The sequence below is a fragment of the Kogia breviceps genome, chromosome 9 (assembly GCF_026419965.1).
Source record: "Kogia breviceps isolate mKogBre1 chromosome 9, mKogBre1 haplotype 1, whole genome shotgun sequence".
Lineage (NCBI taxonomy): Eukaryota > Metazoa > Chordata > Mammalia > Artiodactyla > Physeteridae > Kogia > Kogia breviceps.
The window spans coordinates 65739444-65883622 of record NC_081318.1 but is presented as its reverse complement, the minus strand read 5'-3'; the positions used below and the strand labels follow the sequence as shown (position 1 = coordinate 65883622).

The 144179-nt window shown below is 38.4% G+C and overlaps 1 protein-coding gene and 1 long non-coding RNA gene across 3 annotated transcripts; one reads left to right on the top strand and one right to left on the bottom strand.

Annotated features, from left to right (window-relative positions):
• Positions 1–47091: 47091 nt before the first annotated feature.
• SCIN (scinderin) lies at positions 47092–126717 on the bottom strand. 2 transcript variants are annotated; one of them, XM_059074002.2, is made up of 16 exons: positions 126408–126717; positions 119685–119839; positions 114474–114635; positions 101001–101150; positions 82132–82224; positions 79812–79944; positions 79325–79413; positions 78064–78279; positions 75767–75888; positions 70043–70133; positions 64690–64860; positions 61046–61223; positions 60622–60743; positions 57930–58007; positions 56194–56254; positions 47092–48081 (listed from the first exon to the last, which is right to left on the bottom strand). In XM_059074002.2, the coding sequence occupies exons 1-16, from the start codon at positions 126604–126606 to the stop codon at positions 47954–47956; spliced, it is 2148 nt and encodes a 715-aa protein (XP_058929985.1). In that variant the 5' UTR covers positions 126607–126717; the 3' UTR covers positions 47092–47953. The 2 variants fall into 2 exon arrangements, with proteins under 2 accessions (XP_058929985.1, XP_058929986.1); XM_059074003.2 differs by lacking the exon at positions 114474–114635.
• LOC136794859 (uncharacterized) lies at positions 126069–140206 on the top strand. Its single transcript, XR_010842249.1, has 5 exons — positions 126069–126135; positions 126866–126994; positions 130675–130718; positions 137195–137257; positions 138757–140206. It is a non-coding gene; the product is annotated as an uncharacterized lncRNA (long non-coding RNA).
• The last annotated feature ends 3973 nt before the right edge of the window (positions 140207–144179 follow it).

Here is a 144179-nt window from a genome sequence, read left to right as displayed (position 1 = left end):
AGCCAACAGATCCTAGATAAACAACTTTGAATGTACCATTGTTAATTAAATAGAATGCGTAGCTTCTCAGTGTAAAACATCTGCATTAACAGTCACCTCAGTATTTTTAAGACTAATCATCAGGTACTTGCTGTGTTTTTATAACTAGTGAACCTATTCAGGTGGTTTTCTCATTCCCAAGAGCAGAAGGGCCCAAAGGAGTGTTCAGATCTTTACACCTTTTGAGGCAGAAACTAATTATAATTTGAGAATAAGTATTTTCCTCTCCCTTCACATCATTCATGTTTTGAAGATTTTAGTTCAAGTTTCAGCCAGGTTTTTTCTTTTTCAAGCATTTCCATTTCGGGGGGTTTGTTTTCCCCCAATATTTGCTTCTTTGTTTCATTAGTGGCGGTCATCCTGCGGTGGGCGCAGGGTAGGGGGACAGTTATCAGAGTGTACATGGTTAACATGATCACACTGTTCCATTTGGATAAGAAATGAAAACCATTATCATCATGAGTCAGGGAGAAGCAGAAATTCCCCCTTTTCAATTAAATGGATACTTTTAACATCAAGGGTCCATATGAGCCGGGTATAAAATATGTAACAATCACTCTTGAAATGACTGGTTAGAACTATCATATATAACTGCAAATGCTCCCTCTTTTTGTTGAACACAGAATGAAGGGATTGGATAACTAATTTAAAATTCTCTAATCTAAAATGAACATCTGGGGCTTCCCTGGTGGCGCAGTGGTTGACGGGACACGGGTTCGTGCCCCGGTCCGGGAAGATCCCACATGCCGCGGAGCGGCTGTGAGCCTGCGCGTCCGGAGCCTGTGCTCCGCAACGGAAGAGGCCACAGCAGTGAGAGGCCCGCGTACCACAAAAAAATAAATAAATAAATAAATAAATAAAATAAAAAATAAAATAAAATGAACATCTGTAAACTTAGGGTGGAAAGTTTCATTTTTACTCAAAATGGAATTGATATCATAACATTTAGGGATGTTTTAATTAAGGTAAAACATTTTAATATCTAATGAGATGGTACCTGGTAAAATATTGCCTCAAATGCTCCCAAATTATTAAAGAATTTCTAACAATTTAAAGTATCTTTAAATGAGCTTTATGGATAAATATAAAACAAACAATAGACTGGCTCTCATTACAAAAAGTTACCTGCTAAATAATTATATTAGGACAATTTAGAAAGACTATAGTCTATATCCTAGTGAAAATAATGGGAAGAAAATGTTTTGTCACATTTCTCTTAAACCTATTTTATTTGTTTGTTTGTTTATGCACATACTTAAAAACATATACCACAAACGTTTGATAGAGCAGCAAGCTCGTACCGGAATAGATACTTAGAAAACTACAACTTGCTCTTTGCCCTGATGAGTGTGTGCATGTGTGAGTGTGTGTGTGTTTAATGCTGTTGCAGGAGTTGACTAGCCATGGCAGGTGATGATCTGGAAGAAAGACAAAAGATAAATTATTCAGTTTACTAATTCTGAAGAAGGAGTAACTAATTTATGATGGTAAACAATACAATAAACCACCTTTTCATTGTCTTACATTTAACATTTAAGGGCAGCTTGAACTCTGGTTTATTTTAAAATGATAAGTCAGGTAGAATCTTTGCTTCCATTCAATGAGTTCTCATGTACTGATGAAAAAAAAGCATGCTTTACTGGAAACTTTGTTCTTGATGAATGATAAGAAAAGATTATTTAAGAGAAAGATGACAAAGTATGCCACGTGTTTGAATATCAACATATTGCTCACTCTATCTCTATAAATAATATATTTTGGTTGCCTATGGAGCACATTACAGAACTTAAATGAGCTTTCTATTTCGATGCAGAAGTCCTAATTAAAGTCTAACCAGTAAACCATTAATACAAGGAGTCCTTTACACCTTATTTGATTTTAAATTTCTAACCCTTATTTTATTTTATGTTTTAGTTCACATTAAGGAAATCTTTGATCACATGTGAGCTGATTACTGAATACTTCAATGCTATCACGTGTATGATATCAGTTTTTTTACTTTAAGTAAAACAATGTTCAAGTTTCTGGGCATAGAAAGTGATCACTTAAAAATATAAGTGATGGTTGATAAAATGATGTGTACAAAATACCATGGTTATTTTTTTTAATGAATTTATTTATTTATTTTTGGCTGAGTTGGGTCTTTGTTGCTGCGCAAGGGCTTTCTCTAGTTGCGGCGAGCGGGGGATACTCTTCGTTGCAGTGTGCAGGTTTCTCATTGCGGTGCCTTCTCTTGATGCGGAGCACGGGCCCTAGGCACGTGGGCTTCAGTAGTTGTGACTCGCGGGCTCTAGAGGGCAGGCTCAGTAGTTGTGGCGCTCAGACTTAGTTGCTCCACAGCATGTGGGATCTTCCCGGACCAGGGCTCCAACCCATGTCCCCTGCATTGACAGACAGATTCTTAACCACTGTGCCACCAGGGAAGCCCACCATGGTTATTTTTTAAGAGGGTATTTTAATAGTAAGTGAATATAAAATGACTCCTAAATCAACCTGTCTTCAACAAACTTAGCCTAGTAAAGTTAAGATAACAATACTCCAGCGTAGGAAGATATAAGGGAAGGGGTACATGTAATGCTGTGGAAATGTCTGATCACATGGGTTTATTTTCAATCAGGAAGAGCAGGCACACATCATGGAAAAGGTGGTGTTGAAGCTGGACACAGAAAGAAAGCTTTGAGTGTGCTGGCGGAAGGCAGGCGAAGGACAGGAACCCAGAGAGGGAGCTCGTTCCAGGAAGAAAAAGGAAACAGCATAAGCAAAGGCACAGAAGGAGAGAATCGGGATGTGTTCCAAGGAAACAGCAAGTAATTTATGAACTAATAAAAACAGTGTTGTGTGACATGAGGCAAATTCAGAAAGAAGAAAGAAAATGGACCCTTATATTGGAGTGTCTTGTATAGCTTAGTAAGGAACTTGGACTTCAGCCATTAATGAGTCCTGAATGTTACCTCCCATCTCAGTTAGCTCCAAAATCCACGTTCTGTACTTAGTAGAGTGTCTGGCCCACAGCAAAGACTCCTTGAAAGTAGGTGACAGGGCTTCCCTGGTGGCGCAGTGGTTGAGAGTCCGCCTGCAGATGCAGGGGACACGGGTTCGTGCCCCGGTCCGGGAGGACCCCACATGCCACGGAGCGGCTGGGCCCGTGAGCCATGGCTGCTGAGCCTGCGTGTCCGGAGCCTGTGCTCCACAACAGCAGAGGCCACAGCAGTGAGAGGCCCGCGTACCGCAAAAAAAAAAAAAAAATGTAGGTGACAGCATTCTATTTCTTGACCAGAGTATTGGTTACATAGATGTGTTTACTCTCTTATAGGTTATTAAGCTGCACACTTATGATTTTGTGTACTTTTATGCTTTTATAATGTATGCATTTAACACTTTTTTTAAAAAAAAGAATTTAAAAAAATGTTTAAGATGCTGCAAAAGGATAATATTGGATTGGGGCTGAACTAACTTTTGGAAGCAGTGGTTACTAGCCAAAACTTCCTTACCATGTAAGAAGTCACTGCTGACCTCCCAGAGAGTAGCTTCAGTAGAGGTAGAAAGAAAATTATTCATTTAAGCATTAATAAAACAAGTCTAGTTATTATTAAAGGAATAAACAAATTAAATTTTGGTGTAAAGAAAAAAGAATCCCTATAAATCCCCCTCCTCTCATGTGAAAGTGAAATTCATACTTCAGCAAAACGTACTACGTTTGCACTATAGATTTGCATGCCCCTAAAACACCCCCATGAATCCCTGAAGTCAGAATACTCCAATTTGTAGACCTTTGATTAGTGTTTTTGGCTGGCTTTCTAACCTTATCTGCCACACTTCTCTCATTGCCACTCCCCAACCCTTGTTCCTGTGCTCCATCTACACGGTGCTACTTCTCCAAGTATTCTGTAGCATATTGTCCATAAAAATAATGAATCAGTTGACCTAAGAAACAGAAAATTTTACTCGAGCCAAATTAAGGATTAGAACCCAGGAACAGCCTCTCAGAAAGCTTTGAGAACTGTTCTGCCTGTTTGAAGTCAAAGCACCAAGTTTTTGAGATAGATGGCTGGCTGTACATTGAATGACATATTACTGACAGTTTATACAATCTAGCAAGTAGTGGGTCATGGGTCATCATGGCCCCTTGTAAGATTAAAAAGGAATGTTATCTTTTAAGGAGTTGTCTGGTTGGTGCTAGGAGAATGTTGCTGTTTATGGTTGAGCAGGTATTTCTGCCGATGGGGAGGTTGGGTTGATGCATCATGCAGATATACAAGGCACAGCAGAGGGAAGAGAGGGGGCCACAGGGCAGAGAGAGTTTTTATGTTTAAATTTTTCTTGTCTTGCCATAAAATATGAATTTTATTTCACAGTGTCATACTATTTCATGACTCTGCACTTTTTATATGATGCCCATATGTCCCATATCCACCCCTGCACTGACCCTTGTCCCCTTGGAGATCTGTTTATTGCTCAGTATAAAGTTCTAAAACCTGAACCTTGGTGAGGTTTCTCTAACTTTCCCAAATGGAATAAGTCACTCTTTTCCCTTGTGCCATTTCTAGTTCATGTACGTACCACTACTTAAGTACTGATCACTTTGAAATTCTTTTTTTTCACGTGTTATTCTCCTGCTAGATTCTGTGACGCCAATGTCTAGCACATTGCTGGTACAGAATTTACCATAGCAAGCTACCTTATTAGGTTGATTATTTTTTTAATCCAGACATAGCTGCCATTTAAAACTTGCAGGATGCCTTTCCAACTGGGGGAGAGTGTAAATCTCCTTGAGGTATATCTTTGGTTGGAAAGAAGCACTTTAAATGCCCCTTTTCATTAAATAAATGTAAGGCAATTAGGTAAAGACTGACAGGGGAACAAGACAGAATAGGACCCTTTTTTTATAAATAGTAAATAATACTGCCACTCCAGATGGAACTGTCATTTGGGGAAAGACAAAACTTTGTCTAGAGCCAAGGAACATCCTGGATGGAAAAGAAATAAAGTACATGTAACTTATTGAATCTTTCCATTTAGATTGGGTAGAAATGGGCCAGAAGTGGGAACTTCTGTAAGAGAAGTGGGGGGAAGGGTCTGCACTGTGACCCGGATTCAATACTAAGATGTAGATAGAAGGAAAGCCTTGTTCTGGTGTACACTGTAGGTGAATCAAAAAGCGCCACACGGGCTTCCCTGGTGGCGCAGTGGTTGAGGGTCCGCCTGCCAATGCGGGGAACACGGGTTCGTGCCCCGGTCCGGGAGGATCCCACATGCCGCCGAGCGGCTGGGCCCGTGAGCCATGTGGCCTGCGCATCCGGAGCCTGTGCTCCGCGGCCGGAGAGGCCACAACAGTGAGAGGCCCGCGTACTGGAATAAAAAGCGCCCCACAGCCTTTCTTTCTAACATGCTGGACTTACTCCAGATGCAGGTGCATTCTTTCATGTCATAACTATTGCAACCTCTGTGGCGATCTTGGTTGATAATCCCATTAGCACAGTAGGTCCTGTTTGGAACAGCAAGCCTGAAGACCAAAATGGCAGTGACTGAAAATCAGAGGCACTAGAAGATTGGCCATATTATCCTGGACTCTATCATTACAAAGTATTTAGAGGTAGGATTGGCTCTTTAAGTTCCCATGGTTATGGGATCATTCAGGGTAAGAGGATAGGACCCAAGAGAAAGGTGTGGGTATTCCTGCTAACCTAATATTTGATCCTGAGGTGGCTGTATTTTGAAAAATAAGATTTGTGACTTTACTTGTACCCCAAGCAGGTCATATCAGTCACAGAATAAATAGTCATCAAAGATTTTTTTCATTTAAAGACTGCCATTAGGAAGATTACTCTGGTCAAAAAAATGAGTAAGAATAGAGAGAGGAACACTAGTTGGGAGCCTTTGTAAGACTCCTGATTAGAGCTTAATGACAGAAAAAATGGATTGAGGGGGAAACAGGAGTTAAGTAATTCGGAGAGAAGATTGACAGGTCCTAGAAACTGATTAGATAAATGAGATAAAGGAGGTGTCATATGGCTCTTACGTATTTACCTAGAATAACTAGAAAAACGTTGGAACAGTTAACAGAAAGTAGAAAGCACACACAAAAAAATTAGGGAGCACAAAAATATTAGGAAGCACAAAAGGTGAAACCGGTGTGGTAGAGAAGATAATGAGCCTGAAATAAGTATGCAGGTTTGAAGAGGTGGTGACATAGGTGTATATATAGAGAGAGCAGTCCAGCCCAGTGGTCTTCAAAAGTTATCAAAATCACCTGGTGAGGTATGTCTGTTTATTGCAGAGATTTCTGTTAGTTGGAATTTTTAGATTACAGTTAGCTATATCATGATTGTTTAAGCAGGCTACACATTTTGATTTACTCACAAAGCTGCAAGCTACTGTTGATTATAATGCTATCATGAAGCAGAAAGTAACAGGAAAATAATGATTGCAAACCAACAGCAGGCATTAAAATAAAGCCTGTTTTCTTGGGCAACAGCTGCTCTGTGTAGCTTTGTGTTTCCTATGTCAACAATTTTTTAAAGTGCTTAGTTGTATATAAGAATGCCAGGGCGGGCTTCCCTGGTGGCACAGTGGTTGAGGGTCCACTTGCCGATGCAGGGGACACGGGTTCATGCCCCAGTCCAGGAAGATCCCACATGCGTTGGGCCTGTGAGCCATGGCTGCTGAGCCTGTGCGTCCGAAGCCTGTGCTCTGCAATGGGAGAGGCCACAACAGTGAGAGGTCCGCGTACCGTGAAAAAAAAATGCCAGGGCTAAAAGGAGTTCTGGCTGGGTGGGTTGGTACAATACCAAGCAAGTCCATATGAAATCAAATCTGGACTTGCTTGATTTTGTATCTATTTTATAGCCATACTCTTATTGTCATTAAAAAAAAAGTGCAGGAAAACTTACTTTTCTATATGACTAAAACTTTTTAGCTTCCAACTTTCTTATTTTTCATTGAAATATTTCTTTTATTAGCACACTTCATGATAATGCATGGCCTCTTAGAAATACAACTTTAATTATGGTCAAAAGATTTTATAGTTTTCCCACCCAGACCTACTGAATCAGATTACCCAGGGGGTAAGGTCTTTAAAAACTTCTGGAATGAGAAATAGCTGGAAATCATTGAAGTTAAGGACAGAAGTCAGTGCAGGATAAATTCCCACCATTTCTGGCATACATGCAGGGTAGGTGTGATTATTAGACAACAGGGGAGGACAGAAGTTTGGAGTGAAGCCTGTGTTTTTACATAGCAATTTTAAAAATTATATTACTTTATATAATTCTTCAGTTGTCAGGAAGAGATGTTGCCCAAAGAGATGGGGGTCAGAAGAAAAGGTGTGTTTGCTCTGGCTGGGGAGACTGAGTCTCTGTTATACAATCCAGGTGAGTATGTATGAATATTGTGATCTCTGTGTACAGAACCAAAAGAGGGCTTGGAAGAAGGCTGAGGGGGAATTTGCTACTATCCAGCTACATTTAAACAGTACTGTTAAGTACTGATATGAGTGAGGGTCTTCCTTTCACTAGAAGGGAATCTAGGTCACCCTAGGCCCTGAAGGCTGTGCTATGAAAGTACAACAAGCTTACAGGGAAGATCTGAGATAGAAGTGGGAAGGACACCCTCTGTAGATGGTACAGGATCAAAGGAAGACTCAAATGCAACCTTAGTTCTCATAAATTCTACAACTAGTCCCATACCTGGCAACTGACAGGCATTTAGAAAATATTTGTAGAATGAAAAAATGAGCAAATTAAGTGTGCCTTAGAGTCTTTGTACCTCATTTCCCCCTTGGGGTGTTTTTTTGGCACTTCATTTAGTGAAATACCTTGGGATGACTATAGATCTGTGTGTGTGTGTGTGTGTGTGTGTGTGTGTGTGTGTGTGTTTGTTAAAATCTGACCTTAACAACTGATGCTAAACTATCAGTATCAGAAGACCAATTTATCTGAGAGTAAAACTAAAATTATTTCTTAGTGTTGTTTATCTATACATGTAAATGGTAAACATATCTGGAAAATATTAAGAATTGTGTATATTCTATTAAAAAAAGGAAATTATCAATAATGGACATGGTTAATATTTTCTACTTGAACTTTCCATTTATTTAGTTGGAGGTTAGAGGTGGGCATTGGATTAGCTTGTAAAGCAGGAATGAAAGGTAGACTGTAATTGGATCTTGTGAAGTTCATATACATCTTGTAAACTTACAAAATATAATTATATGTAATAAAGCAAAAAAATATATTTTCTCTTCTTTGAAGAAATGGATATTAAAATCTGGCTTCTAAAAATCAATTTCCTTTTAACATTTTGAATCTCAAATGATAATTTCTGAACAATTAAAAAACCCCATTCATTTAAAATTTACTCAAATATTAAGGAGTATTATATTATTGAATATAAAAGTTAAAAGTTTTAATAAATTCCCAGAATATAAAAGTATTTTGATACTAAAAAATGATATACAAGTGCTGATGGGAATATAAAAAGGTGCAGCTGCTTTTGGCAAACTGTCTGGCGGTTCCTCAAAAGGTTAAACACAGAATTATTATATAAGCCAGCAATTCTATTCCTAGGTATCAACTTAAGAGAAAAGGAAACATATCTTCACACAAAAACTCATATATTAATGTTCACAGCAACATTACCCATGAGAGTTAAAAAGCGGAAACAACCCAAATGTCCATCAACTGATGAATGGATAAACAAAATGTGGTGTATCCACACAAAGGAATATTATTAGGCAGTAAGAATAAATGAATACTGATGTATGCCATTGATGTAACATGGATGAACCTTGAAAACATGATGCCAAGTCAAAGAAGTGAGTCACAAAGGACCAAGTGTTGTATGATTCTGTATATATGAAATGTCCACTGTAGGCAAACCTATAGGAACATGAAGTGTATTGGTGGCTACCTAGAGCTAGGAAGGGGGAAGGTTGGGGGAAAATGGTAACTGACTTCTAATGGGCATAGAGTTTCTTTTTAGGGTGATGAAAGTGTCCTAAAATTGATTTCGATGATGGTTGTACAACTGTGGAAAAAAGGAGGAGACAACAGCAATCTCTTAAAAACTAATCAGTGCAAATAAATCATGTTTCTTCAGAAAAGACTTGTACATTTGCCCATATACAAGGGTATTTAAATCTAGCACATTTATAAGAGTAAAAAAACAATTATTTACAATATTCCAGTTCTTCAGGATATGCATGTAGGCTATTATTCATGTTCAGAAGACCTAACATTTTGACTGATTTCATTATAGTTGTTTTACTAAAAAGGGAGAATATCATCAGGCTTTAATAGATCTCCTTGAGTTTTTATATCAAAATATCTGGTCATCTGAAGAGTAATTGGCTGACAAGAAAATAATTAGCGTGTACTAGCTGACTGTCTCCAGTTACATATGTAAGACTTCACAAAACAACAGAATGCCTTTGAGGGCTTCAGTTCAGGACTGTGTCCACTATGTGTTTTCATCTCACAGATAATCCATTCCACATAAAGTATAAAAATAGCCCTGCTACCACTTCAAAGAAGAGGACAAAACAAAGATTTAGCAAAGGTATTTGGCAATCCATCGTGCCAGTGGATGGAGACACAAATTGCATTTTTTGGGCAGCTTTGTTTGTATACACGCTAATCCAGGCTGAACACGTGGACTCCTTACCAAGCCGAACACTCATGTGACTGCGAAAACTTTGGCATAAACGCAGACAATGTTATGTACATGGATTCCTTTTGCAGACTGATATTTATGTCTTGGAAATTAAACATGAATTTACACGAAAACAGAGAAATCAGTACATATGTACAATATTTAAAGACTGCCTTCTTGCCAGCACTGTACTAGGCTCTAGGGAACTAAAAATGCGTGATGATATGTATTTATAAAAAAAAAATGCAAAAGAGATACAATATGCTCTTTAACTATTCTTATATCTCCCCACATATTACTTCATGATTTTAGCCCCAAACACACTATAAAATATTTAATCAAATACATACGATACTAAAATTTAAGTTTGCTTTGTTTTCCCCTCTGCCTCTTCTTTGCCTATAACTTAAAGTGACTTAAAAAAGATCAGGATGCCAGACTTCTCTTTTTCCATCCTGAGGAGCTCTGACAACAAATCACTTCACACATGGAAGGCACAAACTGTTGGGTCTTTCTTAGATTTTTGAGATATCCAAAATTATCCACTAAAGCAATTCTGGGGACTCTTCTGAGATCATGGAACTTTCTGCATCACCCACTAATCTTCTGGAATTTCAGCCTTCACTGAGGCCAGAATTAGAGGTGACAACATGGGAAGATCATTTTTTGTTTTTCAAGAAACCCTGAACTCCAACACCTTAGTCTGTGTCTAGCAGTCAGCGTTCTTAGCTACCAACAAATGAAATCACTTTTAATTAGTTAGGTAGACAGGCAATGTATAAAGATGTTAGGTAGCTCTTTGAATCTGCAGGAGGGCCTGAAATCCTGGCTTAGAGGCTGCACAGCCAAGAACCATACTTGACTCCCACCATTTGTTAACAGCACCAGCAAAGATACCACTGCAGCAGTCGCCGGGTGAGGCTACCGCAGACCACACTGCCCACACTGCTGAGGACGAGCCCTGGACAACACTGCTAGAACCTTGGCCACGGGCACCTCTGTAAACTGGGTGCACCCACCACTGCTCTCACTCAAGTGGACACCACAGCACTGATGCCACCAGCTCCCAATTCAAGTCTGGTATGGTTGTTTAGGTCCTGTGCCTGCCCCCAGCTAACTGCAACGAACGATGAGAGCACTGGCCTCCAGCTTCTTTGTAGGAGATGGGCTCTCAAAAGGTGGGAGGGGAACATCAGCCAAAGGCACCGAGCCCTAAACAGCCTAAAATATTCAACAGGATATGAAAAAACATTGCTTTTCAGATTACTTAGCTGATTTGTGGACCATGCCTTCCTCTGCACTGAAAACATAATTTCTATGATAGGTGGAGGGGATGGAAAAAATGGATTCTCATTAGTTATTCCTTCCCAACTGTGCTTTCCCCTAATGCAGACTTCTTTTGTATACATGTTTACTTATGTATTATTTTCAGCATCATAAAATTTCAATGCCAATACATGAAATTTTATTTAAAAATTTTTGGTATGTAATTATTAAAACAGAGAAATAAGGGAAGCTAAAAATATGGCAAAAGAGTCAATATGATCTGCCTTCCTCATATGCCTGGCATGCTTCTGGGAATATGTAATTACTCACCCCATAAAATTTGGCACTTTCACAGATTTCGTGGTTATAAAACAAATAGGCTTTCAACATCACTCCCCTCCTGTTTAAGTTTTTCTTTTCTCAAAACACCCCTCTCTCTACGGTGGTTATTTTAAACTTTATCTATTTGCCTTGAATGTCCATCTCACCCTGCCCAGGGCAGATCATTGTACCTCATACTCTGGCCACCATTCTCTTTTTCTCTAGTGTTGGAACTGGAGACCCTCCTACCCGAGGCTAATCTTTTTTTTTTTTTTTTTTTTTTTTCAGTACGCAGGCCGCTCACCATTGTGGCCTCTCCCGTTGCAGAGCACAGGCTCCGGACGCGCAGGCTCAGCGGCCATGGCTCACGGGCCCAGCCGCTCTGCGGCATGTGGGATCTTCCCGGACCGGGGCACGAACCTGTGTCCCCTGCATCGGCAGGCGGACTCTCAACCACTGCGCCACCAGGGAAGCCCTCGAGGCTAATCTTGACTGTACTCTGTATTCCATCTTCTCCTGCTGTTTCATGGGTCCCCACTATCACTTATTTCAATGTCTCATGTGTTCACAAACTCTATCTATACTGGCTATTCCCCCTCGGCACATAAACATGCTCAAGGCTCTCACATCCTCAAAAACATCTTTCTTCAACCAGAAGTCTGTCTTCCTGTGGGTACCAAGCTTTTCATTGCCTTTAGAAGCCAAACTTCTTTCAGAAGTCTCCTGGACTAGCTCTATTATCTCACCTTGCAGTCCCTCTTCAGCCCTTGAGACCCCACTGTACTGCTCCCAGAAGTAAGCAAAGACTGTTAGAGCTGAATTTAACAACTAGTTCTTGGGTTGTATCTTCCTTGATCACTCAACAGCTTTGAGACTGTTGACACCACTTTTCCCTGAATTTCTCTGAAACCAGAGTCTCTCCTTCCTCCCCTCCTTCTTTGGTCTCTTCTGTTCAGGCTTCTTGGAAAGCTTTATTTTCCTTACCACCTATCTCTTAAATGTCATTATTCCCCAGCCTCTGTCCTTGACCTTACCTCTTCTTCCTCTCCACACCTCCACGGGCTTCTGCATTTCCTCTCACGATTGCAAATATCATCTGAAGGACAAGGACTCTGAAATCTACATCTTCTCCGTGAAGAGATACACTCAGTTCCAGACCTGTGTTTCTGACACTTTAACTCACAGAGCCTCCTAGAAATCCCACAGGCATCACAAAGTCAGAATGCTCAAAATCGAGCTCCTGATTCCTCCCTCAAAGCCCACCTGTTCCCACGTCCATCTCGCTTCCTCACGGAATGACACACCATCCTCCCAGCTGACTGAGCCACAAAACTGCCATCACCTTTCACTCATTGAGTTTCTTTATATCCAGCCATTCGTGAAGCTCTTCCTACCACTTTACCACTTCGGTATCTCTCAGAACTGTTCACTTCTCTCCATCCCTGAAGCGGTTACTCCAGTTGATGCTGTGACTATCTCACATCTGGATGGCTGCCCAGTTTCAAGCTTTCCCTGCCTCCTTTCCTGCCCCCTCCTGTACATTCTCTACACTGCTGCCAACGGGGGGCTTTCTGTTATGCAAATTTAGCTGCTGGCTTCTTTATCTAACATTTTTACTGCTACCCCACAGGCTCCAAGGAAAAAATCTAAACTCCAACATATTTTAAGGTCTTTTGTTGACCTTGCTCCTACTTGCTTTGTCAGCCTTAAGAGTCACTTGCCATGCACCAGCCACTGTAGCACTGTTTCTGTTAGCGATTACATCCAGCCACATGTAAACAGTGACCTGAATAACTGAATTGGGGAGGGGGGTGGCATTATTATTATTATTTACCATATCAGGAAACCCAGGAGTAGATGGTTCAGGGCTAGAACTGTAGCTCCATGATATCATCAACCTGCCAGGCTCCTTATTACATCCTTCTATGCTACCACCCACAGCTCCTGGCTTTCCTCCTCATGGGTACCTCATGGTAACAGGATGGCTGCTTCACCTCCAGCAGTACATCCCCATTACAGATAGGAGATGAGGGAGGAATCAACAAGAATGAAGAGATAGCACCTACATCATGAAAGCAAAACCTACTCATAAATCACCTCAACATCTACTTATGTATTGGCCAGGACTCTGTCAAATAGCCCTTAACTCTAAGTCAAACAAGAAAAATGTAATTTTCTTTTTGTTTTTATATTTCTTTTAACCTGGGTGTTTTGCTCTTTTGAACAAAATCAGAGTTCTGTTAAGAAGAAAAAAGTAAATAAAAATGACATACTGAGTAAATAACAGTACTTACCACAGGAATTTTTATGAATTCCTAAAATATTACAGCATTCTCTATCAGGCCCTTTTGTCACTGTCCCTACTGCTCTTTTCATCTGGAACAATTTTTCTTATCTCCGATTTGCCTGATAACTTCTACTTCTACTTCTACTCCAGGTCTAGCCTAAATGTCACTTCTTTTAGAATGCCTGCTTTGAGCTACTCCTATCCCACCTTCCCTCAAATTCCAAACCTACCTTCCTATATACTCTCAGCATGAACGACTTTTTAAAATGTGGTGTAATTTCCCCTTTAAACCTCAGACTTTCCCACTAGATTGTGCCTATTTTGCTCACCACTGCATGTTCGTAGTACATAGTATATACACTCAACATAACTTGTTGAATGAATATGAAATAAACATGAATATGTTAGTGATTGAAAGGATATTGTATATATTAAAATATATATATCTATTCAACACAGTATGCAGAGATCCAAGAAATTAGTACATACCTGAAGAGAAATATGGGGTGAATCATGTGGGGTGGATCAATTTTACTTGAAATTAATAATGTGTGCCCCCTGCCCCCTGCCATCACCACCATCATGTTACTGGCATTCTTCTTCCCTGGACCACTTGCTTATTTTTCTCAGATATATCATTCTTAAGATGTTAGTATATATAAAACAGATCAATGAGATTTAAAAGTGCTAAATAGGGCTTCCCTGGTGGCGCAGTGGTTGAGAATCCGCCTGCCGATGCAGGAGACACGGGTTCGTGCCCTGGTCCGGGAAGATCCCACATGCGGCCGAGCAACTAAGCCCATGAGCCATGGCTGCTAGGCCTGCGCGTCCGGAGCCTGTGCTCCACAACGGGAGAGGCCACAACAGTGAGAGGCCCGCATACCGCAAAAAAAATTAAAAAAAAATAATAAAATAAAAGTGCTAAATATTTTGAAGAAATGAATGACTAGCATAAAGATCAGGATTAAAGAATATATCAGGTAACCAGTCAAAGGAGAGATTTTAATATTTCTCTCTCTCACCTTGACAATGAAAGCTCTCTAGTTAGAACATAATAGTTTTATTACCACTTTATGAAGTCTTACTCATGTTTTAAACTATCAACATCAGGGGCTTCCCTGGTGGCGCAGTGGTTGAGAATCCGCCTGCAGATGCAGGGGACACGGGTTCATGCCCCGGTCCGGGAAGATCCCACATGCCGCGGAGCGGCTGGGCCCGTGAGCCATGGCCGCTGAGCCTGTGCGTCCGGAGCATGTGCTCTGCAACAGGAAAGACCACAACAGTGCGAGGCCCACGTACTGCACAAAATAAATAAATAAATAAAAATAAACTATCAACATCAACTTTCAAATGTTATTACACATCCTATCCCAATTTCCAGTGTCTTAGCACTTAGCAGATAGTAAGTAAATATTTGTTGGATAAAATATGTGCCAGGAAAGTGGCTGAATATGTCATTATTCCACATATTGGGGAAAAACGGTGGAGACTGGTAAAACGCAGCTTTGAAATTCTTGTCTAGGAATTTCCATATTGTATTTTTCAGAAGACTAAGACTCCATGCAGGTTTCTCAGGTCTAATTTTTTTTTTTTTTTAGCACCAGACACGTTTACTATTCTTAAACTGGATTTACAACTTACACCAGTAATAAACAAGACACCCTATCTCTAAAAGATCAGTTTTCCGACTACCCCACTCTTTTCTGTTCTGTGGGATCATTTCCCTCTGTTTGCGTGTGCCTTAAGGCTACCAATGACAGCTACCAACACTGAACTGCCCTGCTATTAGTTACCTAGAAAAAAACCCCAAATATGTCCTTATGCTTTGAGTTATTTCCTATTTTCCGAAACAAGCCAGCCACAAAGATTAATTAAGATGTAATGATGGGGAATTCCCTGGCAGTCCAGTGGTTAGGACTCCGCGATCTCACTGCTAAGGGCCCAGGTTCATTCTCTGGTCGGGGAACTAAGATCCTGCAAGCTGAGCGGCACGGCTCTTATGCATATCCAACAATCATCTTTTCTGTTGTGTTTTTAAAGTTCTTCTTCAGTTACGTGAATTAATCTTCCTTTGAATCCTGTTAGGTCCTTTCCACTTTTGGTCAGTCGAATCCAATCCATAAGATTTCTGCCCTGTTTCAGAGGGACCTTGCTACGCCCTCCGGAGGAGACGCGCTGCTGCGAGCTGGGGCCCGGGAAAGACTGGGAAGGGACGTTCAGCATTCTGGACCCTTGGCCCGGGCCCTGCCCGGGGTACGTTGCCCGACGGGATAGCTCGGCGCGACCCCTCTGGGGTAACACCTCCGGCTCTGGCTCCGAGGCCGGGCAGAGGCCAAGCCCCCGACCCACTTCCGTGGTCGCCCAGGTCTAATTTTTCATGGTGCAAAATTCTGTAGTTCTTTGCTAATCATTCTCTTATGACATGTACTGATAAATTAACACAAAATTCGTCACTCTTAGATAAACAGGGGCTCAAAATCTAGATTAATTATTTAAGAATTAATGCTTTCTGAAAATTAAAGAAAATTTGAAATATAAACTAAAAATTAAGATTCAGGAAGAGTTAATGTTTGCTAACCTCATTCCAAGTGGGACAGCTATCAGAGAATATGCTTTGGGAAAACAAGCCATATCTCCGAATGAAATATACAATTTCACTTCCAAGTTTCACTAATATGAATAATGTAAAACACTAAGTGATGACATCATCTGTGGTGAAGCATTTATATTTTCAGTGAGCTAGCATAAGATGAAAACATTTAAATAAAGAGTAACTTCGGGGCTTCCCTGGTGGCGCAGTGGTTGAGAGTTCGCCTGCCGATTCAGGGGACACGGGTTCGTGCCCGGGTCCGGGAGGATCCCACATGCCGCAGAGCGGCTGGGCCCGTGAGCCACGGCTGCTGAGCCTGCGCGTCCGGAGCCTGTGCTCCGCAATGGGAGAGGCCACGGCAGCAAGAGGCCCGTACCGCACACACACACACACACACACACACAAAATAGTAACTTCAAGGTATAAGTGAAGTTAAAAGTCTACTTGTAAATAAACCATTACTTAAGCATTCTCTATATCTTCATCCAAATTCATCACCTGCTGTGATAGAAGGAAGGTCTCTATTGGCCAAATGTTTGCTCCTAAACCTAGAACCAGTATTTTTCTTTCTTTCTCCCTCTTATTTTATTTTTTCCCCAGATTTACTGGGAGATAATTGACATATAACATCATAAAAGTTTGAAGTGTGCAGCATGTTGATCTGACATATTTACATATGGCAAAATGATAGCACTATAGCCCTAGCTAACACTCCCACCCCATCACATTATTACCATTTCTTTTTTGTAGTGAGAACATTTAAGATCTACTCTGTCCACAACTCTCAAGTGTATAATGCAATATTATTACTATAATCACCATGCTCTATGTCAGAGCCCCAGGAGTTGATAATCTTATGACTGGAAGTTTGTATCCTTTGACTACTATCTCCCCATTTCCCCCACCCAGACCCTGATAACCATCACTCTACTCTGTTTCTCTTAGTTCTACTCTTTTTATTTTATTTTTTTAAGCTTCTACATATAAGAGCAATCAAACAGTATTTGCCCTTCTTCGTCTGATTTATTTCACTTAACATAAGGCTCTCAAGATAGAACCAGGGCTTCCCTGGTGGCGCAGTGGTTGGGAGTCCGCCTGCCTATGCAGGGAACACGGCTTCGTGCCCGGGTCCGGGAAGATCCCACGTGCCGCGGAGCGGCTGGGCCCGTGAGCCATGGCTGCTGCGCCTGCGCGTCCGGAGCCTGTGCTCCGCAACGGGAGAGGCCACAACAGTGAGAGGCCCGCGTACCACAAAGATAGAACCAATATTTCTTGAGAAATCATTTTGCGTGTTCTCTAGGGAATAACCTTCATTTCATAACTTCAGTGGATTTCCCCAAAGAATGATGAGGAAAGCAGCTCTTCTGATTCACACAAGGCTACTACATTCTGCTTAATATCACTATTTGATGTATCAGAAATTGTTTGGATGAGTGTCCAAAAAAATTGGGGGAAAGTAAATTCCTATATAAGAGATAGTTGCCAAAGAGAAGTTTACATGATTTTAAAAAAAGAAAGAGGGAAGGAAGGAAGGAAAGAAGGGGTGGGGAGAAGCGAGAAAGAGGGAGAGGGGAGGGGAGAGGGAGAGAAAGAGGAAGGAAGGGAGGTGGGGGAGGGAGGAAGTTGCTGCCCAACTGCGACCAGTTTTCCATCAGGGGATGAAGAGCTTTAGTGTTTGTTTCCCCATCATCACACCATCATACTGCTTCTACAAAAGGGAGCAGAGGCTAGCAGGACCTTGCTCCACATATGTTAACAGGAGACCAAGCCACTGGTAAAGGCTCACGTTTTTCCTCTCACTATCCAAAATGCTTTACTTCTTCCAGTCCAAACACATTACTCTTCTTGTAAACGATTCTCCCTCAAAATAATGTGCTCACTGATAACACACAAGAGCCTCCATTCTTCACCGTAAACATTCTTGCATCACAGCACATCACCCGGGTAGAGCAAAGTGTAACCGCCCCTCCATCCAGGCTGACTCCTGGTTAACCACACCCCTGGCCTCCCAGAAGCACCAAGCCATACGTTCAGGGAGACACGACCACCAAAGCTCTGAGGGATGCCGAGCCATTTTCATGCCTCATCTTGTCCACAGTCTCCTTTCTTAGAAGGTTTCAAGGACATTTCTTCATGCTGAACTGTCACAAGGTCACAATCTTCCTAACTCCCGAGAGATCAACACATAAATGCTGCATTGCTCATGTGCTCAAGATTTCTGAAGGTGCCCAAGCAATTCCCCTCCTCTCCTGACAAAGACAGGGAAGCGGGGTGCTACCATCTTAGTCCTCGCAGATTCAAACTGTCTTGATATAGGAAGACCCTTCCAGTTTTCAACCCCCGCTCTGAACCATATTCCGTACGGAAACTATGTTTCCATACAACTATGGAAAAGCTGTTCTAAGTTGTAGCGCAGGTCTGGGTAGCAGGGGTTTTCATTACCAAGTGGAGGCATTTATACACTCAGGAGCATTGGCTCCTGAGTGTATAAATGGGGCACAGAGGTTAGCATTATAGGCTGTGGAGCCAAGCTACCTACGTCCACATCACAGCTCAGCTAATCTTACCAGCTTGCACTCTTGAGTGTATCAGAGAACATAACAAGGGAAGATATATTAGGCTTTAACTCTGTGCATAATTATACAAAGAAATTTGAGTTGTAGTGTGAATTTATACCTGGGAATGTGAACTTATTTAGAAAAAGGATGTTTGCAGGTGTAATTAAGGACCTTGAGATAAGATCATCTCGGATTAACTGAGTGGACCCTAAATCCAGTGACAAGTCTCCTTACAAGGAGACCCAGTGAAAGAAGCCCTGTGAAAGAAGGAGATTGGAGTTATGCTGCCAAAAGCCAAGGAACGCCTGGAGCCACCAGAATCTGACAGAGGCAGGGAGAGACTCCCTAGAGCCTTCCTAGCGAGCACTGACCTGAGAACACCTTGATTTTGAACTTCTGATTTCCAGAGCTGCAAGAGAATAAATTTCTGTTGCTTTAAGCCACCAAGTTCGTGGTAATTTATTACAGCAACATAAGATCTGCCATTCTTCCACCCCCTTCTTCCCTTCTAGGGAAGAAAGCACCTTTGGTCAGCTCAGCCAGCTACGCTTTGTTTATTTGGGGGCTTGATCATGTTGAGAGGCAGAAAGGAGAGTAACACGAAGAGCAGGAAGCTGAGGACAGTGAGTGTGGGAAGAGAATGAGAAAAAGTAAGAAAAATGAGCAGCTTCTGTGAAGAGTAGAAGATTCGGAGTAAGACTTGCTCTGTGTTCTAAAATATTAATCTTGGGCTTCCCTGGTGGCGCAGTGGTTGAGAGTCCGCCTGCGGATGCAGGGGATACGGGTTCGTGTCCCGGTCCGGGAAGATACCACATGCCGCAGAGCAGCTGGGCCCGTGAGCCATGGCCGCTGAGCCTGCGCGTCCGGAGCCTGTGCTCCGCAAAGGGAGAGGCCACAACAGTGAGAGGCCCTCATACCAAAAAAATAAATAAATAAATAAAATAAAATATTAATCCTCCTTTTGTTGCCTTCTCAAGAGAACCTCATAAACACTGGAACGACTTCAGAGGCTCTCTGGAGCTGGTGTTTGTTTTCTTAGGATGTATAATCACGCTGGGATCAGAGGGCTGCTAAATTTAAATTAAGTGACATTTTTATAATCAGAAAATAAAGGTAATTTCTCTGACAAAACAGGACGTGTGCATATGAACACCAGGCCACTCTTGATATCTCGTATTCAGGGAGGGTTACAGATGTTCAGGAAAAGAAAAGATTTCTTCTGCCCTGAGCAGGGGCACCCCGAATCCCTCCACACTTGCACCATCGGGGCTTTTGATTCCAGTTGGACAACCACTGTCCTCTCCTAGTCTTCAGAATTTCTATCCTTGCACAGTTTGCCTGGGAAACTGAGCCCCGAAGTATTACTTTCTCATCTGAAAGTGAAAGTTGCTTGTCAAATCTGCCTTCTGGGCTGTGTAGCACTAATCCAGTTATAATCCACCACAGCCTGGAGCAACTGCAGATAAGTCTGGAACTCTTGTTCCTCTTGCCCCATAGCCTGCATATTTTAGCACAAGTGTATAGTATGTTTGGGGTACCACCCAAAACAACAATAGAAGCAGCAGCAACAGCAATAGCAATATTGTGAAACCTTCTGGAACCTCAGCAGCCAGTTTACCAGTGAGTAGTAGATGTGGCCCAAACAGGACAATACTTGCGCTCTGAAAACTTTGCTTTTGTTGAGCCCCATGTGATGCTGAATGAGTAACTATCCTCATCATGATCATGAACATGAGCGTCAACTAGGCACGAGCAGCACTCTATGTATGTGAAAATTCCAAGGCTGCTGGTGGAATGCTCTGTGTAGACTGGGGGGTACGGATTTTGCACCAAACAGCCTATGGCCAAGATTTGCCACTGTACCATTTCAGCCAGCCGCTGTGGCTCTAGCAACATATTAAATCTGGCTTAGAATAGGGACAGTGATTTGTAATACGTTTACTTGTGATATCTGTCTCCAGGTTAAATATTAGTATAATGCCTTATTTAATCCATTTTCTTCCCTTGGATGACCATGGAGACACTTTTTCTCGATTTCATCTCCTTCTTAACACATGGTGGTGTTATGTATCCACACCAAAATGGCACACAATCTCTAGGACCCCTCTGGTCTTATCTCCACTCCAGACATCACCAGTTCAGGGAATCTCCTGACCCTGTGGACAAGTTCAGCTCCCCGATTTATGGCTTCTAATTTTTAAAGGTGGTGTTAAAATACAGCCAAGTCTGTATTTACCTTTCCATTATGCTTACTGTCCATAGAGAAGTGGATTAATCCATAGACAAAGCGGTGATCAAATCTGCTCTCAAAAAGCATACGCAGTGGTGTCATTGTCTATGTTCACACAAATGAATTAAAAAATACAACAGCTCCACCCAGAACACCTCAGAGAAAGAGATCACACAAGGGAGTCTCAGCAACATCATCTTTTTTTTTTTTTTGATGTGGACCGTTTTTAAAGTCTTTATTGAATTTGTTACAACATTGCTTCTGTTTTTTTATGCTTTGGATTTTTGGCTGCGAGGAATGTGCCATCTTAGATCCCCAACCAGGGATCGAACCCGCACCCCCTGCATTGGAAGGCGAAGTCTCAACCACTGGACCACCAGGGAAGTCCCCTCAGCATCACCTTTTATCACAACCACTCTTTCCAATTCCGTGGCTCCTCTAAAATGATGGAGACAATCAATCTTGCTTCAGCTGCCTCCCTTCCTTGTTTTATCTTACCCTCTAAACTCTATCCACCATAAGCTCCATTATGCCTAACAAAAACCTAAAATGTGGAGCAAGACTTTCTAAAAGGTACTGTCTTACTGAGGACTCCATAATCAGCTGCTACTTCCAGTTCACTGGAAAGGGAATGTGTCCGGAGAAATTTTTTCCTCCATAGCACCTTTGGTGGGTCAATGCTCCAGTAAAAACTTGTCCACTTTCATCTCTTCCTCTGACCTTTCTAAGGAGTTAAGGCCATTCCCTGTCATTCTTACTCCATTCCAGCCAGGGCTCATCAGTCCCGTGGGGAGAAAAAGATCTGACAAAATATATTCCAGCTATAGATCTAGCACAAGCTAATGCCAGTATCAGATAATTAGAAAAACTGAAATTAGTTCATTCTTGTTTACTTGTTTACCGAGGAGTTGGCATTAGCAAGAATGATTGGGATGACATCAACATTAATCTTAATTCATGAATTATTAAAACCTTAGACTGAGTCACAGTAAATTTTCAGGAATAATAATTTGGTACTGTTTGCAGTCAGTGCAGAAAAGATAGAAAAGCATTTTATGATCAAGCATTGGTAATAAAGGTGTCATTTTTATTATAATAACATTAAAAAAACCCTCTAAATAAGATGAACTTTGTCATATTAACTAAATTAAAAAGCCCGTTTTTCACAGGCAACAGAAAACATTATGGCTACTGAATTCTTATTCTTTTTGTTTTTTTGTGTTTTTTTTTTGCGGTACGCTGGCCTCTCACTGTTGTGGCCTCTCCCGTTACGGAGCACAGGCTCCGGACGCGCAGGCTCAGCGGCCATGGCTCACGGGCCCAGCTGCTCTGCGGCATGTGGGATCTTCCGGGACCGGGGCACGAACCCGTGTCCCCTGCATCGGCAGGCGGACTCTCAACCACTGCACCACCAGGGAAGCCCTGAATTCTTATTCTTGCACTAGGAGAAAAATATATTAGATATCATCATTCTGAATAGCTGGAGACCTGATGAAATACATGCAAGTATCATAGCCAATTTTATAGTGAAAATGACATCTTAAGAGGAGACTTATGTTGTCAAAGAACAGTCAGCTGCTTTTCATATCAGTATGAAAAAGAGAAACACAACAACGGACACAGTGGACAATAATAACAGCTCTGATTTGTCTCCTACTGATTGCAGTATACAAGAAAATTGCCGATCAGTACCTTCATTTCTTTGCCAATGCAAAAGAGAAATTTATCACTTAAAAATTCAATTACATCCTTTGGTGCACTTTTGTATGCATTTCTGTTGGGTATATTCCTTGGAGTGGGATTTCTGGGTCATTGCATATGTGTATGTTCATTTTAATAGAAAGTGAAAGTTTGTCAAAACCCATACATCAATTCATAATTTCTCCAGCCTTGGATGAGAGTTCCAGTTATACCACATCCTCACCAGTATTTTTACTTGGTATTGCTATGTGACATTTTTGATTTTAGCCATTCCCTAATCAGTACTTGGTTTGAATCACTTTTCATAGGTCTAATGGCTTTTTTATATCATTCTTTATGAAGTGCATTTATAAGTCTCAGGCTGTTTGTCTTACCCAGGGGCGACAGCAAACTGGAATGAATGGTCATTCTACACATTTTTGACATATGCAGTCTTTAAAATCCAAACCCAGTTCAAATGCATAATAAGTACTTACCATGTTTTTTTCAATCTCAAAAATAAGTCTCAACTTATTTTTTTAGTAGAAAGGTTGGTTTCTTTATACAACGATATATGTTTACAGTGTGTAGCTTTGGAAAATGACTGATATGAAAACTGCTGTATGACTGAGTGATAAACCCAGGGGACAGATGCTTTATGTGTAAAACTACAGTGGGTTCCTAACCATTACTAGAGTCCAAGCATTACTAGAGATACAATGTGGAGGCAATTCTCTTTACCAGGACTGTTAGAAACAGGCAGTGTGAAAATTGATCTGATAAGCTACTTGAGATGGGAGATGAGATACCAAGAATTACGCTTGTATAAATATTGATGATCTCAATAAATGACTCTCTAAGGTTAAGGGTAACTGCGCATTGCTGATTGATGGAGTAGAGTATGTACTTTGGGGATCAGAGCAGAAAAAAATGGGAGTGATCTCTGCTAACAGAAGATCTGGATCCCTGTTGGATCCAGGAAAAGGATGTTCCTTTCCTTGCCTCTGATTACATATTAGATTAATATGCCAAAATATCAATTTGAAGGGATGTCAACTTATTAGCTTACTTGAGGACACACACATCTCTCTCTCTTCCACAGGCACCCAGTCAAACATCTTCGATCTTAGATTAGTGCATATAGTTGATAAATATAAAATGTTTCAGGTGTATTTTTTTTACAAAAATACTACTGCACAATAGATCAAATGTTTTGAGCAATTTGCATAGTCATCAACAGTGTATTTATGAACCTGTGTCCCTATACTCTGATGACCACTAATATTTGGATGTTTTAACATTTGCCAGTTTGGTAGATAGACAAAAATATGTTTCTTCTGTTTTATTTTGAATTTCTTCAATTATAAGTCTCATAGAACATCTTTTCCATATTTACTGGTCATTTTCATTCTTTTCTGTGAACTGTCTCTTCATGTCTTGACCATTTCTCTATTGGGCTGTTGACTATTGATTTGTAAGTGTTCTTTTTGAATGACAGAAATTAGTATGTGTGTAGCGATAATGTAAGCTATATGTATTATACATTATTTTCTAAGTTTTCCAGTTTTTGGTACTATTATGGCTATTTTCATCTAGCAAAATGTACCATACTTTTCTTTTATGCCTTCTGAGTGCATATGTTTTTGCTGTGATGCATTCAGAAATTGTATAGCTGTGTTTTCTTCTCTCTCCTTCTTTTGGGCAGGTTAAAACTCACTGTGACAGGACTGAATAATCATTTTAGGCTCTCAAAACATTCTACTTTATCATCTCAATACATATCCCATTTTTGAGATTGCCATTCAATGAATATTAACTGAGACCCAACTATTTGCCTAGACCTACGCTAAAACTGGGGATGAGAAAAGCCACTAGCTAAACTACAGAAACGTGGTCAAATACAAATTACATTGAACCAGTAACCTTGCTCTTTACTAATTTCAAGAAAAAGTCCTCTTTTGACATTTCCTTCTCACTAGCCTTAAATAAGTATAGAATTAAGCTTGCCTCATGATACATATAAATATATATTTTGATTATTTTACAGTCCACTATTATTCCTAGAAATAAATGCCTTCCTATATCACTCTTGTTGAATGCCGGGGAAGTGCTTTCTTTATTAGTGTACATGGTAAGCTGCTGTAGCAAGATTACTTTTTAGGCAAATATCTTATTGGGTAAATGTCAGTACTGAGTCACATGGCCACCGTCAGCTCTAAGTGAGGCTGAGAATTTCATTCTACTTAGACAGCTACATATTTGCTAAAATTTTGGTGGGTTCTATGATTAGAAGGAATTAAGAGATATTGGATACTAGGAGACACTTAGCAGCTTTTACTATAACCCATTTGTATGATGACTCAACTATCTCTTGTTTCTTTCACCCTACATGAAGGATGCACCTCTTTTCCAAAGGTGAACAATGTAGAGTCCAACCCAGTTTAGCTCAAAATCTAGAATCTCTAAGTGATGCAAAGTTATTTCCATGAGTCCTGAGGAGGCTTCATCTGGGTCTGTGACTGACAAACGGGCAGATAATTTCCCTGCCACTCCCCCCAGCTCCCACATCCCCACACACAAACACCCAAATACACTGATATACAGTAGTGGAATAGAACCAGAATAACCAGAGTAAAAATTCCCACTTGGAGGAGAAGAATGGAAATTACACAGAGATGCTTGTCTCTAGCAAGGCTGAAATCTTGCTGGGCAAAAATCAATAAGACTCCCCTCACTAGCACTGGAGTAAATTCCTTGATGAAATCCTGGCACTGCCCTCTGGGAAACTCCCTTGTCCATTGTCCTTTTGGTCTCCTGGCTTTGTCCTATGGGAAATTCTTCTCTGTCCATCATCCCCTGGGACACATCTGTGGCGCACATTGGAAAACATACCCTCTTGTCACTTTAGATGTGATGATGGACAACAAGTTCTAGGGTTTAAACTGAATGCAGCACAAGTTTCTCAACTCCGCAGATGCAGGGTTAGAATCTCAGGAGGTGCCTTATCGTGAAACAATCCCAAACTTTTGTAGACTAGACTTTCAAGTTCTTTGGCAATATTATTCGCTCAAAAACATAGTTGATTCCCGTCTATTTGGTTCCAGGTAGCTGTTTGTGAAAGAAATTATGGCCAAGGGCTTTATCTGGATATAACCCTGACGATTCTATCATCTTTCTCTCCCTTGAATTAACAGCAGTTACACTGAGTATGAAAACAACACCCTTAATCTGATTTCGGATTGGCTCACATTCTGGGTTGAGAACCCTTAAGGGAAGGCTCTTGAGCAAGGTCCTGGGTGACAACTTTATCTACTGTTATTTTGTTTACAGAAACAGTTGGCTTTTCCAAGTTACTAATCCGTTAGTCAATTTAGATTAAAGGCCACCTGCTGAGAATAGAGCAGAGTTATACTCCCCTTTCAGCTCTGCTTTACACTGATTAATTCTTGCCTGAGTCATCTCTCTCTTAGTGCATTGCTAAAAGCTGCAAGGAACAGCCAATGCACGTTAATATTCTGAAATTTCTGGACCCCTTTTCCAGGAGATACAGGCTTGGTAGGCACATGATCTGCCTTCTTAGTTACTATGGGTAACAGTTTTATTTAATGTTTACCATAAAAAGGATTACTGGCTTCCCAGCCTGCAATATCTATTTACTCACACTCAGCAAGTCTATCATTAAGGCAGGGCCACATATGTTAGAACAGTTTGACAGTGTAAAACTCCACTTCTCATACAAATGTTTGTATTAATTAGGGTAGAGGCTGAACTGCTCTAAAAAGAGACTCCAATGGCTCTAATAAGAAGAAAATTCTTTCTTTTTATCTATTCATCTTAAACAAGCAGATCCAGTCATAATAGGCAAGCTCTAACAGCTGCTACATGTGGCTTCCATCTCTGAGCCCAAGGTGGCTATTCAAGCTCTTGCTGTTTCACAGCCAGTGGAAAAAGGAATAGAAATGTGGAGGACAAAGAGCTTCCTTTTCAAGGAAGTGACTAGACACCTGCCTTTATAATTCAAAGAACTTTTGCTCACGTCATTGGCCTGAATTTAGTCAGATGGCCTTGCTGCTGGGGACACAAAGAATGTGACCTGCAAGTCATGCAGGTGGGTTTCTGTTATTAATACTAACAGGAAAAAGGGAAGAATGGATAATACAGAATGATCAGCAGATACAGATAACACATGAACATATTTTGCTATTCCCTTGCTTGTTTTTTTTTTTTTCTTTTTTTTTTTAGGAGTGTCCTTAACAGCTTTATTTGTAGCAGACAGCGCAAATTGGGAAACAACCATATGTTATCAACATGTAAATGGATAAACAAATTATGATATATCCATGCAGTGAAATACTACTCAGCAGGAATGGGATTAGAACGAGGCAAGTGAGGTGCCTAGGGTGCAAAATACAAGGAGATGCCCACTCCCAGGGTCATGGAAGTCCCAGTGCTGCCTTTGCAGGATCCTGAGGGTGAGCATGTGCTTGCACTTTGCACCCCAGGCACATCCCTTGCCTCACCCTAATCCCATCTCTGCTACTCAGTAATAAAAAAGAATGCTCCATTGATACATGCTACAACACAGATAAATTTCAAACTAATTGTGCTGAGGGAAAGAAGAGTATGAACCAGGCAAAAAGAATATATACCAGATGCTTCCATTTATGTTGTATATTATACAATTCTAGAAAATGAAAACAAGTCAATCCACAGGACAGAACCTTGCTTGTTTTTTTGACATCACTTTGGGGAAATAGCATGCATATTTAGAAACACTATTTTTAGTTCTGAAGTTACATACAAAATTACATATTTTCAATCTAGATTTCATGTCTTTTGAATTCAGGCTGTTTATCAACACCAAGTCACTAATCAATAAAAATATTTTTTATCTGTGATACTTTCTGCTTTTTTATTGTTCTTTGTCCTTTAAGTTACACTCAGTTTTTTTCAAAGCTCTCTAAACTTCTACCCTCTACTTTCTGAAATGTTCGATAAAATCAAACTTCTTACTGATGTGTTTGATGGTACAAAACTACATATGCCAAATGCAAAAGGTGAGTGAATATATAAAACAGTTGATGATATTCTTATAAGAAGTGGGGTTTTTCCTTCCAAATTCCAAAAAAAGAGGAATTCTCTCTGCTTTCTGCATACGTATTGCTCATCTTATTTTTTACTTCTTGCTTCTGCATATATAACCCATCTCATTGAGCACAAAGTACTGCAAACTAGCAATACTTTCTGGCATTCGGTTTTGTTCCCCATCATCCCACCCTCACCACCATTATTGTTTTATTCATTCTACTCAATCCTTAAGCTTTTCCCAATATCCCCTCCTTTCCCACCAAGGTTTCCATAAGTAGTTGGACAATTAGGTTTATATTTCCCTTTCTTAGAATAGCCACTTTCTGACATATCTGCTAATTTTGGTTGTGTTCAGATAGTCTTTCTTCACAATATTCTTCATGTCCTGAGACTGTGCCATGCTCTCCTCCCTCCTCCTTCTCTTCTCATTTGGTTCAACCTGAGGTAGCAGCTAAACGACCTCCCCCAACTTCTGGCAGCTATGCTGGGGTTTTTTCCCAGCACCCACGCTAACCACTGAAGACCAGCTAATATGTGGATTGTAAGGAGAGTAGGCAGGCAGAGGCTTAACCTTTAGAGAAACTGAGGTTAAAAAACAATTAAGTGATTTGCTTAATGTACTTGGCTCAACTAGTAATGATGGAGCCAGGATTCTTCCCAAGAATCCTGACATCTTTTTAATTAGAGGATTAATTAAAAAACCTAACAGGACACCATACAATGTTCTTTAGCATTGCACTGTTAATGTAACCAACCACACTGCTTTCAGACAAAGCAAAGGAAGTCCAACAGCATCACTTGGACTGTCAGTTATATTTAGCTATTAGGTGTCATCCTAGGGATCTGGTTCTGTCAAGGCTGTATAGTTTACTTTCTGGGAGAAAAACCATGCACAGAAAATTGAATGAAACTACACCCTTTTCTTTTTGGTCTCACTTAATAATTACCTTAAAAGCCAACAAGTACAAAATACATTTTAAAAACCTATAAAGCTGGATATTTTAGGATCATAGAATATCTTAACAAACTACAGGGTACTTGTAATCCTTATTGGGAAATAGAACATAATTTCCATACTTTTCATTAATTATTTTTTCATTAAAAATTGGAGAATCATTATCCTGTGGCTATTTTTCCGTACAAGTTCTTCTGAGTTTGTTTTAGTTTTGGTGCTGGAATATGGAATGATTTGCTCCAATGTATCATTTGTGAGATTCCATAAGAATATATTGTGCTTGGCAGTGACCTCTTCTCTTAAGGAATATCATCATGGGAACATAAACAAGGGGGTTATGTGGATACTACAGCAAATATAGGCATTATATAGATTTCCTGATTTGAGTAACTGATGACCTCTTGGGGCCTGAAACACTACAGAAGGAAAGAATAAAATGTAGACTCAAATGAGCAGCTGATTCAACTACTGTTTAAAAAAAAGAAAAAGATGTTATCTCCGGTGTCCTCAATAAAAGTGCATGTAAAATAATACCTGACCTTACAAAAATATGACCTTTTTTGAAACACTTCTATATTCAGAAGTTATAATCTCGAATAAAGATTCTTCTCATTCAAACCTGGGGTGAATATTATGCACCATTAGAATGCTGTTGGCTAACCTCACTGATGACCCACTGAGAATACTGTCATTCTAAAAATGTTCCTCCTGGCTCTTCAAATACATAAAATTCACAGATATCCCATGACTAAGCATAGGAAAACACTACTCTCAAACACCAAAGCTCGGGGATTGGTTCAAGATGGTGGAGTAGAAGGATGTGTGCTCACTCCCTCTTGCGAGAGCACCAGAATCACAACTCAACAGTCATCAGCAGGAAGATACTGGAACTCACCAAAAAGGATACCCCACATCCAACGACAAAGGAGAAAACACAATGAGACAGTAGGAGGGGTGCAATCTCAATAAAATCAAATCCCATAACCATTGGGTGGGTGACTCACAAACTGACGAACAGTTATACCACAGAAGTCCAGCCACTGGACTGGACTTCACTGGAGTGAAGGTTCTGAGCCCCACGTCAGGCTTCCCAACCTGGGTCTGGCAACACAAGGAGGAATTCCCAGAGAATCAGACTTTGAAAGCTAGCGGGATTTGACTGCAGGACTTTGACAGGTATGGGGGAAACAGAGACTACACTCTTGGAGCGCAAACACAAAGTAGTGTGCACATCAGGACCCAGGGGAAAGGAGTAGTGACCCCGTAGGAGACTGAACCAGACCTACCTGCTGATGTTGGACGGTCTCTTGTAGAGGTGAGGGGCAGCTGTGGCTAACTGCAGGGACAAGGACACTGACAGCAGAAGTTCTGGGAAGTACTCCTTGATGTGAGCCCTCCTGGAGTCCACCATTAGCCTCACCAAAGAGCCTGTAAGCTCCAGTGCTTGGTAGCCTCAGGCCAAACAACCAACAGGGAGGAAACTCAGCCCCACCCATCAGCAGACAATCGGATTAAAGTTTCACTGAGCTCTGGCTTTAGCAGAGCCACGCACAGCTCTACCCACCACCAGTCCCTCCCATCAGGAAACTTGCACAGGCCTTTTAGGTACCCTCATCCACCAGAGGGCAGACAGCAGAAGCAAGAAGAACTATAGACCTGCAGCCTGTGGAACAAAAACCACATTCACAGAAAGACAGATAAAATTAAAAGGCAGAGGACTATGTACCAGATGAAGGAACAAGATAAAACCCCAGAAAAACAACTAAATTAAGTGGAGATAGGCAACCTTCCAGAAAAAGAATTCAGAATAATGACAGTGAAGATGATCCAGGACCTCGGAAAAAGAATGGAGGCAAAGATCGAGAAGATGCAAGAAATGTTTAACAAGGACCTAGAATAGTTAAAGAACAAACACCTGGAAGAATTAAAGAATAAACAGAGATGAACAATACAATAACTGAAGTGACAAATACACTAGAAGGAATCAATAGCAGAATAACTGAGGCAGAAGAATGGATAAGCGACACTGGAAGACAGAATGGTGAAATTTACTGCCACAAAACAGAATAAAGAAAAAAGAATAAAAAGAAATGAAGACAGCATAAGAGACTTCTGGGACAACATTAAATGCAACAACATTCAAATTATAGGGGTCCCAGAAGAACAGAGAGAGAAAGGACCCGAACAAAGATCTGAAGAGATTATAGTCAAATCTTCCCTAACATGGGAAAGGAAATAGCCACCCAAGTTCAGGAAGTGCAGAGAGTCCTAGGCAGGATAAACACAAGGAGAAACATGCTGAGACACATAGTAATCAAACTGACAAAACTGAAAGACAAAGCAAAATTATTAAAAGCAACAAGGGAAAAATGACAGATGACATACAAGGGAATCCCCATAAGATTAACAGCTGATTTCTCAGCAGAACTCTACAAGCCAGAAGGGAGTGGCATGATATATTTAAAGTGATGAAAGGGAAGAACCTAAAACCAAGATTACTCTACCCAGCAAGGATCTCATTCAGATTACACAGAGAAATCAAAAGCTTTACAGACAAGCAAAAGCTAAGAATTCAGCACCACCAAACCAGCTCTACAACAAACACTAAAGGAACTTCTCTAAATGGGAAACACAACAAAAGAAAAGGACCTACAAAAACAAACCCCCCAAATTAAGAAAATGGTAATAGGAACATACATATCGATAGTTACCTTAAACATGAATGGATTAAATGCTCCAACCAAAAGACACAGGCTCATTTAATGGATACAAAAACAATACCCATGTATATGCTGTCTACAAGAAACCCACTTCAGACCTCAGGACACATACAGACTAAAAATGGGGGGATGGAAAAAGATACTCCATGCAAATGGAAATCAAAAGAAAGCTCGAGTAGCAATACTGATATCAGATAAAATAAACTTTAAAATAAAGACTGTTACAAGAACCAAGGAAGGACACTACATAATCATCAAGGGATCAATCCAAGAAGAAGATATAACAATTATAAATATATATGCACCCAACATAGGAGCACCTCAATACATAAAGCAAATGCTAACAGCTATAAAAGAGGAAAATGACAGTAACACAATAATACTGGGGGACTTTAACACCTCACTTACACCAATGGACAGATCATCCAGACAGAAAATTAATAAGGAAACACAAGCTTTAAATGACACAGTAGACCAGATAGATTTAATTGATATTTATAGGACATTCCATCTGAAAACAGCAGATTATACTTTCTTCTCAAGAGCAAACGGAACATTCTCCAGGATACATCACATCTTCGGTCACAAATCAAGCCTTGGTAAATTTAAGAAAATTGAAATATGAAGCATCTTTTCTGACGACAATGCTATGAGAATAGAAATCAATTACAGGGAAAAAAACTCAAAAAAACCCCAAACACATGGAGGCTAAACATTATGTTACTAATTAACCAGAGATCACTGAAGAAATCAAATAGGAAATCAAAAAATACCTAGAGACAAATTACAACAAAAACACGACTATCCAAAACCTATGGGATGCAGCAAAAGCAGTTCTAAGAGGGAAGTTTATAGCAATACAATCCTACCTCAACAAACAAGAAAAATCTCAAACAATCTAAACTTACACCTAAAGAAACTAGAGATGGAAGAACAAACAAAACCCAAAGTTGGTAGAAGGAAAGAAATCATAAAGTTCAGAGCAGAAATAAATGAAATAGAAACAAAGAAAAGAATAGCAAAGATAGATAAAACTAAAAGCTGGTTCTTTGAGAAGATAAACAAAATTGTTAAACCTTTGGCCAGACTCATCAAGAAAAAGAGGGAGAGGACTCAAATCAATAAAAAGGAGAAGTTACAACAGACACGGAAAAAATACAAAGCATCATAAGAGACTACCACAAGCAGCTCTATGCCAATAAAATGGACAATCTGGAAGAAAGGAACAAATTCTTAGAAAGGTATAACCTTCCAAGACTGAACCAGGAAGAAATAGAAAATATGAACAGACCAATCACAAGTAATGAAATGGAAACTGCAATTAAAAAATGTTCCAACAAACACAAGTCCTGGACCAGATGGCTTCACAGGTGAATTCTATCAAACATTTAGAGAAGAGCTAACACCCATCCTTCTCAAACTCTTCCAAAAAATTGCAGAGGAAGGAACACTCCTAAACTCCTTTTATGAGGCCACCATCACCCTGATACCAAAACCAGACAAAGATACTACAAAAAAGGAAAATTACAGACCAATATCACTGATGAATATAGATGCAAAAATCCTCAACAAAATACTAGCAAACAGAATCCAACAACACTTTAAAAGAATCATACACCATTATCAAGTGGGATTTATCCCAGGGATGCAAGGATTCTTCAATATATGCAAACCAGTCAATATGACACACCATATTAACGAACTGAAGAATAAAAATTATATGATCTAAAGGAACTTCTCGAGGCAGGAAATACAAGAGAAGGAAAAGATCTACAATAACAAACCCAAAACAATTCAGAAAATGGTAACAGGAACATACATATTGATAATTACTTTAAATGTAAATGGATTAAATGCTCCAACCAAAAGACATAGACTAGCTGAAAGGATGCAAAAACAAGACCCGTTTATATGCTGTCTACAAGAGACCCAGCTCAGTCCTAGGGATGCATACAGACTGAAAGTGAGAGGATGGAAAAAGATATTCCCTGAAAATGAAAATCAAAACAAAGCTGGAGTAGCAATTCTCATATAAGACAAAATAGACTTTAAAACAAAGACTATTACAAGAGACAAAGAAGGACACTACATAATGATCAAGGGATCAATCCAAGAAGAAGATATAACAACTGTAAATATTTATGCACCCAACATAGGGGCACCTCAATACATAAGGCAAATACTAACAGCCATAAAAGGGGTAATCCACAGTAACACAATCATAGTAGGGGACTTTAACACCCCCCCCCCTTTCACCAATGGACAGATCATCCAAAATGAAAATAAATAAGCAAACACAAGCTTTAAATGATACATTAAACAAGATGGACATAATTGATATTTATAGGACATTCCATCCAAAAACAGCAAAATACACTTTCTTCTCAAGTGCTCATGGAACATTCTCCAGGATAGATAATATCTGGGTCACAAATCAAGCCTTGGTAAATTTAAGAAAATTGAAATCACATCAAGTATCTTTTCTGACCACAATGCTATGAGACTAGATATCAATTATAGGAAAAAAATCTGTAATAAATACAAACACATGGAGGTTAAAAATACACTACTTAATAACCAAGAGATCACTGAAGAAATCAAAGAGGAAATCAAAAAAATACCTAGAAACAAATAACAATGAAAACACAACAACTCAACTCCATGAAAACACGACAACATCCCTATGGGATGCCATAAAAGCAGTTCTAAGAGGGAAGTTTATAGCAATACAATCCTACCTTAAGAAACAAGAAACATCTCAAATAAACAACCTAACCTTACACCTAAAGCAATTAGAGAAAGAAGAACAAAATAAACCCAAAGTTAGCAGAAGGAAAGAAATCATAAAGATCAGATCAGAAATAAATAAAAAAGAAATGAAGGAAACGATAGCAAAGATAATAAAACTAAAATCTGGTTCTTTGAGAAGATAAACAAAATTGATAAATCACTCACCAGAAACATCAAGAAAAAAAAGGAGGAAGACTCAAATCAACAGAATTAGAAATGAAAAAGGGGAAGTAACAACTGACACTGCAGAAATACCGAGGATCATGAGAGATTACTACAAGAAACTCTATGCCAATAAAATGGAAAACCTGGAAGAAATGGACAAATTCTTAGAAATGCACAACCTTCTGATACTGAACCAGAAAGAAATAGAAAATACGAATAGACCAATCACAAGCACTGAAATTGAAATTTTGATTAAAAATCTTCCAACAAACAAAAGCCCAGGACCAGACGGCTTCACAGGCGAATTCTATCAAACACTTGGAGAAGAGCTAACACCTATCCTTCTCAAACTCTTCTAAAGTATAGCAGAGGGAGGAACACTCCCAAACTCATTCTACGAGGCCACCATCACCCTGATACCAAAACCAGACAAAGATGTCACAAAGAAAGAAAACTACAGGCCAATATCACTGATGAACATAGATGCAAAAATCCTCAACAAAATACTAACAAACAGAATCCAACAGCACATTAAAAGGATTATACACCATGATCAAGTGGGGTTTATCCCAGGAATGCAGGAATTCTTCAATATACATAAATCAATCAATGTGATACACCATATTAACAAACTGAAGTAGAAAAACCATACGATCATCTCAATAGATGCAGAAAAAGCTTTTGATAAAATTCAACATCCATTTATGATAAAAAACCCTCCAGAACGTAGGCATAGAGGGAACTTTCCTCAACATAATAAAGGCCATTTATGACAAACCAACAGAAAACACTGTCCTCAATGGTGAAAAACTGAAATCATTTCCACTAAGATCAGGAACAAGACAGTGTTGCCAACTTTCACCACTATTATTCAACATAGTTTTGGAAGTTTTAGCCACCGCAATCAGAGAAGAAAAAGAAATAAAAGGAATCCCTTGGAAAAGAAGTAAAGCTGTCACTGTCTGCAGATGACATGATACTATACATAGAGACTCCTAAAGATGCTACCAGAAAACTATGAGAGCTAATCAATGAATCTGGTAAAGTTTGCAGGATACAAAATTAATGCACAGAAATCTCTTGCATTCCTATACACTAATGATGAAAATTCTGAAAGTGAAGTTAAGAAAACACTGCCATTTACCACTGCAACAAGAAGAATAAAATACCTAGGAATAAACCTACCTAAGGAGACAAAAGACCTGTATGCAGAAAATTATAAGACACTGATGAAAGAAATCAAAGATGACACAAACAGATAGAGAGATATACAATGTTCTTGGATTGGAAGAATCTACATTGTGAAAATGAGTCTACTACCTAAAGCAATCAACAGATTCAAAGGAATCTCTATGAAACTACCACTGGCATTTTTCACAGAACTAGAACAAAAAATTTCACAATTTGTATGGAAACACAAAAGACCCCGAATACCCAAAGCAATCTTGAGAAAGAAAAACGGCGCTGGAGGAATCAGGCTCCTGGACTTCAGATGATACTACAAAGCTACAGTAATCAAGACAGTATGGTACTGGCACAAAATCAGAAATATAGATCAATGGAACAGGATAGAAAGCTGAGAGATAACCCCACGCACATATGGTCACCTTATCTTTGATAAAGGAGGCAAGAATATACAATGGAGAAAAGAGAGCCTCTTCAATAAGTGGTGCTGGGAAAACTGGACAGCTACATGTAAAAGTATGAAATTAGAACACTCCCTAACACCATACACAAAAATAAACTCAAAATGGATTAAAGACCTAAATGTAAGGCCAGACACTATCAAACTCTTAGAAGAAAACTTAGGCAGAACACTCTATGACATACATCACAGCAAGATCCTTTTTGACCCACCTCCTAGACAAATGGAAATAAAACCAAAAATAAACAAATGGGACCTAATGAAACTTAAAAGCTTTTGCACAGCTAAGGAAACCACAAACAAGAAGAAAAGAGAACCCCCAGAATGGGAGAAAATAGTTGCAAATGAAGTAACTGACAAAGGATTAATCTCCAAAATTTACAAGCAGCTCATGCAGCCCAATAACAAAAAAACAAACAACCCAATCCAAAAATGGGCAGAAGACCTAAACAGACATTTCTCCAAAGAAGATATACAGATTGCCAACAAACACATGAAAGACTGTTCAACATCATTAATCATTAGAGAAATGCAAATCAAAACTACAATGCGATATCATCTCACACCAGTCAGAATGGCCATCATCAGAAAACCTACAAACAATAAATGCTGGAGAGGGTGTGGAGAAAAGGGAACCCTCATACACTGTTGGTGGGAATGTAAACTGATGCAGCCACTATGGAGAACAGTATGCAGGGTCCTTAAAAAACTAAAAAAAAACTACCATAAGACCCAGCAGTTCCACTCCTGGGCATATACCCTGAGAAAACCATAATTCAAAACGAGTCATGTACCCCAATATTCACTGCAGCATGATTTACAACAACAGCCAGGTCACGGAAGCAACCTAATGTCCATCAACAGATGAATGGATAAAGAAGATGTGGTACATATATACAATGGAATATTACTTAGCCATAAAAAAGAATGAAACTGGGTCATTTGTGGAGATGTGGGTGGACTGAGAGACTGTCATACAGAGTGAAGTAAGTCAGAAAGAGAAAAACAAATACCATATATTAACACTTATATATGGAATCTAGAAAAATGGTACAGATAAACCAGTTTGCAAGGCAGAAATAGAGACACAGATGTAGAGAACAAACTTATGGAAACCAAGGGGGGAAAGTGCGGGGGCTGGGGTGGGATGAACTGGGAGATTGGGATTGACATGTATACAGTAATATGTATAAAATGGATAACTAATAAGAACCTACTGTATAAACAAAAATAGAATAAAATTCAACCATTACCAAAAAAAAAAAAAAAACGAAAGCTCAAAAATTATCTTAGTAAGTTAGATGTTTAACTGTTCAAACTCTTGTTTTTGTTTAAACGCAAATGAAATATCATCCCCATTCTCTTGTCTCCAAAGTGTCTCACAAAAGGATATGTAGTAGTGTTAATGTAATTGTGAAAACAGCAAATGCCTTATGTGAACATAGTATGGGAAATTTCTCTCTGCCTCTGTCTATAAGATGGTCAGGTTGGAACTAGAACAGCTCCTTGCAAGGAATAGGAAAGAGATGAAATGCTGACTAGATTTTCCCCCAGCTACAATTATATTTATTTTCTATTTTAGAAATTGGAGTCTAAGCTGAAGGTGGAGTGGATAGAAGAGAGTGGGAAAATCTACCGGCTTCTCAGGTTATCAGCTTTTATCCACTATGCCAACCGACTACAACACTGGTTTCATTGTATACCTTTCTACCCAGTGTGGTAGGTGAAATAACAACCCCCCAAAGATGACCACATCCGACCCTGAACCTGTGAATGTATTACCTTACAAGGCAAAGGGACTTTACAAATGTGATTAAATGAAGAATCTCGAGAAGGGGAGGTTATCCAGGATTATTCAGGCGAGTCCAAGATAATTACAAGGGTGCTTATAAGGGAAGGAGGGAGGCAAGAAAGTCAGAGTTGCAGAAGGAGATGTGACTGATGGTCACATAGCAGAGGTCATAGAGGGAAAGAGAGAGAGATCTTTGAAGATGATACACTGCTAGTTTTAAAGATGGAAGAAGTAGCCACAAGCCAAAGAATGCAGGAGGGAGGCCACTAGAACCTGAGCTCCAGAACCAGAAGACAACATATTTGTGCTGTTTTACACCACTAAATTTGGGATAATTTGTTACAGCAGCAATAGGAAATAAATATACTATGATTCAACAATACCAATTTTAAATATAGAGTGTCAAAATTGTAGTGTTAAAAATTTTTTTTAAATATCAACTTATACTTATATCCACATACTTTATTTTATTTATTTATTTATTTATTGGCTGCACCAGCGTGGCTTGTGGGATCTTAGTTCCCTAACCAGGGATTGAACACTGGCGCTCGGCAGTAAAAGTACAGAGTCCTAACCACTGGAACGCCAGGGAATCCCCTATCCATATATTTTATATTTTTAAAATAATTAGGTCTTAGGTATACGGTCTCTATGTCATGATGACAAGAATATAGCAAGTTTAGTTAATTAATTAAGAGCTCTTATTTGGTCCTTCATGTGAAACATCATGTAAAAAAGGAAGCAGTTGTCCTACTGTATGGTGTTATTTCATTTTAGCTTGTTTCCTTAAAATTTCTCTGAAGAAACAACAGATTTCCATTTTGAAATGTAATGATTCTACGTTAGGGATTCTCAGCCTTGGCACTATTGACATTTTGGACTAGATAGGCTTTTGTTGTGAGGGGCCCTCCTGTGCACTGTACAATGTTCAGCAGCATCCCTGGTTTCTACCCACTAGATGCCAGTAGCACTAGATGTTCCCCAGTTTTGACAACCATAAATGTCATCAGACATTGCCAAACATCCCCAGGGGAGCAAAATCGGCCCTGGTTGAAAAATCACCGCTTTAAGAGTGAAGTAAGGGTTTTCCTGGGGTTGCAATGGTTAAGAATCTGCCTGCTAATGCAGGGGACACAGGCTCGAGCCCTGGTCCGGGAAGATCGCACATGCCACAGAGCAACTAAGCGCATATGCCACAACTACTGAGCCTGTGAGCCACAACTACTGAGTCTGCGCTCTGGAACCCATGAGCCACAACTACTGAGCCCGTGCACCACAACTACAGAGGCCCGCGTGCCTAGAGCCCATGCTCCACAACAAGAGAGGCCACCGCAATGAGAAGCCCATGCACCGCAACAAAGAGTGGCCCCCGCTTGCCACAACTGGAGAAGGCCCATGCACAGCGACAAAGACCTAATGCAGCCAAAAATAAATAAATAAAAATTTAAAAATAAATATGTATTTAAAAAAGAGTGAAGTAAGTCAGAAAGAGAAAAACAAATATCATATATTAACACATATATATGGAATCTAGAAAAATGGTACAGATGAACTGCTTTGCAAGGCAGAAATAGAGACACAGATGTATAGAACAAACGTATGGACACCAAGGGGGGAAAGGGCAAGGGTGGAATGAATTGGGAGATTGGGATTGACATATATACACTAATATGTATAAAATAGATAACTAATGAGAATCTGCTGTGCAGCACAGGGAACTCCACTTCGCTGTACAGTAGAAACTAACACAACATTGTAAAACAACTATACCCCAATTAAAAAAAAAAAAAGAAAAGAAAAATCACTGCTTTAGTTCATGCACAATCTGGGGAGAAATACCCCATAAGCATCCACTAGAATATTCACAAGAATATTTGGTTATATTATTAGGAAACCATCAGAAAGAACAGGTTGTTGTTTCCTTAAAATACCTTTAGTTTGTAACTAACAACTTCAAGAAAGCATTCTCTCATGGACTCCCTTCGTTTCCTTCTTGCCTCACTGGGATCTTCTCATCCTCTTTGCTGGCTCTCCCTCACCTCCCACACCTCTACATGGTGGAACACCCCAGAACTCATTTATCCTCTTAGACATCTTCTTTATCGACACTCACACCCTAGGTCATCACATCTACTCTTAAGTCTTTAAATGTATCTATACACTGACTCATAGCAAATATATGTCCCTGGCCATGAATTCTCTATTGAACTAGAATAGCTACTCAACAACTTCGATTAACTGTCCAACAGGATAAGCATCTCAAAAATGAACACGTTCAACTCCTGTTTCCCCACTCAAACTTTCTCCTTCCACAGTTTCCCAGCTCAGTAAATGGCAACTCCTCTGATACTTGATTTCTCTCATTTTCTCACACCCTCTACCCAATCAACTATCCTTCCATTGGCTCCATACTCAGAACATTTTGGAATCCAATCCCTCTTTGCCACCAGCACCATCAGCTCTGTCCTGGATTAGAATCGTTGCCTCCTAACTGGCCTCTCTTTTCAGGCTTGTCATCCTGAAGTCTCTTCTCAACTCAGCAGCCAGAGTGAGACTTTCAAAATGTCAGACAAATCATGTCATTCCAGTAAATCCCATCCAGAGGGAAAATGAAAATGCCTCAAGTTCTATATGATCTATGCTTCTACTACCTTTCTGATCTCATCTCCCACACTTCTCCATCTCTCTCCATCACTCCAACCACACTGGCTTCCTCACAATTCCTTGAGCAAACCAAGCAGCTTCTTATGCCTCTACACAGAAAGGCTCTGCTGGTCTCCACCCAGAGATGTGCCCAAGGCTCCGTGTTAGTCACTAGTCGTGCTTCTCCACAGAACAAAACCAAAAGGATAGATAGACAGACAGACATATATATCTTGGTATCTATTTATATCTATCTACACAAAACAAGATTTATTATAAGAAGTTGACTCACATGATTATGAAGGCTGAGAAGTCCCACAATACGCCATCTGCAAGCTGGAGAACCAGGAAAGCCAGGAAAGTGGCATAAATTCCAGTCTGAGTCCACAGGCCTGAGAACAGGAGACCTAATGGTGTAAGTCAGCCCAAGGGCAGGAGAAGACTGATATCTCAGCTCAAGCAGTCAGGCAGAGAGAGCCAGTTCAACCTTCTCCCGTCTTTTCGTTCCACTCAGGCCCATAGCAGATTGAATGATGCCCACCCATATTGGGGAGGGCCGTCTGCTTTACGTAGTCTCTACCAATTCAAATACTAATCTCTCCAGGAAACACCTTCACAGACACATCCAGAAGTAATGTTTAACCAGACATCTGGTCATCCCTTGGCCCAGTCAAGGTGACACATACCATTAACCATCACAGACTCATTCCCTTACTTCCTTCAGGTCTCTGTCCAAATATCACCTCAGAAAGGCCTCCCCTGTTCACTCTATCTAAAATAGAATGCCTCACCTCACAATCCCTGGCCTTATTTTTCTCTTCCTGTCCTATTTTCCTTCATAACACTTATTGCTGTATGGCAATATGTGTTTTAGTGTTTGCATCTTCTCTTCTCCACCCACTAGGCTGTAGCTCCACTAAGGGAGGGCACCCTTAACTGTCTGCTTTCTGCTGTATCGCCAGCACTAGGCTATATACCAGGATATATAGAAGGAGATAGATAGATACATATAGGTATGTGTCTATCTCAGAAAGATACATACTGTATATATATATATATATATATATATATATCAGGATATACATGACAGGATAGCCTAGCAGGTAGCAAATATATTATAAATGCAATATATGATGGCACTCTACTGAGCCCCCAAATTGGAAGAGTATAAAATACTTCCACAGCCACATTTCACCTGCCTAGAAGCACTATTCATGTCCAATCTAAAACAAATATGACTATATTTCAGTGTTTTCAGGACCATGTTTATTAACATGGACAAGGAGTGCCCTCTACTGTGCTGTTTGGAAGTATACATCTCTGAGGGTACATATATTTTTTAATTTCTTAATTTTTGCTTTAATCAGGCAGAACACTGTTTTAATGTACTTGAAGAGGTTTACAAGTAGATAATTTTCACCCTTAATGCTATTCCTATTTTTAGAGTAAACAGAAAGTAAACCTTATGCTGCTGGGGTTTAGATTTTTCTTTAAAAGAGTATTCACTAACTCAAATTTGATTTGAGGCAAGAGTAGAACATGAACAGGATTTTAAAGTCAAAGGGATATTTTGCTGGCTATCAAATACTGTGAAGGATAAATAGTTACAGTTTTGGCTGTTCCTGCAACAGAAAATAAGCGAAGAAGTCTCCCTGGATAGTGAGGCCAGGCCTAGAGTCAGAGCGAGCTGTATTTGATTTGCAGAAGACTCTAGTAGGTATTTAACCTGGCTGCATATTATATTCACCTGGGAACAGTTAAAGACTATGAACACCCAGATGACTTTCACCAAAAGTACTCACATCTCCCTTTCCAATCTAGGAAGCTTTTAGTTCTTTCTCTTGCCTCATTGAAGTGGTTCTCCATTGGGGGCAATTTTGCTTCCCTCTCCCCCCAAGGACATTTGTAATGTCTGGAGACAGTTTTGATTGGTACACTGGAGGTAGGGGTGGGAGAGATAGGGGTTACGGTTTTCTGTTAAGCAGAGGCCAGAGATGATCCTAGTCATCCTCTAATGCCCGGACAGCCCAAAGAGCAAAGAATTATCAAAATATCAGTAGTACCAAGACTGAGAAACCCTGCCTTCTCCACCTGGCTAGGACCTCCAGTAAAACACAGAAGACATGAAAACAAACTTCTGTATCATGTTCCAGATCTTAGTGGGAAAAATTTGGTCTTCTGCTCTGAAATATGTCAGCTGTACATTTTTTCATAGATACCCATTTTAAGATTGAGGAACTTCCATTTTATACCTCATTTGCTGAGTTTTCATTATCAGTGGTTGCTGAATTTTATCAAATGCTTTTCTGTACCTATTCAGACGTTCATATGGTTTTTCCCTTTTAGTCTATTAATATGGAGAATTCTTAATTTTTAAATGTTAAAATGGATTCCTGGAATAAAACCCATTGAATTTGGATTCAATTTGATAAACTTTAAAGATTTTTACCTCTATGTATTGAGGAATACTGGCATACAGTATTCCTTTCTTATAATCACTTTGTTTAGTTCTGATATCAGGGTAATACTGGCCTCATCTTCTGTTATTGGGAACAGGTTGTATAGAATTGGTTTAATTGCTTTTCAAATGTTGACCGAAGTCACCAGTGAAGCCTAATTACGCCTAGGCTTTTCTCTGCCAGAGGGGTTTACCTATGAATTCAGTTTGTTTAATGTGTGTGTATGTGTTGCTACTTAAGTTCTGTTTCTTCCTGAGTTAACTTTAGTAGTTTGTGTCTCCCAAAGAATTTGCCCATTTCATCAATGTCAGATTTATAAGCATACAATTATGTTTCTTATCTTCTCTTCAGTGTCCATAGGTTCTGTGGTGATATCCCTCTTTTAATCCTGATTTTAGTAATTTATATTTTCCCCCATTTTCTGTATTAGTCATTTTCTTCTCTCTGCTTTCTTTAGGTTTAATTTACTCTTCTTTTAGTTTCTTAAGGTGGAAGCTTACATCATTGATTTGAGGCCTTTCTATTCATCTAATATTAGAATTTAATGCTATAAAATTTCCTTTAAGCCCTGAGTTAGCTGTGCCCCACACGTTTTAATAGGCTGTATTTCAATTTTCATTGAAATAAAAATATTTTCTTATTACCCTTGTGATTTTCCCATTTATCCAAATATGTGCAAATTAGCAAGATATGTGCCTGTTATGAATTTCTACTTTAATTCCATTGTAGTTAGAGAACATAGTTTGTATGATTTCAATACTTCAAATTTGTTGGAATTTGTTTTATGGCCCAGAATATTTTCTCTCTTGGCAAATAATTTAAGTGCTCTTAAAAAACAGCTATGCTGCCATTATTGGTGGAGTGTTCAGTACACATTGATTGGGTTAAACTGGCTGAGAATGCTGTTCGAGACCTCTGGGTCCTTACTGATTTTCTTCTTCTGTCAGTTCTTGAGAGATGATTTCCCCATTACAGTGGAATTCCATTCAAATTTTTGAACCATATGGAATTTATCCAGGCATATACAATAAAATGTGGATCCAATCTTTAAAATATTTCATCATTAATATTTTATGTAGCACAATAAGGATGGTTTTAAGAGACAGAACTATTTTAGAGAATATATAAAATACATAACATACTTTAAAAATACCTAACATAACTCTTTAAAACTAAAAGGGGAGAAATCATAATGGAGAAAAAGAAAAAACATTTTGAAAATACATTTTTTGAACAACATACCCATCCTGTATATATAAAATGAATACTAATATTCTTTTATTTTGACTAAAATTTAATCTCTGTGAGTAATCTGTCCAATACAGAAGTTATTTTGAAGCCAATTCTCTGATAGTCTCGCAAAACAATGCTAAGACGACAAAACAATAGTTGACTTTACACAGGTTCCTTGTTTCCTGCTCTTTTGCTCAAAGTTAATGCCATAATCTAACCTTATTTGAAATTCCTGAAATATGCTACTTCTGACTAGAATACTGATTTCTGATTAGCACTTCGTTTTCCTAGATTCACTAATTTTTTTTTTCCTGTCACAAATTTCACAGAAAAACCAGTATGCTATATTATTTGAAGCAAAGAAAGGTCTGTAAAGCACTAGTAGCTGAGGGCTAAATGTTATGGTTTTTCATCCCAAAAATCTTTCAGGAAAATCAGAGGCAAGAAAGCTACCTAATGTTTCATGTTAAAAATTAGCAAGCAATAGTTCTATTCAAGAAAAATAGAAAATAAATTACAAAACTTTTATATTTATTAATTAGGCTATATGAAACTGCTTTTCAAATCCAAGAGACTGATTTCTATGTGGGTTTACATATAACTGGAGGATTTTTTTGGTTGTGTTTTTCTGTTTTTTCACATCTTTATTGCAGTATAATCGCTTTACAATTGTGTGTTAGTTTCTGCTTTATAACAAAATGAATCAGCTATACATACACATATACCCCCATATCCCCTCCCTCTTGCGTCTCCCTCCCACCCTCCCTATCCCACCCCTCTAGGTGGTCACAAAGCACCAAGCTGATCTCTCTGTGCTATGTGGCTGCTTCCCACTAGCTATCTGTTTTACATTTGGTAGTGTATACATGTCCATGCCACTCTCTCACTTCGTCACAGCTTACCCTTCCCCCTCCCCATATCCTCAAGTCCATTCTCTGCATCTGTGTCTTTATTCCCCTCCTGCCCCTAGGGTCATCAGAACCTTTTTTTTTTTTTTAGATTCCATATATATGTGTTAGCATACTTCACTCTGTATGATAGACTCTAGGTCCATCCACCTCACTGCAAATAACTAAATTTCGTTTCCTTTTATGGCTGAGTAACACTCCATTTATGTATGTGCCACATCTTCTGTATCCATTCATCTGTCAATGGACACTTAGGCTGCTTCCATATTCTGGCTATTGTAAATAGAGCTGCAACGAACATTGTGGTACATGACTCTTTTTGAATTATGGTTTTCTCAGGGTATATGCCCTGCAGTGGGATTGCTGGGTCATATATGGCACTTCTAATTTTATAACTGGAGCTTTAAGACTACACAATATCATAGAACAACGGCCCTTCTATAATCCACCAAGTTCGCCTTTTTAGAAGAGATTGGTTCCCCTCCCCGAGACTGATTTCACACGTGTTGTAGGTGTTTTTTCCAGCCACATCAGTTTTAGATGTGAAATGAAAACAGCAACTCCCTAGCTAACCCTTTCCAGGTAATTTTTAACAAATGCTCTTCATCCCCTCTCTCCACCAGCAGCCCTTCCGTTCACTAACACAGGACTCCTGAGCCTCCCTGATACAGCAGCTGTTGTTGCTGGTAATTTCTGTGACCAGCCCCCATGGCTACATCCTCGCCACACTGCTTGTGCTGATGCCGCGCCTGTCTCGTCAGGCATCATCATCCCTGCCTCTGAGTACTTAGGTTTGGGATTTGGGAAAGCAACCTTTTCACAACTCAGGCTTAAACGGCAGGTCTGCTGAAGATGAATGTTCGTAGCCCAGTGGTGACAGGAGAGAACCCCAAGGAACCTCCCCGCTTCTTGAGACTTCAGCCCCATTATATGGGGCTTGCTTCCACCTCCAGGTGTTAGTACTTGGCATACCTTCTGCTTCGGTGTGATCACAAGGTTCGCTCCTGCCTAAGCACCCTGTACCCCACCTCACTCTTATCCAAGTATTTCCTATCCTCCTTCCTTAACTTGTTCCCTCCACAGAACTTATCTTCTAATATATTTTTATAAAATATCACTTATTGATTTCGTTTTTATTAGCCTCTTCCCTGGAATATAAACTCCATGACCGTTGGGATTTTGTCAGTTTCATTCATGTTGGACCCTAGAGCACCTGACACCAAGCAGATGCCTAATAAATATTTATTAAATGAATGAACAGTCCCTGGAAGTACAGCTTCTCACTGCTTCCCTACCACCCACCTAAGCCCCAGGTCCCCACAAGACTACCCACCTTCAGGCTGTAATGGATGCGGGCCCACGTTCTCATGCCACAACCCAGGCCAGGACCAAATCTGAAACACACAGCCCTTCATTTCCCCAGCGAGAGGGTGAGAATTCCTCAGATCCCCTCTCTGTTCTGATTCCCCTTCCCATGGAAGTATAGCTTCCCCTCCTCACCCAGCCACCCTGTAGCTTACCACCAAAGCCGGATTCTGCTTTCCTAGAGCGCCGTCTTCGGCCCCAAAGCCTGTTTTTTGTTTCGTTAAGCGAAGAGGAATTAGACTGAGGCGGCTCCCGTGCCGTGGAAGCCGACGTAAGTAAACCAAAATCTAAGCCCGTAAATGCCTCACGGTTACGAAATCCAAACCTAGGGGCAACCAGAGTCAACTAGGCTTCAAGCTGTAGCCAATCAGTAGTAATTGCCTTGCTTTGTTTCCACCTTTTCTCCATTAAAGTCTCCCTCGAGTGCTCGGTTTGGCGTTGCCCAATCCAAATCGATTTTTGCTCGCAAAAACTCAAAACTGTTAATATGCTTCTGGGTATTTTTTAACAGGACCCAGCTTTCATTTGCACTATGGTATTTAAAGTTGAAAATTATATAACCATGGAAAAGTTTAATTTTGACTACGTAATGAGAATGAATTTTTAAAAATTAAATTCATATTTATTTATGCATAAAAGTATTTGTAACCTTAAGGTTAACTGTGTAATTAACTGACACATCACACTTGTATAAAATGTCACAACAACCTTTTCAAAAAGATGTATTTTAATGAGGAAAGACAGAATTAGTGAAAGCTTTTTGTACATATCTTTTGAGATATTAAACATGTACTGTCAAATATATAGATATATATAAAAGTGGATACGAATACAAATTATTTTGTCATGAAGGAGCAGTGCTTTCAAAGGCTTTTTAAAAGGCCAAAAAGGTAAAGTTTCTCCTAGAAAATGACACTTGGAACTTTCCCGGTGGTCCAGTGCTTAAGACTCTGCCTTCCAATGCAGGAGGCGTGGGTTCAATCCCTGATTGGGGAACAAAGATCCCACATACCATGGGGTGTGGCCAAAAACTTAAAAAAGCAAAAGAAAATGACACTTAAGAGTTAATGGTATCAAAGTCACATTGGCTAAAGAAGGAAAACAGCAAATTTTTAAAGCTATCTTAAAGGAAACCTTACTGCAAGTATGCGATTCTTTTGAACACAACACACAAAGGAGAATAACCTCAAAGGCATTTATAACTTTCTTCTCTGGTATATTAAAGTACAAGTTTGGCTAATCACTCTTGAATTGTAAAATTTCCTGACAAACACCCCCAGACTGCACATAGCTTTTCTCCTTTAGAAGGTCATATAAAAGATATAAGCCAGCATCCAGCAGAGCTAATACCGGTCCATAACAAAAGTTTACTTTTATTTAAAACTACTAACATAAGAAAATTCCAGTTTAAAAGAAATTTCAAACCAGTACCAAGCATGAAAAAACAGCCACATGGCTGAGGTTAATTTTCTAAAGTCAAACAAACAAACAAGCTCCCCCTTTCACCCCACCAAACATCAGTGGGACAGCTGCCCCATAATGTTTGTTTGCTTTTTTCTACAAAACTCAGTTTACCACCTTCTGGAATCCCAGCCCAGGAACCAGCCTGTGAATGTAGATGGCTCATGGCCCTGTTTTATGATGACAATTGGCATCCCCTTGTCTCTTCCAGAAGGGTCTGTCTCAAGGTATATTTTGGCTAAAAAGAGTTTAAAAGACAAATAAAGTGAGTTAGTTTCAATTAAAGTAAAATAACTATAGTATGAAAAGCCTGCCAATAAAGGTAATAAATCAAATTTTCATTGCCCTAAAGTAGCCAATGCTACTCCATATGAACAATTCCTTATTGTCTTCTCTCGTCTGCCATGGAATGTGCATGAGAGTCTCATTATTGCCTGAAAAAATTCCAAATTTTATGGAATTATTCTTACAGCATAATTATTCTTTACTTTGCAATAATACAAAAACAAACAAACAAACAAAAACCAGGCCAGAAAGAACAGCATTCCTCAAAAGGAATTTATAAAAATCTAAGTTGGAGGAGCTTAAAGATGGTGGAACCGTAAGATGCAGAGATCACCTTCCTCTCCACAAATACATCAGAAATACATCTACATGGGCTTCCCTGGTGGTGCAGTGATTGAGAGTCCGCCTGCCGATGCAGGGGACGCGGGTTCGTGCCCCGGTCCGGGAGGATCCCACATGCCGCGGAGCAACTGGGCCCGTGAGCCATGGCCGCTGGGCCTGCGCGTCCGGAGCCAGTGCTCCTCAACGGGAGAGGCCGCGGCAGTGGGAGGCCCGCATACCGCCAAAAAAAAAAAAAAAAAAAAAGTAATACATCTACATGTGGAACAGCTCCTATAGAACACCTACTAAATGCTGGCAGAAGACCTCAGACGTCCCAAAAGGCAAGAAACTCCCCACGTACCTGGGTAGGGCAAAAGAAAAAAGAAAACACAAAGACAAAAGAATAGGGACAGGACCTGCACCAGTGGGAGGGAGCTGTGAAGGAGGAAATGTTCCCACACACTAGAAGCCCCTTCGCGGGTGGAGACTGCGGGTGGCGGAGGGGGAAACTTCAGAGCCGCGGAGGAGAGCGCAGCAACAGGGTGCGGAGGGCAAAGCGGAGAGATTCCCGCACAGAGGATCAGTGCCGACCAGCACTCACCAGCCCGAGAGGCTTGTCTGCTCACCCGCCGGGGCGGGCGGGGGCTGGGAGCTGAGACTCGGGCTTCGGTCGGAAGCCGGGAGAGGACTGGGGTTTGCTGCGTGAACACAGCCTGAAGGGGCTAGTGCACCACAGCTAGCCGGGAGGCAGTCCGGGAAAAGTCTGGAGCTGCCGAACAGGCAAGAAACTTTTTCTTCCCTCTTTGTTTCCTGGTGCTCGAGGAGAGGGGATTAAGCACGCTGCTTAAAGGAGCTTCAGAGACGGGCGCGAGCCGCAGCTATCAGCGCGGGACCCAGAGACGGGCATGAGACGCTAAGGCTCCTGCTGCCGCCACCAAGAAGCCTGTGTGCAAGCACAGGTCACTCTCCACACCTGCCCTCCCGGGAGCCTGTGCAGCCCGCCACTGCCAGGGTCCCGTGATCCAGGAACAACTTCCCCGGGAGAACGCACGACACGCCTCAGGCTGGTGCAACGTCATGCCAACCTCTGCCGCCGCAGGCTCGCCCCACATCCGTACCCCTCCCTCCCCCGGCCTGAGTGAACCAGAGCCCCCGAATCAGCGGCTCCTTTAACCCCGTCCTGTCTGACAGAAGAACAGACGCCCTCAGGCGACCTACACGCAGATGTGGGTTCAAATCCAAAGGTGAACCCCGGGAGCTGTGGGAACAAAGAAGAGAAAGGGAAATCTCTCCCAGCAGCCTCAGGAGCAGCGGATTAAATCTCCACAATCAACTTGATGTACCCTGCATCTGTGTAATACCTGAATGGACAGCGAATCATCCCAAATTGAGGAGGTGGACTTTGGGAGTAAAGATATATATATATATATATATTTTTTTTTCTTTTTTCCCCTTTTTCTCTTTTTGTGAGTGTGTATGATTCTGTGTGTGATTTTGTCTGTATAGCTTTGCTTTTACCATTTGTCCTAGGGTTCTGTCCATCCGTTTTTTTTTTTTTTTACTTAAAAAAATTTTTTTAATAATTATTTTTTATTTTAATAACTATTTTATTTTATCTTTTCTTTCTTTTCTTCCTTTCTTTCTTTCTCCCTCTTTCTTTTTCTTTTTCTCTCTCTCACCCTTCCTTCCTTCCTTCCTTTTCTTTCTTTCTTCCTTCCTTCCTCTTCTTTCTTTCTTCCTTCCTTCCTTTCTTCCTTCCTCCCTCCCTCCCTCCCTCCCTGCCTCTCTCTCTCTCTCTCTCTCTCTCTCTTTCTTTCTTTCTTCTTCTCCCTTTTATTCTGAGCCATCTGGATGAAAGCTCTTGGTGCTGCAGCCAGCCATCAGGGCTGTGCCTCTGAGGTGCGAGAGCCAACTTCAGGACACTGGACCACAAGAGACCTCTCAGCTCCACGTGATATCAAACGGTGAAAATCTCCCAGAGATCTCCATCTCAACGCCAAGACCCAGCTTCACTCAATGACCAACAAGCTACAGTGCTGGACACCCTATGCCAAACAACTAGCAAAACAGGAACACAACCCCATCCATTAGCAGAGAGGCTGCCTAAAATCATAATAAGGCCACAGACACCCCAAAACACACCACAAGACGTGGACCTCCCACCAGAAACACAAGATCCAGCCTCACCCACCAGAACACAGGCACCAGTCCCCTACACGAGAAAGCCTACACAACCCAGTGAACCAACCTTAGCCACTGGGGACAGACACCAAAAACAACGGGAACTACGAACCTGCAGCCTGTAAAAAGGAGACCCCAAACACAGTAAGTTAAGCAAAATGAGAAGACAGAAAGACACACAGTGGATGAAGCAGCAAGGCAAAACCCCACCTGACCTAACAAATGAAGAGGAAATAGGCAGTCTACCTGGAAAAGAATTCAGAATAATGACAGTAAAGATGATCCAAAATCTTGCAAATAGAATAGAGAAAATACAAGAAACGTTTAACAAGGACCTAGAAGAACTAAAGAGCAAACAAACAATGATGAACAAGACAATAAATGAAATTAAAAATGCTCTAGAAGGGATCAATAGCAGAATAACTGAGGCAGAAGAATGGATAAGTAACCTGGAAGATAAAAGAGTGGAAATAACTACTGCAGAACAGAATAAAGAAAAAAGAATGAAAAGAACTGAGGACAGTATCAGAGACCTCTGGGACAACATTAAACGCACCAACATTCGAATTATAGGGGTCCCAGAAGAAGAACAGAAAAAGAAAGGGACTGAGAAAATATTTGAAAACTTCCCTAATATGGGAAAGGAAATAGCTAATCAAGTCCAGGAAGCACAGACAGTTCCATACAGGATAAATACAAAGAGAAACTTGCCAAGACACATTTTAATCAAACTATCAAAAATTAATACAAAGAAAAAATATTAAAAGCAGCAAGGGAAAAACAAAAAACAACACACAAGGGAATCCCCATAAGGTTAACAGCTGATCTTTCAGCAGAAACTGCAAGCCAGAAGGCAGTGGCAGGACATATTTAAAGTGATGAAGGAGAAAAACCTACAACCATGATTACTCTACCCAGCAAGGATATCATTCAGATTTGATGGAGAAATTAAAATCTTTACAAACAAGCAAAAGCTAAGAGAATTCAGCACCACCAAACCAGCTTTACAACAAATGCTAAAGGAACTTCTCTAGGCAAGAAACACAAGAGAAGGAAAAGACCTACAATAACAAACCCGAAACAATTAAGAAAATGGTAATAGGAACATACATATCTATAACTACCTTAAATGTAAATGGATTAAATGCTCCAACCAAAAGACACAGACTGGCTGAATGGATACAAAAACAAGACCTATATATATGCTGTCTACAAGAGACCAACTTCAGACCTAGGGACACATACAGACTGAAAGTGAGGGGATGGAAAAAGTTATTCTATGCAAATGGAAATCAAAAGAAAGCTGGAGTAGCAATTCTCATATAATACAAAATAGACTTTAAAACAAAGACTATTACAAGAGACAAAGAAGGACACTACATAATGATCAAGGGATCGATCCAAGAAGAAGATATAACAATTGTATATATTTATGCACACAACATAGGAGCACCTCAATACATAAGGCAAATACTAACAGCCATAAAAGAGGATATCCACAGTAACACAATCATAGTAGGGGACTTTAACACCCCACTTTCACCAATGGACAGATCATCCAAAATGAAAATAAATAAGGAAACACAAGCTTTAAGTGATACATTAAACAAGATGGACTTAATTGATATTTTTAGGACATTCCATTCAAAAACAACAGAATACACATTCTTCTCAAGTGCTCATGGAACATTCTCCAGGATAGATCATATCCTGGGTCACAAATCAAGCCTTGGTAAATTTAAGAAAATTGAAATCATATCAAGTATCTTTTCTGACGACAACGCTATAAGACTAGATATCAATTACAGGAAAATATCTGTAAAAAATACAAACACATGGAGGCTAAACAATAAACTACTTAATAACCAAGAGATACTGAAGAAATCAAAGAGGAAATCAAAAAATACCTAGAAACAAATAACAATGAAAACATGACAACCCAAAACCTATGGGATGCAGCAAAAGCAGTTCTAAGAGGGAAGTTTATAACAATACAATCCTACCTTAAAAAATAAGAAACATCTCAAATAAACAACCTAACCTTACACCTAAAGCAATTAGAGAAAGAAGAACAAAATAAACCCAAAGTTAGCAGAAGGAAAGAAATCATAAAGATCAGATCAGAAATAAATCAAAAGGAAATGATAATTTAATTGTGATTTAAAAGATCAATGAAACTAAAAGTTGGTTCTTTGAGAAGATAAACAAAATTGATAAACCATTAGCCAGACTCATCAAGAAAAAAAGGGAGAAGACTCAAAGCAATAGAATTAGAAATGAAAAAGGAGAAGTAACAAATGACACTGCAGAAATACAAAGGATCGTGAGAGATTACTACAAGCAATTCTATGCCGATAAAATGGACAACCTGGAAGAGATGGACAAATTCTTAGAAATGCACAACCTTCCAAGACTGAACCAGGAAGAAATAGAAAATATGAACAGACCAATCACAAGCACTGAAATTGAAACTGTGATTGAAAATCTTCCAACAAACAAAAGCCCAGGACGAGATGGCTTCACAGGCAAATTCTTTCAAACATTTAAGGAAGAGCTAACACCTATCCTTCTCAAACTCTTCCAACATATAGCAGAGGGAGGAACACTCCTAAACTCATTCTACGAGGCCACCATCACCCTGATACCAAAACCAGACAAAGATGTCACAAAGAAAGAAAACTACAGGCCAATATCACTGATGAACATAGATGCAAAAATCCTCAACAAAATACTAGCAAACAGAATCCAACAGCACATTAAAAGGATCATACACCAGGATCAAGTGGGGTTTATCCCAGGAATGCAATGTGATACACCATATTAACAAATTGAAGGAGAAGAACCATATGATCATCTAAATTGATGCAGAGAAAGCTTTCAACAAAATTCAACACCCATTTATGATAAAAACCCTCCAGAAAATAGGCATAGAGGGAATTTTCCTCAACATAATAAAGCCATATATGACAAACTGACAGCAAACATTGTCCTCAATGGTGAAAAACTGAAACCATTTCCACTAAGATCAGGAACAAGACAGTGTTGCCAACTTTCACCACTATTATTCAAAATAGTTTTGGAAGTTTTAGCCACCGCAATCAGAGAAGAAAAAGAAATAAAAGGAATCCCTTGGAAAAGAAGTAAAGCTGTCACTGTCTGCAGATGACATGATACTATACATAGAGACTCCTAAAGATGCTACCAGAAAACTATGAGAGCTAATCAATGAATTTGGTAAAGTTGCAGGATACAAAATTAATGCACAGAAATCTCTTGCATTCCTATACACTAATGATGAAAATTCTGAAAGTGAAATTAAGAAAACACTGCCATTTACCACTGCAACAAGAAGAATAAAATACCTAGGAATAAACCTACCTAAGGAGACAAAAGACCTGTATGCAGAAAATTATAAGACACTGATGAAAGAAATCAAAGATGACACAAACAGATAGAGAGATATACAATGTTCTTGGATTGGTAGAATCAACATTGTGAAAATGACTCTACTACCTAAAGCAATCAACAGATTCAAAGGAATCTCTATGAAACTACCACTGGCATTTTTCACAGAACTAGAACAAAAAATTTCACAATTTGTATGGAAACACAAAAGACCCCGAATACCCAAAGCAATCTTGAGAAAGAAAAAAGGCACTGGAGGAATCAGGCTCCTGGACTTCAGATGATACTACAAAGCTACAGTAATCAAGACAGTATGGTACTGGCACAAAAACAGAAATATAGATCAATGGAACAGAATAGAAAGCCCAGAGATAAACCTACACACATATGGTCACCTTATCTTTGATAAAGGAGGCAAGAATATACAATGGAGAAAAGAGAGCCTCTTTAATAAGTGGTGCTGGGAAAACTGGACAGCTACATGTAAAAGAATGAAATTAGAACACTCCATAACACCATACACAAAAATAAATTCAATGTGGGTTAAAGACCTAAATGTAAGGACAGACACTATCAAACTCTTAGAGGAAAACTTAGGCAGAACACTATGACATACACCACAGCAAGATCCTTTTTGACCCACCTCCTAGAGAAATGGAAATAAAAACAGAAATAAACAAATGGGACCTAATGAAACTTAAAAGCTTTGGCACAGCAAAGGAAACCATAAACAAGACCAAAAGACAACCCTCCGAATGTGAGAAAATATTTGCAAATGAAGCAACTGACAAAGGATTCATCTCCAAAATTTACAAGCAGCTCATGCAGCTCAATAACAAAAAAACAAACAACCCAATCCAAAAATGGGCAGAAGACCTAAATAGACATTTCTCCAAAGAAGATATACAGGTTGCCAACAAACACATGAAAGAATGCTCAACATCATTAATCATTAGAGAAATGAAAATCAAAACTACAATGCGATATCGTCTCACACTGGCCAGAATGGCCATCATAAAAAAAATCTAGAAACAATAAATGCTGGAGAGGGTGTGGAGAAGAGGGAACACTGTTGCACTGTTGGTGGGAATGTAAATTGATATAGCCACTATGGAGGACAGTATGGAGGTTCCTTTAAAAACTACAAATAGAACTACCACACGATCCAGCAATCCCACTACTGGGCATATACCCTAAGAAAACCGTAATTCAAAAAGAGTCATGTACCAAAATGTTCATTGCAGCTCTATTTACAATAGCCAGGACATGGAAGCAACCTAAGTGTCCATCAACAGATGAATGGATAAAGAAGATGTAGCACATACATACAATGGAATATTACTCAGCCATACAAAGAAATGAAATTGAGTTATTTGTAGTGAGGTGGTTGGACCTAGAGTCTGTCATACAGAGGGAAGTAAGTCCAAAAGAGAAAAACAAATACCGTATGCTAACACATATATATGGAGTCTAAGAAAGAAAAAGGTCATGAAGAACCTAGGGGCAAGACAGGAATAAAGACACAGACCTACTAGAGAATGGACTTGAGGATATGGGGAGGGGGAAGGGTAAGCTGTGACAAAGTGAGAGAGTGGCATGGGCATATATACACTACGTAACGTAAAATAGATAGCTAGTGGGAAACAGCCGCATAGCACAGGGAGATCAGCTCAGTGCTTTGTGACCACCTAGAGGGGTGGGATAGGGATGGTGGGAGGGAGGGAGATGCAAGAGGGAAGAGATATTGGAACATGTGTATAAGTGATTCACTTTGTCATAAAGCATAAAGCAGAAACTAACACATCATTGTAAAGCAATTATACTCCAATAATGATGTTAAAAAAATATCTAAGTTATCACAGTTATGGAGGTTTTACTATTTCCATAATAAAAAAGTGTTTAAGTGAATTAGAAATTTTCAGAATAAATTGATATAATTACATCCTAAGTTAGATAACAAAAATATATTTTTCTTGTTCCTTTTCTGAAATTCTTCAGTTAAAAAAAAATTCCATTACTCTTTAGTTCTGAAGATGAAAGCTAAGATTCTTCTTGGTTTTGATATGTGGTTTTGGAGGACGTGGTGAAAAGAGAAGTCAGGAACTTGGTAACCCCTGTTCAGAATTACTGTCATAATTGCCCACGGGATCTAGCTTACCAGACTTCAGAGATTCTGATCTCTCAACTTCATTGGCATGTTTTCCAATCCAAATAAAAATCTGAAAAATGAAGCAATAATAATACACATTGTTTTGGGAGTGTAGATGTGGTGCAAGCCTTATGCAAAGTGCTTCTCATATAACCCCACTTAATCTTCACAACAACCCCAAAGTCAGGAATGTGGAGATGGAGGTGCAGAGAGTTTCAATCACTTTCCTAATGCATACACTTACTAAGAGACGCCTAAATTTATATCCAGCCAGTTTGACTCCAGATTTCACATTCTGGTATTTTATGTTTATGTAATATTTTCTAGTTATTAAGTGAGCTTTCCTGAAAACCACACATTGGCTGGTTTTTTGCACCCAACCCTGGGGTGTATAAGGCAGTCAGTATCCCCATACTATTATCCTGGGGGAACCATATGTAGCTTGTTTGTGGGCACCCCAGATTCCCTTTAGGATACCCTAACTTAGCCCTAGAGTTCTTGTGCTATGGTACTGTATGCTGTCACACTTTGGTAAAAATGCTATAATGTTTAATATTTAAATACTGATTCTTTAAAAACAGATATATGTTCTGTATGTATCCTTCTTGTCAAATGTGTAAGTTTTCTGCTTCAGTGATGAAAAATTCTCTTGAATTCTCTTATATTTAAATATCTTTAAAATCACTTGTTGGCAGAGAAATTTTGGTCAAATTAGTTTTTATTACATTCTAATGCATACTGAAAGTGCTAGAATATTTGCTTGCAGGCACAGAACAAACCATGACAGCATGGCCATGTAAATGAAAAGTATGATTGAAAAACAAATGAAATGTAGTACAGGAAATATGCTGAAGTATCCCTGATTATGGAAGCAACAGAGCTGACTACAAATGGAAAAGATTAAATTCTTCTGAATAAGGAAACATTCTTATAATTCTTAAATACACAAAGGTGTTTTATTGACATGAGGTTTTAAATTTCATATCTAGAAATAAGTGATCCATTCACTTAGGGAGAATCTGTGACTAGATCCCAAACTCAAATATGGTAATTCTAGACCAAGAAGCTAAGGTGTAATATAACTGAATGACTTAGCAAGTAAGAACCTAAAGGTAACAAGTCTCTGTGGTTGACTCTAAGACTAGGCCTAATTCAGATAAGTGTTTTATAATTGTTCTATATGATTGAGCTAACATATTTATTTTTCCCTTTCACAGGAGAAAACAACTAACAGATGTGACATATAAAATCGCCATTAATTTTCTACCAAATAAAGATATATGTTACTGTGTAGATTCAAAACTATTCTGTGTCTATTTCCTCCCCAGGGAAGGGGTCTTCTAGGACTTTTTGTCAAATTTCAAGAGAAATTCTGAATATTTTGGTCTCCCTGAGGCATTGTACCCCCCATGCATTGCAACCAACTAATGCATTTATTACTTAAATAAGTGGATGAATGAATGTATGAATAAATTAGGAACGAGTGAATTTTACAAATAAATTAAAAGTAGGGGTTTTTTGGGGGCAAAGCTATACAGCCAAATATGGTAGCCGTGGAATTATTTCCATATTAAGAAACCAACTTGCCACACTGGTTTTATTTTTTGCCAAACTGTGGAGAGTTTCTTTTAAATACAGCCTAAATCCATGGGTCCGTTTATTATTAGACTTGCTATTTCTCAAAGCAGGTTGTGTCAGGTCCCAACCATAAGTACTCTCTTGCTGTGAACAAAATACAGCTTTACCTGTTCCCAAGCATCTAGTAACATGACATCATCTTCTGCTAAATCATCCTGGGTGAACTCTCCTGGAACCTCTTCAACCTGAAATGTATAAAAAAGCTTTATGACCAAACAGTCAAGCAGTGATTTTTCTAATATACGGGATACAAACGCCTTGTATTATTTGGAGCATAGCAAAAAAAAAAGTTTGGTAGCCATTTTTTTCTTCCTTTTGGGCAGTTAAAGATTTAAATAATTGTTTATCTGTTTAATCAGTATCACAAACTCAGAGTATCTTATTTGGGGAGGACAGTGCTTAACATAATGTTGCATATGGCCTTAGAGAGATCATGTACAGTCAATCTGGCCACAGTTGTCTCTAATTCCACTTCCTTATGACAAATTGCTTCACAGATTTCTGTTGCCTTCCTAGTTCCTAAAGACATTTAAGTTTATGATCTGGGTATTAAATCGTGTTTCATCTTGTAGGTCAAGATTATTTTAATAAAATCAGTAAGTCTGGTCATTTTTATGAATCAATCATTTTCCATAAGATGATATTATAACAATATTCCATATGCAAAGCTTCATTATTTTTATTTTAAATGGATTAAATTGTGTTCTCCGTAGTTAACATTAAAGGGTAATGCGGAGGGTTAGTTTAATGCACCCATTACCGGCAGGCATGCATTAATCTAAAGTTCAAATTTTTAAAAGAATTCTGGATGAAACCTCCCCTGATCATTAGGAAGGTATGGTAGATTGGATTATGGTTTGCTCCTTCCCTCTACTGTGTGACTCTGCAGGTGAAGTTGACTGTGGCCTTGCCAGTGTCATATTAGCAAATGCGACTCAGGGGCCCTCCTGTGCTCCTGGCCTCTGTCCTGGGAAGAACAGGCATGACCCCAACCTGAAGCCCCCTGAGCATGACAATACCTGTTTGTTGTAATCTGATGACATTTTGAGATTGTTACACAAAAAACAAACAAACACTAACCACTTACAGAGGGCAAATTTGTTTATATTTTCTTTTTACAGAATAATGACCAATTACATAATGCTTAAAAAAGCAAAAACCTTAAATATCACTTACTCCATGCCTGGCACTGTTCTAATCCTTTATATGCAACAACTAATTTAATATTCACAACAACCCTATGAAGTAGGTACTAGGATTATCCCCATTTTTCAGATGAGAAAATTATAGCACAGAGAGGGGAAGTAACCAGCCTAGGGTCACACAGCCAGTAAATAATATCACAAGTAAGTGATATCAAACAGGCAGAATGATTCTAAAAGCTGTTCTTTTAACCAATAGGCTCTGCTGTCCTGTATGAATCTACATGTCTAAAGCCTGCTTTCTGATGATGAGATCAAACACTTGTTAGCAACACTCCTTTTCCCTAAAATGTGAAGGGATCAGAGTTCCAAATATCAAACAAGAAAATAAGTAGGTGTAAAGGAAAAGTATATTTCTCTTAAATATGTGAATGACAAAAAACAAAAACGAATAGATTTTTTTAAACCTAAGAACAAAGCCTAGGTGTTATCTTTGTAACATACATCTCCATTGCAAACAAACATGTTATTTACAGCATTATTAGTAGATAATACTAATAAGAAATTATAGGAGCATGTGCTGAAAAAGCCATTGTTTGGCTGCAATATCAAATCAACAGTCAAAAGAGTAAAACAACAGATTTTTCTGACAGCAAGTTTATAAAATATATGGATTTCCTGCAAAGTAGGTGAACAATTGTGGTGCCCAACCACCTAATATTTATCACAATCCACCATTTAAATCTTTAATTTTTAGGTCAAATCACATGTAAGCTTCAAGTGTGGTTCACACATGAGCAGTTTCTTCTTCAAAGCATTTTATTTCAAGCATGCAATCAATGTACCTGGGAAAATACTTAACTAAATTTTCACGTGTGTGTTGAAAAGTAAAGCTTGTATTTACCAAGACTTGGTGACCAAATCTTTAGTTCAGATTTTATAGGCAAGGAATTTGTTCTTTAAATGAAAGATTTACACAAACACTTAGTATGTCAAACAGAGAAAGCAGAATTTTTGTGATTAAACTGAGATGAGGGGCCACGGCCCAGGATACTTTAGAGACCCATAGACAATCACTCTTGTACACAAATACTTTTACTTCGAATTGCCTAAAATTCAAAGTTTGTGAATGGGACTATGACTATGACATAAAATATTACTGCTGATTTCAGTTAATTTGCAGGTGTGTATATAGCTTTCTGTGATTTTTGCCCAAGGATCATAATATTTCCATAATATTTTTTATTCCATCAACATGGTGAAACTTTTTATTCCTGTGGGAAACTGCAGTGTAAAATTTACATAGTTTGATGAGAGAAACCACGATTGTTGTGTACAGAAAGCATCAAATCATTAAATTAGCAAATCCAACCACACGCATATTCGTACCGACACGACCACATGCTGACACAGGTGCAAAGTAGCTGATATATTTAAGAGCAGCTTGATTAATACAGTACATTACAGTATTCCGAAGCTTTCACCTCCATTACGTCACTGGCTCTTAAACCAACCCTGCGTGGAGCAAAGACTGTCACCTGTGGTTTGCAGGTAAACTAAAACTGAGAATCAGGGCAGGAACGCATTAGAGCAAGACCAGAATGCTTCTCTCTCCCACGGCTGCTGGTTCTACCCCAGGGTTTCACGGGACACTTACAATGAATCTTCCAGTTTTGTTGGAGCAGACGTAAAGCCGAGGTGGATGGTCTTCAGCCTGGGTTTCTAGCAGGGGAGAGGTCTGGTAGTCTTTTTTCCCTCCAAGGGAATTCCAAAACTCCTCTGTGGAAAACACAACAAGTTACCCAGTGCATTTTCAGAAGCATATGGTTGGTACTGCTTTACCCTAACAAATAATCATATCTCACCTCAACTTCACTGTTAAGAAGTTACTTAAATGTAGCAGGAGAAGTTACTTCAATATAGTAGGTACCAACACCCACTTTTGCAACTAGTGAATGGGTTCTTAATGCCCTACAACCATTACAGAGTTCCTATCTATGACAAAAATAAATAAATTACATGATTAGCAAGTGTGCCAAATATAAGCTCTGGCTAGTGTCCTCGGCCTCACCTATACATACCTGGTTCCTCGCCTTCCTGAATCCTCGTGGTTTTACATTTGAGGACGCTTGCCACATACTCTGCTCCCTTCTCCTCCTCCTGGCTGGCCCCTTTTCCTCTCCAGATGTAGCCATTATTTTGTCGTAGTTTCAGGACAAAAACGTCATTGGAATTTAATGACTTTGCATCAACATCTACCTAGAGTATGAAGAAAAATAACACAATGATGTAAATTCATTGCTGCTCCCTCAATAAACACGTCCAAGAAGCTGCGACAGTGCCAAACCACCTACAGACTTCTGTCCTGACCCAGGATATTAATTCAGGGGGCACCAGGACACCCCTAGAGGGTTAGAAACATTAGGAGCGCATCGCACTGTGTCACTTTACCACTCACCCGCCCGAAGACAGTAGCACAAGGCTCTGAGACTAAAATAAGGCAAACTTAAGTGATACATAACAAGGATAATATTCAAAGACCGCAAGAAGGAGGGTGCGCTAAAATTGATGTTTGGAAAGAGGTTGTAACATTCACAGATAGTAAACGTCAAGCAAAGTGTTCAGTTTTTCTCTCCCCCCACTAAAGAGGTTTCTCAAATAATCAAAGGGACACAGAAAAATCATAAAACAGGGACTGGGGTCTAATACAGGCAAAGAGATAACAACATAGATTCACTAAAAGGTTCTCCAGGCTCAGATAAATATAGCTCAAATTATAAGAGACTGTTTATAGGGGGTTAAAAACACAGCACTGACATACCTCCTTCCTTTCAACTAAGAAGCTGTGGACACCGTCTGGGATGAGCCAGATGAGCACAGCTCCAGTCAGTGTGGCTGCAGAGTGAGTGAGAGGCATCTGGCTGAGACCAGACTCCAGCCTGAAGGTGAGGCTGACAGTGGAGCCTCGGGGCAGGGACAAGGCATGTACGGAGTCTCAGGCTTAGGAGTCTGAGGTCCTAGGATGGGCTTGTGCCTTTGACTGCATCTATGACCTTATCATTTTGTGTCTCTGCACTGGCCTCTGTGAGACCCTCTGTCTGACTATAGGATTGTATGACTGTGACAGTATGTATATGACTCTCTGTGGGACTATGGGACTCCATGTGAGGTGTGCTAACAGGGAGATGAAGAAGAACCAGGAAACAAGACTGTGTGATACAGCAGCCATGAGAGAGAAAGAAATCAAGAGTGTGGGGGCTTCCCTGGTGGCGCAGTGGTTGCGAGTCCGCCTGCTGATGCGGGGGACGTGGGTTCGTGCCCCGGTCCGGGAAGATCCCACATGCCGCGGAGCAGCTGGGCCCCTGAGCCATGGCCGCTGCGCCTGCGCGTCTGGATCCTGTGCTCCGCAATGGGAGAGGCCGCGGCAGTGAGAGGCCCGCCTACCGCAAAAAAAAAAAGAAATCAAGAGTGTGGTGTCCTGAGGTCAAGTGAAGAGAGTGCCTCAAGAAGAAGCTGGTGATCAGCTGTCCAAATGATGCTGTTTGACCATGTCGAGCTGCCAGAGGAAGGCATCAACCATGTGGAGAGTTGGGTTTCACCAAGTCGTCAGGACCCTATCCCCAGAGAGAGCACTAGAGGAGCAAAGAACAGCTGCTGGAAGATTTAAAGATGTGTCCCAGGTGTTGGCAACATTCAGAGAAGTGGTTATCATCCTCTTTCAGTAGGAAGGAGGCTCCATGGACCAAGCTCAAATGAATCTATCAGATGTGACGATGGAGATTTATAGGAACTATGACTTCCAATTTCTAATCCAAATGTCTCCTTACTGGTACAGAGGAAAGAGCTTGGATGATGGAGAGACAGGTGACAAGAGGCCCATGTCCCGACTGGTGTGGGATCCTGGCGGTAGTTCCAAAATAGAACATAAGAAAGCTTTAGCCTCCCAGGAGATGAAAACAGAAAGCATTATAAACAATGTTTTGACTAGTGCATTTCAGAGAGGCAAGGAATGCAAAGGCTGGTTTGGGAGGCTGCAAGAAAATAAAGAATCTACATCGCAAGCAGCTCACGATGCCTCCTAAAGAAGTACCCACTGGGAAGAGACCAGGACCATAACGATTCTCCTTGACTGTTGCATCCGAAATCAACTGAGAGGGCCTGTAGGTGAAGGCTTCACTGTCAACTTGATAGATTAAAAAATGTAGTCATAATTGAACACATGAGAATCCGTGCACAGAATGTTCTGGATGAGATCAATACCTAATGGCGTTTAAAATTATATGACTAAATGAGATCACTCTGAAGAGGGCCAAGACTGAGCCTCAGAGGGTTCAAGAGCTTAGGGGACGAGCAGAGGAGGAGAATCCAGCAAAGCTGGATGGGAGTGCGAATACTCTTCAGAAGAGTGGCCCTCAAGTGTGGAAGAAATCCTGCTAAGTGAGGGGTTCCAGAAGCCTCGTAAAAAGATAGTGTTTTGAGAAGATAGAAGAGGGTGGCTCTAGCAAATGCTAGCAGGAGGCTGAGAAAAGCAGGGTCAGATAAGAGGCTTTTGATGGCAAAAGGCAGGGCTTTGGCAAACTAGATAAAGCCCATCCAGCTGGAGAAGCAGGAGGGGATGGCGGAGTGGAGTCTAGTACAGGACTACAAGTGTGAGGTGAAGTGGAGTCAAGACACAGCTGTTGGATGAGAGGAGCCAGAGTGATGGAGACAGTGAGACAACGACGGAAGCCACCAAACAATAAGAGGGGAAGGACCGGGAGCTCAGCAGACGGACAGCACAGGGGGATGGGGGAGGGAGATGGATAAGAAGAAGTCAAAAGGGCAAGGGTTGAGCAAGGAGGGGACCCCACCACCGGTCCCTGGTCAGCAGGCACTGGGGGAAAATACAACTCCCACTTGAGAAGGCTGTATGGGAATCTGTGTCCTCAGAACACAGCCACGGAGCAAGAAGGCGGGGTGGCTTAGAGAAAAGGTTGAGGGGGAAGGGATGCTGTGACCCACCTCGTTTTAAGGGCTCAGCTGAACAACTTGGCAAGTGGTCCAAGTTTGGGGATATACAGAGAGTACAGGATAGTTAGGGGTGACTTGGGAGACCTGGGTTTCAACGGTGACTAAGGTGACCGGGTTATGAAGAGTGATGAATCCTCCCTGAAGTCAAAGCACTCAGCCATTTAAAAACTTGGGCCCGCTGGCCTTGCCCATACCTCGTTGTCTTGTGGTCTGACACTGTGATCTGGGGTTTGACTTCTTTCACAGCTGCTGTCAGAGACAGCTTGTGTGGCCTTAACAGCTGAGTTATGGTTCCCGCCCAGTGTGGTGAAGCTTGCTTTCCACAGTCCTCACACTTGTACAAATAAGGGCCCTCCCTCTTGAATTTCCCTAGTGTGGTCACTGGACCATCACCCTCAATCCATCTTCCCCCAGGCCTTTCAAGACAGAGCTTAAGCTGCCTCACGCCTTTGACCACTTGATTTGTTACATTATTCCTAAAATTCATTTGTTTTGTTATAAACTGGTTGAAAAATATGAGAGGCCTGGTATCTGAAGTTAACTTTTTACTTGATTCTCCTGCTTTTAATATTTTTTATGGTGAACGCTGGATTAATTACAGAAATGAAGGGGGATGTAACTGCTAATTAAAAAAAAAAAACTAGTATTTGTTGATGGCTCAGGTCCACTGGGAAGCCCATGAGCAGGGCAGGTTTTATTGAATGCATGATATTACCTCCACAATTCTGGTGATCGATGCCAGGTTTCTCCGGACTTGAAAGAGGCGTGTAGGCGGGGCCGGCACCTGACCTCCTTTCTTTGATGTTCCGTTCTTGTAAATAATGAGCGGTTTGTCTTTGAACAAACTCAGCAGGTGAGCGGGTTCTTTGCCTTGGGAGACTCGGATCTGGGGGCAGCGGGGATAAAATAAATTAATAAAGAGTGCAATGAAAGAAGGCTGTATTTCCAAAGGCGTCCTTATTTTTCTCTTTGAAAACAAAATTTAAAATATATAAAAAGTCAAGAGCAGGAGGAACGATGAATCAACAGAAAATATAGGTTAATGATAATCAAGCTGAGCTTCCTAACTGACTTAGGAACCATTCGTTACTCCAGACACAGCACCTTCTCGGGGGACACAGCACCACACGGCACCACTTTCTGCTTCCAGAAAGCACAAAGTTTCAAGTCTGTTCATCTACATCTCCAAAAGGGGAAAAACAACAAAGTGCTAATGTATGCCGTCTTTTATAAAAATTACTCTTTTTTTTTTTACAAGGGCACCAAGCTTTCCAGATGTTTAGGGGTATACCTGTCTCTCACGTGTTTTGGATCTCGTTCAGTAGGTTAGGAGATATGTATTCATTCAAATTCTTCCAAAAATAAGACAACACGAAAGTATACTCATTCTTTTTACATCCCTACCACTGTGAGATGAAAAAAATCATCGTAATCTGAGGATGAATAAAGATTTCAATCCAAACATCAAAAACTGGCAAAAATAAACAGAATAGACTTTCTACTTTTTAGCTTACCTATGGAAATGGTAATAGTAGATTTGCTTAATAAAAGCTCTTTTTAAAATACAATATAAGGACTTCTCAGGATAAGGAAATGAAAGAAAATAAATGGCAAGTTATTTAATTTCACCTATTAGTTTAACAACAGATACTGGATCAGATCCGAATTTCCTATCTCTTGCATAATCTATTGATGCATGTATTTACACAAAGAGTTCAAATTTTGTCACTCTCCTGTTTTTTTCAATTATTTGCCCTATGCTAAAATTGAAATATCTCTCCTACCCTGGTCTGTCTTTTTCTAGAAGCCAAGTGAATGGGAATGCTCATGCACATACCATCATAGGGAAGCCTAGGGAGCACTGAAAGTAACTCCACAAATACCTTTCAACTAGTAGACATTCAAATAAGCGAGTAACAAATTAAAACGTCTTTTGAGTCACCCCAAAGCTTGGGGTGAGGTTAGCTAAGCGCTCCTAAAACTGCCGTTGGCTTAGCATTTCCCATAACATTGAGAAAACCTCACGTGCCAACATGAAAGAAAGAGGACTACTGATTAATACCCATTCTCCACTGTGAAATAAAAATAAGAGACAGAAAGGTAAATTGAAAAATTTTCAGTACTGTTAATACAGTCTACAAAGGAATGTTTAAAACAGCAATTCAGGACTTTATTTATGCATTGTTGTAAACCACCGCCATCTCGTGGTGAAACTAAGCATTACCATTTCATTGCCAATTTAGGATTCAATTGGCTGACACTGGAAATTCATTCATTGGGTATATCAAATATTTAACTGTGAAATAGAGAATTTATAAGGCACAGGGCCTTATCTTCAAAGTTTTTGCATGATTTTGTAAGCACTACTTGAAAGATCAACTAAATGACATAGATGCTGTCAGTTCTTAGAAATATTTAATTCAAGAAATGAATATAAGCTATGCCAATAAAATGGACAACCTGGAAGAAATGGACAAATTCTTAGAAAGGTATAATCTTATAAGACTGAACCAGGAAGAAATAGAAAATATGAACAGACCAATCACAAGTAATGAAATTGAAACTGTGATTAAAAATCTTCCAACAAAAGTCCAGGACCAGATGGCTTCACAGGTGAATTCTATCAAACATTTTAAGAAGAGCTTATACCCATCCTTTTCAAACTCTTCCAAAAAATTGCAGAGGAAGAAACACTCCCAAACTCATTCTATGAGGCCACCATCACCCTGATGCTAAAACCAGACAAAGACACTACAAAAAAAGAAAATTACAGACCAATAGCACTGATTAATATAGATGCAAAACTCCTCAACAAAATACTAGCAAACAACACATTAAAAGGATCATACAACCATGATCAAGTGGGATTTATCTCAGGGATGCAAGGATTCTTCAATATATGCAAATCAATCAATATGAAACACCACATTAACAAATTGAAGAATAAAAACCATATGATCATCCCAATAGATGCAGAAAAAGCTTTTGACAAAATTGAACACCCATTTATTATAAAAAGTCTCCAGAAAGTGGGCAGAGAGGGAACCTACCTCAACATAATAATGGCCATATATGACAAACCCACAGACAACATCATTCTCAATGGTGAAAAACTGAAAGCATTTCCTCTAAGATCAGGAACAAGACAAGGATGTCCACTCTCACCACTATTATTCAACGTAGTTTTGGAAGTCCTAGCCACGGCAATCAGAGAAGAAAAAGAAATAAAAGGAATACAAATTTGAAAAGAAGTAAAACCGTCACGGTTAGCAGATGACATGATAACTATACATAGAGAATCCTAAAGATGCCACCCAGAAACTACTAGAGCTAATCAATGAATTTGGTAAAGTTGCAGGGTACAAAATTAATGCACAGAAATCTCTTGCATTCCTATACACTAATGATGAAAAATCTGAAAGAGAAATTAAGGAAACATTCCCATTTACCACTGCAACAAAAAGAATAAAATACCTAGGAATAAACCTACCTAGGGAGACAAAAGACCTGTATGCAGAAAACTATAAGATGATGATGAAGAAATCAAAGTTGATATAAACAGATGGAGAGATATACCATGTTCTTGGATTGTAGAAACAATATTGTGAAAATGACTATACTACCCAAAGCAGTCTACATATTCAGTGCAATCCCTACAAATTACCAAAGGCATTTTCTACAGAAGTAGAACAAAACATTCTTAAAATTTGTATGGAGACACAAAAGACCCCAAATAGCCAAAGCAATCTTGAGGGAAAAAAACGGAGCTGGAGGAATCAGACTCCCTGACTTCAGACTATACTACAAAGCGACAGTAATCAAGACAATATGATTCTGGCACAAAAACAGAAATATAGATCAACGGAACAGGATAGAAAGCCCAGAGATAAACCCATGCACCTACAGTCAACTAATCTATGACAAAGGAGGCAAGGATATACAATGGGGAAAAGACATCCTCTTCAATAAGTGGTGCTGGGAAAACTGGACAGCTACATGTTAAAGAATGAAATTAGAACACTCCCTAACACCATACACAAAAATAAACTCAAAATGGATTAAAGACCTAAATGTCAGACTGGACACTATAAAACTCTTAGAGGAAAACATAGGCAGAACACTCTTTGACATAAATCACAGCAAGAATTTTTTTGACACACCTCCTACAGTAATGGAAATAAAAACAAAAATAAACAAATGGGACCTAATAAAACCTAAAAGCTTTTGCACAGCAAAGGAAACTATAAATAACACAAAAAGACAACCCTCAGAATGGGAGAAAATATTTGCAAACTAATCAATGGACAAATAATTAACCTCTAAAATATATAAACAGCTCACTCAGTTCAATATTAAAAATAAAACCAACCCTATCAAAAAATGTGCAGACCTAAATAGACATTTCTCCAAAGAAGACATACTGATGGCCAAGAGGCACATGAAAAGCTGCTCAACATCACTAATCATTAGAAAAATACAAATCAAAACTACAATGAGGTGTCACCTCACACCAGTTAGAATGGCCATCATCAGAAAATCTACAAACAACAAATGCTGGAGCGGGTATGGAGAAAAGGGAACCCTCTTGCACTGTTGGTGGGAATGTAAATTGATACAGCCACTATGGAGAATAGTATGGAGGTTCCTTAAAAAACTAAAAATAGAATTACCATATGACCCAGCAATCCCACTACTGGGGATATACCCAGAGAAAAGCATAATTCAAAAAGACACATGCACCCCACTGTTCACTGCAGCACTATTTACAATAGCCAGGTCATGGAAGCAACCTAAATGCCCATTGAAAGATGAATGGATAAAGTAGATGTGGTACATATATACAATGGAATATTACTCAGCCATAAAAAGTAATGAAATTGGGTCATTTGTAGAGACATGGATGGACCTAGAGACTGTCATACAGAGTGAAATAAGTCAGAAAGAGATAAACAAATATCGTATATTAACACATGTATGTGGAATCTAGAAAAATGGTGCAGACAAAACAGTTTGCAGGGCAGAAATAGAGACACAGATGTAGTGAACAAACATATGGACACCAAGCAGGGAAAGCAGGGGTGGTGGTGGTGGTGGGATGAATTGGGAGATTGGGATTGACATGTATACACTAATATATATAGAACAGATAACTAATAAGAACCTGCTGTATAAAAAATAAATAAAATAAAATTCAAAAAAAAGAAATGAATGTAATTGTTCATGGGGAACTTCATGGGGAGTTAGTGCATTTACAGAATTCAATAATCTTGTTAATTTGTTAATTAACAATTAACAAAGTTAGTTTATTTTTTTAAAGTTAATATGCACCTTTAAATTTAGGTCTAACTTGCTTTATTTAGGAACTAAAATCCAAGATGGAAAGAAAACCAGCTGGAAAACCAAATTCACTCTCCACATCTCAGTTTTTATGTACTAAAGTATCGGACTTACTTTTCTAATTACTTTCTAACTTTGAAGAAGCCATTACACATTTATAAAGATTTGAAAACTGGAAAGTGATCACCTGGAAGTGATAACTCAGGTAGAACAGATTTATTTATTTATTTTTTTGTGGTACGCGGGCCTCTCACTGCTGTGGCCTTTCCCTTTGCGGAGCACAGGCTCCGGACGCGCAGGCTCAGAGGCCATGGCTCACGGGCCCAGCCGCTCCACGGCACGTGGGATCCTCCTGGACCGGGGCACGAACCCGCGTCCCCTGCATCAGCAGGCGGACTCCCAACCACTGCACCACCAGGGATGCCCAGGTAGAACAGTTTTAATAACAAGTGGCTATCATTGATCTGATATGATTCTAAAGGAATGATTCTTTGGGGCCCTTAAATTTGTTAATAGTTTATTTTTGTTTCTGTTTTTTAAATTTTGTTTGCTCCCTCTTTTCCAGAATGAGAGAACGAGTATGGCATGAGAATAGGTATACTTAAATTCTAAAATGAAAAAAAGATAATATTTAGAAAGTGTCAAATTCCCATTCCAACTTGGGAAAAGGGTTTTAACTAGACACTGGGCTAAGAAAACTTTAATAAGTTTTGGGGTAAAAATATCCCAACCTGCACAGCCTGTCCTCCAAGGGATCTATCCAACTGAACGGTCAGGAAAGAGGAGGTCGTCAGCTCATCCCTCGTGGCATTTGCTCCTTGCCTGGAGGAACCAAAGTAAAATAAATTAGTTTGTATTTAACTTTTAAGATTTTCTAATGTAGGCATTTCCAGCAGAAACTTAAGTTATTATGAAAGATCAAGAAGAAACCAGCTGTTTTGACATGATAAAGCCATGGAAGCTATTGTTTTTTTAAAGTACTTAACTAACATTGAGCCATGAACTATCCCATGTATTGTTTAGATCTACATATGATAGGTATCTTTAATCTCCATTTCATAGGTCCATTTTTAGTTCCATAATTACTTCGCTAAGTAGTCAATTCTGTCTGATTTCAAGTTGGAAGTGCCTATTTTGGGAAACCATCTTCACAGTGAAAATAATCCATTTGAGTAGAATACGAGCCAACTCTATTAGGCTGGATATTAGAAGTACTTTATCTTTCCATGAATATTTGGTGATCATAGTAACAAATGTGTGGACCCAGAAAAATCAAGAAAATAATCATCAGAAGCAGGCAATGGTGAAGCCCCATTTTGTCATTCTAGCAATTCTTTAAAGGAATTTTTAATAAAACCGTAAAAGAAGCTAAACCACCAGTGACCCAGATAAGGATCAATGAATCGGGTCTTCCCTGGTGGTCCAGTGGTAAAGAATCCACCTTCCAACGCAGGGGACACAGGTACGATCCCTGGTTGGGGAATCGGGATCCCACATGCCATGGGGCAACTAAGCCCGTGCGCTACCACTACTGAGCTCACACCTCAACGAGAGAGCCCGCATGCCACAAACTAAAGAGCTCATGCGCCCTGGAGCCGGCGCACCACAACTAGAGAGAGTAATCCTGCACACCGCAACTAGAGAGAAGCCCACGTGCTGCAACGAAGACCCAACACAGCCAAAAAAAAAAAGAGTCAATGAATCAATTCATCCAGTTCATTTGCAACTTCTCTTTCTAGGGTAGCTTGTGGCTATAACTCCAATCACTGGCTTAACTTATATAGCAACCTCTGGGAGATCTGCTTGTTTGCTGACCTTGTGGGAGGGAAAAGCCAGTGAAAGCACTGAGCATTGTTTGGAGCCAATCCTCCTATCTTTGTGTGACTAGGGGTTAGCAGGAAGAACACTAATCCTGGAACTGGATTTTGAAAATTAATTATATCCTTTCTTCTGAAGGTTTGAGAGTGAGCTACCTGTTCCATACCCAGAACAGGTTAACAATAGCCTCCCAACCTGGGCAACACACACAGACACACCCCCCAAAACACAGAATTCAGGGAGCATGTCTCATTTATCTCAGAATATTTCATTGCACCAACAGAGTCAAGTGATTGATATAAAAATGTTCTACAGTGGGGTGCAAAAAAAAAGGAAGGATATGCTCATGTCAGGCATACGTTTAAAAAAATAAAAAATGCTTTTCATAACAAAGGCACCCATAAAGATACAGTCTTTTAATGCTAAGAGCCTAAATTTTCCATGAGCTTATCATGCTAGCAAACACTTCCAGGAGCCACTGGGAGCACCGGCTGGGGAGTAACACAGAGCTGAGGAAACACCAGGGTCGGTTATCGCCTGTCCTTCCTTCCTCACATCTGCAACTTCTTGGATGTTTCTTCATTTCCTTTTTTTTTCTGCAGGAAAAAAATTCAACTAACTAATAGACTACATTACCAAACTTTTGTCACCATTTTCCTTTTTTTTTCTTGGAGTATTTCAACCAGCAAAACTGAAATCCCTCACCAAACTTTTGCCGTCTGACACTCTTAATAAATATTTCACTGTTCATCTCGAGCCCTTCTTCCTCTTCCTGTCAAAGTGACTCAAGCTTCCATCCACACAGATTCAAACCAATTTGCTTTATTGATCTATGACCCAGGAGGTCAAGGACTCCACTGCAATCAAGATATAATAAAGTTGTTCTTTGCCTCTAATTTTGAAATCCTGTGCCTAGGGGGGAAAAAAGCAATCTACTTTGATATGATTTCTTCTTTATAAATCTGTGGTGCTTGTTACTCATTAAAAATAAATGCTGCATGAAAATGGAATTTACTGCTTCAAGAGACTCATCATTGCCACTGTTCAAAGTTTGTTCAATTTCAACTACTTGACATTTCACAGAAATGATCACTGCCGAAATTATTTTTCTCCTATCATTTTAGAATATAAGTGGTTTCAGAAATAAAGAGACAAAGTGATTTAATTCTAGTTTGTCACCTTCAACTCTGCTTCTTGGATTTAACCTATTTACATCCCTGAATTGAAATTATCACATAAACAGGAAAACTGTTTAATTTGAAAGCTAGTCTTCAAGAGGCATTTTCTAAATGCCTCTTTGCTACCTTTTTGGAAGTTTTCGAAGTTCTGCAAACCATACAATATTAACAAACTGACATATTTAACATTCATGATATTAACTGACAAAAACTCACAAGAGGACTCAAGCATCTAACATATTCTTGATATCTCAAAAAGTCATACATTCTCATCACAGAAACCTTGAACACATCAAACGGAAAGAAGAAAACTAAATGACCCCCTCCCCCAGCCCCAGTCCTAGCCCAAAGGTCATGACTATTAAAAATGTGACATATTTTCATCTTCTTTTTCTCTTTGATTTCTTTACAGTGAGGACCAATCTTGTCCTCCTCCTGAGTTCCTTATCTCACTGAATAAAACATTACCCACCTGTGCACAGACCAGAAATCTGGGGCCACCCTTGACTCAGTCATCTTCTCCGTTCCCTGTAACCAGTCATTCAGATGTCAACTCCTTAATACTTTGCACACTTGCTCATCCTTTCCCTCCCTTACACTAAACTCTGGCCATATTATCATTCACTTGGATTATGCAACAAAATCCAAATGGCCTCTCTGCCATCAATCTCCCACCAGTCCATTCTTTAGATGTCAACCAGAATAATTTCTCTAAGGTGGAAACCAATCATATCACTCCCCTGTGCGAACTCTTTGACTGGCTCCCAACACCCTGAAAATAAAGTTCATCTTGCCCAGGATAGTTGCAAGGCCATTCACCATTTGGCTCCTTCTAATTTCTCTGGTTTTATCTTTTGCTCCTTAACTTTGCTCTAGCCATACATCATTACTAATCAAGTAGAGCACGATTTTCCCTGCATTGCTTGGAACAACTTCCCTATTTGCTTGCTTTTATTGCTCCCATTTTTGTTCCCACTTAGATGTCACTTCTAAGAGCCCTTCACCAACAGCCTAGGAGTTAGCTTGAGTGTCTGTCCCTAATTCCCCAAAGATCACTCAGCTTGGTTTTATCTTAAACCCTTCATATTTCATTGAAATGCCTGATAATCATCTTTCTCTCTTTAGTATAAATTCTTGGGCAACGTTGTTTTTCTATTTTTTTTTCACCACTGTATCTTTAGTATCTAGCTCAGTGCTTGGCACATAAAAAGTGCTCTATGAACACTTTCATACGATTGAAGGAATAGCTACTGCATTTAAAATTTATGACCTGATTTAATCTGCTTTAGTTATATCAACATAGTTATTGATATGGATTACAAATTGCTAATTCCTCAAAACATTCTCTTGAATTACTTATTTAGTCTTTCTTCTTTGATCTGAGTGCTACAATTAATTATATTTTTTACATACCAAAAAGAATTAAGAGGAAGAACAAGAAACAGAATGTAAAAGAAAAGCTGACTCGGAACAATAAATTTATCCCTACAAATGCCACGTTTTGCACACACTTTTCTGAATTAAAATTTTAGAAAAGGAAATTGCAAAATAATGACACAGCTTCTACCAAGGTATAGCTGCACACAGGCCTTAAAGAGAGCTGCAGATCAAGGTGTGAAATGTTGCTTCACCAGTTTCAAGAGTTGTGACCTCGGGTTAAATTACTTAATCTGCCTAAATCCTACTTCCTTTTTTATCTTTACCTTTCACTTGAAAATAATCTGGTTGTGAGGAAGAAAGATAATATATGGAAACATCTAGCACTCTGCTGGCACAAACACGCTGCTCAAAAAAATGGTTACTATGAAGATGGCATCTTAAACATAGAGCTAAGTAGCTAAATACATTCATCTTTGACAGGATATGATGTGACTGTGGAGTCAGAAATGTCCCTGGACACAGTGGTTCTCATTAATGCCACAGTGTACATTAGAATCTCAGGAGTCCTACCACCACCTTTATTTGGTATAAAGTGGGGGCCAGGCATTTGGATTTGTGACAAACTGTCCAGGTTAGTATGTGCAGCTAGTGTTGGGAACCACTGCCTAAGGCAGTGCCTGTCAATCATTAAAGTGCAAATGAATCATCCTGAGATCTTGTTAAAATGCAGGTTCTGCTTTAGTGGGTCAAAGATGGAGCCTGACATTTTTCTAACCAGCTTCCTAGTGATGCCCATGCTTTTGGTTCACAGACCACCCTTTGGGTACCAAGAACTATGGGATAGGGATAATCATCTCATCTCCTTTACTTGGTTAAGCTCAAGGCACTGGCCAGTATAAGTGTTAAGTGGTCATGCTGTGTGGACAGATGTCTCTGTCATCTGGTGGGACGCTCACCACAGAGAAATGTCACCATATCAGCAGACACCTGAGTCTGCATACATTCAATATGTTCCCTGAAGATTGCTATCACTATGTAGGCAAAGGCAGGATCCTGCTTCACCCTTGCACCTTTGGCCTACACCCCTCAGCTTTAAGATCTTTTTTTTTTTTTGAGGTACGCAGGCCTCTCACTGTTGTGGCCTCTCCTCTTGCGGAGCACAGGCTCCGGACGTGCAGGCTCAGCGGCCATGGCTCACGGACCCAACCACTCCGCGGCATGTGGGATCTTCCCGGACCGGGGCATGAACCCGTGTCCCCTGCATCGGCAGGCGGACTCACAACCACTGTGCCACCAGGGAAGCCCTAAGATCTTTTTTGAAAATTCTTTTCTTTTTCTCAGTCTTCTCAGAAATATTCTACTTTTCCTGATTTCACTTAAAAAAAAGTTTGAGGATCCCACATTGCATGATTTGTTGCAGAATCCCTGTCCCTTTGGAATAGTCCAGCATGCTATGTGTACTTCACTTACTTGGTTGGACACTCCCCATTGGCACTGACTCTCTCTAAGTAAACTTAACCTTCAATTAACTCAAGTCATTATGCAAAAACCATACGAGATATGGATGCAATGGCATTTTTGTTCATTACTGCTATGAATTTCATGAGGACAAAGAATAAGGATGCATCAATTTGAGGTCTCTGGAGTATGAAATAGAATCATAAATTATATACATGCCTTAGAGGATTTGCATCATTGAAATGTTGCAGCACCAATCAAGATAGGCTCTGTGAATTTTAACAAGAAGACATGGTACCTGATGCCAGTTGGAGTGTTAGCTTGCATAGGAGATGAGTTATTCAACTGCATATCCACTAAAGGAACACTACCCTTGGGCTATTAAAACCTTTCTCCTAGATTAGAAAGCATGACACTTATCTAACCCCTCCTGCTTGTGGACAGTAGCTACAGAATACAGTCAAAATCATATCGAAATACTACTTGAATGTTATACAAACCTCACTGGCGTACTTATAGGACAATTCTACCCCCCTATTGCATGGAATTTAATGAAATTTAACTTTGGAGCAAAATGTGACCTCTACAGAACTTGAGATCTCATGAAAGAGGGAGACTTACCAGGTGTAGATAATCTGTCCTCTGGAATAAGTGTAGAGTATAATGTAGCAGTCACCACCATAGAATTCACCATACGAGTTTTGGTCAATTTCGATCCTACCATTGTTTTCTACACGCCAAATCTAAAAGTAATGAAATATGTGTATCAAAATCAAAATTTTCTTGATCTAATGATACTTCTCAGAGGTTTAAAAAACATTTTGGTTTAGATCTGTCATTAAGCAACTTTTAAATTACTTTTCTAGCTAGTTTACAAACTAAGCAACAGGAAGAAATTTTTACCATTTTGGCAATTTGGTTATTGACTTTTTAAGCGCTTATAGTTCTTTTGTACCCTTCACAGTACTTAGCTCGGTTCTGAGCCTGTTGATTAATAAATACATATTGTTTGATCGATTAGTGAAAATAACATGACACTCTAGTGGAATAACTGAAATATTCCGCTCAGAAATACATCTCTTAACTTACATAAAATTTTTCATCAGTTGGGAAGTAATTTTTTTTAAGTTCTTTTTCCCTGCGTTTTAAGCCCCGAGACTATTGTTTTCCCAGGTAAGAGTGGCAGATTGTGACCAAATAATAAAAATACCAATTGCATGACTTCTATTTTCAAAAGCCACCATCTAGGCATGAGACTGATTAAGATAAAAGCAGGCAGAACTAGTTATTTTCTATTTCCTTATCCCCGTCACAGGTTAAAGACACTTTGAATTAAAGATTAAAAGTTGGAGAGATGAGAGTTGTAAATGAAATGGGAAAGTAACACTTGAGTGAGAGACTGCAGGCACTGTGTGTGTGAGCACCGTTCTGCCTGGGTCCTGGGGAGGCTCAGAATGGACCCTTTGCTTTGAAATAAGGAGATGAGCAAGTGCAGAAGAGCAGTGCAGAGTTTTCAAGAGGGCAGCCTTCCCACACCATCCCAGAGGAACAATGGCAGCATGGCCTGGCTAAACCCAAAAACCTAGAGAAAGCCCTGGATGTTAATATCCCTGGGGTGGCATGGGAGGGCATCTCAGAGATGCTGTGCCCTAACGTGGAAACTGCAGCTGAGACACACTTGGTGCTGGGAGCCACGTTTGCCACGAGGTCTGCTGGCTGTTTTGAGCTCCAGAAAAGGATGTCTGAGCAGGAGACAGACCCAGCCCCAGAAGCTAATACCCCTCTGATAGCGATCATGGTCGGTGGGGGGGGCACTTCTCCCTTTGCAGTTCCCACAATCCCTGCACAGCTTAGATTCACACTTCATGTCTTTGAAAAGAGAAAAAACTCTTAAATCTTTTTACTATATACTTTGGTCCAAGCATTGTGATAAGCCCTGGGAATAGAGAGATAAATTATTCAATTCCCTCCCTCAAGGAACTGACAAGAGGTCTGGGAAGAGAAACCTGTAAGTAAATGAACAATTCTGTGGTATTTATATGATAAATTCTCTGAAGAATATTACTTAAGGCTTGAGCGCAGAGAAAGGTCATTTCAGTGTGGAGGAAAGGCTTCTTGGAAGAGGTGCAGCTTGTGACTTAACGGAGTTACAAAGGAGGAATGGGAATGTTAGCCAGATGGCACAGGGGAAGAGTGCTCAAGGCTGTGGAAGGCTGAGGTGCAGACAGCAAGGGTCAATCATGGAGGTCCGGGAGGCCCATCTGAGGATGGACGTTCCCAGGAAGACTGTGGAGAGCCACCAACATATTCTAGAATGGAAGTGACATTATCCAGTTTCCCTTAAGTTAGATGAGCCAACAGCAGATTAAATGTCAAGAGATTTTAGTTAGGGAGAATTCTTAGGAGGGTTTTAACAATTTTTGTCAAAAAATAGCAAGAACCAACAAACTCAATTTGAATGCTCTAAAAATATCTGTGATTTTGGCACATGACACATGCCCAATTTGCCTTTGTGAATGCCTCTACAGTGCAAGGGAAAGACAAACTTATGTAGTGGGTGCTTTTGGAGCAATGCGCCCTCACTGGACAATCCTAGTTCCAACAGCAGGAGCATTTCTGGACCAGGAAACAAGATGGAGATGGCTGGGTTCCATGGAGGCCTCTAAGGTGATAATTAGGTGATCTTGCACAAATCGCCTAACTTCTTAGAATCTCAGCACACACACTGTAAACTAGGACTGAAGGCCAGACAACAGCTTTTCCAGCCTTAAACTCCCTGGTTTAATATACAGTCTTGAACCATTTTTATTCATAATAAAAATTTACAAAGTTTGCAGTTTCCTGAAGTTATATTTCCACATATCTTGCCATAAATGGGCTTGACAAGGACAGACAAATGAACAAAAACATGTAAATACCTCCACTTTGCCGGAACCATCATCCACCATATTATGCTGGGCTGCCATTGGTGGAGAACTGTGTAATTTTGAGGCATCAAATGGAATTTGTTTCATTTGAGCCACTTTCTCTGTGACATATACTTTCCCAAAGCCATCACTCTGATCTTTATCTCTCCAGTCCTTAAAGAACTGTTTGAAGATTGGTGTTTCACCTCCTTCTGGAAGAACTTGAATCTGAAATTTAAAAAATAATAATAATTGGGCTTCCCTGGTGGTGCAGTGGTTGAGGGTCCGCCTGCCGATGCAGGGGACGCGGGTTCGTGCCCCGGTCTGGGAAGATCCCACATGCCGCGGAGCGGGTGGGCCCGTGAGCCATGGCCCGCTGAGCCTGCACGTCCAGAGCCTGTGCTCCGCAACGGGAGAGTCCACAACAGTGAGGGGCCAGCGTACAGCAAAAATAATAATAATTATTATTATTATTATAAACAGAAAAATAAGAGACCAAGGAAAAACATTAATCCAGTAGTGGAGAAAAAAAACTGAGGAAATGCAAAGATGATCCTGTTTTTGGTGATGACAGATGTAAACTTAGAAGCTGGGATCCTTAATTGAATGCAAAAAGGAAGGTTATCAAATATGAAGCTAAAACAATGCAACCTTGGTTTTTTTTTTCTTACAGCTAAAGTAATTGCCACTGAATCTGGATGTTTGAGAGAAGAATAAAGTTATTTCGTATGTTACCATTACAGTCAAATAAGCTTGACTGTTTTCCTACACTAGGTTCATAAGATGTCTGTGACCTGAAAGAAATGATCTCATTGTGTTACTTGTGCCAGGATATAAAGATGAAGAGAAAAGATGAGGCTGAGTGATTCAGAAAAGAAGAGCAACTAGCCAGTGTCTATGTTGATGTCCATGAAGGCAAATATTCTCTGGGCATTAGTCCATGTCTGTACAAATTGCTCTAAGGAATAAATGATAAATGCTCTCAGTTAATTCAGTTGTGGTTGATCATCTTGACTTAAAGGCTATGGAGGAAGTGGATGTGTTCTTATTCTCATCACAAAGTCCCGTGGAAGGTCTGATCTCCAATTTCTGCAAGATTCCATCCTCCACACAGATATAGTTCTAGGGACACATGATACAGCACGGCACACACATGAGAATGACTTCCGTGCATACGTTATTTTGAACCAAATTCTTTCATGAGTTTTGTGGCGATGTCATGAGCTCCCATGTTTAAAAACATTTTTTCTAGCCAGTTCATTTCCACACATACCTGAGTAGTAGTAGAATAATGCATTTGTTCTAGGAATTCTTCAGCTGTCTTCATGGCAGCCTTTCTCTCCTGGGGATTAGCATCTCTACCTAACACGCAAGATATATGAAAGAGAATTTCAGAGAAGCAAGGTATTATATGATTAAGAAATATTTGTGCACCAAAAAATAAATATAATTATAATTGAATTTAACTACAACCTTGAAAGAATAGTAAAATTTTCCTAGTATACTAAATATATTTAACAATATTGTAATGAACACTCTGTATAAAAAAGATTCTTTTTATAGTGCCCAAAGGTTTTCTTTTACCCCATCATCCCTGGTAAATAGTGCTGGTAGGAAGAAAATATGGTTTTGATGTCTGCATTTTACAGATCACGCAGAAAGGAAAGGTTATTTTAAGTCAGAAAGGATGTTTTATTTACCTTTCCGAAGAAATATGTATAAATCTGAAGTACATCAACAATACCAATGGCATTTTTTACCTTTCCATACAAAAATCTGTTTTGCAGCACCGTAGTCCAAAATGAAGCATTCTTCAGAAAGTAGCATCGCCATGGAGAAGGGGTTTTCTTCTGCCACCACGCTCACTTTCATGGAGCCACTGGCATCTGAAACCTAACATGAAAACCATGAGCTTGCTTGGGGATGATCAATATGTTCTAAACTCTTTTATCATGGTGATGGTTGCACAACCCTGTACATGTAATAAAAAGCACTGAATTGTACACTTTAAATGGATAAACTTTATAATCTGTAAATTATATCTCAACAAAGCTATTTGAAAGAAAACAAACAAACAAAAAACGCCATGAACCCAGTTATACCCTTAGAAAGGCTTTTTAAAAGTCCTTTGGGGTAAAAGTATTACTAATAAAAAGTTAAGTTTCAACACAGGAAATAATAATGATAATAATAATGGATAAGGTTTGCTGTGATTTCATATATACTAGGCACCACACAATGAACTTTAACAAGATTATTTAATTTTTATTAATACAACAATCTTTTAAATAGGTAATAACCTTACACTCATTGCACACACACAAAAGCTGAAGCTTAAACATTCATTCATTCAGCATTTACTGAGTACTATCATATGCCAGACACTGTGCTAAGGAAGGCACTGATACATTACAGTTTATGCTTACAGATTTTTTTCAATATGGGGCCTGTAATTTACCTCAATTTATTTAAATACTTTGTGTAAATTATCAAAGTAAATATCATCTGTCACAAATAAAATTGTGTCACAAGTAAACGTACTTAGACTCTTGAAGTTTGTAAATGACTACAGAATATATATATTTTTAAGTTGCAGGTGATCTTACAAAATTTGTTAGGTTAGAATTCATTGTTTTTCAAAGGCCTGGTAGGTTGCAAGGTAATCCACCTGGGCACTTGTTAAATACGCAGATTTGAGGGCCCTACCTAGATCAGTGGTGGGGTTTTGCAGCACTGTGGTACGGCTTGAATTCTGTATTTTTAGAAAAAGCCCTAGGTGACTGCTTCCCAGCTCTGTTCAGCAATCCCAAATTAAAGTATTTTCAAAAGGACTTAGAGTTAGATGTATGCAATACATTACAGATCCACTAGAGGGAGGACTGTTTCAGGATTAACATGTTCACATTTAAAAATATTTCCCTTGTCCCATAATGCTGTCCAAGAGGGAGAACAGCTTTATTTGATGATGTAACATAAAAGATATTTGTTAAACTGTTGCAATTGGGTTTTAGAAATAGTAATAAAAAAATAAGCATCCACATAGTCTTTAGAATAACAATTTCTGTGTGGCTTATATTAAAATTATCAGTATTTAGGAGTGGTAACCACATTTTCCTTTGCCATCTAGAAGGAAAAGAATCTACTTCCCCTTCCATTCTACAAAAAGGAAGTTATTCTACACAAGTTAGTAACTTGATCTTCATTTAAAATCACAGCATGTCTGAGCCAGAAGATCCCTTTAAAGAGCAGCAAATATAATTTCTTCTTGTAGGAGATGAGAAAACTATTCAGTTCTACAGGGAGATTAAGGTCTGCTCCAAATCACATGCTTAGAAAGTTACAAGGGGAGGGAATGCTTGAAGGATCCCATCTGAACCGTCTCCTCAACTGGTACATCTTGTGGATTTTGTTACCCTCACCAGCAATAAAATCATAAAATTGTGGAGTTGGAAGGAACCTGAGTAATCTTCTAATTTAATCTCTCTCTCTCTCTCTCTTTTTTTTTTTTCAGATAAGAAAACTAAGACCCAGAATGGCCATGTCTTGCCGAAGGTCACCCAGGCAGTCCTTCCCACAGAGCTGACATGGAACTAAGTCTGCCAACGCCCAGGACAGTTTTTACCCTGTTTCCTTCCAGCTGTTTGATTTGACAGCCTTGCGCTCATAACAAAGAAAGCCTTCATGATGGCTAAACAGGATATTTTAAATAAGGGGATGATTTTATAGCTTATTAAGATTTTATAAGAAAAAGCTTACAAAGTTTTTTTACTTCATGAAGGAAACATTTTATTGAATGTAATGTATCAAAACACATTGCTGCAAACTAATACAGCAACAATATATAATTTTATTTAAATCACAGCAAATTATTATTTGTTGTTTTTAATAAAAATTTTAAAAGTAATAGAAAGAGGAATTTAAATAACTATGCTAGAGCAAAGAACAGATTCTGCCCACACATTTCTCTTTGAGGGCAACAAGGGAAAATGCCATATGTAGCAAAGAGTCCCTCCCAGTACAGGCCTCCCCAGCAGCTTCCAGCCCGGTAAAAACAACAGAACTCCCTAACAGTGAACCCACCATGTAGAGTTTAGCCATTTTCCTGTTAGTTATGTCTGCTGTAATGTCGTCATCCTCTTCTCCATCTCTAAGCTCCGGCTTTTTCCCTAAAACCTGGAAAAAAAAGTGCACAAATAAAAGATAAAGACCTCTCATTAATGGTGCAAAGTTAGAAAATAAATAAATAAAACAGCTTACATTTCTAAAGTCATAGATTATAAAATATTGGCAATCAAAATGACCAGGCTCAGACATGTCTCACCAGTCATATTAAATTGTCCTTTTACCATGGGTCAAATCAATCAATGGCATTTAGTAAACACTGAGTTTGCTGGTGATGTGAAGGAGAAAGTGAAATCCCAAACTTGAAAGTGTAGGTCTCTGTATTATTGAAAACTAGCAGAAATTAATTAAAATTTGAGTTCTACATTCAGTTCTACAACAGAGTTTCTTCCATGACCTCTGCCTCTAGAAGCAATCTATAGGTTTTATTAATTTATTATCACAAAGACTTGGTCAAAATGACTATCTGAGGGTAGGGTACTATTATCATTATTGATTTAGACTGAAGTGTAACTTAACCACGCCATGCTTTGTTTCCTGCTGTATTTTTAACATAGAACAAATAAATGTTGAATGAATGAATGCATTTATTTATTCTTTGCATATCTGATGCAAACCAAAAGTTCAAGTAAAGCATTTGGTAGAAAATACATTTGAATCTGCTTTGAATTTCTGTACACCAAAATCACAAAAAAAGTCTATAAGGTACCTTAATTAATTAATTGACAAATATCATAGGATGTTAAGGATGGGAATCACATATAAATTTATTGAAAACACTGTGATTTTTATAACAATACATAGATATAAATTCAAGTTCAGAAAATACAAAGAAGCTATTCACTTAGATTCAATAAATATTTAATATACAATGAGATTCCTTGCATAATACGTTTTATAGTCAGTATTCCTTACAATATATTGGGTGAAAATATATACTGCTGAATTCCAGACAACAATAAAAATGAATATAAATTCTAATCCTTGCATGAGCATGCCACAGCCTCGAGTTTAGAAATACATTAAAGACTTATTTCCTCTCAGAATATGCCCATCTTTTTGTTTATACAGTGATCAATAAAACCCTTTAATTACTGACCACACTAAATGATTATAATATAGTTTCTCTTTTTTTACTAAAAGTAGGATCAAGACAAAAATTAAAATACAACCAAAAGTACTTTTTTTAAAAAACAGTTTTACCTTGGTAGAAATATGTGTAACTTGTAAGAGCAGTGAAAGGTCTCATATACCCTTTAGAAATTCTACTTCAACCAACACAGTAGTTTGGAATCAACAGTTTGGGTTAAGGACATATTTAATACTGGGAAGTCTCCCAGTGGACTAAGTAAGTCTGAGATTTGGGGCATACTCAAACTTTTAATTTTCAGACAACAATTCCCATATTAGCTAGGGATCTTTTTTTTTTTTTAATAAATTTATTTATTTATTTTTGGTTGTGTTGGGTCTTCGTTTCTGTGCGAGGGCTTTCTCCAGTTGCGGAGAGTGGGAGCCACCCTTCATCGCGGTGCGCGGGCCTCTCACTATCGCGGCCTCTCTTGTTGCAGAGCACAGGCTCCAGACGCACAGGCTCAGTAGTTGTGGCTCATGGGCTTAGTTGCTCCGTGGCATGTGGGATCTTCCCAGACCAGAGCTCGAACCCGTGTCCCCTGCATTGGCAGGCAGATTCCCAACCACTGCGCCACCAGGGAAGCCCAGCTAGGGATCTTAGTTAGCCTCTCAAAGGACTGTAGCATAGTTGGGAATTGAACCCAGGGAATTTACCAGAAACAGGCTTAACTCTAGAGGTACAGGGAGGCTGTATATTGTCAGGTTATCATTTTAAAATTCAGTTCAACAACTAAGCATTTACCAAACACCTCACTGGGATATACAAAAGAGTTTCCAACCACCCTGCACAACCCTTAAAAACTTTACATCCTTCCTAGAAAGAGGAAAATAGTTTAATATGTTCACCTTATCAACAATGCCAAACATTTTGATCTTTGAAATAAACTGTAAATACAGCCTTTCTTTTTCTCTACAGGTAGGATAATGCCTAAATTTAAAACACCCATTTTAGGTTTCTCAAGTGATGAGCATTTAGCTCATGTAACCCTTTGTGTATGAAATAACATATACTTTGACAATCTAAAGAGGAAAGCTAAGAGAGAAGCCTTATCTCAGGATGTTCCATGAAAGTTTCATCTATTGTTCTAGCCAAGACCTGCCACTCCAGCTTGGAGCCCCCCTTTCCTTCAATTATTTCCTTTAAATTTCTACTTAAAAGTACCACCGTCCTCTAACATGCTCCAAACTTACCTTATCTTTCCACAAAACTGACCATTCTCAACTCTCTGTTTGTGTCACTGAATCTCTATTCCTCTATTCACCTGGACTTTAAATCATGTCGTTAGTTTTGAATACTTCCTGTCATCTACTTTGAGTCTCCTAGCCTCTTAGTCATTAAATTCTCCTTTATGATGATGTTTAGAGTCACTGTTTTCTATCTACATTCATCCTCACCCTAATGAAGTTCTTCATCACCCAAGTCACGGCGTACGCCTACTCCTGTCAATTCCCTCCTGCCTTCAGTCCCCCCTCATCTTTTCATCCAGAAGGTTATCCTGTACAATGGCTGGAAGGCCCATCTTATTTCACTTTACTCCAATGCTTCAAGAATATGACTCCAGATAAGGATTTATATCTTTTGTCTGCAGCAGTGATTTTTTTTTTTTTTTTTTGCTGTACTTGGGCCTCTCACTGTTGTGGCCTCTCCCGTTGCAGAGCACAGGCTCTGGACGTGCAGGCTCAGAGGCCATGGCTCACGGGCCCAGCCGCTCCGCGGCATGTGGGATCTTCCCGGACCGGGGCACGAACCTGCGTCCCCTGCATCAGCAGGCGGATTCTCAACCACTGCGCCACCAGGGAAGCCCATGCAGCAGTGATTCTTAAGGTTCAATGTGCTCAAGCGAGTAACTTGATAAAATACATATTCCCAACTGCCAGCTATTAAGTCAGTGGATCTGGGGTGAAGCCCAGGATTCTGCACTCCAGATGATTCTGAATCGGATGCTTACTGACAGAGCCCCAACTCTTCTCTCTGGATTCCAAGGCTCCTCAAGAGGCTGGATGTGACTTGCTTGGCATTATTTCCCAGCATCTACCAAGTAACCTTCTCTAATCAAGCTCACGTTTCCCATGTCCCCTGGGAGCCATGCACTTTCTTCCCCCAGGGCTGTACCTAATGCTCTATGTAACTGCTACCTAGGTTGACCGGCTGTGGCTGAAGCAAAACTGAACAATTATTCTTTGGTTGTTTCAATAGTTACCACTCATTGGATGTCTACTATGAGTCACACACTGGATCAGGAGCTTTAGACACATGTAATTTAAATCTTATAAGAGCTCCCATTAACCAGACACTGTTATCGTCATTTTACAGAGAAGGTCACTGATGCTCAAAGAGGCAAAGCAATTGTTTCACAAAGCTGCTAAGTGTTGAGACTGAGATTCTGGCATAGGTTCCTTTAATGCCATTTCTGTAACTTTTAGAATAATTGGTTGCATACTTTCCTAAATCAAAAGAAACTAGGCAAGTCTTTGAAAAAGAACAAGAAGATTCTTTCCATGGATGGTGTCTAAAGGACCCTTCTGGTGATCTGATGTCACAGAGGTCTGCACCTTTCCTTCTCTCTGAGTTATTTTTTAATACAGTAGAAGACTGATAGCAGCAAATGATTTCATCCACAGAGATGCACAGGAATTTTGTCTGGTGGAGATGAAACTAATTTCTGCCATGTGGAAGAGGCCAGTTTTGCAGTTATTAGCAAATTCATTTCAACGCTGATTGCCCATACCTTTGACTGTTCTTTGGATCCTCTTTGAACTCATTATCTTAGCTGTTTTATTAGTGAATGACTTAAATGACATCTTTGACATGGTTATTTTATATTTGTCTGAGATTCATGATTTTACTTCTTTGAAAACTATCCTTTAACACATAGTACCCCACTTGTCTAAACCAGTTATTGGAATCTATTTATACATTTATTGCCTTTTACTATGTTACATGTATTCAGCTAACACTTTTCAAGTCCATTATGTGCCACACTAAGTACTTTAAAAATTTAATGTAACCGATGCTTACATGTTCCTATGTACCAGACACCATTCTAAGCACTTTACATTTATTAAGTCATTTCATCTTCATAACAAGCCTATGTGGTGGCACCGTTATTATCCTATTTTACGCCTGAAGAAACCGACTAAGTAACTTGACCAAGGTCACGCAGCCAGTAAGTGACAAAGTCGGGATTTGAACTCTGGCTCCAGAGTGTGTGTCCTCAACTAACAGGCTGTGCTGCCTCTTGTAGATACTTCAGAAGATCTTCACTTAACTGTTTAGGCCTTGTCTCTGGAGATAAAGCAGAAGTTTTTTCATAGCAGAGACTGTACAGGGGCCACGTTTATTTCTCCCAGTCGGATCAGAACAATGTCAGCAAATACCACAGGTGGCACGCATCCCATACACTATGGTTACGGTGCTCTGCCTTCCTCCCCACGTACCTTTCATCTTTCTCCAAATCCTCTCTGTCTACTCCCCTTTCCTCTTGGTTCTCCCTATGCTGTGGGCATTAAAGGTCAAAAGACAGAAGTTCTCTCATTATATCAGAGTGCTGTGGGAGCAGGCAGCCCTTAAAGAGAAGATACAACAGGGTACAACAAACATGAAAGAGCTACCGAAGAACGTAAAATAACAGAGCAACAATACTTCTTTACCCATAAAACTGTCAAAGGTCAGGAGAAAACTGACCGTGCTGGGAAAGATTCAGTATTCTACCAAGCACCCTGGTGAGAAGGAAAATTCTTAAACGTGATGACCAGTAGGTAACAGAAACCTTAAAAGCATGCCTAGCATTTAATCCAATTACTCTATTCTAGTAGTTTATTCTAAAGAAATAATTTAAATGTATGCAAAAGATTAATTTAATGAATATTCACCACAGCATTATATAATATTAAAAAATGCAAACCACCTAAATGTCCAACATGGAAAGAACTGATTAAATAAATTAGGCTACATCCAAACAGTGGAAAACTATACAGTCATTATAATATCAAAAGTTAGTTGATTATCAGGAAAATCTTCATAACATTTCAAATAAAAATGTAGATTTCAAAGCATTATCTATGGTATGAACTCTTTCTTGTAAAAGCACAGAGCTGCATATGTGAAAACAAAGATTAGAAAAAATTCGGTCACTCTTTTTTCAAAGGTGGGATTTGGGGTGATATTTTTCTCTACTACAACTATATTTTGTAAAATTTCAACAAGAAACATGTATTTTTTCTTTAATAAATAAAACTGTAAAAACTTTTATTAGAAAAAACGCTGACCTCTTGAATTTGTTTTGCTCCCAGTAGCATAAACTGCAGTATTTTATTACTTCAAATAGAGTTAATATCACTTCATTTTAACTTACAGTCTACCTTAGGCTTCTGCCTCAGCCTTATTCACTCAGTTCATCAGAGGATAGTGAATATTACTGGATTCCTAACTGCTCTAAGGCATTCTGATCTAGAGAAGCATTTGTTAATGTAAAGTCCTAGAAGGAGCCAGCAGGGGCTCAGGGTTCTTAAGTTTTTAGCTAGGAAATTAAGTGGCTCCAAAGATCGCACAGGCTATTTTGTTACAGATGGGATGTGAATACAAAAATGGAAGCATCTATATCTTTTCCTTTCTGTTTTGTCAGTAACATAACGGAAACGCTTAACAACGTTAAGTCACTATTCCAAGTACGTTAAAGAGGTTGGAAATTTGCGGAAATATAATTTTGTTCTCTGCCTAAACAGACCTTCTTTCCCGCTGTTTACTTTGCCTTCAACAGGAGATCAATTCAAAATAACTCAGAAGATATTTATATTAAATCATTAAAGCAAATACACAATCCAACTTTAGATTCACAATCCTCTAGCTTCAGAATTTCTAGGTTTTCATGACCTGTGCCAAGACCGTCCTCAGCGTCTTGTATGTTTCTTCTATGAGACCCATTGTGGCTTTGTTTTAAAACGTAAGTTGGCCTATGTGTAAATTTGTTTTCTCAGAAAGAAGGACGAAGTAGTTAAAAACTTTGCCGTATTTTCATAATCCTTACTGAATTTTCACATTTGCAATTGTTTTTATTTTGAATCTTTTAGCCAGCCCCACATATTTTGGATACTAAATTCCAACATTTGCAATCTTGCTCACACAAGATGCATTTTCCCTCCTTCTGATGTCTGACAGAAAAGTTGAGATGCTTGGACTCTCTACAGTTAGTAATTAAAGTGAACAATAAGAAAAGAAGGGATAATAGGTGGCCTGGAGGAAGAACAGTACATAACTCAAAACTCCAGGTCACCTGGGATCAAAATGATCTACCCCAGTGTCAAGTCCTACAGACATTTAACATACAGGGTCTTATGTACTTCCCAACCCAAGTTCATCTTGACAGATGAGGAAAATGAGGCTGAAAGAGGTTAGGAGTTTGCCTTAGGCCCAAATCTTATAAACACAGAAGAGAGGATGTAAACCCCAGGGCTTCCAACTCCTACTGCAGTGCTTTATATAGACAATGAGACATGGCGCTGTTCTTACCTTAATTATTTTACTGTAAATGGCTCTGCTTCTTTTATCACTAAAAACAGAGTAAGCTTCCAGGTTCTAAGACATAATATTTTAATTACTCAGTAGTTTCTGTGTCTTATTTCCTTTCCCTAACTGGTAAAAAAAGTCAGTACATTTCAAGCATATGGAAAGAAATTGTTAAAGTGAAGTAAGCTTCATAGTTATGGTGTATTTACTTACTTCAATGCATTTTATGCCTTTGGTAAGACTACTATTTGATAATAGGGAAGAAACACATATAAAATGATAGGCAATTCTGAGAAGAGCAGCGAACTCCTTTAGCCAGCTCCACTTAATCTGGGTATGGTTCCAACATCTGCTCTCCTGCTTTCTCTCGGTGATGTGCTTCCCCGCCTTTAAAATACCTTTATCTCTTTATTGATATGTCAAATAAAGGGTAATTTAATACATCAAATAGTGGATAAGGTATTTTAGCCTGAGAGAAAGCATGTGAAATACATATTTGGAAAAAAGGACAAAGTGAACCGAGCATCTGCAAAAGAGGGTTCGCTTCATTATCTAGCTCAGGGCTGTCCAGCAGAGTTTTCTGTGACTGTAATATTCCATATCCGTGTGTCCAATACAGTAGTAACTAGCTACCTGTAGCTACTGAGCACCTGAGATGTGGCTTATGCTACCAAATAACTAAATTTTAAATTTTATTTAATTTTAGCAAATTTAAATCAAAACCTAAATAGCCACACATCTCACAGATGCTGTATTTGACAGTGTAGCTCAGGAGGATTCAGAGAATGCTGTGGCCTTGGGAAACTCATCATGATGCAGGTCTGAACCTCAACATTACTGTAACATCAACGTATTAGAGATTAGATTTAGAGGGTCAAACTCATGAGAAAGTTTACTCATAAAGTATTATATATGGAAAGCTAATCCACAGGTTACTCTTACAGAAAGCTAACTTACAAGTTTCTTTAACATGGAAACCCAACTCACAAGTTATTAAAATATGTAAGCCAGGATGTCAACTTTTTAAACTACAGCAGCTGTTTTTCTCTGGCTGTATATTAGAACCACCTAAGAGTTATGATAAAGAACACTCAAGTTTGAATCCCATCCGCAGAGATTCTGAATGAAGCCCTGGCAGTGTGTATTTGAAGAGCTCCTAGGGCCTGGTTTGGTGATATGATTTAAACCTTTAGTGGCTTCAGCTCTGTTAGCCTGGCTCACTCATCTTAACCAGCAGGCCAGGTCTGCCAAGTCTTTCTGATTTTCACATACCTTCACATAAAGAATTTCTCTCCTGGACAAATTAGCAGGCCTGGTAGTCTGGAGACTGCCCTGGGTCAACTCTTAGGTAAAGATTTTAGGCCCTCTGCTCCTTCTGGAGATTATTAAACCCTTTTATTGTAAGATCTCAAAGCCATTTGGACATTTCTACACGATCAGTGCTTGAATGGACACTTTCATCATTGGCCTTAGGGGTTCCTAATCTCTATGCGTCACAATGGGCAACCCCACCTTTGTCTTTTTGACAATCCCTTCATTTGCTAAGATCAGACAACCTGAGCTGGATGGACCCACAACTGAGTGACTCTATGACCTTATTCTCATATTTAAAATAGTATGATGAGTAATACCACTCACAATGATTATGATGATTAAGTGAAGTAAATAAACCTGATTCACATATGACATTTAATGGTTAGGTAGAGTTTTATGGCAAGAGAGTTGTGAGTTTCCTCTTTATCTACATAATCAAGAAAATTTCCAAGCACCAAAATTTCATTGAGCAAACTCAAAATGGCTTTCATATACTCTGAGGTTCTTGAAAAATATTTGCATAACTTTTATACTCACATTAAAAGAATGTATTTTCTTTCAAAGAAAATGTCTACCCCAATTACCCTGCACCTAATGCCTCCATAGTATGGATGAAAGGGTGAATGCTGACACTAAGAGATATGAAGGGTTAAGCCAGCCCACTAAGCGCAAAAATTGTGCTACAAAAGCTATTACTTATGACATGTAATAAAATAGGTATGATTGTCAAAAGTGTGTAGCAAAGTTTTGGAAGTTATAAAATAACTTCACAGCAGGTGAGATTCCCATCTCTCTGCATATTTAAGATTTGCATGCTCTGGAATGAAGATCTGCCATGATCTGTGAACCACAGGTCTCCCATTCCCATTCCTACATGGGCAAGTTACATAGTCTCTCTGCGACGTACTTTCTTCATAAAGTGAGGATGTAGAGATGCTACTGGTGCCCTGCCTATCTCACCTTGGTCTACCTCATCACTAGATAATTTCTTAAAGGCCAAACGCTTATGCTCTCTGATGGCATCATCTGGCCACCAGGCTGTACTGTATCTACATACAAGGCAGGCTAGAGGTTCTGGGGAGTTAAAACCCAAGGAGTGACCCTCCACAAATGAGGGATGGGAGTTACCAGCTAAATCCTGCAGCCACCTCAGCCTTCAGCGGGCCAGTTCTGAAGTGTTCTCCGTACAGTTTCTCAGAGGGCCCCTCAGGGACTAAGTCCCAGTTGTCTGCAGCAGTAAATAACTTATTAACAAACTATTGCCTCATTTTACTCCTACTCTGTGCTTCCAGGATCATCTTCCAAATAACAATCTGCTCCCAAGTCCTTGTCTCCAAGTTGGCTTTTGGAGGCACACAGACCAAGACAGCGGATAATAACTGTAACCACTTCACAGGGCTGTTGTAAGAATTAAATTAGCTCATCCATGTACAGCCCACAGAAGAATGCCAGTCGTATGGTAAACACTGAATGTCTGTCCTGGTGGTGCTCCTGGTGGACCTCCTCTGCAGCAAATAAAACCCAGGACAAATTTGTTTCTTAGATTATGGAATTTCTGTGTCAATGATAAGAAGCACTTGCATCATATAAAGAAAAATGCAGCTAGAAAGAGTAAAAAGTGAACAGAAAATTCAGCTGACCAGTGAGCCATTTGCCCTTACCCTTGTAAGGCATGACAAGATGAAATTATGCCGTCACCTAGCAATGGAGCACCACGACAGTGAATAGCAGAGCAAATGATATTCAATTGTGGGCATTTGCTACTTGCTTTGGAACAGTTTTTAGTCAACATATTTGTCTTGACCACATGTCCTCTATCAGATTTCATCAAAATTTATTTTTAGTTTGGGTTGGCTTTTTTAGTTACCAGCCTTCATTGAAATAGAGCATTGATATTTAATTTCACAGTTACACATGGTATAGGACTTCATTTCCCAGTATATTTGTATGGCTTTTTTGTGTACAGATACTAAGAGGTTTTCTGTTTAATAGTATGTTAGTACCTCTTTTCTGATTAGTAAAATGTTACATAATATCCAGAACTGAGGATTTCTTATTCAGAGTTTCCACTGAGAGGATACTGTATTGACAAGAACAAACCATGCTTTCCTGACAAATCCTTCTTACATATAAATATATATACATATGTGTATATATATATATATATACATATATATATAAATATATATACATACACTTACACACACACACACACACACACACATCCAGAACAAAGTAATTGTAAAGTTGTGATGCACTGGATACCCTTGCAAACATAACAGCAATTCTAATAGCAATAACAACAGTTTTGCATTTGCAGAAGTACTGTCAATATAACCCAATTCCATCACAGTGCGATCCTTGGCTCTGGATAAACATGACTTAAAATCACAACCTAAGTGGCCTCTATCTTAGGGAGTTCTTTCCAATACTGAACACTTTTCCTCATGATATTAAACAATAATTACAAAATAAATACTAAGGAGTTGTGAATCATTGACTATTGAAAAGTGAACCTTCCAGTATCTGGGCTTGGCTAATTCTTAGCACAAGATGTTAATAGGGAACATATAAAATTAATATTACAGTTAACTGTTATTATATATTTTAACTATTTATTTTACAAAATGAATGTCAAGGAGTTGTGAATCACTGAATCTTAGAGATCTGACCCTTTGATATTTGAGTTTGGCTAATTCTTAGCATAGGAATAAGAAGAAATTGACCTAAAATTGCTGAAAGAAAATATAGTCTTACTGTAAGTTTTTTTTTTACTATATATATATATATATATATATATAAAATCACTAACATTATAACAAACATGAGGAGAAATATAAATAATAGCGAGACTAGAAACCTGCCATTCTAGTTTAATATTTGTGTTAGTTTATCATTTCAAATATAGAAAAGATCCACCCTTCCATACAACCCATCTGTCTTGGAATTGTGTTATCCTGTTGATGGTTTCTATCACTGTTCCCTCACTTCAGCTGCAAACTAAAGGAGAAATGACCTCATTCAGAAATGCTTGCCAAGTAGTATTAGTTTGGACTGATTATATAAAAGTGACATCTTATCAGTGAGGTCACAAGTCTTCAATGTTGAACTTGGGTGTGACAAAGTGGAATATTATTTGAAAAATTATTATCTTATTGTTGTATATGGTTAACTACACTTTTACTCTATTTCTTATCTTTGTTCAGAATGTTTCAACTTCCCCCACTGGATGAACTGGTGAGGAACAAAATGGATATCTGAATTAAATACTAGACATCCAAATAAAAGATTCATTAAAATAAATGACAAAAAATGAATGGTGCCTTGAACAGTGCCTGGCACATAAAGTAAGCTATCAATAAATGGTAGATACAAATAGCTACAGCAACTATAGTGCTCTTGGAAACATAACTTTGCAGCATGCACTACTCGTCACTATAATCTTTGGATTTGGGGTGTGTACTAAGTATCATTGCTGTAAAGCAAAATGGGGGAAATGATTTAATTACAATGCAACAGATATAAGGAAAGATTTCTATTTTCTGGTACCTCTGATACTTCCTCTCTATACACAATATGAGGACTAATCTAGAGAGAGTGGCAAATATTTTGGACCCCTTTACCTTAAAATTCTTTGAATGGTAAACCCATAAATGGACCTTCTCTCTCCACTTGGCTCTCATAATAATGTTATTTCAGACAACAAATTCTGGTGAATGTCCCTGATGTGCCAGACACCATGCGATATAAATAGGAAATTCCAAAATATGTCTCAGACATTGTTCAATTTCCCAAAAACTTACAAAAGGAGGTTGGAAAATAAAGGAGGGATAAACAAGGAAGCTAAAACTAATTGGATAGCATACAAAGAGAAGTGCACCTCTCTCACAAAATGTTTTTTGTTGTCTCTTAGTGTTAAAGTGTTTACTGTGCCTATTGACCAAATTAGTATCTCAGGCAACTCAAATTTCCATCCTCACAAAGTACAGGGTTGTGACCAACAATGAAGTAACAGGGCAACAGAAAATAATTTAATGAGTGGTGTGTGTGTGTTACAAACCCACAAAATAACTATGTTTTACATTTAAGGAGCTCAAAACACCCATGTTTATTCCCTGATGCTAAAAAGCTGTGATTTTGATTCTTATTTATACTATTTTCCTATAATTCTTTAGAACCTTTAAAAATACTATATATTCACTGTTCCAAAATGCTCATGAAGGGGGTTTTAAAAACAGCTCCCTGACTTCTATTATTGGTACTTCTTTGGTTCATTTGATACTATTTTACAAAGATAAATGGGGATTGATTTATCTAATCAAAAATCCCCAGAAAATAAAGTTTCTCCCATTCTCTATGGTATCATTTTTAAAATGATTAAGCATGATTCAAATACACAATGTTATTTTATTTTAGTTAAAAGATTAAAATATAATGCCATGTAAATCCAGCAAACTCAAGGTTATGCTATGAAAGCAAACGTTTCCACAGAGAAGCTTCTTGGAATGTTGACAATTCTAAATTTCCAAATTCCAGCTTGCTTTTTCTTCATCTTTTGCTTTACATGCTGCAACTGTATTAGTATTCCAGTGCTTAGATGATTAAATGTTCAAAATCACTCCTGCTTTGACTTTCTGTAAATTTAAATTGTACAACCTTGGGAAGCATTAGCACCACCACCTTTGATGTTAAGCATTGATGTTAAGGATAAGACAAATATATTGGGTGATTTCAAAAGCAAAGCTCTACATCTGTATAGTTCCTTGGAGTGCATGGAGCACATTCACTTTTAACCCAGTGGTGAGGAGAGGCAGCGGCCACGCACAGTGGTCGAGGCCAGTGGACAGCAGTGATGTGTACTAAACAGCAAGAGGAGTGGACAAAGTGGACACTATGTGTGCACTTAGTGGACAAAAACAGAAAGTGTCCAATTTTGCTGAACACTAAATGGGGAGGTGACCTGACCTGGGAAGGAAGATTTTACAGATGGCAGAATCCAACTGCAGCTCCTGGGGACATGCATTTTTATTCACAGAATGACGTTTTAGACATTTGCTGTCTATTTCTTACTGTGCTAGGTACTCTCACCCGGAGTGCATGCAATCTACCTAATACGTGGGAAGGTAGATAAGCTCAAGACTCAGTTATCACTTTCCAGGAGATGAGCTGTAACTATCAATCTGTAGAAAGAAGACCAGCAGACTCTGCATTATCCTTATCTAAACACTAACTGCTCCTACGTAAATGCAGTTGGTTTTAAAACTTAATCAACATATGGCTTTGTTCATATCTTTACCAACACTATCATCTAAAACACAGGGAATTTTTTAAAGCAATACTATGCTCTAGGAAACAGGAAGACAAATGTAATTGGTTTTCTAGAACCACAAAGTTCACAGTTAATTGTATTAATTTTCTAAATATTAATGAGTTAGAGCTGTGAGGGTTCCACAGATATAAAGGCAATGTCTTGTCTTCAAGGAATTTAGAGTAGCATTGTTAAGATATAAATTTCATTGGGCAAAATACTTTGGGGAAGTATAATTAAATTTTACTCTTTGCCTAAACAGACATCTAAAGGATAATTTAAGAAATATCTGCACAATTCAACTCTAGATTTCATTTACAAGATAACCAGATGAGCACATCATAAATATCTGATCAAATTCTCAAAAGAATGATTGAATAAATTTTCGTATTTTCAAGTAGTCAATTATGACTTATAGTAACAAGATGAACATAATTCCTATACTGGGAGATCCTCTGGAGATTAATCTATTTTATATGCTATTATCATATAGTCTAAAATACATAAATTTGGGAGGGATGAATTGGGAGTTTGGGATTAGCAGATGCAAACTATTATGTACAGAATGGATAAACTATAAGGTCCTACTGTACAGCACAGGGAACTATGTTCAATATCCTGTGATAAACCATAATGGAAAAGAATGTGTGTATATACATATATATGTGTATAACTGAATCATTTTGCTGTACAGTAGAAACGAATACAACATTGTAAATCAGCTATACTTCAATAAAATAAATTTTAACAAAATAATAAAATAAAATACATAAGTCTTATCATGAGAAGTCTTTCAGCCACTGGTGGTATCATTCTGACCGTGTTTTCTCTGGCATTTGAGGACCCTCACAACCTGTTACCACTCTAGGACTAAGTTTGAGATTGGGTGCATACTTATCTTCTCAATCAGACAAAAAAATATAGTCTGAACTTACTGGGAACCAACCCAGTGATCAATAAACACTTATTGGCTCCTCCTCATTAGGGAGGACGCCCACACCCTTGCTCTCCGGGTGTGCATCTCTGCCTTGCTTCTGTCCTAACTAAGCAAACTGTTCCTCTGCGTGCTCTCCCACTTGTTGTTGTGCTATGTCTCTAATAATAAAGTACACGCTTTTATAAAAAGAAAAAAAACCACTTATTAACTGAGACATCATATGACATTCTAATTTTTCTTTCCAATTTTCTTCTTTTACCCAAATCTAAAATAATGATTGTGCATATGACTTTCCAGGGAGCCTCAGTGTTTTTATAGAAGCAAGAAATCTAACAGTTCAACAACATAGCATCTGCTAACAATCTCCCTGTAGTATTTTTACTGCCAGGATTCCTTCACTAGCATTTACAATGATTATAGACTTAACAAGTTTATTAAATTACATTGAAAAAAACTCTTTCCAGGTTAGAAGAATTAGTTGTTTTGTTGTTGTTTCAAACAACTTGCTCCTTCTTTATCCTCTTTTTGATATCTACCCAATGCTATCTTTTTAAAAATGAAAGTCTATAAAACATACTGATAAGTTATTCATCTTAGCCATTTTTCCTCAAGGGACTTTTAGCCTCCCTCCTAATGTTTAGAGAATGAGTAGAATCAACAAAGAAAGTTTGAGACCTTCGGGCTAGTGAGATATTTAATTTTCCTTCACATTCATTGATTATTTATTTTAAATATGAAAAGAAAAAAGACCAAGAAAAAAGCTTTACATAATTTACATGCAGCTTTTCATGGTAAATATATTTACAGTTAGGAGAAAACAAGCACAGAGCATACATGACTTTAATTATAGGCTTTAGTTAGTTCTGCTTATAGGATTACCTTCATATTTAGGCATACAAGCATTTAAAAGTGCTTAAGATACAGATAAGAGGATGACCACGCATCCTGTTTCCCCAGACGGTTCTTGTTAATGCATGTTGTGTCCTGTCTGGTTAGTGCCCACTATTACACTCCAGAGTGTTTTGTTTGAAGGATAAATCTATGATCATCCTAGAGATAAGCCATATTAAAATTGTGTGAAAATAATATTGTGATCAAAAGATAGTTGAACTACCTCTAAATAAAGATCAATTTTTCAAAAGACTCAGAAAATATTTTTTTCAATATTTTCAGTGTTGATCACTTAAATGTGTTACAAAGACATGTTCCGAAAATTCAGCATTGAATATGGAGTCATGACAATCACATCATTTAACTGGTTGAAAAGTCCTTGATTTCAAGCCATTAGCAACCTTCATATATACACTTTCAAAGTTTTTGGAAATAAGTAATTTTTTTAAAGTCTCATTAAAAATGAGTCACTTAACAGGTCAATTTTATAAGATATTTTGAAAGATTTTTAGATTTTTGGAATCCTCTAGCAAAGTCAACAGTTGCATTAGAGTCTCAGAAAAAGAAGTGGTGTTCCATTGTCTTAAACGAGGTACCTTTTTTGTCTGTGTGCTATGGACCATTTTGGACCACTTTTGAAGCCTATGAACCCCTACTGATAAATGCATTTTTTAAACATATAAAATAAAATACTTGGTATTACAATAGAAACCAATTATATTAGAATACAACTATCAACTACTATACAACTATTTTAAAAAGCAAACAAAGTAATAAATAAGCTTCTTCATTTACTCATTAAATAATATTATTGAAAAGCAGGTCTAATAACTGCCATAATTACCAAGTAGTGATGAGCATAAATGATACTTTGAGGTTATATGCAATACGTATAGTGTGATCTGAAAAGTCACAAGTTCTGCTCATGCTACTGTGGTTTACCAACTACATTCACAACTGGAGAAAATTTTCACAAAGAAATTGGTGAAAATAAAGCTGAAATTTTTTTCCCAACCAATTTCATGAGCTCTTTGAATTGTATTGTTATAGTACAGCATTAAGAAAGCCTAGAGGTCAAACTTGTTTATCATAAGTCCATAGTTAATTCATCAAACAACTACCTACACCTTGTAATCAGGCCACAAAAGAACATTTCTGAAAACAGAACTTCCCACTGAATGCTTTTTAACAAACAAACAAAAAAAAGGCTTTCACTCAAAATTCAGTTCAGATCAATTCTGAGTGACAGCTGTCCATCATAATGCAGTATAAATTGAATGTACTGAATGGAAACAAAGTTGGTGTTTTCTAGGATATTTTAGAAACCAAAAAACAGAGCCCCTAAAACACAGACATAGCATTTTATATTAAACAGTATGTCCCTTATCCCTATCACTGATATTTTAAAATCAGAGTTACATTTTTACAAATTTTTTTCTTCAGGTTTGCACTTTCTCATTTTAATTTAACAGCATAATATACTCATCGACTATTTAAGCTTTTCTTTCTCAGAACTTTGAATGATACCCAATAAGCAGAGACATCAAAAATACATATGCACAGTTAAGGCCCTCGGCCTCAGTGGTTTCATTGCCTAGAACAGACTACAAATGACTGGTAATTAAACACAAACATTGACTGAGAGACAAAGTTGAATCACAGATCATTGGAATCTAAAGGGACCAGAGAGGCCACTTTGTCTAACCCTCACTTTACAAATGAGGAACCAGAGACAATGAGAGTTTAAGGGACTTTCCAAGATGACCATGGAGAAGCTAGCCTGACAGTTAATGCAACACTCCGTCTAGCTCCCTACAAGGGCAAACTGTGTCCCTGGCTCCACTTCTATCAAAGTACAGCTACTGAGACAAGAGGTTATAATCAATTAGAAATACATCTTATTTATAGATTTTTGCTCCCAAATAAGAGAATTAGATGACTTAAATGGTGATCACATCTGCAGAACAGAGGTCTTTAAAAAATATTAAAAGATCAAGAATGTGCTCTAAATAGTTTCAAGGTCTAATGTATTGGTAATGTTAGTCTGACTTCTGAAAACCCAGGTTTCAATAGTCATCCGTTATTTTATTTTTTCAGATGGCCTTTTTTTTTTTTTTTTTTTTGCGGTACGCAGGCCTCTCACTGTTGTGGCCTCTCCTGTTGCAGAGCATAGGCTCCGGACACGCAGGCCCAGCGGCCATGGCTCACAGGCCCAGCCGCTCCTCCCGGACCGGGGGCACAAACCCGTGTCCCCTGCATCGGCAGGCAGACTCTCAACCACTGTGCCACCAGGGAAGCCCAGATGGCCTTTTTTATTCTAATTATAAAAGGAATACACATCCATTATAATTAATTTTGAAAACACAAAGACAAATGAAGAAGAAAACAACAAGAAGCCATATCCCCAGAGTCAAAGCCATATATTGGTAGTGTTGGTAATATTTCAGCATATTTCTTTCCAGATATAAATGTATATATGAATATATAGCTATATAATGTAAACTTACATATTAAGATAATATTGTACCTAAAATTTTATAGCCTGCCTTTCTCTTAGCACTGTACCGTGATTATCTTCCCATTGAATTAAAATTATTTCTAAAACACCATTAATGTGAAAGTCTGTATTTGGTGGTTATTAAAGTAATAAAGTTTAAAGACATTATAATCAATAAAATTATCCCATTATATAATTTTCGATTGCTGGATTATGTAGGCTAGCATTGAATCAGGTAATTCTAATGCATTAAATTGCTCTAAATAAAAAATATTAAAAACATATGTTTACAGGATTGTCTTTAGAAAAATTTAAGTGCCCAATGGCTAAAATCTTTGGGGGAAAATGCATAATATCCCAGGAAATTGGAGAAAGGAAAACTCAAAGAGATACCTCCTGCTACTATTACATGTGGGAAGATTCAAAAAGGTACTACAACAGGAAATCCTGACGGTGCTCTGTAAACTCATGAAGGAACACAGTGCTTGGGCAAGGAAGCAGCAATTGGTACAAACATTTAGTGCCTGGCTCATGTAGGAATTCAATAAATATTTGCTGAATGAATAAATGGGAATCAATTTACCAACATGTATCTAGACACCTGACTATGATTATACCCTTTGACTGATAATCTTACTTAAGGGAATATATACCATATATACACTTGGTCACAACTAAATGTCCAGGACTTGTATGTTGATTAAGTAAATGACAGAGGTATAAAGAGCCATACAGACAATTCATACTGATTTAACAACTATACTAAAATTAAGTGTCTTGACTATACTACAATTCTTAGTTTAAAATGATTGAAATATTTAAAATATTGGTGTATTTAATCTCTTAGTATAAAATTTTATTTCATTCTTTTAATGAAATAATTGTTAATTTTAAAATTGAAGAAAATCACTGTGTTAAAAAAATTTTGAGAAGCCCAGATGAAAAAACTATTATGTTTCTTCCAAAATATTTTCTTATAGTCAATCTCAAAGGTCTTGCCCACCTATTTGTCCTTGAATATCACAGAAGACACAGGCACAAGACTTCCTTTGATAGTCACCCCAATGGTGGGAGAAAACAGTCGTGATGTTCTATTTTCCTAGTACCATCACTTAGAAAACTCTGATACTTTCTCTTACCTAACCTTAGCCTAAGTATTAGAGAAGTTATTAAATCTAACACACACACTAACACACACAAAACTTAGAGGGGCAAGCTTTTAAAAACCAACACAACTCAATACCTGTATAAGCTCTGATGGTTCATGCCCCTCTTCCACCACAATTAGTTGAGATCTTCCTTTCCTTTCATTGTCCCGAATGCCAATGGCTACCTGGCTGGCCTTCAGACGCTCATATTTGTTGCAAGAGGATCCACACCACTGGTAAATTTCCTAAAAGAAAAAGATAGAACTTTTGACCCCAGGAATATGCGGAGGACATTCAGCCCTGGTGTAATACACACTGTGATTAATTAGGAGAAAAACAAAAAGGTCCAAAAAAATTAAATTAAATCGATCTATTGTTGAGGTACATATAATTTTATATATTTAATTTATACCTCATCCTGTATCCTGTTGCTTTTTTAATGCTTTTATAATGCTTTTTTAGCATTATAAAGTAAGCATTTTTAAACATGGAAAATATAAATATATACCTCAGCATTCTCTGTGTATATAATCTACTAAGTACAATTTATAAAAGTAAATTTATAAAAATTATTTAAATTTAGAATAATAAATCTAACATATTTCAGATAGTCAAGAATCTGTTGTAGTAGGAATATGCTCTTGATGATCATAAAACATGACCTATCTCTTTTGTAAAGCAATTTAACAAGTCTTATCAAGAATCATAAAAAGAGTTAAAACTCTGACCCAGTAATATCACTATCTGGAATTTATTTTAGTAAATTATTCATAAAGAAGAGAAAACAACACACGTACAAGGGTTTTCACTGATGTGATTATACTAGTGAGGCATTGGAAAGACTTTAAATGTTCAACAATAGGATTACAGTTATATAAATTATGATATATAGAAAAAATACTTAAACATCAAAACTATACTTTAACAGAAATTTAGAAAATAGAAGCAGCAGTTTGATATATTATAAATTATATACATTAGTTGCCACTTAGATTAAAATATATATTTTAGGCTTAGGTACAGTGTTCAGAAAGTATACAGTAACATATAAAATAACAATAAAAAGTCATTTTCTCCATTAAATGTGGTTTAACAAAAGAAAGAAAGAAATGTAGTGGTACCCAGGCCTGGTAGGATGTGGGAGTGGGTATTATCACACATTATTTGGGTGGTAGATACTGACACAGGCTTTTTTTGAGGGCACTTTGGTATCATACCAAAAAATTATATATGCTTTTAAAATCAGGAAATTCCATTTCTAGGAATCTATTTTATAGAACTATTTAAACATGGGAGGCAAAAACAAAGAAACAAAACAAACACAAATGCCCATCAATAGGGAGATGGCCATATAAATGTCATTATGTGGATACTACAGACTATTCTTCAGTGGTTAGAAATTGAGGACAATGTTTAAACACCGATGTTAAAAATACCCAGGTATATCATAAATAACATAAAGCCACAGAATAATATAGCTCCATTAAAGTACAGAAACAAAAATATAAGCTCTGTTTCTGCCTTTGCAGAAAAAGATTTTTAAAGATACACAGTATCTTTAATACATGCGAAGGGGCATGTATTGGCAGAAAGAAAGCCTTCAGTCTTTGCTGGATCTAAATCAGTGTTTTTTCCTTTTCTTTTTTAAATGTCACCCACATTTATTAGCTGCCTATTAGGAGCTAGATGTTGGGAATAAAGAGATGAATGAGCAAAAACTAGCAAGGAGAAACTGACATGTAGACAACTAATGCTAATAATACGTTTGCAATATACTTAGTTTTCAAAACGTTTCCACACATACTTCCTGTAGTCAATCCGGAGAGGGGGTTGCTTTGTGGTTAAGTACAATATAAAGGAGACAGACTTCAGCAGCCACTTTCTATGTGACTTTATGTTTGCAATTTTTAAAAGAGGAAATAAATTAATAACAGCAAATAAAAGGCACCCCAAAATTCAGAGAGACAGGCTCTTTTCTCTAATCACAAGACATTTCCAGTCCAGAGTCATTTCTCCATTCAAAAATAGTTCACTGATTACCTGAAACTGGGCAGGATCCCTCTTCCTGGGGGCACAACCTGAAAGCACACAGGATGGTGACAGTCTCTCTGTCCCCTTAAACCGGCCCCCCACTCCCATGATCCTGCTTCACCTCTTCCACATTCCTCTTCAACAATAAAAGTCTTAGGAATTCAAGCCTTTATAAGAAGTAAAAAAAAAAAGAGACCGTGCTTTGCAATTCCTTTCATTTTAGAATCTAATTTATTTATTCAACATTGTTAAGGAGTGTTTCTTTTCTGTTTTTCAGAGAATTGCGTGCCGCTATTGTTTCTGCTCTAACCTCTTTTATATACCTGCAATGAACATTGTGGTACATGACTCTTTTTGAATTATGGTTTTCTCAGGGTATATGCCCAGTAGTGGGATTGCTGGGTTGTATGGTAGTTCTGTTTTTAATTTTTTAAGGAACCTCCATACTGTTCTCCATAGTAGCTGTATCAATTTACATTCCCACCAACAGTGTATGAGGGTACCCTTTTCTCCACACCCACTCCAGCATTTATTGTTTGTAGATTTTTTGATGATGGCCATTCTGACTGGTGTGAGGTGATACCTCATTGTAGTCTTGATTTGCATTTCTCTAATGATTAGTGAAAATCACACTAAATTTTATTAGTATCTGTAAAGCATTAAGGAAGTCTGGTAGAATGTGTTTTAAAAGAATTATAGCTAATGAAAATTTTCTAAATATAATTATTATTTAACATAGAATTTTACAATATTCTTTGGATCCCAAAATATTTTCCATGATATTACTTTAGGTTGGGAGTTTTATGTGCAGTATCAATTCACAGATAAATTTAGTTGTAGAAAATATTCCTCACCATTGCTTAGAGACCAGTTTCAACCTTTAAAATAGCAAAAACATACCTAGGAAATACTCATAAAAATAATAAAACTTTTAATAGTGAAGTTTTCCTTTTAACTCAAAGATGACTAAATCACTAAAGAAAGTGTTACCAAAAAAAATTTCTTACTGAGCATGAAAATGAATGTTTTGTGTTATGCTTACTCTTTCATTACTTTCACCTTATTTTGTGCTATTTCTATAAGTGACATATTATCTTATTTACTAGACTTAATTTTCAGTGGTTAACTCAGACAAGAAATGCAATAAAATGTGGACTTTAATTTTAAATTGCTAAAAGTCAAAACTGTTTTAAAAATTAATTAAAAAACCCTTTCATTCAATGCTAATTAATTTTTATACAAATATAGTTTGTTCAATAATGGAAGCAGTACATTAAAACATGTTTTAAATTTTAAACAAATTTGAGCAATTCATTAAATTTGAGCAATTTTAAACAGAATTTGAGCAATTCCACCACGTGTAGATGATGTGTTTAAGACATCTTATTTTAACAGAGCTGTACAGTGATGAGATGAATGTGTGTAGTACTATTAATAAACTGTGTTAGCCCAATACTTACTCTATTCAGAGGTAGTTGGTTAAGACTATTCACCACTCCAGGCACCAGGAAACTTTGTACTGAATCGGCCCCATGCTTGAAAAACTCTCCTATAATGCAACTTAACCTTATTTTTAGAGGGCATGGGCTGAAAAAGAGAAATTCTGCATAGAGCTAAAAGATGTCTGAATTGATACGATAGGTTGATATGTATTATTACAACAAGAAAAAGTTTTCATTACAATTTAAATTGTTTTATTTGTAATACTTTAATGGGATTTAGATGAAAAACCTTTTGTAAATCTGATTTAAGTGTACTGGACACTGAAAATTGTAGAGCAAACACGGTTTCGGAGGCAACTATTTTACCTTCTAAGATCCTAAGGGATTTAACAACTCAATACTAAATGTTATATTTGGGGAGGGAGGGAAGGATATAAAAACTCCCTGTAAATATGGAAATATCCATTCAATTTAGAATGAAGTCCACTTAAATTTTGGCTGAAATTTGCTGACATACATGTTGCCCACGAACATCCTCTAGTAGAAGTTTGTGAAACTCTAATTAACTCAATGTACAAACTATTAAAGGAAAACAAAATCACTCTGGATAGTTCGAAAAGGAAAAAATAAGGGAGTAAAGAGAAACTGTTCCTGGCAATTAGTTCGGACCACCAGTAACAAGAAATAAAAACAAGTGAGTGATATTCATAGAAACGACCACACTGGGGGCAGACCTAGAGGTTTCTAAAAAAATTTCCTTTAAACTACATGGTCAGAGTTAACAAGTCAAACATCAAAGTGCAGCCAAACCTCATTTGGGGACAGGAAATAAGAGCAGAAATAAAACAATGGTCAATGATGCCCTTGAAGGGAGGCAAGACCAAAGGAGACCCCAAACAGCCATGTGATGGTGACTCATAACATGGGCAAAGAATTCAGTTGGAATTGCTACTCTTTTGTCCTTTTCTAAATTTTTTATTCTAAATACATCTAAAAGTTTATAAAACGGATGGGGGCAGACTTCTTTCTCTCCCTTGCTTCCACTGGCTTTATTTTTCTTGTGTTTAGTTTTCCCTTAGATCTAGTTAACCAAATATAGAAGTTCATTCAGATACCCCTCTAGGCTGGAGATTCTCCAAGAACTGCTTAACAGCCACTATGGAGAACAGTATGGAAGTCCCTTAAAAAACTAAAAATAGAACTATCATATAACCCAGCAGTCCCACTACTGGGCATATACCCTGAGAAAACCATAATTCAAAAAGAGTCATGTACCAAAATGTTCATTGCAGCTCTATTTACAATAGCCAGGACATGGAAGCAACCTAAGTGTCCATCGACAGATGAATGGATAAAGAAGATGTGGCACATATACACAATGGAATATTACTCAGCCATAAAAAGAAACAAAATTGAGTTATCTGTCGTGAGGTGGATGGACCTAGAGTCTGTCATACCGAGTGAAGTAAGTCAGAAAGAGAAAAACAAATACCGTATGCTAACACATATATACCGTATCTAAAAAAAAAAAAAAAAAAGGTTCTGAAGAACCTAGGGGCAGGACAGGAATAAAAACGCAGATGTAGAGAATGAACTTCAGGACATGGGGAGGGGGAAGGGTAAGCTGGGACGAAGTGAGAGAGTGGCAAGGACATATATACACTACCAAACGTAAAATAGATAGCTAGTAGGAAGCAGCTGCATAGCACAAGGAGATCAGCTCGGTGCTTTGTGACCACTTAGAGAGGTGGGAGGGAGACACCGAGAGAGGAGATATGGAGACATATGTATATGTATAGCTGATTCATTTTGTTATACAGCAGAAACTAACACACCATTATAAAGCAATTATACTCCAATAATGGGGTGTGTGTATATGTATGGCTGATTCGCTTTGTTGTAGGGCGGAAGCTAGCACACCATTGTGGAGCAACTGTACTCCAATAAAGATGTTAAAAAAAAAAAAAGATGTTAATAAAAAATGATAATGTCGGGCTTCCCTGGTGGCGCAGTGGTTGAGAGTCTGCCTGCCGATGCAAGGGAAACGGGTTCATGCACTGGTCTGGGAAGATCCCACATGCCGCGGAGCGGCTGGGCCCGTGAGCCATGGCCGCTGAGCCTGCACGTCCGGAGCCTGTGCTCCGCAACGGGAGAGGCCACAACAGTGAGAGGCCCACGTACCGGAAAAAAAAAAAAAAAAAGATAATGTCTTCTGCAATACTTCTAGGACCTACCTTTTTTTTTTTTTTAACTTTAAAACATGACTTTTTTTAGTTTTTGATAAACAAATGTTTATTTATATTCTATTTTGTTGTTGTTCAAAGCCAAGCCAACTCAATATCCTTCAATGACAGGTATATGTGATCTAAAAAACATCTCTGACTGAAGGATATAAGTTGGATGCAGAGGGTGTGGATGGTTACTGAAGGCAGGGCGACCAGAAAGGAAGGAGTTATATGTGAGGTAGGACAAAGCAGTGGTGATGGAGAAGAGGAGAAGAATACAGGGATTTATAAGGTTAAAGCCTACAGGGTCAGTCAACCATGCCTTTGGATGGGTACTAGAGGGCCAGGAATGGGGGAAATGACTTGGACAATTCTAGCTTGGCTGCGGCAGTAATGCCACTTACTGGGAACAGGTGACAGCTTTGGGAGCATTCTTTTTGTAGCAAGAGAAGGTGAAATTGGGTTCTCTGTACTAGTCAAAGTATTTGGCAAATCATATATATTTATCAAAAGTAATTTCTTCCAGCCACAGAAGTAGTTGACTCAACTATTTTTAACTGACTTATTGGTTCTTCAAACATGATTGTGAATTTCCCAGCACCATTAGACATTTCCCATATTGAAATGGGGACATTCACTATACAAAAGAATAATCTGGGGGTGGAGCTTAAAAAGAACCTACACCAGGACTTCCCTGGCAGTCCAGTGGTTAAGACTCCATACTTCCAATGCAGGGGGCATGGGTTCAATCCCTGGTTGGGGAACTAAGATCCTACATGCCTCGCAGCCTGGCCAAAAAAAAAATAAAAAACACCCTACCCCAAAGGCCCATCCCAAAACCTTAAAATCAGAATCTTCAGGAGTCAAATCACAGGCATCAGTATCTTTAAAACCTCTTCTAAATGATGCCAGTGTGAAACCATGATTGAGAATTAAAATGTAACTCCTAATACCTTGAGAGCCGTCTTTCCTAGGGCCCTCATCCATTCTCCAGTTACAGGCTATATGTAGCTCCATTCCAGCACATCTCACATTCTACCTGGTCATACTCTGACTTGTGTATGTGTTTGTGTCTCTCACCACTTCATGGCACCTGGAAGCCAAAGGCTATCTGGTTTTCTTCTTTACACTCCAGCACCCAGCATACACTAAGCACACACTAAATGCCATTCATCCATACTTTTATTGCAGGGTAAATTTCAGAGATTTAAAATTAGGTTTATCTTTCCCATTATCTTTTTTTGTGGCCTGAAGGCTCTCCCCAGTAAATCTAGCGGGATGCATTACTTTGGAGTAAGGACAAATTTATCCAGAACAAAGAAGATATTGCTCAGCTTTCAGTTTTAAAATAAGCCTTCTTAAGTCATAGTAGAGACAAAAGTCTGAAAGACAACATAGTTTTAATTTAAAAGATCCTTGATTTTCCTAGAGTTAAGTGTTCTGCAGGGGAGGAGTGAGGATGTGGTCTAGAAAGTTGGTTTTGCATATCGAGAGCCACAGTCTTGGCCTCAGGGGCCAGAGTGTATTGCAGAAACCACGGAGAAGGCAACAGTGTGAAATGGTATAAGACTAGTTTCTCTGGTCCAAGAAAAGAAGGTGATTACAAGGGAACCAGGAAACTTGATCAGGTGCAATCAATTTTTGAGAAGAGCTCGGTAAATGTCTACTCCTACTTATCTGTCATACATTCATCCATGATCCCAAGCATTAGAGCAGAAACAACTCTGGGTAGTGTCCAGGCAGTTGGACCAATGGGTACTGGTAACCATTTGGATACACTGTCCCCACATCTCCAGTGTGGCATGGGAAAAACTAAGTAGAGTTCCTGAGGGCAGATGCAGTAGTGGCTGATAGAACCAGAAAGGATCTTGCAGTGGATATGTGGGCATCTCAGAAGACCAAAGTGAGGCCATGAATATTTTCCAGCAAGTGTCTTAGGACAGAAGCCAAAGCCCAGAGCTCAAGATTCAATGAAATAGTGATGCCTCAATGAAGCTTAGAGAGGAGGGAGGCTGAAGACTGCAAACCAGACTCATGCTTCCATTCTCAACCCTGTCCCCTATCCCAGGCAATAATATTACATATGCATCCTCTGGGATGGGGAAGGGAGTGGGTTGGATAATCTGATTTTCTTTAATGACAAACAACATTCACCTTAATAAGGCAAGACACTTTTAACCTTCCCGTGGAAATAGAAGGTTGACAATAAAGCAAGGTTGAGTTATAGATTGAAAAAAAAATTTTCATCTCTATACACATGACTGTATTTGAGACTGCGTGCTTTAAGCTGGACAGACAGACATTTGTTGAAATGTTTGTTGAGTGACTGTACGTTCTGGGCCATAGACTAGGAACAAAGAAAGTGAGTGAGGCTAATAAGTGAATGCGCAGGCAGTGTGGAAAGTGCTGAGAGGCAAGTCTCCGCATGGTGATAGGAAAGCTAAGAGCGTGCCCAACTCTACAAGGTGTGACATGGGACAGGATAAGAGGGAGAGGGGAATTAGTGAACACATTATAAAGAAGGCACATCTGAGTTGAATTTGAGGGTGAGATGATATTGGATGCTTGGAAGAGAAAGGTGATTACAAGAGAAGAGTATTCTAAGCAAAGGAAACCTGCAAAAAAGCAAAAGCATGGTGACTTGAGGGAAAGTGTAAGGCACAGGGTCCTGAGACAGTATTGTGATGATGAAGAGGAGAGGAAGCATTCAAGGGACACTTAGAAGGAAAAACAGACTGAATGTGGTTGATCACATGTGCAGCACTTGGGAGAAGTTGTCAGGATGTCTCCTGGATCTGGGGTTTGAGGGCCTGAGTGAGCAGTGGTTCTAGTCACAAGAAAAGGACAATAAGAGGAGAAATAATTTTGGAATGAGAGGGTGAAACTGATGAGTTCTGTTTTTAGATTTATCGAGTCTGAGGTTCTCATGATATACACAAGCTGAAATATCTCGGAGGCAACCTGAAATACTGACAGAGAGCTCACGCAAGAGGTCTGAGCTGGACTATAATGCTGAGATTTACTAGGGGGTGAGCAGTTGAAGCTCTGGGTAAGGATGAGTTTGCTCAGAAAGAATGTATAAAGAAAAGACAATGATCAAAAGTAGAATCCTTAAAAAAGCAACAACTTGTGGCGGTGGGCAGACCATGTGAAGAATGAGAAAGAGTGGCTTGAAAGGGAGGAGAAACAGGAAGCCAGGGGAGAAGTGAGACTGAAGGAAAAGGGAATAATCAAGTGTCAACTGAGCACAGGGGCAAGTGGAAAATGATCAGTGTCCACTGGATTTAGCAGAAGGCACTGATGCTCATAGGAAGAACAGTTTCAAAAAAATGGTGGTAGTGAAAGTCAGAAAACATAGGTTGAAGGCCGACTGGTCAATGAGGAAGTGTAGGCTGCTTTTTCAAGCAGCATGACTGACTCTGAGAGAGGGCGGGATAGATTACAAACAGCAAAGGCAGTAGGGCAATGCTGCATAACTGACCAAACAAGTTAACAAGGAAACAGAACATACAGAACACCACGATTAAAAACGCACCACAGGTTACTACTCCTGTGAAACCTAATTCTCCACTAGTGGCTGGTTCTGACATGTATTTCTAAAAGAGTTAACTCCAGATCCCAAACTCTAAGAATATGGACTTTTTTCATTATCATTCACTTTCTGGGGTTACTGATGCTTTGTTGCAATATTGAGATGTAATTTTATTAATTTCTACATATTCCTCATATCTTTAAAAATAGTGGGAAGTAATGATTTATAAATTCACCAACATTAAAATGTATATTTCAAAAGCATTTTCCAACAATTCAGTAAATTCCAAATTGCTGAAGTCTAGCCACATCCCATATTATTTTCTGAAAATACACTAAATATAAGACAACTTATTCAAATCATCCTCTAAAATGTTGATGTTGTAATTAAATGGATAATTTTATAATCTCGTGCTTTAGGTTGAAAAGGTTATGCTGTCATGTCTGGAGAATATTTACTGTGGTCTAAAATCCTATCACAGTAAATGTTTTCAAGGTATATGGCACATCACCTTAATACCAGTGATTGTTTATCAAAAAAGGCTCACTTCCCTCAAAGACAATCAAGATATGGGATTTAGGTTATATCCATAACCTTAGTGTTGGCCAGCTGGCTTTAGTTTGGTGACAGCTCTAGATGTTCAACCTTTCTTTTCCTTTTTTTTTTTTTTGCGGTATGCGGGCCTCTCACTGCTGCAGCCTCTCCCTTTGCGGAGCACAGGCTCCAGACGCAGAGGCTCAGTGGCCATGGCTCACGGGCCCAGCCGCTCCGCGGCACATGGGATCTTCCCAGGCCGGGGCACACACCCGTGTCCCCTGCATCGGCAGGCGGACTCTCAACCACTGCATCACCAGGAAAGCCCTATCTTTTTCATACCTGGGCAATAAAACAAGATTGAAGAGATGACATTGGCTTCCCTTTGTGCCCACTAAAGCAGAAAGTGGTCATGAAATAATTAACTCAGTAACTGTTATAAAAATACTATGATAGAGAAAATTTTAATTCCCTTCTTCTTGGTTTACTGTGACACACCCTAAAAATAAACTGCAATATCATATCACCTTTTAGAAACTTTTGGCGACATAACAGCTGGTTAAAGGTTAATAACACAAACACAGATCATGTGGGTATTTGTTCTAAAGGACTTAGGAATCCAGGGCTTGATTCTTACTAGAATATCCCTGTGAAGTGTGGGAAAGTTCCACAACATAAGAGAAAATCAGCTTCAAGTATCTCTGCAACAAAATCATTCCAAATGTCTGTAACCAACCATGAGAGCAGGAGGTAACTTGAAATTCATTAAAGAAAATTAACTACATAAAGTAAAGAAAATTTACTATTAAACAGGTCAATGTCCTCGAATCTTATTATAGAGACTGTCCCTATTACATGAGGCTGGATTTGTGAGGACTATTTCTATGCACAGATATTACCTATGGGAAGAGAGCGTATGATACTAGAGCTAGAATTGGTCTATCACAGCATTCAACTATCTAGCCCATTGTGGAAACTGAATACTTGTTCGACAAAATAATAAATAATTTCATTAATAATACTACTTTCAGTAGATTCTAAGCCATATTACACATAATCAATCCTAAATTCAGCAGATTCTGAAACTACTGCAGGGCACTCTGTTACAGAGGCACATCATCTTCTATACTACCAAGTTCACTCAGTGGAATGAATGAAAAGGATGTGACAGGAACAGAAAAACCCAGGTCCTATCCCAGATCACCACTCAGCCTGCATTAACACAAGTGACTTGCTCATACCTTCTAAGGCATTTCTTCCTCTTGTGAAACTGGGATGGTAACTGCCATTTCCAGATATGACTGTGTGTCAGATGGGACTGAATCAGAGTCAGCTAAGGTCAGTAGTGTCATTAGAAACCACAGTTAAGATGAAAAAAAAAGAAGGAAAAAGAAATAAGGAAGTTAAGGCACCAAGAGGTTAATGACTTGCTCAAGAACAAAGAGCAGAGAGTTGGAAAGCTCAGTTGGATACTATTCATGACAAAGAAATTATTGCATTTGTTGAGCAATTACATTACACATAAAATACTTTTTTAGAAAAGAAACATTTTCAAGTAACTGCAGTGAGGAATTACATTATCAGTGGGAAGTAGATAGGGGCCTCAAAGCTCATCTAATCAAATACCTGACTTTTATAGATGAGAAACTGAGATTACACTAAACTTGGATGAAAACTGAGGTCCACTTTCTTCATGAACAATAGCACCTTATATGTAAAATACTTTATAAATTATAAAGTGATAAAGGGCTATAAAATGTAAGTAGCTGAGGGAGCCAATTATTGTGCATTGGCTTTGAGAGATTCTGAATGCTGTTTTTGGAACTGCATGGCTTAATATACCTGATCATCTATTTGTATAAGTTGTGGTTTTGGTTGCAGAGGAATGGAGGGAGAGACTAGTATCTGTTTTCTGCCTAGACCTGAAGGTTAGGACTTAAGCCTGGTTAGCGGAACAGGTAAGCATCTAAGGTTGAAAAGGATATTTCCATGAAATTCACTGTGAGACACAGGGCAAGAGTACTGCCATTTTGGGTGCAGATGTCTAAGTGTGACACTGGGAATTGTACTTTGGGCATTAATATAATTTCAACTGTGCACACAGCTGGTATAATCCAAGACAGTCGAATTATACATTAGCAGTAATAAAACTAGAGGTGTATCCTAACTTAGAGAACCCAAAGAAGTTTATAATTCGCGTCATTTTCCAAACTATTTATAACCTTAGCATATTTAATCTCTATGCTATTGCCAGATTAATATTGCTCAAACCAAATTTTGTGTAGCTGCATTTTTTAAATCCTCAGTGTCCTCTCTGTTTATATATATGAAATAAACTTTTTTGGCCTCTGTCAGATGCTCTTCCCAAAAATACTGCCCAAGGAGAGGCAGCAAAGAAAAAGGCTTAGGTGGGAATCAGACATATGTAGGGTCTAATCCTGGCTTCATTATTTACTGGCTGTGCCACCTTGAGCAAGTTCTATAGACTGTCCCAAGCCTCATGCTAACTGAAGCAATAAGTCCCTGAACAATGCTTGATCTAGAAATGTTATGGATGATGATTGGAATGCTGATATATATGGTGTGATGAGAATTATGATTCCCTAGAAGAAAAAGGACAATATAAACATGCTCTGTCCTTCTTGCCTTCTTTGCCTTTGCACATGGGTCTTCAGTGGCAGGGAATACTTTTTAGGTTTTTTAAAACCTTACAAAGTTTTAAAGACACAACTCAAATCCTACCTACTAGGGTCTAGCACAAGACCTTTCAATAATACTTCTTTGTCATGAGAATAATAAGTATTCCTGACATTAAAGAGGCCTCTTTTCCTGGAAGAAAAGTCAGATATTGCCCATCCGACTAAGATGTTACTTGACATTTGTACTTCTGCCTTTTCTTCTAATAATTCTGAGAAAATTAAAAAGTGTGAAATAGGGACTTCCCTGGTGGTGCAGTGGATAAGAATCCACCTGCCAATGCAGGGGACATGGGTTCCATCCCTGGTTGAGGAACAAAGATCCCACATGCTGCAGGGCAACTAAGCCCATGCACCACAACTACTGAGCCTGCGCTCTAGAGCCCAAGTGCCACAACTACTGAAACCCACGTGTCTAGAGCCCAAGAGCCACAACTACTGAAGCCTGTGCGCCTAGAGCCCATGCTCCGCAACAAGAGAAGCCACCACAATGAGACGCCCACGCACTGCAACGAAGAGTAGCCCAGGCTGGCTGCAACTAGAGAAAACCTGCGTGCAGCCACAAAGACCCAACACAGACAAAAATAAATAAAATTAAATCTTTTTAAAAAAAGTGTGAAATAGTATTATGTGTGTGGATGTAAGGGATATATTAATATTTGTTAAAATATTTTCCCAAAACTCTTCAGGCAGGCTGTTTAGACTAATCCTATGTCAATTTTAAATTCTAGAATCTTTGCTTCCTGGGGGAATCAATTTCCCCCTCAAGCAATGTTTTCCCACACACATTTAGGGACAAAAATAATTAGAGGAAGCTTTGTTCAAGGAGAATGGGAAATATATTAAAATTTTCAATTTCTGTTCTATGGTAGGAAGAACTAAATCACTACTCCATTCTAAACCTGTCAAAGAAAATACTTTGAAGTCCTGCTTTATGTGTCATTTAAATATTTAACAATTAGTCATATGATATAATTGCATCTCACATAAACATGACCTTTTTCTAAGTGTGTAGAAAAAGTGATTATCTTCCATGACACATACATCTGATTTGATCTGAAGACAATTTACTTTCCTCTAGACATCTCCATGTGTGTATAAAACTTACAGTGCCAAGGTCAATGATGAAGCAGTCACCCTTGTTGAAACTGTCCCAGCGTAGGGGAACTTCTGTGACCCTGACCACTCTCCGACCTTGCACATGCAGGAGCCTCTGGGCAGTCAAGTCATTTGTGAGAACATGATTGAATCCAGACGCCACACCTCCAGCCTGATCAGTAGAAGGAAGATAGAAAACAAACAAACAAAAAAGGATGAGGCTTCAAACTAGACACAGCAGCTTAGAAAACCACAGGTGTTGGTGCCAAGCTGTCTGTTAGGCCAAGATAAAATACCCACTTAAGTGCATGTGAAAAATTAAATATGCAGAAGAGAATTTCCTGGCAAATCAACAGGTTTTTGTTTTGTTTTGTTTTAGGCTGTTTGTCCTTCCTTTTTTTGTTGTTGTTGTTGGTACGCGGACCTCTCACTGTTGCGGCCTCTCTCGTTGCAGAGCACAGGCTCTGGACGCGCAGGCTCAGTGGCCATGGCTCACGGGCCCAGCCACTCCGGGGCATGTGGGATCTTCCCGGATGGGGGCACGAACCTGTGTCCCCTGCATCGGCAGGCGGACTCTCAACCACTGCGCCACCAGGGAAGCCCTGTCCTTCCTATTTTAACCATTCAATTTAATACTGCAAATATTTACTGAAAACCTTCCATGTATAAAACCTGCTACATAAACAGAAAACAGCTGTAGCTCTTGTCCTCTGGGAACTAATGATTCTCAAACCATTGAGTGAGAAGGCAGACAAGGATTTCAGAAAAAAAGGTGACAGGAGGTTAATGGAGAGTCAGAGGTCAGAAGTACAGGCGAGGAGAGCCTAGAGAATCAGGCAGCCCAAAACTCCCACGGTCACATCCTCAGGTCAGAGAAGGGAGCTGAGTGCTTGCCAGGTACAGGCTGGTCCTAATTTTGGTCCTTGTTTTTTTACAATAAAAAATCACCTGTTTTATTTATTTAGGTAAAAAGAGTTTACAAAATATGCCAGGCCTAAGTATTTATACTCTAAATCTGGTTGCACATCCCCAACCAAAACAAAATGAAAATCAAGGTATAACCACACACTGAATTAAGAAATGCTTAAGAAAAACAGATTAACTGTATCAAGCACATCTTCTTTCACCATTTGAAATCAGCTTTTCCCTTTTTCATTCTTTTTCCGAATTAAATGTTAAGGACAATAATCTTTATTTACTTCCATAATTAACTATGAGGTACCGTGCAGAATAAAGGTGCAGTGTAAATAAAATGGTTATTTATTGATCAAAAGCCTCCCTGATAATATGGTAAGAAAATTAGCAGTACAAGAAGCCTACAAAATAATTCAAATTTATTACATCAACATTATACAGTAAATCCAAAGAAAGAAGTGAAGCTTCATATGTAATCAACAGCACATTCTTTAAATTTCCATTGACTTTAGACTTCTCCCCTTCTCCAAAAGTCCCTCATGAATAAAAAGGTTTTGTTAGTATATGCTAAATGTTGACTTCCAGACAATTACAGCCACAAGCTTTTACAAATATATAATAATTTCCCACTTCATAATTTTAAAAAGATTGCCATATTTCTTGACTGCACAAAGTATTATACAATAAAAATAAATTCAGGGCTTCCCTGGTGGCTCAGTGGTTGAGAGTCCGCCTGTCAATGCAGGGGACACGGATTCGTGCCCCGGTCCGGGAAGATCCCACATGCCGCAGAGCGGCTGGGCCCGTGAGCCATGGCTGCTGAGCCCGTGCGTCCCGAGCCTGTGCTCCGCAATGGGAGAGGCCACAACAGTGAGAGGCCCACGTACCGCCAAAATAAATAAATAAATTCCAGTTTTTCACCTACATATTACTATGCTTGGCCACCTTAAGTTTTTTAAATAAGAGGGACACTGCAATCTGATAAAAAAAAATAGCATAAGAACACTGTGTTCTGTAAAAAAGTTATAAAATATAGAGTTGACTGAGAATACATATATAACATTTAGGATAATTTCATATGGTGAACTATCAGAGTATATATAATCTGTGAACATTTAATGGTATTTTAAAAATTAATTTTGTCTCTAATATTTGATGCCAAAAATGCACAAAAGAAAAACTTTTGTTTCATACATGTCTGTATCAGACAGTAATTCTTCTGTGAATACTGTTTCAATGACCCCTGGAAACTCCCAGCCTCTTTCTACCTATTCTACAGGATGAAAGCAAGGTGGATGATCCTCTAAATCAAGGGCACCATAAATACAGTTTTACTGGCTGACAGATGTCTGATTGTTGCTCTTTACAATCATGATTGGGGCTGGGTCTTGTTCAGCTTGGGAAAGGTGCTTAGCCAGAGACTGAACATAAGGAAGTAGTAGTAAGTAATTATTTATTTTTTATTTTATTTTATTTCATTGTTTATTTATGGCTGCATTGGGTCCTCGTTGCTGCGCACAGGCTTTCTCTAGCTGCGGTGAGTGGGGGTGCTCTTCATTGCAGTGCGTGGGCTTCTCATTGCGGTGGCTTCTCTTGTTGCGGAGCACGGGCTCTAGGTGCACTGGCTTCAGTAGCTGTGGCTCACAGGGTCAGTAGTTGTGGCTTGCGGGCTCTAGAGCGCAGGCTCAGTAGTAGTGGCGCACGGGCTTAGTTGCTCCGTGGCATATGGGATCTTCCCCGACCAGGGCTTGAACCCCTGTCCCCTGCATTGGCAGGCGGATTCCTAACCACTGCACCACCAGGGAAGCCCAGTAGTAAGTAATTAGTCCTCTGTAACCCCTCCCCAACTCCCTATAAAACCTCACAGAGGAAAAGAAAAAACTCAAGTCGGTTAAATGACATGGAAAGATGATCTTAATGTTTCCTAGTTGCATCTTTATCTTATATATAGCAACTAAAAGTGGTTGTTGCTGACTTGGAAATGGTAGACTTGGCCACGTTCTACGCATTTCAAACAGACACAATATCCTTTCCATAGAGTATTCTTAAATTTAAAAATTCATCTGGGGGCTTCCCTGGTGGCGCAGCGGTTGAGAATCCGCCTGCCGATGCAGGAGACACGGGTTCGTGCCCTGGTCCGGGAAGATCCCACATGCCGCGGAGCAACTAAGCCCGTGAGCCATGGCCGCTGAGCCTGTGCGTCCGGAGCCTGTGCTCCGCAACGGGAGAGGCCACAACAGTGAGAGGCCCGCATACCGCAAAAAAAAAAAAAAAAAAATTCATCTGGGCATTTGAACGATTTACTTATGTTGAGAGCATCATAGCATCATGGTTACCAGCTTAGGCACTGAAGTCAGACAATCACCCAGTCACACAGCAGCTGTGAGAGCTTGGCAAGTTACATAGTCTCTCTAAGCTTCCATTTACTTATCTTAATAGGATGATAATGATAGAAACTGCACCACAGAGCTGTTTTTCAGACTAAATGAGATAATACATGTGAAGTGCTTATTATATTCCTAGAAGCATGAAATTAAGTATAACATAATAATCTTTGCTGTTCTGGGTAGTAAATGAGCTCTGCTTCCACATTTCCTATCACGTATTGTTGCAACTACACACATTGTCATCTGCTCGATGTCACTAGTGATAAGACAGTAAAATGATTTTTTTTTGCTGATAAATTTGACCTCCATTTGCAAACATTCTCTTTCTAAAAAATGCTGATTTGTGGTTGTTTTAATGTTGATAATTAGAAGATAATTATCCAATAATCATACAATTACTTTTATCATGTCCACTTTTAAGTATGTAATCAGAAGTTTGATTTCAGAAGTCCCACTAAATAGGCATAAGGATTAATAATAGCATAAAACCCAAATGATGGCATATGTACTATAACATACGTATTTTTAATATTTAATTTAATCCTTAATCCTTACAACACCTACACAGGAAAGCTGTTGTTACACCCATTGCACATTTGAGGAAACGGAACACAGAATGCTTATGTAATTGCCCTGAGGCCAACAAGCCACATGTTGCAGAAAAGGGTTCATAACCAGGATGATGGCACAGTACATGCTTCTAGTAACTACAGGCCCCAGCTTATTCAAAATCTTGGGTTCACTGACATACGAGATGTTTCAGGATCATTTCACATAAAAGTAACTTGTGAATCGAATAAAATAAGAGGTAACAGTTTCATATTTAATAGTTTCTAGCCTAGAGTACAAAAATGATTTCAAGAGAGAGAAGAGAACTTTTAAGTGTTTTGTCTTGATCCCAATGGCATCACAAAATATGCAACTAAGGCTCTGATCAGGAAAAAGAAGAAATAAACTGGGGCCTCACAGTAGGCAAATTTAGTATATATTCAGAATTCTAGTTTAGTTCTGAGGTTTTAGGTCTTCACTGTGCTAATATGGCAGACGGGTGGGGTGGTACAGTCTGCAGAACACCTGTTGGAGACATTTGATTTTGAGAAAGATTGTTTCTGGAGTGTTTGTCTAGAGAAGGTGTTCCTCACACTTTAACTGAACGCTCTTGGAGGCAGGGGGGATAGCGAAGGATGGCCAGTCTGCAAGCATCACTGAGAGAATTCCAGGAAAAGCTATCCTTTGCTGAAGGCAAAGACTTAAAGGCACAGACTATTTAATTATTTGGGATTTTTGTTTGCTTGTTTGTTTCAGAAGTAAAGCCATTTGATGATTATCGTTTCAGGCCAAAACACATAAATTCTATGTGAGTGTATGGGGGGGTTACGTATGCCAGTGTATGCATAGGAGTTTGTGAGGCTCAATCACACATATGTTCAACTCAGTGGTTTCATTTGTATCATTTCCAAGATCAAACTACACTATTTGGGAAATGTGTGTATAGTTCTTTGTATTAACTGAAGTTATCATTGTTATAAATGCTGTACTAATATATTCCAGAAAAACTGAAATTCCCAAGTTGTGGATTATTTGCAGCAAATTAAGTGATTCTTTTGAATAGCAAAAATGAAAACTATTAATGCCCACGTTGCCCATGTTTACTTAGCATCATTAAAAATTAACCTATCAAATGAAATTAAGTCAGAATATTTCACACATTATACCATATATTCCACAAACATTTATCAAGCACCTATTATGGGTCTTGAGAGTACTGGGGATATATCAGCGAACAAAACAGATTAAAACAAAAACAAAACAAAACAAAAAACCCTGCCCTCAATGAACTTTCATTCTAGGAAGATATGAGGCATGGATGGATAGGAAAAGAAGAGGGGGTCATAAAACAGTTTGAGAGAGGTGCTCACCTTGTATTTCAGACCTCCTTTGAAGTAGCCAACAAAATCCAAAGACTCATAGCCTTGAAGTTCTCTATTCTGCACAGGCTTGCCACCCAAATAGTCATCCATCTGAACAGTAAAGATGGCAGCTGCTGTGCTTTCATCCTGAGTACACTCCTTTCCTGAAATGGCCAATGACAGCACCTCATGTATCAAGCAAGAAACAGCATTAAGGTAGAATTCCTGATAAGAAAACACTCAGAAATTTTCTTTGAATTATATGCCGGTACAATAAATTTATGCATAACTTGTTCATCTTCAACAGAACAATCAGCAGAAATGGTATAATATAAAATGCTATTTTAATAACTAAAAGAATTGTTTTGTTCCCACTTTCCAATTCTTTTTTTTTTAATTTTAAAAGAAATTCCGCTGTCAGACTATGTTCAGGAAGATATAATAATATATTCCAGTAGGATTCACATTCATTTGGTATAGTCAATGATATGGCTATGAAAACATTTTTCAATTGCTTTAGCCTTTCTCAGAATTAATCTCCAGGCTTCCAAAATGTCACTATGTTAATATTTGTAAGAAATACAAACATCATGGGCCGGAGCTAAACAACACTTTGAGAATTGGGAAAATGGATGTAACTTGACTTTACCACTGTTTTTGAGTCCACTTGTCCCCACTTCACTATCTTATTGGCATAAGATAATATTCTCAGAAGGAAAGGGGAGGGTAAAGGAACCAGAATGCTAACATCTTCTGAATGTTAACGTATGCAACATTACCCAGGGAATTTAACACACAACACACAGTTAATTTTCATAATTCTAATGCAGATCCCATCCAGGCAACCTCACTGAGGTCCAAACACCAATTCTTAAACCCAGTGTCTTTGATGTACACAAAGATCAGAGCCAGGACAGCCCTGATGGGACCTCAAAATTTATAAAAGACATTTAAAAACTTCTACTACTTAAGCTGTGTGAAAATCATTAATGATTCTAGAAATAATAATAATAGCTAACATTTATACCTTTATAGAACCCTTGCTATGGGCCAGGCACTACGCTAGTGTTTTACACTGATAATCTGATTTAATCTTCAAGTGACCCAACGTAGCAGAAACCATTTTCTACCATGTTACAGCAGAGGACGTGAAGGCTTAGAGAGACCAAGTAATTTCCCTGAGGTCATAAAGTTGACCTTTGATAGAACATGACCCAGAGGCAGGTGTCTGTGACTCTGAAGCACAGGCTCTTAGAAATTACAATACTAGTAGATATTTTTTATACTCAGACTCTCATTACTAGTAAAATTTTGAGGTGATTGGGGAATGTTATTTTCCTCCATGGATAATTGATGCATAAATGTTCAGCAGCTGTAACAATACTATAGTTCAACTGGAACCCCAATTAAGAGTATTCACAAAAGTTAGAGAAAGGAAGTCAGTCAGGTATGTTAAAGAAAGAATTGGATTTATTTACAACTCCTCTCACTCTCAGAGGGGACCTGTGTAGTAAGTGTCTTCTCAGAAAAAAAATTTAGTAGCTAGAAGAGTATTTGACATGATATCAATTTTGTGAACTTGTTGTGGTCAAAGAAAATTATTTAACACATAAAAAACACATGCAATTTGCAGTCTGAAAGGGCCTAGTGTCATTCTTCTGTCCACTTTCCCATCCATAAATTAGATTACTAATAAGGGCATAGATGTAGATTTGTACAGAGAGGCTTTAAGAAGGAAACTTAAATCAAGGTTAATATGAAAGGTGTTGAGGATGATGTATTTGATATAAATATTCTTCCTTGAGTACAAGATGAAACCATAATCTCTTTAGGTAGATGAAAATGGGCAGGTATGCGACTAATGAATGAACTAGAAGTTAAGTTAGTTAAATTATGCTATCACTTGTTGATGCTTATGCACTGTGCAAGGCCAGGGAATGTCAGTATGAATAAACCAGAGTCTTCTAAAGAGGTTGAAAGGTCTTAATGAAGCCAATACTAGCCTTTGAAAATGAAGACTAAAATCAAATGCAGTTATATTATGATGAAATTCTAGTAAGTGTTCAAAAACTTACAAATGTTCTGAATGAGTTATGCTTATGACTTCATTTAGTTTTCCTATGCTAATTTTCCCAATGCCTTCCATGTTATGTTGTTTTGTGTTATGTTATTTTATACTATGTTATATTATATTTGTAAATATGCTGTAAACTTCCTAAAATTGTTTTGGGGATGTGATTTTATACATAAAACACAAATAAAAAGAGAGGTTTAATGACTAAGTTAACTGAACAACCATTCATGATAAAAAAAAAAACTCTCGCCATGTTAGGACCACAGGGGAAAATCCTCAACTTGATAAACAGCATCTTCAAAACACATACAGCTAACATAAATTCTTAATGATCAAAGACTGAATCCTTTCTCCCAAAGATGGGGAACAAGGCAAGTACTCCTACTCAACATAACACAGGAAATTTTAACGACTGCAAAAAGGTAGGAAAAAGAAATAAAAAGCATACAGATTGGAAAGGAAGAAAAAAATGTGTCTATTTAGAGACGACAGGATGGCCTACATAGAAAATTCTATGGAATCTACCAAAATAAACCTCTTCAGAAAAAGTGCATTCAGCAAGATAGCATGATGAACATTAATCAATAACAAAAAGCAGTCTCATTTTTATATAGAAACAATGAACATGCAAAAGTTGAAATTAAAAGCACAATACCATTTACAGTCACTTCAACGAAACTGAAATACTCCGATACGTATTTAACAAAACAGGTACATGTTCTACATGCTAAAAACTACAAAATGGTAATAAAAAATCAGACCTTAATAAATATAAAGACAGTATTCATGGAATGTGAGACTTGTAATATAATGTCAATTTTCCCCAAATTGATCTATAGGCTTAATTCTATTCCTATCAAAATCATATTGAGGTTTATTACAGATTATATGAGTTAGTTTGTTATAAAATTAATGCAAAAAGGCACAGGCCCTAGAATAGCTAAAACAACCTTGACAAAGAAAAATAGGGTAAGAATACTAATTCTATCTGATATTAAGGTTTACTATACAGCCACAGTAATTAAGTAAGACAGTGTGGTATTGGTGGAAGACACCAATTGGTTTAGAGACACAGATCAATAGACCAAGTTTCCTCCAATGTAAAATTTTGTAAAACTTTAGTATGTACGGTTTAGTATACTACAGTATATTAAAGTATAAATATATAAGTACAGTACAGCACAAAATGCCACAACCAGGATATTGACATTGATACAATCCACTTATCTTTTTTATATTTTCCCAATTTTACATGAACTCATCTGTGTGTATTTGTACATTTAGTAATATACAATGTTATCACATATGTAAATTTATATATCCACCATCATAATCAAGATACTGTATAGTTCCATCACCAAAAAATCCCTTATGTTGCCTTTTTATAACTACACCCACCTCCCACCTGAATCCCCCCTCCCCTATGTCATCTCTAACCTCTGGTGACAATAAATCTAAAATTCAGTCATTTCCAAAATGTTATATAAGTGGAATCATATAGCATGAGACCTTTTGGCATTGTTTTTTTTTTCACACGGCGTAATTCCCTAAGGGATTCATCTGAGTTGTGTTTATCAATAGTTTGTTCCTTTTTGTTGCTGAGTAGCCTTCCTTGGTATAGATGTGCCACTTGTTTAACCAGTCACCTGTTGACAGATATCTGGGCTCATTCAAGTTTTTGTCTATTCAAATAAAGCTTCTATGACATGCATGTACATGTTGTTGCATAAATATAAAATTTCATTTCTCTGGATTAAATGCCCATGAATGCGACTGCTGGATCACATGGTAGTGGCATGTACAGTTTTGTAAGAAACTGCCAAACTCTTTTCCATAATGGTTGTACATTTTATATTCTCCTCTACCTCAAGCAACGTATAAAACTCCAGTTTCTCATCATCCTCTCCAGCCCTTGTATATTATAAGCTCCTTGTATTGTACATTGTATATTGTAACCCAACTTTTTGGATCTCCCGTGCCTTACAAAGAGCCCAGCACAGATGTATTTAAACTGCTAGGTACAAAGCTGAAATGTTTTTTCAGGAAGGACCGATGCAACAACTTCTAAGTTACACGCAACAAATTCTTACTTCGTAAAGGAAACAAAAAATAAATTTAAAAAATGAAATAATCTGAGAAATGCAAAGGTACTATGGAAAGACACTGAGGGAGAGACCAGGAAAGATGACTCTTCCTCTGCTCTCCCTTTGTGTCCCACTTCTTCCTGTTTCCCCTTTCTTCCTCTTACTTGGTGGGTTTCTTCATTTCTACACCAGCCACCTTTTTAATCCCAGGCTGATTTTAACTCTACTCTCTTTCATCTTCCTTCCAACTGACTTCCTTTAGTCAGACTTTCTCTTCCCTTGAACCTTCAGCTCTCCCACTTGAAACTTTCTCTCAATCTGTCCCTCTGAATAATAGTCACGAATTCACCTGAATTTAGGTCTTAGAGTAGAATACATTGGATGAAATCCAGCTTGCTTCAGGGAACTGAAGTAGGAAGAGCTGCTGAACAGTTCCACCTACAGGTCCTGCTGACTACCGTGCGCTAAACTTCCCACGGTTCCCGTGATATTCTCTTGCTCCCAATTTCCCTCAGTTTCCTTTTTTCCATCAAGGCTTCTCTGCTTCCCCATAACCACAGACACGTGGTGTCTCTTTCATACTGCTCATCACATTTTACCTGGGTTATATCACTTTTTGTTTTATTGCACCTTTGAGATTGTAAAGTTTCAGGGAAGGTTCATAAATCATTCATATGTAAAAATGCTGGGCAAACAATTCTGGGCACGTTGAAAGTTACTGAATTAACTTATTAATTAACACACTATTAAGTTCAGTTTTAGTAGACCTTTAAGATCATAAAATGTTTCTGCCCAAAGCATTTTCTATTACATTTTGTTTTGAAATTGATGAGCACTAAATGAATGGGTTAATTCAAATCTGTAAACCCTACGTACGAAACACAGTGCTTGAAGAACTTACCTGGATAAGAAAGAACGTATAGAGTTAAAGCAATTGTGTTTAAAGCCCCCTTGGAATCCTCTGACAAAGTCAAACTTAACTGCTGTCTACAGCATGATATGAAGTTCTTTCACATTTTAATTCACCAAAATGACAGATGTGTTATTTCAGATACTTTTACTCATTCCAGATCCAAATTCTAAACAGAAAAACCGAGGTAAGGACATTATTATTCTATGTGGCATCATTCATTCATGAACATAAGTTATACATTAAGGTTTCAGTGGGGAGTTTCTTTTAGGGGGTATAAAATAGAAACAGATCACTGTCTGTGATAATAGGAACAGTGACATTACACTAGGAAACCAAAATGAGTTTAGATCTCAGCCTCAGCCTCCTCAAGCAAGCACAAAATTTTAATATCAAGTGCTGTAATGAAACAGTGCTGTCTCCCTCTTTGGATTTCTCATTTGGAGTGTTTGCTCCAGGTGTTTGCTAATATTGAGAACATCACTTAATGTTCTCTACCATTTTGTTTCTTAAAATCTTCAAATGTTAGGGGAAAAAATGACTTTCAGGGACTTCAAAATGTGTATGTGTGTGTGGTTTTGTGTGTTTTCCCCATAAACTCATGAATAAAACTAAAAATAAACACAGTCTAGGGGAGGCAAGCTGATTTTAAAAGAAGGCAATAAGGCTCAGATAATGGGTGCGTTGTTAGACGGGGTGTGCCCACTGGCACAGGATCTCACAGGGAGAGGTTAGACATTCAGGATGTTTACGAGCAAAAGTAGAAGGTGGGAAAAGTAGAACACTCAAGACCCAGTGTCCTGCGAGCCTGGCGCGGGTGAAGCCCAAAATAATTACTACTGATGAAGGAGCTGTTTTGTTCCAAACTGTCTTCTTGTTCAGATACATAAAAAACAAATTTAATAATAATAATTATTATTATTATTATAAAGCAACTCATCTAAATACAAACTCTGCCATATAAAGCTATTTACTTATATTGATAAAGCCGCCAGCATCCTAATCAACAGGAATTTCTCTTAGCCAAACCTGCGAGAGCGCGGGGCAGGCTGGAATCTGATTGAAAGCGGCCCAGAACATTAATCGCCGCAAATCAGAGAACTCTAAGCTGACGCCCAAGGGCAAAAAATAAAACTAAATAATTTTCTTAAAGGAATTCTCGCCGTCTGCTGCAAATGCCCACAAACTTGTTTGACTTCATCTCCTCGCTGACAGGGGAACCAGGACTGAACATGTCGGAAGGTGAGACGAACCTGGCCAGCGACAGGATGCAGTGGGCGGTCGCCCCGGGCGGGAGGTGGGTTTGGAGACTGGAAAGTGAAAGGGGGAGAAGCAAGAGGAAGCGGCGCCAAAAGCCAGGAGATGGACACGACAAAGTTCAAAGCTAGTGAGGTAAGAGACTGCTCCCGACTTCGCTGAGCCCCGCGTTCGCAGCCGCGTTTGCAGGAGCGGACCCCGGTGGGGAAAAGGTGCCCAGGCCCAAAGTGGGGAGGTGGGGGAGTGGGGGGTCGGGGGCAGGCCCACAGGGGCTCAACCGGCGCGAAGTGTCTCCAGGCCCGTGGGCTAGCGCTGCCCTGCCCACCAGCCCGCAAACCTCAACCCCCAGCGGCCTCGCCCCTCCCCGACCTGGGCGCGCCCGGGCCCGGCCGCCCGCCGTCACTCACCGAGCCAGAAGTGCAGGCGGTACGTGAAGCCCTGTCTAGCCTGGGTCGTGTGTAGCACCAGGTACGCATCTCCGACGTAGAAGTCACCGTAAGCGCTCTCGGGCACGGCCACCAGCTCTAGTTTCTCGATCCTCCAGACCTGCAGCCCCGCCTGCTTGCCCGCCCGGGCGAACTCCTCGTGGTACAGCCCCTGGGCCATGGCTGGGGCACGCGATGTTCCGGGAAGTTGGCGGGGTACCTCGCTGACCCTGGAGTCGGACTGAACCCAGACCGGCAGGAAGAACCCTGTTCGCAGCGGCTTTATAGGGTTTGCTCTGAGGGGGCGGGGCCCCGACGGGGCCCCGGGACCCCCAAATGGGTGGGGCTAAGTGCTCAGGCCGGAGTTGCTTTGGAGTAGGCGATCGGTTCTCCTCTGAAGCGTAGCGCCAGGTATCAACTTCCTACGTCCTTCCCCGCAGCCCGAAGGAAATCAAATCTCAGAAACCATAAGATCCTAAGGAAACTTGCTGAAACTCCTGGAAATGCCTCCTCCAAGGAAGGACATTTTCCCAGACAACAGCTGGAGGAGATCAACAATTAAAATTCAGGTTGGCGCATCGTTTTTTTAAAAAAACTGGCTATCCAGGTAACAGTTAATCATCAACTCCATCATTTCATCAGCCAATCTCGCTATTCCCGATGGGCAAAGTTTATCCGTCCTGATCTTCCCAATTTGAAAATGCCATGAGAAACAGCATGTCAGGTTTCTTGGAAAGAGTGAAAACCTGGAAGGATAGCGGTCTTACCCGAGGGACAGAGCTCTGTAAGTCCCCAGGGGTTTAGGGAGCTGTGGTTAAGCTCTTTGCCACCTGCCTCCTTTGGGCAAGAGAGCTTTTTGCTTTTTTTTTTTAAACAACAACAACAACAGCAGTCCTCCTGGGGTGTTCTCAGGCTGGGCTGTTTGTGAGTGTGATATTATGCTTAGCCTGCCTTCTTAGTTAACTTTGTTACCTGGCTTCAAGGTGCTAATTTTCTCATTGTTTTCCCTACAGCTTTTGCTTTTGCAGCATGGGCAAAGCACTGTAAAATACATATGGAATTTTACTCCTTATTTTGCATTCATTTAACTGAAGCTGATATGGCAAAGGATTTTGTTGTTATTGAGAAAGCAAATCGCTCATGATGTAGAGTAAGAAAGCTGGTTTTTATGCATGTACATTTTCTGTCACTGTTTTCCAAATGAAGGTACTAATAACATACCATTTGATTTTTTCCTTAATTAATTTATGTTTTAAAATAGGTATCACATGACCATGGTAAAAAAAATTCAAAAGTACATGTGTGCAATAAAAATGTATCTCTATTTCACCTGCCATCCGGTTGCTTTCCCCAAAGGCAACTGAGTTACCAGTTTCTTAAGTATTTTTCCAGACATATTTGATATTCTTGCATTTACAAGAATACAGATAGCAGAGTAATTTTTAGAGTAATTTTTATTTTCTAACAGAAATGGTGACATACACACTGTTCTGAACCAATATATCAAAATATCAGTAGCCAGTACTTATAGAGCTGCTTCTTTTTACTGACCACAAGGTATCAAGTTTTCCATCTTTTTTTTTTTTTTTTTTTTTTTTTCGGTATGCGGGCCTCTCACTGTTGTGGCCTCTCCCGTTGCGGAGCACAGGCTCCGGACGCGCAGGCCTAGCGGCCATGGCTCACGGGCTTAGTTGCTCCGCGGCACGTGGGATCTTCCCGGACCAGGGCACAAACCCGTGTCTCCTGCATCGGCAGGCGGATTCTCAACCACTGCGCCACCAGGGAAGCCCCATCCATCTTTTAAATATACTATAACTTATTTAATCTGTTCAAGTTCATAGGCATTTAAATTTTGCCTATAGTTTGCTAACACAATGTTGCAAACAACACTTCTGAACATACTTCATTATACTCATGAATTATAACTATGAGATAAATTCCTGGAAATATGATTGCTAGAGGGGTTGGAATTCAATGGTTTTGATGACAGTGATGATAATTATGAAACCAGTCACTACCATTTACTGTTCTTCTGCAATGATGGGGCATGGCAGAGATGGCTTTCATTCACTTCCCCTGTCCTTTCTTGGTTGCGTAGTCACCTAACTACAGCAGGCCTCAGGTTCCTCATCTATAAAATGGGAAAATGACAGTTTTCACCTTAAAAGATTGTTATTTGGATTAAATGAGCAAGTGTTTTTGTCTGTTACATAGAAAATGCTCAGTAATTATGAGCTCTTATTGTGCGGTGGTGAGCTTCCTTTTGCTCCTCTAAACCCCTTCTTCATGCTTCTGTTCCTGGCAGTCTTCCCTTAAGACCGGCCTGCATGGGCTAAAGCAACTGGGCTTCAATGCCCTCTAGCTTAGAGTTTGGTTGGAAATCAGAGGGAGAGAGGAGAGTAAGGTCAGAGTATTTATTTCCTTGGCTTCCTCCACCAAAGGTCACTACTTTTAAAGACAAATAACTCTATCTGACTTTTCTCTCGTTTGGATTCAGGCAACTGTCCCCTCAGATGCATTATCCCTTTAGGTTTCTCTGTCTTTCTACTGATATATATATATAAAACCTCTAAAAAAAAATCTCCTGAATTTTTCTGTTTTGTATTTACCATCTATCATAGGTTGAGATCCTAATTGATAAATACTATTAGCTACGTTCTCTTTTTTTCTTTCTAACACAAACAGTGATAGGTAGGTTTGAGAAGGCTTATTTTATAAATGAGGAAACTGAGGCTTAGGAATTTGTCAAAGATCACCCAGCTAGTGAGTGGCCAAAGGAGAATTCAAGCTCACTGTGTCTAATTCAGAAGCACATATTCTTTACAAAACCTTACTCTTTCGATCCAAATTATTTGGCCTAGATTTGTTCATATAAGTATACTTTATATTTCCATTTCCTTCAAACTTGTCCCTAGAGAAGCTTCTAATATGGTGTGTCCCATTCAGCACAAGGAAGCTTAGCTTTAACCTTGTGACTGAGCCGTTACATGTCTTGGTTTTCTTATCTATAAAGTGATAATCATTTGTTCCCTTCTTTCTTCTAGGGAAAAAATATGAAAACTGGTGATCTGAACTTAAGATAATTTAAAACTCAGTTACCACTTAAGTTCAGTTTCAGTTTTAGTCATAATTCCATTCCTTCTGGTGAAGGAATTCCTTTTAATGATTAACTAAAAATAAAAGGAAATAATTTTTTTATTAAAGAAATAAAACGGAATTTTGATGTGTAAGTGAAATTCCCTCTTACTTAGGCCGGCAATAGGGTGAGACAAGTGAGGCACCTGCCTGGGATGGAAAATTTACAAGTGCACTAAAAAGTTCAATAATCAAGATCAATACTATTTTAAGGCAGTATTTTAAAAATCAAAATTAATGTAAAAAATCATGATAAAAATAGCAAAGTTTAAAATAAAGACAGAATTGTTAACAGTGCCAGATGAGGCCATATTGGAAGCTGAGAGAAAGGAAAAATACTGATCTTCTTTTACTTAAAATTTTGATATTTTGGTTTACCATTTCTTTTGCATTACTGTGTCTCATTTTTCTTATCTGTGAAATGGGACTACTGACTAAATCCTTGTAAAATTGTCATGAGCATTAAATGGATAAATAAATATATACCTGGAATCATCTTGCTATAAACTCAACTGAGATTGATGAATGGTTAAATCACTTCTCCCAATCCAATCTTGTAAGAATAATGTTTCTAAATCTAATTCAGATAGGGACAGCCAATTTCCTATACAAAAAAGGTCTCTAAAACCAGATGCCATTTCCTTTCCATGCCTTTATTTTTTCTTTCTGTCTCTCATAACCTAGGTTCTTACAAGTAGATTATTTTCTCCTCTTCATGTTATTGCTGTTCTCCCATTATCTGCCTATTGAAGTTTTACCATTTCTTTAAGGTTTAACTAAAGATACTCATCTTCATCATCATTATTCTCCTGGATCCATTAAATTTCAGCATCCTCTCTGCTTCCAATTCTCTTGATATGCTCTTACATTATAGCAATTACCACACTCTGAAGTGTGTTTTCTCTCACAACACTGTAGGCTCACTCAGAGATTTATATCTCATTATTTTAATCTCTGACCTTATGGTAACACATGCTGAAAAGGTGTAGTTGAATAGATGATTTTGGATTAAATTACTTTTTTTTTTAAAAAATAATTCACCAATCCTCTCTCAGCCCAGGTAGAAACAGCCAAGGTGAATAAGGTTTTTTGCTTTTGTTTTTGTTTTTAACAGGAATCTGGAGGTTTGAGGTGTGGAGCCTCATGGTTGAATTCAAGGTAGGTGTTTTTCTAGAATGTTAATGCCCAAGGGGAAATGTTAGATAGTTTAATCCTTGAAATAAATAACAGTGTTAATACTGTAATTAATTCATTGTGCAATTCATTGGAATGAGTTAGTAAAAAAAAAGGAAAACAAAAAGTTGGCTTCAAGTGGTCTTCATTATCTAAATTATAAAATCTTTGAGTTGAGAGGCATCTCATTTTATTTCCATTATTTAATCATGACCACAGAATTGTTGAAATTAAACATATGTGAAAGACAGGAAGTACACCTTTTTTTCCAAGAGAGGCAAATGCTTCAATTTATTTGCTTTCCTTTGATTATAAATAATTAAAGAATGTAATTAAAAAATACATTTCTTTTACTGGTCATCCTGCTAAATTGCATTAACATGTTTGATTTACCAAATGATTTGAGGGTTTAAGCATGGAACCTGGAGTCAGAAGACTTGAGTGTTGTGAGGATTAAAAAGGTAATGTATGGGGCTTCCCTGGTGGCACAGTGGTTGAGAGTCCGCCTGCCGATGCAGGGGACACGGGTTCGTGCCCCGGTCTGGGAAGATCCCACATGCCACGGAGCGGCTGGGCCCGTGAGCCATGGCCGCTGAGCCTGCGCATCCGGAGCCTGTGCTCCGCAAAGGGAGAGGCCACGACAGTGAGAGGCCTGCGTACCGCAAAAAATAAAATAAAATAAAATAAAAAGGTAATGTATGTAGAAGCCCTGTGAACACAATCAATAAACACGGTTACTAATCAGCAAGGGCCCTTAACCCCAGTACTTATCAAAGGCAGGTGATTATGAAAAGTGAAAATGCACTCTAAGGAAGTGTATTTCCATCCCTCCTCTCCATACCAGACAAACAAGAACTTTTAAAAAATTCACCTTTTTAATTTTAGATCAGCCAGGATCTAGGGCTTTTTCTTTCACCAATGAGTTAGTTTAAAATTGCATATAATACTATAACTATAAAGGCATGGTCATGGCTCAATACTACAGTGAATGTTTTATTGGTCTTGAACATCTGCTGTTGTGATAATTTATTTCTTGTAAACCTATTTACCACAGCAGGTTGATTCAGCACTTTCTTCATAATATTTTTATTATATATAAAATCACCTATTATTATTATTACATAGGAAATAGCTAACCCCTGTGAGATTACTGAGAGAAGACATCATCATTACTTTAGGCTTTTACATATTAGAGAATGCATATAACCAAGAGAAGGGTTGAGGATACAAGGTCTCATAGAGATTCATGATCTAAAATGATAGTTTTGCTTTAAGCTTATGTTTATGCAAATAGAGATCTGAAGATAATCATGGTTTTAAAACTATGATAAAGTTAAGGCTAAAAATGCTTGAGACTATAGCAGGGGTTTTTTTGCCTAGCTTTTCTAAATTTATCTATTAACTAATAATCACAATGAACATTTTAGTTTTGCTTGTTTGTAGACCTGACTTTACTATCTTGTGAGAAATAACCTCAGATTTTCAAGGACTTTGTCAACAATTACTTAGAACGTTTAAATGTCAGAACTGTGATCACAGAGAATAGTGGAAATCAGACATGATCAGATCATCATTTTCTGTTTTTAAAACCCCACATTTGTTCATTTATTTATTTCTGGCTGTGCTGGGTCTTCGTTTCTGTGCGAGGGCTTCCTCTAGTTGTGGCAAGCGGGGGCCACTCTTCATCGCGGGGCACGGGCCTCTCACTATCGCAGCCTCTCTTGTTGCGGAGCACAGGCTCCAGACGCGCAGGCTCAGTAACTGTGGCTCAAGGGCCCAGTTGCTCTGCGGCATGTGGGATCTTCCCAGACCAGGGCTCGAACCCGTGTCCCCTGCATTAGCAGGCAGATTCTCAACCACTGCGCCACCAGGGAAGCCCTACATATTTTTTAAATGAAGTATAATTGAGCTATATCATTATGTTAGTTCCAGATGTACAACAAAGTGATTCAATATTTCTACAAATGATCACCATGATATGTCTAGTTACTATCTGTCACCATACAAAGATATTACAATAGAATTGACTATATTCCCCATGCTGTACATTTCATCCCCATAACTCATTTTTTTGTACTCTTAATCTCCCTCACCTTTTCACTAGTCCAGCCAAACCCTATCCCCTCTGGCAACCACCTGTTTGTTCTCTGTATTTATGAATTTGTTCTGTTCATTTTTTAAAACATTCTACATATAAGTGAAATTATACAGTATTTGTCTTTCTTTGTTTGACTTATTTCACTTAACATAATACCCTCTAGGTCCATACATACTGTTGCAAGTGACAAGATTTCATCCTTTTTTATGGCTAAGCAATATTCCATTGTGTGTATATACACACACACACACACACACACACACACACACCACATTTCTTTATCCTTTCATCTATCGACAGACACTTAGGTTGCTTCCATAGCTTCGCTATGATGCTTCACTGAACATAAGCGTAAATATATTATTTTGAATCAATATTTTTTCTTTTCTTTGGAAAAATACCCAGAAGTGGAATTGCTGGATTTTATGGTAGTTCTATTTTTAATTTTTTGAGGAACCTCCATACTGTTTTCCCACAGTGGCTGTACAAATTTCCATTTCCACTAACAGTACACGAAGGTTCTCCTTTCTCCATCTTTACCAATGCTTGTTATTTGTTGTCTTCCTGATAATATCCATTCTGACAGGTATGAGATGATGTCTCATTGTGGTTTTGATTTTCATTTTCTTGATGATTAGTGATGTTGAGCATCTTTTCATGTGTCTGTTGGCCATCTATATGTCTTCTTTGGAAACATTTCTATTAATTTTAACATTAATTTAATCTATTATTTTGGGGACACAGCATAATCTTGGCATTTGGTCATGTCTTGGTTTATAAAAGTCAATATTATTTCAGAATTTTAAAAAATTCTTATTCCTAGATTTTTTATAATTGAATATATGATACATTTGTGTCATATATATACACATATACATATATACATATGAAACTAAATATATATACTTAGCTTTTATTTATGTTTGTTGCTATTCCAATAATAGGCTTATCTTCAAAATTAAAGGAGTAAAAGTTATACATGTACATCCATAGATGATATGAAAGGATTTGATAATGTTTAAAAGTTACGAAAAGTTATATTTAGAATACTACGGAGGAACTGGAAAGTTTTTCAAAAAAAGTGAATGAAAGAAAAGTAAAACAAGATACACATTGGTATGTTCAGATTTGGCTTTAAATTGTAAATAAACATATATTACTTTGAGTATTTTGTGTGTGCCATGTACTGTTTCAGTGTTTTTACAAGTATTGTCAACCTAATCATACAACAATCATATCAGGTGGGTGCTACTATTATCATCTCCCTTTTCATAAAGGAAAAACTGAGATAGAGATGGGATAAGAAATTTGTCCAAAGTCATGTGTACTCAATGCTGAGTTGGCACCTGAACCCAGGCAATCAGAGTGTTGAACTCACCATTTAAACCACAGGGATCATCTCAACATCTACAAGTGTCAATACTAACATATCTAGGCCCTAACCAGGTGAGATAGCCTAATTCATAAAGAATAGTAAATTGAATTGACATGTATTTAGATTTACCTCAGTAAGACTATGGTTTTTTTAATCTTAGAGATTGAGAGTTGATAGGACCTTGGGGAATATATAGTTCTTGGTTGCAGGAAATGACATAATTTGTAAAACCAATCTAACTACAGAATAACATGAATATTTTTAAAATCAAAAAATTTTCTGAACTAATGTCAAGAAATTTGAAATTCAAAGCAAAATGGGTATATTTCTAGAAAATGTAAAATGCCAAAATTAAAAGAAGAAATAGAAAATCTTAATTGACCAATATATGCTAAATAAACAATGCTGCTTAAAAAGCAAAAACTTTTCTTCTGTAAAGTACCAGGTCCAAGAAGTTTTATATGTGAGTTTTACCATGTATATCCTCTATTGTATACTAATATATCTGGAAAAGAGGAAAAAAGAAAAGCTGCCAAAATTATTTTCATGAAGCAATTACAGCACATAAACCCCAATGAGGGCAGTTCAAGAAAATAAAAGTACAGTTTAGTTTCATTTATGAACATTAACACCAATATCAGATCTAAAATTTTATCCAACCAAGTAAAAAGTGAGTTTTGTTTAAAGGAAAATATAAGATAATCTCAATATATTAAAAATAAATAAAATCCCTTTATGTCAACATTTTTAGAAAACTAGACAGCTAGGAAGAAGGGAACTTTCTTAACCTAATGACATAATAATAAATTACAGCAATAACATATCAAATGGGAACATTTTAGAATGATTTCATTTAAGATTGGAAAAAACTAATAAGAAAAGACAACAGGGACCCCAGTATCTCAGTAATTTTCAAGAGGGTACAGGAAGTTGTGGACAATGCAAGAGCAGAAAAAGAAATGGAAGATATTAGTAATTGCTAGAAAGAAACAAAACTCATTATTTGTAGATGATAATCTGAAAACTAAAAGTCTGAGAATCCTACTGACAAAGTGATAGAACAAGAAAGTTCAACAAGGTTATCAAATGATTAGAATAATGTGATATAAAATAAGATACAAAGTCAAAAAATTTAAAATATATAAAATTGGATGTGTCTGTGATTTCAGAGTAGAAAAAGATTTCTTAAACAATACCCAAAATAGCATGAAATATAAAGGGAAAAACTGATAGCTACATGAAACTAAAGATATGGCTTTAAAATTGGACAACAAAGACAAAATTAAATGATGGGGAGGACTGAGTGAAAAATCTTTTTAATTTCTATAAATAACTAAGGATATCAAGAATATATACAAAAAAAGAATGCAGAAAGAATAAAGTCAAGGAACTTTATGAAAAAGTACTGTAAAGCTATGGAGTCATGTGGCCATTAAATATACAAAGAGTGTTCATTGATTTGGGCCTCACTATTAATTGAAGGAACTACATAAATAGCCAATATTTGAGTGCTTACAAAGGCCAGCCATTATTCTATGTGCTTTTAAAGTGAAACTGTTCTGTTCTGATCCTTACAGCAACTCTATGAACTAGGCATCATTACTGTCTCATTTTACAAATTAGGAAACCAGGAACAGAAAGTTCCACAAGTATTAAGTGGGAGAGCTAGCATTTGAGGCGACACCCCTCACCTCTACAACCACTACAACTTTACTGCTCTGTTACACCATTTCATAGCCAGCAGGTTGTTAAAAATTAGAAAGATAACATGAAAGGCTGGCAAGGATGTGGGGAAATAAGAAATCTCATATAATATTGAGAGGGGCATCTCTAACATGATGTAGCCATCTCGACATCAACCTGGCAGTATTTAGTGAAAACTGTAGGCATATCCTCTGTGCCCCCAAATTCCACTCTTGGATGTGTACTCCAGTGATATTCTTCACAGATGCACAAAGAGGCCTGTACAGTGATGCCCACCAAAGCATATTGTGCTAGAAAGAAGTTGAAGGCAACCTAGAAGTTCAAAAACAGGCAAATATTTTTTAGGCATAAGTAACGTGTGGTATATGAATATGCAAGAGAGTAATACTAGTGTCAGAGGCAATGATCAGCACGGAAAAGATAGCAGTGTAAGCAGATTTCAAAACTATAAAGTTGAATAAAATAGTAAGAAACAGAATGTGATGCCATTTGTGCCATTAAAAGCAAATCTACATTAATAAAAATGAATTTCATGAATGCACACATTGCAAATGACCATGAACCCTGTGGAATGTGGACTGGAAAAGCATACATTAACTGCATGTGAGTGGGAGCCTGGTGGGGGTAGGAAGGGGACTGATGATGCAGGAAAGAATGAGAAAAATCATGAAATAAAACATAAAAGAGAGAAGGTGCACTGGTTGACAATAAAAACTTGCCAGGAACCAAGGAGTATAATCAATTCAATTCTGTGCACCTGAGATCCAAACTCCCAAAGCAAACAAAATTTGAAAGCGCAACAAAATTTTAAAAATCTACCTGTCTATCTCTCTATCCATCCACCCATCCCTCCATTCATCCACCTATGTGACCGAGTTTTTTAAAACGTCGGCATACATATATATATCAATATATAAAATTTAGACCTATTATAATAAAAATTATGTAGGGATTTAAAGAATTTTTGAGACCTAAAGAATAGCACAGAGAGGATTATTGAAGTTGAATGTAGTGATTCTAATTCCATTTTTTCCTGTAAGTTCTTTTAGTTTGTGTGACAGAAAGAAACATCTTTAACCCAGGAAGTGTTTCACATGAATTTTAAAACCTGGGTTACTAGTTTACTGTTTTATGACTGTCTGGTTTAAGAATGTGTAGAAAAATAGTTGTTTCTATGACATGAAATCCTGCACCCTTATAATAACCTATCATTACAAAAATGTTCAAATAATTAAGGATAATATGCTTTATATTGCATTTATGTTGGCCTTTCTTTTTTTCTAGTTTCAAAGCTTATAATGACCCAGAAAACATATTTCAAGGAAACTGCAAGAAGGAAACAGCATGGTGAGTACTTAAAGAGAAGGCAGAAAAATGGGGAAAAAATTCCCTCCCTTTCAACTACATGCTTTCCAATGGTCTTAATTACTATCGTCTTGCATTTATGGCCCTTATTAAGTATTGCAATATCTAATTATTTAAATAATGGCAAAAATGCAATGTATATATTCCTTAACAATAAGAGGTTAAAAGATAAAAGCATCTCATTCTCATTTAGAGATATAGGAAAATACTTATGAGTAAAACAACACAGTCTGGGATTTACCTTTACGTACAACAGGAAGAAAGCTGGGGAGGGATAGATGAAATGAAATTGGCAAAGTGGTAACAATTGTTGTTGTTGAGTGATGGGAGTATAGGGGTCCACTACTCTCTTAAGCCAACTTTTGTATAAGATTTAAATTCTTCATCATAAAAAATTTTCCTTAAAAAAGTTATAAGTTCTGGCTCTGTGTGATTTTAAAAATCATTTTGCTATAATTGCATTCTGAAATATTTACTAAGTGCATAAAATTCCTAGAGCTGCATGGCTGGACACATTTGGGAAAGCTTATGATGCCAGTCCAGAAGGCCAGCCACATTCAGGATGAAGCACGGCCTGACACACGTCCCCCATTTCCAAAACAACTGGCGGGTGTGGGCTGCTTTTCCACGTGTGCAGTAAGCACTAGCAAGATTTCCTCCTCTCTGAGTTTATGTGGGGCAGCTCCTGTCTACAAACGTTGCTTTCCCTTTCATTGAGCAATTTCAAAATTAAACTGTCAAGTAATGAGTATTTATTATAATCAAATAACTCTGCAAAGGAAGTTTCATTTTTTTGTTTGTTTGCAATTTCCAAAAGACAGTACAGAGAACAGATGCCCCAAAACATTGGTGAGTGAAATTGGTTAATGTTACCGACACAGTTTAGACTGATGAGTATTTTGTTTCAGGGAGCATTTTCTACATTAAAATACCTGTTGAAAATTAGTGACATTTATTTTAAAGTTCACACTTTAAACATTTTAAATTATGAGTACTAAAATCTGAAGGAGAATGTTGAGAGGGTGATGAGAACTCTGGAGGTTTCTGCCAAGCAGTCTTTCTGATATAACAATATAACTAACTAGTTGGCTTCTTTCCCTTGTCATATCAAGTAAAATAAGCTAATTTTTTAGAGAAGGGTGACATCTTTCAAAAGGTCACCAGGAGGTCAACTTTCTTTTGTCATTTGGACGACCAGGACAGATTTTCAATTTACATAGCCTTCAACTTCCCCACATGGGATTATGAGACTAAAAGTGAATCATTTCTGCAGAAAGTGCTCTCTGCCCATCTGCTAAGAAAGTTTTAAAGTTTCATGATGAAATAGAAATAGAAAAAAAAAGTTTAAAGTTCTACCTCAATAAAAGAAAAATAGTTTCAAATTTGAATATTTTAACTGTTTCAACCAGTGAAATAACTGAATGTTCTCCTACAGTCATTAAAAAATACGGCAGTTATATTTGTTTTTTCTTCTGTCCTAGAAAACACAGAAAAGGCTTTCTTCAAGTTAAAGAGAAGAATGAAAAACCGTTTTGGGCATGAAATTTTGTAGACAAATGAATATATCAAATACTTGGTAGTTTAGGAGATATAGTTTAGTGTGTTTTTTAGAGTTGGTTTTCCAGTGATAAAATTAGAGAGGAAAAAATGCTTGAAACCTGTTTCCTGCCCTTTGCATGCCTGTAGCTCTTATGGGCACTGAGTATAGTAGTTAGGAATCTGTACTTTGCATTAAAAAAAAAAAACAAAACCCAACTACCTGGGTTTTATTTCCAGATGCTCCATTTATAAACCATATGGCCTTTGGCAAATTAGTAACCTCCTCAACCTCCCCAACTATAAAGTGGTGGTGATGAATATATACTGAACACACACACACACACACACACACACACACACACACACACAGATATATGAAAACAGGCACATTGTTGTAAAGGTTAAATTAGATTGTACATAAAATATACATAACAAGTAACTAGAACATTTATAGCATATGCTCAATAAACATTCAGTTATTATTTGCACTAGGAAAGCATTTACATTTAATTGAAAATATATAGCCATGTAGAGGGTATTATGCTAACTAAGTGAAATAAGTCAGACAGAAAAAGACAAATACTATATGATTTCACTTACATATGGAACATAAAAAACAAAACAAATGAACAAACATAACCAAACAGAAATGACTCATAGACACAGAGAATAAACAGGTGGTTGCCAGCTGTGGTTGGAGGAGGGGGAACTGGATGCAGGTAGTCAAAAGGTACAAACTTCCAGTTATAAGATAAATAAGTACTTGGGATGTAATATACAGCATGATAAATATAATTAACTGTGATGTATGTTACATATGAAAGTTAAGAGAGGGGGCTTCCCTGGTGGCGCAGTGGTTGAGAATCTGTCTGCCAATGCAGGGGACACGGGTTTGAGCCTTGGTCTGGGAAGATCCCACATGCCGCGGAGCAACTGGGCCCTTGAGCCACAGTTACTGAGCCTGCACGTCTGGAGCCTGTGTTCCGCAACAAGAGAGGCCATGATAGTGAGAGGCCCGTGCACCGCAATGAAGAGTGGCCCCCGCTTGCCACAACTAGAGAAAGCCCTCTCACAGAAACGAAAACCCAACACAGCCATAAATAAATAAACAAATAAATTTAAAATGTCTCTTTGCCATTAAAAAAAAAAAAAAGAAAGTTAAGAGAGTAAATCTTAAAAGTTCTCCTCACAAGGAAAAAATTTTTTTCTATTTATTTATTTTGTATCTATAAGAGATGATAGATGTTCACTGCACTTATTGTGTCATCATTTCATGATGTATGTAAGTCAAATCATTATGCTGTACACCTTAAACTTATACAGTGCTGTACATCAATTATATTTCAATAAAACTGGAAGAAAAAATTAAAAAATAAACTATATATAGCAATGAAAATATATAACTGGCAAAATAATTGTTTTGAAAAGATGTTTTAGAAACATATTTGTTGTACAGAATGAGATAAAAATGCAACACGGTTGAATGATTCTAAAAGTTGTCCTAAAATTCCCTTAAAGAAACAAAATTTTTCTCATTGGAAAACTACTTTACTTGTTTTAAACTGCATCTGGTTTGAATTAGCTTTGGAAATCACTGCTCTGTTTTTCTAAAGTAAGTGCTGGATAATCTCCATATAATCCTGATGATGGCATCAGTTTATTTTTTATTTTTTTGATAGTCACTTCATTTTTCAAAACTTTCACAAAGAGAAATATAAGCAGCAGTTTATACCTGGGTCTTTACCGATTGTTAATGCAATTGTTTGACCATTGACAGTAAGCGTGTGACTAGGTCCATCGCTAGCTCACCACTGTTGTACAACTGTATGCAAATATTGAACATTTCTTCTCACTGCTTTCAACTATTTATTATCAATATTCTCACCAACCTCAGAATTAAATCAATATTATTCTGGCACCAATAAAAAGTTTCTCATCATACAAGTGACAGTATTTTCCCCCAAATCTATTTCTTACCTACTAGGCCCTTAATATTTTAAATTCACTAATCCTCCATTTTATTCCACAGAGATATTAATTGAGAGATCAGACAGAATTCAGCTACCTATTGTTGGAGAAGAAAAGGTGCCCAAGCCTTTAAAAAATGCACAAGAGCTTTCAAACTGCTCATGGATGACTCAGAGAAGAGAGGCTAGGACCCTTGGGATCCTAGGAGCTTGATGACATTAACCACTTACTGTGTGATTTGGGCTGTTTGTGGTCTCTTTAAAAGAATACGAATCTCTAGTTCATAGCATAGTTCTGAGGATTAGTTAAATCAATCCATGTAAAGTGCTTAAGATAGTGCCTAGCACAAGGTAAGGGCCTAGTAAATATTAGCTATCATCATCATCACCATCATTATAAATACCCAGACTAAAGCCCATACAGACAGAAATACATAACTACATATATGCACATATGCACATATATACTTACAAATATGCAGTATGAGCCAAAATAGTATGTCTTTTGGTTTTGTCTTGCAATATTTACTTAGCATGGACTACTTTTTCAGGTGAGTACATGTAGATTTATTTCATTAAAAAATTGCCTGTGTTGTAGCACATTATATTGATGTACTATTCTTACATTGGTGTACCTTTAGTTTTTCCTTCCAGGCTTTTTGCTTTACAAATAATACTTAAAGCTGCAGTGTTCTATACATAACTTTGCGTATAAATAGCACTCTTTCTGAAGAATAGATTCCAAGAAGTAAAAGTGATGGATCAAATTATATATCTATTTTCAAAAAATTGATTGATACTCTAAAGTACTCTCCAAATATATTATGCCTATTTTATACTTCTAAAAACTGTAGAATACTATCCATTTCCACAGACCCTAACCAGCATTTAATGCTATTAATTTAATTATTGCAAATCCAATGCATATGATATTGTATTGCATTTGGTTTTCATTTGCATTTCCCTGTTAATAGTGAAGATAGCATATTTCCTTATATTTATTGGCTGTCTATAGGTATCCTATGACTTTTAGGTTCATATTATTTATATATTTTATATGTATGGTTTCTTTTCTTCTATTTCTTTCATCATTGTGTATATCAGGAATATTAACTCCTTGTCTCATATATGTGTTACAAATATTTTCTCCAAGCCTGTTGGTGGTTGTATCTAAACATTTCTCCTTTTTAAGTGGGCCTTTCCACACTGACCTTAAAATATTCGCTCCTGGGCTTCCCTGGTGGCGCAGTGGTTGAGAATCCGCCTGTCGATGCAGGGGACGCGGGTTCGTGCCCCGGTCAGGTCAGGAAGATCCCACGTGCCGCGGAGCGGCTGGGCCCGTGAGCCATGGCCGCTGAGCCTGCGCGTCCGGAGCCTGTGCTCCGCAACGGGAGAGGCCACAACAGTGAGAGGCCCGCGTACCAAAAAAAAAAAAAAAAAAAAAAAAAAAAAAATATTCGCTCCTACTGTCTTCTAATAATCTTATAGCTTTGTTTTTGCTCTTTGGATATTTTTATCTGCATATGATATAGTTTTGCATTATTTTGGTGGTAAATAAATAGCTTAAATATGTTGGTAGCGAATTTCCTCATAATTAAATAAATGTGAAATCAGAGATAGAAACTGAGAGATGGATGGGACTTTAAAGATTAGTCAGCCCATAGTCCCATCTTGCTAGTCAGATGATTAAAGCCCAGTATGAGAAAAAGAAGTCATTTACTGCAGCACTAAGGGTCATGTGATTTGAATGTTAAGGCTTGAACTGAAATTGCTTCATATGACCAGAGCATCTCTTCCCATGACATTTCCTGCCACACGGGTCTGTATTAAGCAATTTAGCTGGTAGTGTTCTCATGTTTAGTTCCCCTTCTCTGAAATTATAGTCCTTTATAGCATTATTTCAGGTAGATAGAAATTATTTTTGAACCCTTTTCTTTCAACATAATATTTTTTCAAAGGTCTTACTGAGAGAGCCAACTTTTGATTTGGCTCAACCCTTCTGAAAATAATGAAGTTTAATATTCCACCTATAAATATCTACCAGACATGAAAATATTCACTGTTCTAGGACAGACCCAGGTAGGAAACATATAACTTGATTCTTAAACTATGGAAACAAATTTTAAAGGGACAACAATTTTAAAGGGACAATTTGTGGTACAAATTTGTTTGTTTTTGAGAGGGATGATTTTAGCTTGGTTTTAATTTTTATTAGCATTACTTATTAGCTCTTATTGTTTCTCTTCTACTTGATAAAGTAATACATAAACTGAAGAAAATTTAGAAAATGTATAACATATTAAAAAATTCTACTCTGTGTAATCACTTTAAATATTTTCATATATACTTTCTATCTTTTATGTATATAAATGTGATATTTTGAGCAAAATTAATATCATATTGAACATGATTTTTCTTTCTGAAATTTACACTCATTATTTAAAATAGCAGTTGAAAATTATGAGATTAAACATTAAAATTTGGGAAGATTTGTGGCAGCTCAATTTATAATCTGCTGTTGTCCTTGGGGAGAAGGTATCCCGTTTACATGATGTTAATTTTTAAAGCTTTTCTCAATTCTTAACCTTAATATTTTGTTCCTCACTCTTTGAGAAAACTAAGTAAATATAATAGCCAAATTGTCTAAGAAGGTCGCAAATACTGAGCCCCCGCACTCTGGACCCTACGCACCACAACTAGAGAGAAGGCCGAGCGCGGCAACTAGAGAAGCCCAAGCGTCGCAATGAAGATCCTACCTGCCACAACTAAGACCCGACGCAGCCAAATAAATAAATAAATATTTTAAAAAGAGACCATAGTATTTTGCTTCAACAGGAATCTGGGATGAAATGAATAAGCTCTGTATCAAATTAAGGTTACTGAGCAAATTTTCCCTGTGAGGGGACAAGTATTTGAAAAAAATAAAGGATACCAGACTAATGCAGCAAGTGGAGCTAAGAAAACATAATGAACTGTTATAGAATGTGTACTTCTCATTCTAGGAGACAATTCAAGGCCAATACAGCAGTGAACAGAGGTAAACATATGGTTTTGAAAACGTTATTTACAGAGTAAAAAAGAATATTAAGTATCTAAGCCTTCAAATAAAGAAGATAGAAAAGGATTAACAGAATAAACAGACAACAGCAAAAAATTAAACAAGGGAATAATAAAGATAATGTCATTAAATGAAATGGAAGACAGAAATATGATTTATAAAACTGAAAGTTGTTTTTTTAAAGATCAGTAAGTCAGACATACATTTGAAAAAATTGATCATCAGTAAAAAAGTGTGAATGCAAACAACATACAGAATGAAGGGAAATAACTAAAGTTATAAAAGACATATTGAAACACATCAAATTATGTTGTGAATAATATTTTAACAGTACATCAGA

What these genes read in the sequence shown, in the direction of transcription:
- SCIN (XM_059074002.2), bottom strand. Translation starts at nt 126,606, where the DNA reads ATGGCCCAGGGGCTGTACCACGAGGAGTTCGCCCGGGCGGGCAAGCAG. An exon ending in GGACAGATTATCTACACCTG is followed by an intron (nt 70,134 to 75,766) that starts GTAAGTCTCCCT and finishes TGGTTCCTCCAG; the next exon opens with GCAAGGAGCAAATGCCACGA. An exon ending in CGATCACCAGAATTGTGGAG is followed by an intron (nt 61,224 to 64,689) that starts GTAATATCATGC and finishes TTCATACTCTAG; the next exon opens with GTAGATGTTGATGCAAAGTC.